General features: G+C 40.4%; 17 protein-coding genes across 27 annotated transcripts; 12 read left to right on the top strand and 5 right to left on the bottom strand.

Annotated features, from left to right (window-relative positions):
* Nucleotides 1-9,292: 9,292 nt before the first annotated feature.
* On the bottom strand, nt 9,293-10,110 carry RB195_003088 (uncharacterized protein; the record flags this gene model as incomplete). The annotated part of the gene is made up of 2 exons (XM_064200610.1): nt 9,293-9,498; nt 9,957-10,110. 2 exons carry the CDS (start codon nt 10,108-10,110, stop codon nt 9,293-9,295), a joined length of 360 nt encoding a protein of 119 aa, XP_064056491.1.
* A 3,071-nt stretch (nt 10,111-13,181) lies between these two features.
* Nucleotides 13,182-26,178, bottom strand: RB195_003087 (uncharacterized protein; the record flags this gene model as incomplete). 2 transcript variants are annotated; one of them, XM_064200608.1, is made up of 7 exons in its annotated part: nt 13,182-13,307; nt 16,067-16,195; nt 16,317-16,442; nt 16,521-16,598; nt 16,737-16,904; nt 19,994-20,107; nt 26,095-26,178. In XM_064200608.1, the coding sequence occupies 7 exons, from the start codon at nt 26,176-26,178 to the stop codon at nt 13,182-13,184; spliced, it is 825 nt and encodes a 274-aa protein (XP_064056489.1). The 2 variants fall into 2 exon arrangements, with proteins under 2 accessions (XP_064056489.1, XP_064056490.1); XM_064200609.1 differs by having other exon boundaries at nt 16,317-16,418; nt 26,095-26,166.
* A 1,722-nt stretch (nt 26,179-27,900) lies between these two features.
* On the top strand, nt 27,901-46,312 carry RB195_003086 (uncharacterized protein; the record flags this gene model as incomplete). 2 transcript variants are annotated; one of them, XM_064200606.1, is made up of 14 exons in its annotated part: nt 27,901-28,020; nt 32,030-32,139; nt 32,259-32,356; nt 32,413-32,539; nt 32,885-32,942; nt 33,010-33,083; nt 33,290-33,356; nt 41,470-41,586; nt 41,645-41,737; nt 42,777-42,863; nt 45,414-45,482; nt 45,799-45,902; nt 45,973-46,129; nt 46,184-46,312. In XM_064200606.1, 14 exons carry the CDS (start codon nt 27,901-27,903, stop codon nt 46,310-46,312), a joined length of 1,410 nt encoding a protein of 469 aa, XP_064056487.1. The 2 variants fall into 2 exon arrangements, with proteins under 2 accessions (XP_064056487.1, XP_064056488.1); XM_064200607.1 differs by lacking the exon at nt 27,901-28,020 and adding an exon at nt 31,878-31,925 and having other exon boundaries at nt 32,030-32,184.
* Nucleotides 46,313-49,379: 3,067 nt separating this feature from the next.
* Nucleotides 49,380-49,643, bottom strand: RB195_003085 (uncharacterized protein; the record flags this gene model as incomplete). Its single annotated transcript, XM_064200605.1, has 1 exon — nt 49,380-49,643. One exon carries the CDS (start codon nt 49,641-49,643, stop codon nt 49,380-49,382), a length of 264 nt encoding a protein of 87 aa, XP_064056486.1.
* Nucleotides 49,644-49,867: 224 nt separating this feature from the next.
* On the top strand, nt 49,868-60,491 carry RB195_003084 (uncharacterized protein; the record flags this gene model as incomplete). 2 transcript variants are annotated; one of them, XM_064200604.1, is made up of 17 exons in its annotated part: nt 49,868-49,937; nt 50,040-50,046; nt 53,721-53,821; nt 54,112-54,195; nt 54,642-54,796; nt 55,157-55,225; nt 56,208-56,313; nt 56,383-56,450; nt 56,866-56,973; nt 58,391-58,559; nt 58,665-58,808; nt 58,864-58,949; nt 59,061-59,166; nt 59,748-59,879; nt 59,950-60,046; nt 60,118-60,254; nt 60,310-60,491. In XM_064200604.1, 17 exons carry the CDS (start codon nt 49,868-49,870, stop codon nt 60,489-60,491), a joined length of 1,821 nt encoding a protein of 606 aa, XP_064056484.1. The 2 variants fall into 2 exon arrangements, with proteins under 2 accessions (XP_064056484.1, XP_064056485.1); XM_064200603.1 differs by lacking the exons at nt 49,868-49,937; nt 50,040-50,046 and having other exon boundaries at nt 53,746-53,821.
* Nucleotides 60,492-61,864: 1,373 nt separating this feature from the next.
* RB195_003083 (uncharacterized protein) lies at nt 61,865-67,637 on the top strand (the record flags this gene model as incomplete). 3 transcript variants are annotated; one of them, XM_064200602.1, is made up of 10 exons in its annotated part: nt 61,865-61,937; nt 62,096-62,166; nt 62,408-62,534; nt 63,979-64,062; nt 64,459-64,613; nt 64,695-64,763; nt 66,599-66,771; nt 66,837-66,956; nt 66,999-67,095; nt 67,162-67,248. In XM_064200602.1, 10 exons carry the CDS (start codon nt 61,865-61,867, stop codon nt 67,246-67,248), a joined length of 1,056 nt encoding a protein of 351 aa, XP_064056483.1. The 3 variants fall into 3 exon arrangements, with proteins under 3 accessions (XP_064056483.1, XP_064056482.1, XP_064056481.1); XM_064200601.1 differs by lacking the exons at nt 62,096-62,166; nt 62,408-62,534; XM_064200600.1 differs by lacking the exons at nt 62,096-62,166; nt 62,408-62,534; nt 66,999-67,095; nt 67,162-67,248 and adding an exon at nt 67,589-67,637 and having other exon boundaries at nt 61,865-61,973.
* A 254-nt stretch (nt 67,638-67,891) lies between these two features.
* On the top strand, nt 67,892-68,113 carry RB195_003082 (uncharacterized protein; the record flags this gene model as incomplete). Its single annotated transcript, XM_064200599.1, has 1 exon — nt 67,892-68,113. One exon carries the CDS (start codon nt 67,892-67,894, stop codon nt 68,111-68,113), a length of 222 nt encoding a protein of 73 aa, XP_064056480.1.
* Nucleotides 68,114-68,132: 19 nt separating this feature from the next.
* RB195_003081 (uncharacterized protein) lies at nt 68,133-68,769 on the top strand (the record flags this gene model as incomplete). 2 transcript variants are annotated; one of them, XM_064200598.1, is made up of 2 exons in its annotated part: nt 68,133-68,315; nt 68,635-68,769. In XM_064200598.1, 2 exons carry the CDS (start codon nt 68,133-68,135, stop codon nt 68,767-68,769), a joined length of 318 nt encoding a protein of 105 aa, XP_064056478.1. The 2 variants fall into 2 exon arrangements, with proteins under 2 accessions (XP_064056478.1, XP_064056479.1); XM_064200597.1 differs by lacking the exon at nt 68,635-68,769 and having other exon boundaries at nt 68,133-68,399.
* Nucleotides 68,770-70,195: 1,426 nt separating this feature from the next.
* On the top strand, nt 70,196-76,920 carry RB195_003080 (uncharacterized protein; the record flags this gene model as incomplete). Of its 2 annotated transcripts, none has more annotated exons than XM_013440951.2 (13): nt 70,196-70,327; nt 70,388-70,433; nt 70,615-70,682; nt 72,449-72,553; nt 72,767-72,935; nt 73,104-73,247; nt 73,305-73,390; nt 74,049-74,154; nt 76,176-76,310; nt 76,371-76,467; nt 76,532-76,668; nt 76,730-76,800; nt 76,863-76,904. In XM_013440951.2, 13 exons carry the CDS (start codon nt 70,196-70,198, stop codon nt 76,902-76,904), a joined length of 1,338 nt encoding a protein of 445 aa, XP_013296405.2. The 2 variants fall into 2 exon arrangements, with proteins under 2 accessions (XP_013296405.2, XP_064056477.1); XM_064200596.1 differs by lacking the exons at nt 70,196-70,327; nt 70,388-70,433 and adding exons at nt 71,037-71,076; nt 72,053-72,117; nt 72,194-72,288 and having other exon boundaries at nt 70,617-70,704; nt 76,730-76,920.
* Nucleotides 76,921-77,670: 750 nt separating this feature from the next.
* Nucleotides 77,671-78,465, bottom strand: RB195_003079 (uncharacterized protein; the record flags this gene model as incomplete). The annotated part of the gene is made up of 1 exon (XM_064200595.1): nt 77,671-78,465. The coding sequence occupies one exon, from the start codon at nt 78,463-78,465 to the stop codon at nt 77,671-77,673; it is 795 nt and encodes a 264-aa protein (XP_064056476.1).
* Nucleotides 78,466-80,158: 1,693 nt separating this feature from the next.
* Nucleotides 80,159-81,172, top strand: RB195_003078 (uncharacterized protein; the record flags this gene model as incomplete). Of its 2 annotated transcripts, none has more annotated exons than XM_064200594.1 (1): nt 80,159-81,172. In XM_064200594.1, one exon carries the CDS (start codon nt 80,159-80,161, stop codon nt 81,170-81,172), a length of 1,014 nt encoding a protein of 337 aa, XP_064056474.1. The 2 variants fall into 2 exon arrangements, with proteins under 2 accessions (XP_064056474.1, XP_064056475.1); XM_064200593.1 differs by having other exon boundaries at nt 80,216-81,172.
* A 432-nt stretch (nt 81,173-81,604) lies between these two features.
* On the top strand, nt 81,605-81,838 carry RB195_003077 (uncharacterized protein; the record flags this gene model as incomplete). The annotated part of the gene is made up of 1 exon (XM_064200592.1): nt 81,605-81,838. The coding sequence occupies one exon, from the start codon at nt 81,605-81,607 to the stop codon at nt 81,836-81,838; it is 234 nt and encodes a 77-aa protein (XP_064056473.1).
* A 125-nt stretch (nt 81,839-81,963) lies between these two features.
* RB195_003076 (uncharacterized protein) lies at nt 81,964-82,215 on the top strand (the record flags this gene model as incomplete). Its single annotated transcript, XM_064200591.1, has 1 exon — nt 81,964-82,215. One exon carries the CDS (start codon nt 81,964-81,966, stop codon nt 82,213-82,215), a length of 252 nt encoding a protein of 83 aa, XP_064056472.1.
* A 1,173-nt stretch (nt 82,216-83,388) lies between these two features.
* RB195_003075 (uncharacterized protein) lies at nt 83,389-90,645 on the top strand (the record flags this gene model as incomplete). The annotated part of the gene is made up of 6 exons (XM_064200590.1): nt 83,389-83,461; nt 87,442-87,525; nt 89,064-89,218; nt 89,299-89,367; nt 90,177-90,282; nt 90,518-90,645. 6 exons carry the CDS (start codon nt 83,389-83,391, stop codon nt 90,643-90,645), a joined length of 615 nt encoding a protein of 204 aa, XP_064056471.1.
* An 822-nt stretch (nt 90,646-91,467) lies between these two features.
* On the top strand, nt 91,468-97,487 carry RB195_003074 (uncharacterized protein; the record flags this gene model as incomplete). Its single annotated transcript, XM_064200589.1, has 11 exons — nt 91,468-91,584; nt 91,672-91,776; nt 94,689-94,857; nt 95,040-95,183; nt 95,257-95,342; nt 96,195-96,300; nt 96,614-96,748; nt 96,808-96,904; nt 96,966-97,108; nt 97,187-97,237; nt 97,306-97,487. The coding sequence occupies 11 exons, from the start codon at nt 91,468-91,470 to the stop codon at nt 97,485-97,487; spliced, it is 1,335 nt and encodes a 444-aa protein (XP_064056470.1).
* Nucleotides 97,488-99,170: 1,683 nt separating this feature from the next.
* RB195_003073 (uncharacterized protein) lies at nt 99,171-106,556 on the bottom strand (the record flags this gene model as incomplete). 2 transcript variants are annotated; one of them, XM_064200588.1, is made up of 13 exons in its annotated part: nt 99,171-99,224; nt 99,320-99,435; nt 101,978-102,030; nt 102,122-102,183; nt 102,244-102,324; nt 102,388-102,453; nt 103,079-103,183; nt 103,246-103,350; nt 103,784-103,879; nt 104,027-104,062; nt 106,177-106,309; nt 106,369-106,480; nt 106,535-106,556. In XM_064200588.1, the coding sequence occupies 13 exons, from the start codon at nt 106,554-106,556 to the stop codon at nt 99,171-99,173; spliced, it is 1,041 nt and encodes a 346-aa protein (XP_064056468.1). The 2 variants fall into 2 exon arrangements, with proteins under 2 accessions (XP_064056468.1, XP_064056469.1); XM_064200587.1 differs by lacking the exon at nt 104,027-104,062 and having other exon boundaries at nt 99,320-99,438.
* Nucleotides 106,557-107,917: 1,361 nt separating this feature from the next.
* On the top strand, nt 107,918-116,022 carry RB195_003072 (uncharacterized protein; the record flags this gene model as incomplete). Of its 2 annotated transcripts, XM_064200586.1 has the most annotated exons (12): nt 107,918-107,996; nt 110,000-110,109; nt 110,612-110,687; nt 111,494-111,624; nt 111,788-111,895; nt 112,368-112,437; nt 114,196-114,301; nt 114,362-114,458; nt 114,629-114,734; nt 114,810-114,957; nt 114,992-114,999; nt 116,012-116,022. In XM_064200586.1, 12 exons carry the CDS (start codon nt 107,918-107,920, stop codon nt 116,020-116,022), a joined length of 1,050 nt encoding a protein of 349 aa, XP_064056466.1. The 2 variants fall into 2 exon arrangements, with proteins under 2 accessions (XP_064056466.1, XP_064056467.1); XM_064200585.1 differs by lacking the exon at nt 116,012-116,022 and having other exon boundaries at nt 114,810-114,994.
* Nucleotides 116,023-123,065: the final 7,043 nt, after the last annotated feature.

Genomic DNA, 123,065 nt, shown 5'->3' with positions numbered 1-123,065 from the left:
TTTCTCCGCCCGTATTGCACTGCCTCTCTTCGGCTTTCACGTTGTATTTTCACTGCTCAGTAGGTGTTGTTCAGGCGGCAACACCTCGTCGCCTCCTCTTTTTCCATCATCAGTAGGCCAGCAGCTATTTTTAGGTATGGACCCCTAGGGTCATCTTCCCTAGTTTAGTCCCTTTTCCTGGGACTAGCCGTCTTTCCGCACAGCCTCTCCGTACAACTCTGCCACACGTTTTGTTTTATAATACATCATCTGAGGACTCCTGCTAGGCATTACCAACACTTCTTTATTGAGCTTCTACTGAATGTTCCTGTTTGGCTGACCCATTGTATTGTTGCATAAAATGGCATAATGAAGATTATTTCGTCTAGAAGTGTGAAACACAGCAAATACGTACGTTTGATAGGTCCCATCCTGCTTCATATGCATCAGCTGGGAATTTTCTTACCAGCATGATTTTCTTCCGTGCAGATCACGACAGCGAGTCGTATATCTTGAAGGGATACCACAACGCCTTTGCAATGATGGATTACGAACGTGAATCTTACAAATTGTTCTAGTAACCGAAGGCAGCTGCCACGGAATCACCAATCGCCACGACGCTTGAGGAATAGAGTGCCGGCAGGCAAGAAAAAGCTGCATGTGAGCAGAAAAAAACTGAGGAGGAAATAAAAGCGATATAGAATGCCTCGAAGAGTAATAAGTGAAGGATAGAATGCTCTAGTCTTTCTCGCTGATCAATCGTTGGGACCCTACAAAGCATTAGACTTTAATTCACTTTTAATTCACATGTCCTAGGGGCTTGTGAATGTTTATGCGGCTCTGCTTTGCTTAACAGAGATCAGTCGATAGATTTAGTCAGTGTATTTGTTCTCGCACATAAATCTAGTGCCAGTTCCTGGAGGGTTGAATGACCTGGTTGCCGCAGGGGGGTTTCGAACCCTCAGCCGCGCAAAATATTCAGCTGACCCCCTAGTCACTGTGCTACACCCGCCTTAGTGACGTAAAGAACGAATGCTTGAGCTCGAGAATCTTTGACTATGCCCAGAATGATTGCAATTTAAGAGTTCTCTAATTAAACAGATTTCAAATAATTACATGATTTTTGCCAACGTCCAGAAATATTTGGAAACATCCATTTTTTAGAATCTCGACGAGAGTAGTGAACGAATGAACAGAATGCAGGGTTCCAACAGGGTTTTGGCCCATGGCACATCTCGTGTTTATTACATGCAATAAGTAGGATAATGGATGAATTTGGATACATAATTATCAGATTACTGTAAATCTGATCAGTTCCTTCTCTCACCAAGCAGGCTCAAGGTCAGGTCTAAAGAATTTCAAGATATCACTACACCAAGAAACAGATATGTACGTGAAATTCCAAATCCAGATATTTTTATCGTGCGATTTCCTAATCTTTTCTAGCTCAAGATACTAACAACGACATTATTTAAAAAGTTTGTTGATGCTGGTTGAAAGGAATAATCAGAAGAATTTTATTATTTCATTTTATTTATTAGAATTAGAAAACGGTTTTCTGTGTGTGTAAGTATGTTGAATTCCTTAAAAATCAATAACGTTATATCCTTACTTATATGTTGTGCGAGAATTCTTGGCTGACATAAGGGACATTGAGTGATTAGTGGATTCCTTTATCCTAGATGTATATATTTGGACATATCCAAGACATATCTAAGGACCCCCAAATATGTACATCCATTTATTCGTGGATCTTTGTTGTCAGAAAAAGTGCAGAATCGAAAAAAATATATTAATGTCTACGTTAGAAACATACATAATTGGCTGTTATCCGTTTCTTGAAACCCTATCCATGCCCTTAGTCAAACTTGTGCCACCGCCACATTCCTGAGCCTTTGTATTGGTGAGAGAAAAAAAATTTTTGAAGTCTCCTCACCATTCTTTTCGTTTTGTTGGGGGAGGATTCGGGGAAATCTACGTCAGTCCTCATATATTCCTTTGTCAAATGAACAACTGTCAAATAAGAGGGCATTCAATAAATTGGACGAGTTTTTCACTGAACGATATCGCAATATCTTTTCTTTCGATGGATTTTATTTCTGCCAATGTAATAAAACATTTAAGAATTTCTAGCTCTACGAGAACCTATGAGTTTCAAAGAAAAATTAGGAATTTAAATTTTTTACTTCAATTAATCTCTCGTAATTACTTTCTTTTCATCAGAACATTGCAATGTTCGCAGAGAATGGCAGAGCTTCTTTCATTTTGCTGGATATTTTGCTGTTAGAACGCTAATGGAGCCAGAACAGAAGAGCTTTAGAGAAAGCTCTGTTTCTGGACAATTTTATTATGTGAATAATGTGGAAAATTCTTCCATTCCGAACACTTCTATTATATGAATATGAAGAAAATGCGTCTTCTGCACCCGGTCTAACATAATTCTCATTATTCACATGTTATGTTCTCGTTTTTCAGCGAAAATTTCCATGTTTCTGAGCAGCTGAGGTCCAGATAAATAGCAAAATATAATGTTATCTATACATTTCTGCAACGATTTGTCATCTTTGTTTCTGGTTTTCATGGAAGAAGTGAAATTTGCTTCGGATCCACGAGAACGACAACATCTGACCCATGTAAACATGAGTCATACGTGAAGCATGTCCCTTCAGTTGAAAAATTTGTTTTATACGCTGATGTCTTCGTTGAAAAAAACCTAAATAATTTAAAAAAGAAAATTTATTTGGAGCTGTGCTTAGAGAGTCAAGCTTGGATGGATTTATGTAAGGGAAGCGAGTTTCCGGATGCTACGAATATGATTTTATTATTTTTGTGCTAGGATGCTTTTAAAGTGAGTAAAGCTCTCAAAACAACCGAAATTAGGTTCATAGCCCCGATTCACTCAAACCTGTTATTGAAATCTCTCAAGTGTCAACACATCCTCATTTTCTTTCTGATATTGTGGAAATCTGTAAAAGCGTACAAAAATTCCAACCGATGGGAAATAAGTGGCTTCAGTTTAGCGTTTATATTCAAATTTTTCTACATCGAATTCTTAAAAAAAACATATAAGTTTACATTATTTCGAGATCTACAAAATTTTTTGGAAGCCATAAAAGAACCTATGATCCTACTGAACGTTGATAATCTCGGAAACCCTGCGGAAGTCACTTCACAATTAAAGAGAATTACGGTAAACTTACGACTTGATAAGAGGATGAGGACATTTTAAACAACCTGTCTACCTGTCACATACACTTCAAAATTAAATTTTCGGCTACAAAATTATCCCAGAATGGATCGAAATCTAAAAATCTACAATAAAGTACTTCGTGTACTACAATCTTACTGTTTTGTGAAGATAGCGATCTGCTGGAGTCTCCATTCGTATCTTCCCCTAAAAACTGCATTGAGCGTTTTTTCCTACATAGGTAAAAAAACGAAAAACATTATGAGAATTATTTAAATCGGGAAGATTACACAGGAAAACAGGGTAGAGTATAAAAACTGCCTAGGGCGTTTCTCTTCTTATATACTTATATTTTTCTATTTTTTCAAAAATTTTATTTCTTTGTTTTTTCACGTGAAAATGGTGTTATCATGGTGTTTTTCCTTCGCGGTCATCCTGAAAAATAAAAAAATGACGTAGGTTGCTTTCCCGTTATACTTTTAACATTTTTGTACCATTCCGACCCTATCAGTTGTTGTTCAACGCTCTGCCTCCTATACGCTTCACCTACTCGGACCACCTAATTTTACACAACATTGCGTACGCGTCAACATTCCAATGATATTCGATCAGTGAGGTGATATTGCGGATCTTGGTTCTCGTTTTGTGGATACGGGACATTTCCAGCCAGCACTGGGAACGCAACATAACTGTATTCTATTGTTATGTATGTTTTTTTCCAATTAAATAACTTGGTGTTTCCAATTGGAAGCGCACGGAAGAGAAACCGATAGGAATCCCGAAACGTCGTGGAAGAAGAATCCATTAGTTAAAACATTAAGAAGTTCCTGAAACGTACGTTGGACAAAAACTTTCGGATCCCACAGATCCTGATCCTTCTTCAAAGAGATCCCACTGATTTCTTTGGTGTTAAACCAGTGAGTTCCGCTATGGATCCTTCTTATTCTTGCAGAGTTTCCCTACCAGCTCGTCACATCTCGAACTACTAGGTTTCCATTCTATAATTGTTAAACCGTCTCAATCATCCCGATTCATTTATTTTTATTTATTAAATCATTTATTTAATAAATATTTATATAATATATAGTATAATTTTATTGATTAAACTCGCATTATTTTTTTATTGAACACTTTTAATTAATTATCTCAATTATTAATTATGCAGCTATAGATTGCCGGAAACTTTCAGTTGAAGACGAGGGGTTAGATCCAGAATTCAACTCTGTAACCCCAACATCGTATCTGTATAGTTCAAGAAGATTTTTGTAGAGATTCAACAATTGATGATGCTCGAAATTTGAAAAAAAAAGCTTTTATTTGCTATTTTTTTATTAATGTCTGTTTATTGCGTTTCAGTTCACCTGAATGTGACCCAAAAGCGAAAAAAAAGACCGAATTGTTATGAAAACAATTTAATCAGTAGATCAAATAGAAACTAGTAAGGTCCGCCACCTGTGTCTCCTGCTATGAAGGCGAAGAAAACATTTACTTTCATGCTGGGATCTGAACGAAAATGTAAACTATTTCCAGTCATGGAATGATTTTACTAATACAAATTCAGGAAAATCACCTTTTTTTCTCTAAATACACAAATACTCGTGGTGAAAAATATAGTAGAAATTTTATGGAAGAAATATCTGCAAAACATTTCACTACATATATGGGATCTTTAAAAATAAATTACCGTACCTACCTCAAGAAGGAAATTACTGTTATTACTGCTCTTAGAATGGTGAATTCATATCTCAATATGATTGTAATTTCTCCAGAATTGGGAAGTCAAAAGCTCTATTGCTGAAATTATTTGTCGCAACTATTTATGGAATTATTTACTTTGTGCGACAGTGATTTATTATGTCATCGATATTGCATGCTCAACAAAAATAGTATTCATTAGGATCACCGTTGTTTTCTACCTTCCATCCCAGAGCTCCTATTGACAACTGCACAAACAAATACGGTTCAATTAAACAGGATTTCGATATTGACACGATGAGGTGAACATAAATGGAAAATGATTGAGAGGGACTAAAGTTGTGGTAGGGAACACCACGAGCCAAAGATCTGCAACTATACGAAAAGATTAGGGTCAGAAAAGTTAAAAGCTTGATTTTAAAAAAGCTTGAGTTTTTCTGAGCACCTCCATATCAAAATTTCAATGCTACGAAGTCAAGAAACGGGAATTTAAAAATCTTCTACAAATTCCTAAATAAATTTGATCAGATGAGATAAAAAAATTGTATATTGGGTAGTTTCCTGTACAAATTCTTGAAGTTTTCAAAAAACAGTTGCTTGGTAACCCAGTGTTATAGATAATATTGTTCTCTGATTGATGATTTTTTAAACCTAAACCTGTTTCGAACTCTTCTTTTCAGCATAGGCGGAACTTATGGATTCTGCAACATGAACCTTAAAGGCGTCACCCCACGAATCTGGAGTGGTACGGATTTCCGGTGGAGTATTCATATACGGGATCGTAGATTATTGAGAGAAGGGTGATTCCGTCCATTTCTTCCTAATTGCCGTAAAAAACGGCCCGGAAGATACGGCTTCGAGCGTTCCGGCGCACTATTTTCCACAAGAAGTTCGATTGGAGCGCGCCAACCTTGTGCACGCGCCGCATCTTCCGGACCGTTTTTTACGGCAATTAGGAAGAAATGGACGGAATCAACCACCTCTCCATAATCTACTATGCCGCATACGAATACTTCACCATAAATCCGCACCACCTCAGATTCGTGGTATGCAGCTGCCTGAGCCCAAATTTTGCTATGCATTTCGCAAGTCTTTTGCAGATGTTTTTTTCATTACAAATTCTACCTGAATTTTTATTTGTCACAAGCCTTTGTATAATTGAAGAAAATCGGAATTTTTGTTTCGATCAGTGTAGGGGCCGCTGGAAACAAGTAGGAATGAACTTTGAAATTTAAAGTGAAAATGAGAGCCGAAAACGTTACCGTAGTAGTTTTTTTTTATCAGCATCGTAGTAGTCTGGGATTCTTAACCTGTTTAAGTGTTTTCCCGACACACCACTCTACATTTAAATAAAGTCAATGTTTTGATTATTAATATCTTAATTGATTTTACATGCTAAAAAATCTCACATTTCGCTTAATTTTCATGTAAAAGGAACATTATTCTGTAATTCGGCTTGCATTTAAGTACAAACTCAGGAAGCATTCCGTACGTTCCCACGGCTATTTGAGAAGTACTGGATAAAGCAGGTACAGTAATAGATTCGTTTACACATTTCTCTTCGAGCATGCTGTGAATGATTTTTTTCAGGATCTGGAAAATTTTCACTGAAAGAAAACAAAAGGATCTCCGCTGGACGCTTGAGGAAGTATGAATACGCAAGTGTTTTCTTTTTTAAATCAAGATAGTTAGTGGATAGGTTTTGCTTCCGTTCGTGCCCTCTCTTGAGGCTCTTGGTCTTCTAAAAAAATTTATATGGGGTCGTAAATATACATATTATCCTTATTTCGTGTATTTGTATTTTATTTTATTTTGTTTTATTTATTTTTATCTATTCTATTTATTTTATCCCATGCGCTATTAAGTGTTTCCAATGCCTTTCAAAACTAGAATAAACAAACTTTTCCTAAATATGCCTTCTCATTTTTAACAATTCTCCTTCCCTTTTCCCGTAGCTCTTCAATTTCTCTTTCCTGAAAATGACTAATGGATTAATTTATACAATTATTAGAAACCGCCTTATTTATAAGATAATCTAATGTAAGGGCACGATCAGCTTCATAACGCGTTCTGGATTTAGATGAGGATAATGTTCCCTAGCCCAGGCTAAATTGGCAAATTCTACGAATTCATCGGCTAATTGTAAGCAGTATAAGGTCTCATTTTCTTCATGAAGTTAAGCTGTAAGCTGTACTCAGATTCACTTGTACATTCTTTAAAAGTACACATTTTCTTATTAGGCGGGTGTAGTGTAGAGGTCAGAGGTTCCGCTTCCTGCACCATCGATCGGAGGTTCGAATCCGCCCTAGTGCTCACCAAGCCTTTCTTCCCCCTGGGGTCGATAAACTGGTACCAGACTTGTCTGGGAAGATAAAAACACTGACTTGACACATCGGCTGGTCCCCGCAAGTCACTGTATAGGCCAGTTACGTTCGTAAACCTCAAATGATTCTGAATTGAAGTGAACGTGGGGTCGGATCCCAAGCGGATTGATTGACGCCAGATACTTTACGTTTTGCGCTTATTTTCTTATTTATTAGTGTTTATTTATTACTTATTAGTATTTGTTAATACAGAGCAAGTTTATAACGTGATTGTTCTTTCATGTACGAACCAACAATGTGCAGTTTGGTGGAATAATTTGGCAAAAATACTAACCATAAAAAGAAAAATAAAGAAAGAATTAACTAGAAAGGGAAAAAACCATCAAAAAAAGAAAGCCAAAAAGAAAGTACGTGTGGGTGAGGCAAGAGGTTCCGCTGTGACTGCATGATCGATCGACGGTTCGAAACCGCCCTAGAGTCAATCAAAGGGGGTGGATCAACGGGTGCCAGACTTGTGTGGGAAGATAAAAACATAGATTTGATACAGCGGATAATCCCGATTTTAATAGAGCGGACACGATTCTGAATTGAAGCGAACACTGTGGAGCATCCTAAGCAGACTGATTTATCCTCTATCCTTCAGAAGGACAGCACTGGTTTGTTTTCTAATTAAGGATAAAGTATCTGACGTTAATCCATGCATAAACACTTCCGACTCTACTTCAGAACCGTTTGGGTTTTATGAACTCGTATGTTGATCTAAAATGACGAAAGACCCAGCTGATGTATTAATACAGTGTGTTTGTACTCCTCCAAACAAGTCTGGATACCAATTTATCGACGCCTGAGCAGTGGCATTCTTGGCCTACCCAGGGCGCTTTCAAACCACCAGTCGCTCAGTCACAGTCGGCTATATCCAGTACTGCTAGATACGAAATGTTTCGAATTGCATTCAGCATTCAGGATTCGTATTTGCGAAAAAGAAATCTACCGCTGCGCGTTGCGGATGAAGAGGCTCCTGCAGATTTTCGAGCGTGGCTGCGACGATGCTTCGGCTTCGGACGTTCTGGCGCACTTTTCTACAAGGAGTTCGACTGGAGCGCGCCAGCCTTGTGCAGCGCCGCATCTTCCGAGCCGTTTTTTACGGCAATTAAGAAGAAATATACGGAATTACCCTCCTCTCCATAATCTACTATCCCGTAAACGAATATTCCACCTGAAATCCGTACCACCTCAGATTCGTGGAGTGATGCCTTTAAGGAGATCCAGCGTAGTCGCTACCCAAATATCCTTCCTTACCTGCCATCGATCATACGCTGCAACGCATGCGCATTGGAAACGATTCTGATGTCCATAAAGAACTAAGAAGATTTTTTTTTGAATACGCTTAGGTATAACTCGCGAACTACTAAGCTATTCAGGAAAGACAGACATAACTGTTGCAATTTTGCACTGGAGATCTTATTGGAATGTTTCCAGTTTTCTAAGAGAACATTTTTATATATAATTGTATAAACGAAATTCATACGTAATTTGAGTCCATCTGATGCAACCTTCTCCTCGTATTTCATGTAAGGATTTTCCTTACTCCAGGTGCGGTTAGAAATCTGGATGCACTTTTCATCATAATAATTCTCCTCAAGAGTATGATGGAAATCGATACACTGTAGATTTCGAGTACTTTATAGCTTAAGTTCTCTTCATGTGAAAGTTAAGAATAATATTGATAGTTTTGGATTAGATGACTAAATTTGGAACGGAATAAAAAACGGGTGCTGGTCGCATGGCAGAAAAAAAGGTACTTGAGATCTTCCGCATCTCCAACTTCTTGAAAGAAAAAAATTTGTTCGACTGGATTTCTCCTACGGATGATAACTATGTAGAGAAGATTAGTCCCTTCACTTTTAATGGACCACTACGTTTCCCTATGTATTAGTAGTAGTAGTATTAAGTGCCTTATTTTTAAATGTCGTGTACAAGCTCATTTTCCATTCACATTACGAGTTAAATGTGTCTAATGTCGTAATCTGTAGTTATTTTTCTTATTGTTGTATTTGATTCTGTAACTTCGGTAGGTCTTAGAAATTATTGCAAGGCTGTACACACGTCAATAATCCTCTGAATTGATGTCGAACGCGTAGGCGCATCCCCATGCTTCACCAACGCTGAGCACTTTATCCATTGGAAGGAGCGTATCAGGAAACCCACGATGTTGGGGTCTCTGTGGACAAATATAGAGTTCAGAGTGTAAATTACGAGTATGAGCGAGGCCACGCTCAATTCCCTCCTGAAAAACGTCCCTATCGATTCGTCCTGAAAAACGTCGTGGATACCATCTTATCTCTCACGAAGCCCGTTAGAAGGCGCCGGCCTTTAAAAGCATCACCCCACGAATCTGAAGTGGTACAGATTTCAGGTGGAGTATTCGTATACGAGATCGTAGATTATAGAGAGAAGGGTGATTTTGTCCATTTCTTCCTAATTGCCGTAAAAAACGACCAGGAAGATATAACTTTGAGCGTTCCGGCGCACCGAGAGTTCGATTGGAGCGAGTTTCTACAACGAGTTCGATTGGAGCGCGCCAGCCTTGTGCACGCACCGCATCTTTCGGGCCGTTTTTTACGCCAATTAGGAAGAAATTGACGGAATCACCCCCCTCCCCATAATTTACGATCTCGTATACGAACACTCCACCTGAAATCCGTACCACCTCAGATTCGTGGAGTGATGCCTTTAATCGATGGGCTGGTATTATCACCTGACGCAAATACCAATTCTGACTTCTCGATCTTCACGCAGAGCTTGCGCAGAACCAATCCGTTCGTCCGTATTCCATAGCCAGCGAAACCTCACGTCTTGCCCGAAGTGCCTATCCACGCTGAAGTCCTCAGGTCCCCTTTCACTGCCTCCGTCCAGAACATCCATTTCCGGCCTGATGGACCTTTCCAACTTGAATCCGCGAGAATCCTCAGAACACGTTGAACGAAACCCAAAACGATTCTCTTTAGTAAGTCTCGACACCACATCGACTTCCGCGTATAATCTTCTTGTGGCATACTCTGGGCCAAAGGTAGCCAAAAAGCCGTACGCTTATATTCCGCGCAGTCGATTTTCCCCATCACTGTAGATGGTCTAGCCCAATTTTAATATCCGTACATCATTATAGACCGAATAGTGGATAGGTGCACTCCCAGCTTGGCTTCGCGAGTGATGGGAGTCGACCATAAACACTTTGTCAAGGAGTTGAATGCAGAAGAGATGCAGAACAGGCCTTAGCGCATCTATGCTGCATATCACTCTCGCAGTTGCCGTTGTTCTTCAGCACACAGCCGAGGTAACAGAACTTTTAAACGAGTTCTACCGGCTGCCGGTCTACACAGAATCTGGTTGAAGACCTCGAGGAGGCCCACATCTCTCTACATTTATAAGGGTGCAGACATAATCTATAGGCTGAGACTAGCTTCGATACGAGGAATGCAACATGTTGAAGTTTTATGCTGTTTTTCGAGATCCACAATATTGTCACCGTACTCGAAATGGCTGACTGTATTGGCTTCGAATATCGCTCCCATCACGCTCCTGATGATGAGCATCTGGTCAACCGTAGCTCGGCTAGTAGAAAAGCCGACTTGCTCGTCGCGCGTAATATCTTTGCGATGTTTGACACGCCGATCCAGAATGGTTTGCCCCAAGACCTTACACATAACACACAGCAGTGATATTATTCTGTAATTATGGGTTCTGTGACGGATAGCTTCTTGTGGAGAGGAACTATGGATACCGTGTCTCCCTGAGTCAGGTGTACTTTCTCTAGTCCATATTGAAGCTCACGAATACCGAATGGAGGAAGTGATTCCAGCATTTCTGCGCTAATTACGTCTCTACCAGACCTTCCATGCTTATTTCCAAATGTATGCAGCATTATTCTTGTTGCTCTACTTAGCTCCATAAAGCAAATCAAGAGTAGGAATAACTTGTAGTTCAGTCTGACCCTCATAATTTTAAAAAAGAAAAATATGATTGTCACCTTATTCTTTCCTATCTAATCCTTTTCTGGGTTTCTTTCATTCAAAAAGTGATTTTTTTTAATTAATTTTCTTCCTCTTAATCCAAACGAGCGAAAAAAAACCCATTCTAATGAACATTTTAACTCCAGCCTTTCTAAATGGTCAACTATCATACATGTGAAATTTCCATTAGCTCAAAGCTTTCTAGTGAAACTGTCAGCAATTGTCTCTATAGGTTCTACTGCTACAGTATGCGCTTATGAAATATTTTCTATTTAAAGGCAGCATGCCACAAATCCGGCGTTGTGAGGGAGAAGAAGCTAGCGATGGACCTGTAAATGACCGGATTCGGAGTGTTCCCGTCCAGCTCTCCCTAACCATCGTAAAAATCGCCGTGGGAACCGTCTCAGTCCCAACGAGATACATAAGAACACTCCTCTATGCACACGTTCCGGTCCCTTCAGCAGCCTACTCATTGGTTTTACTTGAATAGGGGTGATGAGGAGACACCATTAATCATCGGCCGCTCGCACGTGGATCCGGCACATGCAAACGAGTGGAGCATTGCAACTGAAATCGTCGTAAAAAAACGGCGACTTCCACTCGCTTTTACGACGATTAGGGAGAGGCGAGAGGAACCACCCCGAATCCCGTAATCTGTAACCCCTTCTCTATCTCCTTCCGCGGATTCCCTCATCATGTCAGATTCGTGATATGCTCCATTTAAAGGCATCACCCCACGAATCTGAGGTGGTGCAGATTTCAGGTGGAGTATTCTTATAAGGGATAGTAGATTATGAAGAGGAGGCTGATTCCGTCCATTTCTTCCTAATTGCCGTGAAAAACGGCCCGGAAGCTTCAGGCGTTCTGGCGCACTATTTTCTACAGGGAGTTCGACTAGAGCGCGCCAACCTTGTGCGGCGCCGCATCTTCCGGGCCGTTTTTTTACGGCAATTAGGAAGAAATGGACGGAATCACCCTCTTCTCCATAATCTACTATCCCTTATGAGAATACTCCACCTGAAATCTGCACCACCTCAGATTCGTGGGATGATGCCTTTAAAGTAGACAAGCTTACAGAAATATGAATTGGTTTTGCAACTGAGCTTCTGAGCTTCATATTCATAAAATGAAGGAAGCTATGTTTTTACAGACATTTTAGAGTTTTTTTTGGCCCAAAATTAAATTAAATTAAGACAGGTCACTTGTTTTTTGTTTGTTTTTCATTTGGGTTTAAATGATATTTTGCTGCCCATATTTACAGCGACATTCCAACTCTGCCAATCCAGCATATTCTAGTCGGGAGTATCTGTGGTCGGCGATGAAGGACTCGTCAACAACTAGCGTTGCATACAATACTGCAAGTGTGATGAATCAGCTCAATACTGAACAAACACGACGTATCTCCTCGTAATTGAATAGCTACGAGTATATCGACACACCTGAATAGATCCACTCGAGTAGTGGATCCGTTGAACCACAAACCTCCAAACTGAACCGTGTTTACATTTAAAATTTATCATTATATTTAATATTGAAAAATGTCTATGCATGCAAATATACAATTACGCAACAACAAAATAACAAAATGTCAATTGTGCGAAGCTCTTCTGCGCAAAGAAAAAAAAAACAAAAAAAATTTAAAAAAGCAGGAAGACAGCTTCAGGTTAAAGTGTAATAAGGCGATAAACAAGAAATCACGTGCGATATTATGTCATAGGCCCTTGAACAACAAAATTTTCAATACAAATATATTACAATATGCTAAAAAAACTACGACATGTGTCTTTTTGTCGTCATGCGTTAATCATTGCCTAACTGAGAAGAGCGTAACTCGCCGATATTTGTACTTACAAGTGAGGAAGGCGAGTTCTCGATAAAGCCGATAATAAGCGGTTTGGTAGACCGGTCCGAAAAGAATCGAACGACGTACCAATCGATGTCGATGATGAGTGAAAATCAAACATACTAGAAGCTAGAATAACAAAGTCATGCAGAAGTCCCGTTGAATTTCTCCAACGTTTGTTGGATCTCTTCCGGAGTGGCTGGAGGTAGTCGACCGTCGCGCGGTTTTCGATTCGGATTCCCAACACGCTTCGCGATAAATCTCAGGACCTGAAAATTTAATGACTAAACTTACTCACTACTTAAATACTAATAATACTTACTTTACTTAATAATATAAATAGTTGTACTATATAATACTTAAATTTACTTAATAATAGAAAAATACTTTGGGAAGTGTGAAGTTTATCAATAAGACGGCACACAGAAGCAGTGCAGTAACGGAATTTTCACTCTTGAGTACTTCCCAACAGTTTACATAGTTGGAGACGCTGTATCCATGTAACACAGCGGCAACGCAAAACACTCTTTACGAATCCAGAAAACAAGTGGATCACGAGCACTGCGTTGATCAGTTTATCCAACTAGGCAACTCTTTACAGCCGTACGAATAATGAAATAGAAACGTGTACAATGAATTTCGCTACAGAGCAAGAAGTGTAGGAAGCTATTTTGTTGCATAATCACTTACTTATTCCCTTCATGCGCTTTCATTCTATCGCATGCACATCTGTAAAGAGCTGTTTCGTCAGGCAAACTGATCAGTGGAAACAACATTAGAAGATTTCCTTGATCGTTGTACTTAATAATAAAATTTACAGCATTGAGTAGTAGAAACTGCTGTACTACATTACATATTATTACACATATATTATAATTACGACAATTTTTTGGTTTCGTACCATGAGTGACAACACCTACATGCCCTTCTCTCATCAACAGCTAAGAAGTCCCAAAATCTAGCTCTTCAGAGTTATTTACGATTTAACTGAGTGAAGCAACCGGTAATCGACTGAGTTCAATGGATGCCTTAGAGGCACCACCCCCACGAATCTAAGGTGGTACGGGTTTCAGGTGGGATATGCCTATACGGGGTCGTAGATTGTGGGGAACAGAGTGATTTCGTCCATTTCTTTCTAATTGCCGTAAAAAAAGATGGAAGATGCGGCGCGTGCACAACGTTGGTGCGCTCCAATCGAACTCGTTGGGGAAAAGAGCGCCCCGGAACGTTCAAATCCACATCTTCCGGGCTATTTTTTTTTCGGCGATTAAGAAGAACTAAGTGGGATCCTACCCATTTCTGCAATCTACGATCCCGTATAGTCTTTGACCATCGGAAATTCATATCACGTCAGATTCGTGGGGTGATGCCTTTAATCAAATGTGTATCTTAAGCGAAAATTTCATGCGATATCCTTAAAAAAGAAGTGCTGAAGTGAATTCGTTTTAAATCGAACATTAGAGAAAAGTATCAATTTTGACGGACAATAATGAGAACAAACGCTTTCCATTTCCAATTTTCGGTACCCGAACTCATGACACAAAATTAGACTACGTCAGAATTCACTCATGGAACTCTTCTCTGTGCACTGCTGCAGTGTTGGGAAGTTTTATCTAACTATAATACAGTAGTACCTCGCTCATCTAAGGAAGCAATTATGAGACAATTTTGGGCATAAAAATATAGAGAGCATAAATATGTATTAAGTATTGGATTTTATCACGAGATTATATCGAACAATTCTCAGCTCTCCAAGGAAAAAATTCCCTGAACAAGAGAATCTAGCGAGTCCCTCAACAAATAAACCTAAAGAGAGCAAAAAAAGCTTGGAAGAGTGCATCTGCGAATAATTTGAGTTGTGCTCATTTTTCAGGCGACTATGACAGAAGCACACCTCCGCAACCTACTGTAATTACGTCAAAGAACGTAAAAAAGGCTCAACATGAGTTGAGCCTTTTTTGCGTTCTTTGACGCTGAGCTCCTAAGCAACAAGCAGAAGCAGCAAAGCGTTTGATTTATCCATAGAAAAGATTTATCACCAGCTTTTCCCTTAACAGGTCAATGTTGAAAACTCGCAAGAATTCGAATGGCTATTTGTAAACAAATACAAAGACGAAAAGAACAAAACAAAAAAGAACTCTTGCCAGCATATAATTTGACTTAAGCACGGAGCCACAGAGATCTGCATTAGAAAGGGTAAAGAACAAAGAACTCATGTATCTAATCCTGCGCTTCTGTCACTTTTTAAGATAAATTCATCTCCCCCCTCCCCCTCCTTCATTTCTAATATCATTTCTTTGATCTGGGAAAGGGGTTTGAAGGAGTAGTACTGTTCGGGTGTGCAGTTACCCTCGAATCTATTATGTCTTACGTCGCCCTGACTCGTTACTTCCTAGTGGGGGGGGGGGGGGGATTGGGGCACTGGTATCCATCAGAAACATCAGAAAACCGATGGGATGAACGACAGATTGGATTATGGCGACGATAAGATCCAAAAAAGGATTTTTCTACGATAGAAACAGCGAAGTAATCCTCTTCGTGTAGAACTACATGAAAGCCATCAAAAAGGAAGAGAAGAGAGCTTCGAGGAGCTTGCCGGGTTCGTCGGTCTATCGATCAGTCGTTCTATCGATCGAAAGGTCTAGAGAGACAGAGCACTCGTCGGCGTCGAGGACACGACGCGATGAGGGGATACAATACTTCTGACGGCACTATATCCAATATACTGGTGTCTGATACTCCCATTGGGACCTTATGATCCTTTCCTAATTACTTTAACACTCTCTATTACTCTTAATAAATAATTAATAAATAATTTTAATGATTAGTGGGTGAGAAAAACTCCGCATTCACATTGTAAAAACTCTTTGTTTCCTAGAAGTGAGCAGGTACAAAAAATTGAGGGACTTGATGGTTATTAACTTAATAATGTAGGTATTTAAGTACTACGATGGCATGATGGAAATTATTTTCAACCATGATGAAATAATTTTAAAGAAAAAGGTGAAAAGCAGTTGAAATAACGAACTTGTTTCCGACTAAGATCACACTTCACTTCGATATCCCTAAGCTCCTCTTCTGTTGGATAATGACCCTCCTTGATAATATCTTTGATGTATTCGCGCTGCCATCCTTTCATACGCGTTTGAAATCCTTCCTAAATCAGAGTGACAATTTTGAAAAGACAATTACTAAAGATTTTTCGTACTATGGAATGTTCTTTTTTGTACTATGGATAGTTCGCCAGAGATCAATGCGCAAAATTTGAGCAAACCCACCAGCTGTTTATACGGAGGGATCCGGGAGTGATTTGAAATGAACTGTCGGGCTTTCAGATCAGACGATGGATTCCAATCAGACCCAAGGTTAGGGATCTTATGCTGTAAAAGATGCGTGAATGGATCCTGAACATTGTTCTATACATAAAAATTCAGAAAATAATGAAAATTTAGGAATTAGCCTAAATTCAAGGGATATCTTACCGTCGCAAATAATCCCGTAACAAGATCGATGGGAGCAGAACCTTGGGGAAACGAATCCAAATTCAGGTCTCCGCCATCCTGAAAAAATACAGATGAAAAAAATTATACTTAAACAAATCTCGTCTGAACAGCGCTAAGATTCAGAGGTTATGGAATATTTTATAGGATATTTTTTTAAATAAGCTTTTGACGAATAATGTGAAAGATAGATTCAACCTCGATCTCTTCTTCAGGTGTCGGATCGTCTTTTTCTATTTTAGGTATAGCTATGTTGAGATTGAATGCAGATGCCAATCGTTTCGCAGATGCGCTTCCATTCGTAAATTCTTCACCGGGTGAGACAGGCGTGGCGGATACTGAACAATGATCCTCGGAATCAGCAACCTGAAAGGGAAAATTCCGCGGAAATCCTAATAACACATCCTTGATCTTCATTTTAACCCTTTCACTTTCTCCCTTGCTCCATATCGAAACCAATTATGGATAGCATATGGATATGGTGCAGAACTGGTTGAATGCAACGTTAGCCGATTGCTAAGCTTAGTCTCTGTGGTAGTCTAATACTATTAGAGTATCCGGTGAATGCGAACACATGATCCGCATACGATCCTATGAATATCGATTAGCTCACGATCAACAATGTGGAGCGTGTTTAGTAACGTCAGGAAACCATTGTAAACTGGAAACTAATCACATATTCATGTCGAATGTAACTATTAACAACAGCTACAATAACGATAACGCAGAATAATGCTAACAAAAATTTTCTTCGGCAAACAGTAGAAGTAAAGAAGAGGGGAAATGATAGATGGTGCGTTCAGTTCAATAAAAATGAGTCCACACAAAAAAACCTCATATGAAGGACTTGAAAAAGTGTATTGAATTTTTTTTACTAAAAATGACAAATTTCCCATTGAATTCTCAATTCCCTTTTTCATGCAGTTTTCCTTTCATTTGGTTAGAAATCAAATGAAAATCTATCAAAACTCGAAGAAATCAGAGATAGCGGGAAATCATGCCAACTTCAGCTGAAGAGGATATTAATTCCAGAAAATTCAGCATTTCCAGAGGTGTTCAATTGATCTGTTCCCGAGAACGGATGAGAATTAGGAAAAGATCAATTAGAGCAATGATAATTTCGCAGAAAAACTTTTTTTTTATGCTGAAGATTTTGAATCAAACGTCTCTGATCGATTATCTCTTCATTATTGACACCACAGATTCTGATATTTTCAACAAAAACTGTTTAGCTAATACGACAAAAAAACCTTTAAAAATTATACATACTTCTATAGTTTCTACAGCATTTCTGCAGTAAATTATAATTCTGGACACGAATCGGATACGACTATTCATCTGTCCGTGCATACGTGTAACTAATTTAATGCATATCACTTTTATGCATGAGGCAGACATGTATATTTTCTATGATTATTAGGTTTATAACAAAAGCAGTACGTGCTCTTTGATTTACATATTCAGATTGTTACTATGAAAAGAAGCGAATGACCAACATGAAAGTGTGGAAAAACCAATAAAATTTTAAAGAAATTAACTGAACTTTAATTATGTTTCGATTCAATATGCAAATCAGGCTGCTTTTATGTGAATTTCCTTAACCCAATTCTTTTTTTTTTAGATTTCGCTTCAATCACTATATATGATAATAAGCAGGAGGTATGTTTGGAGCATCTATTGCTGAGAAAATTTGAAGAGCAATTAATAACCAAAATTAATCAATTGGCTAATTAACATGATTTTGTTCGAATATGCAAAAGACCAATCTGTTCAACTTTTCTAATTCTTCGAATATTGGGGAAAAATAACTTTAAACTACTAAAATACTTTTAAAGATAACTTTTTTCAGCAATTTCAACATCACGACGATCGTAAAAATCGACATCTCAGATGAATGGCATATGAATGGTTCATTTTGCCTGGATTATTCAAATATTCGTTCGAATAATAGTGGATCAATGGCCTAAATATGTCGATGTGCACAGATGTGAATCAGATACGAAAGCAAACACAAAAAAAATCTTGGTACATGTTTTATTCGTAGTATATTTTAAAAAAATACATTCATCAAAAAAGATGCAAAAAGAAAAATTTCCGGTTTTAGAGAGGGTAGAGAAGTCTCGAGAAAAATCCCCACGTGTTTCCTCAGGCTTCCAAATTTCCGAGTACTGAGGGGATTGTCGTGAACTTGATATTTCGACAGTTCGTAATGACAATTTTTTGAGTTAATATCATTGTAAAACGAGATTAAATAAATCAATAAGTTCATATCTGAGTACCGTTCCGGTAACCATCCTCACCCAATCCACATTACTGAAGTTTTTGTTAATATGATTGTTCGTTGATCAAAATAAGATACGGCTTCGATTATTTGAGTTTCATGCGGGCTAAACAGTTAATTACACATTTTTAAAATAAATAAAAAAATATTATAGAGGAAATAAAGAAAAAGAAAAGGAAAAAAAAGGAAAGAAAAGAAAAAATATTACACTTTTGTGAGTATTCAGTAGTTCGAGGTAAGCAAATGGTGGAACATACAGTAAACCATGGACTAATATTTAAACTAGAGTTTGCAAAACAAATCTAAGTGTAAATTACAGCACCTCTAATCGGAAATAATGTTCATCTCAGAGTTTAGCGGAAAAAAATAGAGAAAACTCAGGCAGTGGCTGAGAGAAAAATACATAAGGTAACCAGGAAAACGTAGTCAGAATTTAGGGAAATTCGTCTCTATAAGCGTAGTCTGCAAATCTTCAAGGCTATAAATAAAAAAGTGTAAATAAATTCGAAAAGCAAGTTTGTAGAGGTAAGATTCCGACGTTTTCCTCGTATTTATTATGTCCATATGTTACGACATTACTCTCCATAGAGATAATTTCATAATTTTTGCTTTTTTTCTTCTTTATATATCTTCCAGAAAAGTTCTGAATCACCGTATCCTACTCGATCTAAACGAAAATAGACTATTCTTCCTCCTATTCTCTGCAAACCGTTGGAAAAAAGAAATTGCAAACTCATGTCTAAGTTCTCCGAAAAATCGATCTTCCCGAAAAACAATCAAAGACACATTTGTAACAGAAGAGAATTAGATAAGGAATGGACATCAAGGAGGGGTCCAATTTCAAGCAAATTCACCTGGAGTCCTGTAAAGAGACAGAAAAACTCGCCTATTCTTCCTAAACAATCCAGGAATTTGACCTAATAAATGATTGATCACGTTTTCTTCGATCCCCAAACACTGTTATATTAGAGGACTTGATTGGAGTTGGATGGACGCGGATCATTGACTTTGACCTTACGTATAGATCCGAAACGTAGCGCAACGTAGGATCGCAACTAATACTATGTAGGTTCGATTGAGACGTATGGATGTGGTGAGATGACCTTTCGGCCGCCGATCACATGTGTCTTCAAGAACGCGCATCAGCATTAAGGATAACGGCTGCAAAACTTACACGATCATCGCTTTTCATTGATGTCGACGCGCCAGCATCATCGTTCGGATCGGGACGAGCTATTGCTTGATTCAGGTTGCTTACAAATGAAACATCCGAATATCCATTTGATGCCTGAAACGTGAAGTTAGGCTATTTGAAGCGGAAATTATGAAGAAAAACCTTTATTTTTGAAAATAAATCCAAAATGGATCCTCCAAAACTCTTCCCGATTTTTTTTTGCCGTGGGATAGAAGTAGAGTGTTCAACTATTAAAGGGAAACGCAACTGTTATGGATATCAGATTGTAAATTTTAACAGAAATTGTAATTTTACTTGACACAAACAACGTGACAGCTGAAAAAAAAATAGACTTTAACCACAACTAAAATTGATAACATCGCCACGATTTTTCCCGAAAGTACTTAGATAAGATTTGGACAGTCATAAGGCACACAAAGAATAAAATGATGGACAAATTGATGGGAACATTGGAAAACTCTCACTCTCTCTTCCTCTCTCTCTCTCACCCTCTCTCTCTCTCTATAGCTACGAGAATATTTATGGCTTTCAGTTCGACACAATAAAACTTTGATAAATTATTTGAGTTCGACTTCATCCATAGCATATTTCACTTTCGTTTGTTTCTCTTTCTATTTCTCGATAGAAAAATTGTATTTCCATTGTTGAAGCGTTCTATACCGGCAACTATAATTATTTCACTAAAAATTCCTTCACGTTCCATGGTTCCTGGTTCATTTAGCCGACCCGTTCATGAATATTTCAATCCTACATACTAACAAATTCTGTCAAATGTCTGCCAAGTGGGCGTGGTGAAAAATCCTGATTATAAGTAACCTATCCAGAAAAAATGTGCTAGGTCAAGAGAGTGACCCAGTCAAGTCATCCCTAAGCTGCCAGAAAACCGCATTTCCCAAAAATATTCCTATTATTTCTGTTTGTGAACACTCCCTATAGCACTGGATGGGTTCAATAACAACACCTCTATTATTCTCAACCCCAAATAAACAGGAAAGCTTTAGCGATCTCTAGCAAAGTCACACGATTCTCTGCCAGGCTCTCGGCCATAATCCGGAACGTAAGCAGCTTAAGGCTGGCTACAAACGGACGAAGCCGGCTCGGCTACCTCGGTAGCCATAAATTGTATTGTGGATTGTTTACTGGTCGCGCATTTAGTAAGAATACGGAAATTTTAAGAAAGGGAAATGCCCGTTCGTTCCTAATACAAATCCCATGAGTTTAATCTTTTATGGATCTATGTTTAAAGCATCGTATTCGGCAATAACAAATGTTATGACGTTGAATAATACGACGGCTGTGAACAAATAAACCACTACAAAACCGCCAGCTAGCGATATTAGGATCCCCAGGCGGTAAATACGCATCCAGTTTGCAACGGGCGAACGTCAACGCTGCATAAACGAGCCATGCATTTGGAACTCAGCCCGCAGACGGTGCACAGAGCCCATGAGTCAAAAATCGTTGCAAGAACACATTACATTTTTCATGAAACCTAAGCAAAGGATCTTCTAAAAAGCTGAACAGTACACACCTAAAGAGCATATACCTTTTATTGAAGTGTTGTGAACTTTAATGAGCAGAAAAAAGGTGCAAGGTTTCCAAAACTAAATTATCTAAAATCAAAATCTCAAAAGTCCTAGAAAATTCCGGACATTTATCACATTCCCTGTTATCTAGAATTCAGAATTCAGAGTCTGGTGTCTTACTTCTCCACCGGAAGTCAATAGTTTAGGGTCTTAGGGCAGTTTAAATAAAGAGGCTCAATTTTATCAACTATCTTCTTATTTCCTCTAGAAATTCGATAATAAAAGTGTGCAAAACAGGCTTTGAAAAAAGGCTTTGAAAAACCCAACTCCTACGATGAGAGAAAGTGATCCAATCGCTCCTTCACTTCGTTTTCGAAAAAGTGTTTGATTCGGAACAAAATGAAGGAACAAATTTCAATAGTAAAGGAATTTTTTCTACTTCTTAGAATCAATTTTTTTAGAAAAACTGATCTCAATCTCATCGTTCGCAGATCATGTGGATACAAAAAAAATGTGGGAAAAAAAGAAGAAAAACTTGTTTTCTCAATAATCTGACAGAAAATTTGGCGTAGCGCTACGAAAGACTACTTTTCGGATAAAAGTAGATTGTTTTCTCAAAATAATCACAATGAGAGATATTCCGAAATTCAACGTCAATATTGCATACAGAATTCCAGAAATTGGGACACAGAAAAAATAGGCGGTAATCGCCGTTTCGGGTGCAATAGTTTAGACGATTTCTCCAGAAAAGAAAGCCCAACGAACTACGAACTATGAGGTTGTAATTAGGTTTTTGATGAATAGGAAAGAAAATAAAACTTAGAAAAGCCTAAGAGATGAAAAATACAAACTGATCATCTACCGTTAGAAACATAAATTTTTGAAAACGAAAGCGCTGAATGAGTGAAAAAACTGCAAATTCAAAATTTCAGGCATATTCTTGCAACCATTTACGTTAATATCGTGAAAAACATTGGAGTTATTCCTGAGCAGCATAATGCTATTTGAATATGCATGTTGCACAGATAAAACATGCGCATTTTCGAACACATTAGAACATAATTTCCTTTTCTTTTTTTAAAGGATAGGAGATAGGGAAGAGAGTTTACAAGAATGTTTACGTAAATAACCAGTACGAAAAATTTTGCACGAAAATTCGTGGAGATTTCTGCGGAAATTTTGTGTGTTGCGTGAAAACCAGTTACGAATCAAAGTTGCCGCTGAAAAGTCAGACCCGATCGTTCATCGTTGTGTCACATCGTTCTCAAGGTAAACACACGTTTAATTCTTTGATCATATTAGAGGTTATGTTCCATAACGACCAATTATAATAAATGACATAAAATTTGTATGAAAGGAGAGAGATGAGAAGTACGATGTAAGTACCGCAAATCAAACGCGCATCAAACGAAGACGGAGAAGGTTCTGGAAAAAGAAAAATGTATCCGAATTTCCACTTTCTTTAATTCCACATGTTTCCCATCCCTTCAACGATTTTTGTGCTCTAGGCAAATCTGCGATCCGTGGTCAGCTCACTTTGTGTCATCGAATCGTGGTCGTATTACGGTATATAGGCATTGTCCAAGGACCTCCATCCACATCGACGATTCGATTCGCGCTGTTCACAAACCGTGATGAGAATTCTGCGTTCTGCTCATTATGCTTATATTATTAGAGAGAAAAATATTATTATGCATTATCAGAGAAAAATTGCGACGTTTTCAGGATCGGGAAAACAGAATAAATGAGGATAAATATCCTAGATTTCAGCTCATTTGAATTTTATTTCGCTTTAGCACTGTTAACAGCAAAAAGAAACGAATACAGTATGTTTAATTTGCGCGAGTATATCTCCCTCATAAATTGCTTAATTGAGTTACATATTCGTACATCCCCCGTTAGTCCTATTTGGTTGGGTGCGAAAGTTGGTGACCTCCTAATTGCTGTGGAAGCGGAAAGATTGGGAACGAATCCAATGGAAGCAAGGAATTCAATGGAAACTACATCAGATCCCAGAAATATGTACGATAAGAAAATAAAAACAACACTTTTTCAACAAGAACCCAAGAAGGATTACACATTAACTTATTTAGAAAAAAACCAAATATGTGGAAATTTGCACCTTACAGGGTTCCTCATTCATCAGCGGAAATTTCTGCTCTAACAGTAAGCGTTCAATTCCGACTTAGAAGTGGATTCAACGAGGTTGCGAGAGAAAAGCCCGACGTTCGATGATAACGTGAAAAAATTCCCGTTATAGAACATTCGTTAATTTTTGAAAATGCAAGTCAGATGCTGCAACGATGGCGGCGAAAGAATTTTTTGCAATAAGCAATAATAGCACCGCATCTGCTGGAAATCCTAGATTTCTGTAGAAAATACTGAATTTCTAGTGATTTACCATCGTTTGCAAACAAGAAAGAGTACTTCACGAAGAAAAGCACAGAAACGTTTCTGTTTCGAAAACGTAAGCGAGGGAGAGAGGGAAAAAGAGGCAGATAACAGGAGAAAAAAGTAAACGAGGGAGCGAAGATGGTTTTAGCGATAAGATGAGCTTTCGATGCAAGGCGTTTTTCAAGAAACGATGGATCTCGTTGCGAAGCAAAAGAAGTGCGCTGAAAGAAAGTTCCAGGATTGTTTTAAAAATAAACAATTACTAGAGAGAATTACACTTGGAAATATGCTGTTTTCTACTTTTTATTTTAAATGAAGTTAAGAGGTGATTCCGTATATATCACTGATTGACTTGGTATTTTACTTATAACAATAGAAAATTTCCGCGCTACTGTAGAACAAAAAAAATAGCAGTACATTGATTGTAAAAAAAACATACGTGCAATATGTAATTGATGCGAGAACTGATATAGAAGAAGAGAAAAATGAAAAGCTGTGGAAATCTCAGCGGAATTTTTAATCCATCGCAGAAGGAGCACAAAAAGTGTTTTTAGGGTCTTCAAAGAAAGCCGTTCAATCTTCAAAGAAAACGGACTGTTCTGAGGTGAAATTTCGGGATCACTTTTGGAAGCACCCATTCTTGCGTACTGGTTCAGGATCAGGCGAGTAAGACGAGTAGGCAAACTCCGTACTTCAACATCGATGAATTTTCAGATACGATAAAATTGCTCGCTAAAACGTCATCTTCGAAAATTTAAAAGACCGATCACATAATCTTTTTTTTTCAAAAACTAAAACGAAAAAAAAAAAACAAAATACTAAACAATAAGTGCAAATGAATATTGAGCAGGTAGCAATTAAAGAAATCTCTCGAAAAAATGACGTTAGAATCTTCCCGCATTTCCCTCCTGAAAATCAGTACCGATAGGTAAGAGAAAAAAAAAACCTAGGAAGGACTGTGTTCGACTAAGAACATCGCAAAACCACAAGATGGAAATAAGGGAAAGGATTCCCGTTATGGCCCCTTGGAGAATTTCAAGGATTTCCTGGAATTTAGAGAGAGGGTCTACTCTAGTTAGTCACGCACACACGATTATGATCGAGCATTTTAATACCACAAAACAAAAAATATTGGCGAAAATAAAAAAAGAAACGTCGTCCTCAGCAAGTACTAGACATACTTTCTTTTTTTTAATATTGCAAGATCTTCCTAAATCAGATCATTTAGATTTTTCTAGTGAATCAAAAGTGCAGAATCGTTCAAATCTATCTATCTATCTATCTATCTATCTATCTATCTATGTATATATATATATATATATATACATATATATATATATATATATATATATATATATATATTAGAACAATAGCATTATAGAGGAAAATACGAGCGATGATCCACGCACTTATAATAAAATAATTTCAGATGCGGTTTTCTTGAAAATTTTCTAACTGTCTCGTCTTTTTTTTTTGCTTATTTTTTCTGTATATTCTTTCAAAAAGAGTCCAGAAAGAATAGAAAAACGTAGTCAACTGACTAGTAAGAATTTTTCGCTGAAACCGCTGAATTACTACAAGGTAATCATGGTTCGTTAGAATTTTCATGAACTGAGTGAGATCCACACGCTCTCCATTTCTAAGACGATTTTAAAAGCAAACAAAAATTATTTCAATTTTTATCCATACTTTACTACTGTCATTATTTTATTGTATCATGCATGCTATATTATATTTTATTATATCACACTACTACATACTATTATTATTATCATATACTACACTATTATTATATAGAACATATTATTATTATTATTATTAATATTATTATTCATACTTTATTTCTACTATAATATCACCATTCTTTATCGAAAACAAGGACAGACAGGTGACGGATCATCTTATGAATTATTTTCCTGAGATCTGGGAAGCTCCTACTTATCCAAGTAAACAGGTTGTCGAAAGTACAAGTACTGTTCCGTGTTTTACCCTTCTCCTACTGTTAACGTTAGAAATTAACTACTGCTCGAATACTGGGATCAAATCAATAAAGAAAACAAACATTCCTCATCACTTTCCAATATCTTACAACAGCAACTACATCGAGCACGAAGGACGGTACTTTACAGTAAAATACTGTATAGAAATAAGAAAACTTACAATCAAACCAAAGAAGTCGATCACTGACGATTCTTTGACCCGTACGATCGCATACTTGTACTTCACATCCATGCTTCTGAGCATAGGTGCGCGCGCTATGGCGCTAGAACTCTTGCGTGTGCGTGTGTGTGGATCTGCAAAGAACGAGCGAGAAGCTAGCTGCTAGCTTGGTGGTTGGTGGATGAGTGACAAGAGGCCACGATCGGTGTGTGTGTTAGGATTACGGCGATATAGCAAGAGAGATGTGCATTTAAACAACGTCCATGGTAACGCTGTGTCGAAGCTCAGCTCTCTCTCTCACTCACACACAGCACTCACTGAGACAGTTGAGCTAGCTAGCTGGCTAAGACCGCTAATTACGCCTTTATTACGACGACGGCGACGACGACGACGGAGAGGAGGAGGACGAGGAAGAGGACGAAGAGGACGAATACTCGGAGCGGAGGAGATCTTAGGTTACAACCACGCACCATGTGATAGAGACCCGTTCAGGAAGAAAAATTAAATGACTTAGGATAATTTTGCGGAAAGAACATTAGCGATATAAAAACAGGGAAAAACGCAAGTTTATCCATTAGCCGGAGGTTTATGGAATAACGCCAATTAACATGAATCCTGAAGGGAGATCACGAATTAAGAAAAAGATTAAAGGCACCGCAGGAAACGTTAAAACGCTAACACCTGTTACTCTCAAAAGAACGTGATTTCCGGAAATTAACCCCACAACAACGGGAAAGAAAACGGCGAAAAATTAACGACCGAGACGAACATCCAGACACAAAACACTGCACACTTTCGAAAGCAGTTTTCATTTTCACTTTGCCCTTAACGAATGGAATTATGAATTGCGGATTTTTTACACGAGAAATGTCATACTTTTTCGCGATCAAATTCGATGTTCGAAGAAAAAAAAACAATAACGAGATGTAGCGATAAATCTTGCAAACTCAAACAAATAACGCATTTTGCGAACCCGGCTCTTGCGCGCAAAAAAAAAATTCCGAACCGATCAATTCACTGATCTTTGTACAGGGTAATCATTCGAAGGAAAAATTAGCAAAAATTCCTGCAAAGTTCTCCGTAAGAGCGTGGTCAAGACAATGTTATTTTACATTAAAATACTAATTACTTTTTATGGATTTCGGAGAAAAAACACGGAAATGGCTATTTAGTCAAAATGCAACGCCGACAGCAACGACGCAACAAATCCGGCAATCATAAATAAACGGTGATTTTCATCCGATATTCTTGTACTATAAATAGCAGCAAGGATGTGATCTTTGATCTGAACAGTCGCAAATCAATGCCGGAAATTATCGCAGAGAATTTATTGCAGACGTTGCAAACAAGATAATAGTGCAAAAGGGCAAAAACAAAAACGAAAACTAGAAAACGAAAGAAATTTTCAAGAACAAGACAGGAGAAGACAAAAAGAACGTAATGCGAAGGGAACTTATTCACTGTAGGAGCAGTGGATGGAAAGAAATGAAAATTAAAGATTAAATAAATGTCCGTTATCACGAATGTTATAACACCTGTCCAATTACTAAACAACAAACTCTAATAAGGTGTAGAACAGTGAGACAGCAAATTATGGAGGTGAAACGAGTTTCCGGGGACGACCCAGATGTTTGATATGACATGTATGGGAAACTAGACGTCACCAAATAAAAATAGAGGAAAAAATTGGAGAGATTTGGGTAGAATAAAGCTGGTGGCAGGTCTCATTCTGGACCGTAAAATCCTAGCCTATAGTTTTGGGGTTCTGAGGCTCAGACTACTGCTTAGAAGCTAGCTAAGTAAACTATGAGAAGGAACGGTAGAGCGGAAACGTCAGAGGGTGCTAGCGACGGAACAATAGGCATTGATCAGGCATCCGCAGAAGTGGCGATCGAAGTATTGTTTACTGAAGAGATCAAAATCGAAGTGAGCCGTGAAAATCCTTAAGAGATCCATGGATAGATCAAAGAGTGTGAAGCGATGTGAGTGATTTAAGCAAATAAACGCTCCAGAGCCCGGATAAATTGACTGATGCGAGTGACCGGCGCTAAGTGCAGGTCATTGGAGGGGGAATAAACAAACCAAACAAACAATAAACAAGTAGAGTAGAGCGAGAGCCGGTGCAATAGATCGATGAATCTAGTGTTTTGCCGGCCGACTCTCTCATTCTCTCTCGGCGAATGCTCTGGTCTCTGTGTCTCGCCTCGCCAACGTCGCTCTCTCGCACCCCTACTCGCCAGGCCGTAATGTAAACCCCCTAACTGCGCTAAGCAAGACTAGGCCCAATCGATTGCCGGCCGTCAGTGGGTCTCCGCCTGGCACTAAGCCATCCGAGAGACACTCACGGGCCCTGCACGATAGAGGACGGACGCGACCTCAGCCCCTAAACCCATCCAGGCGCGCGACGCCTTACCCTAAGCCGCGCCCTAATCCCCCTAGCGCGACCTGCATTCTGCCGTCCAGCCAACCGACTCGCACCATCGATCCCCTCACGGCCCTCACCTTAGCGCTCTACGCAGAGTCCATAGGGATACGGGTGGTATGGCTGGCTGTCGGCTGCGCTCGGGGTTCTAATCCACGCCGTAACGTTGCTGACAAATGCGCTTCGCTTTTAGTGGAGGCGATGGAGTGTGCGGGAAGCGGCGGGATGTGGAGGCCGCCCGACTGAACTGAGGTTGATAGGCAAATAGATAAACGAGCAGCACCGAAGTGAATAAACGGTAGACAGAGACTCAGCTGTTCTCGAACGTTAGCAAGGGATCACCGCCAGTGTCCTTAGCCTCGCCTGCCACGCTGTTCGTTTAAGGACTCCATTATTCCGGATTAAATCTAAGATACCACCCTAAGGGAAGATCCACGTACAGAACACCTATTTGTGGCCTGTTGAGGATTTTAGGAAGTACTACACAAATCCAAAGTGCCGCTACAGTAATCGCTCTCTAACAGAAGTAAAAAATGTTAAGACATACAGAAAAAAACTTCTCGAAAGCACGTGTCCACATTGCCGCCCACTCTACAGTAACCGCTAGTGACATTTGTGCGCGCACATAGCGGCAGCTCACTGGCGGTGTTAACTCGTCCTCCTTCAAATGATCCCTTAATCCTAGTTTCACTTCTAATCATAAACAGCTGATATTTCAAGAGATACAGTTTTAGTGGAAGTAATTTTTAAATTCAAACGTCGATAAAAGTCCATATCCTAAATGTAAAACCCCCTCCGAACACTACTTTTGAAGACTAACACCTACAAAAAAAGACTATCCATATTGATTACTTATGAAGTGGACGAGATCTATCGTGCACTATGCAAATATAGAATGACGTGGCATAAAATTCTTTGAATTTGATTGACTCTCGTTGAAAAACGCGCATAAGATAGACATGGTGAAATTAGTGCTCAAATCTACAGTACTACCGTTAAAAAATCTTTTCATGTGCATGTATTTAATGTAAAATCGCCTCTGCAACTCAATGTGATACTTTTGACCCCAACTTAAGAGCCGTTCTCTCATCTCAGAATGACTAACTGGTCAATTTCCTTTTGCCTCAAAATATATGACTCCTTAAAAATCCCAGACATTGTCCCCGTTTTTTTTTTTCAAAGCGTTTTGTTAGCTGTCTGGAAGAGAATTTGAATAAGATTTCAAAAAGTTTCAGAAGCGAAGCAGTAGATCAGTTCAAAAATGTCGAGAAAGAAATTCTTCTCAGCTTAGAAGTATCAAATACCACTACATATTCCTAAAGATTCTGATATCAATCTGCGAAAAATCTCTCTGGATTCTCATTTACCGTCTTGAAGTTCCGTGGAAACAGTGAATTTCATCCATTTTGATTTGTTATGATAGCAAATGATGTTTTTGCAACAAAGACAGAAAGAAATTGTGTAGATCACCAGTCAATCGATATCCATTACCAGCAAGTTTCTTTGGATTGCGACGAGTGCCTGCGCGTTCGAACGTCGAATATTCGGATCAAATATTTGAACGAGTGGATAACATTTTATCTTCGAATCAATATTCGAACTCGAGCTCAACAACGTTGGAATTCCCCAATATTTGAAAAATAGAGTATACGAATATTCGACTGATTGAACTTCTCTTCGAATATTGTTCGAGTACGGAGACTTGTGTCTTTGCTTTAATGTTGCATTCGATTACTCTAACATATTCGAATATCGCCGCTTGTGGAATCTTCGACAACCTAAACGCTCGAATAGTCGAATTATTTCGAAAATTTATTCGAACAAATAATATAAATTATCCTCTTAAACACAGAAGAAACTAAAAATCGCTCAGAAATGAACGCTCCTCGATAAGTCATACTTTGCGCTTCCCTCTTAATAAATAAGGTCTGTTCTATACTCATCACAACCACTTGAGTTGAAACCCTCATTACTGAGCGTTATCAGGTTGAATAATCTGGAAGTAGGAGGAGAGGAGGAATCGGTGATTGAGTTACGCATAAGAAGCACGTTCCCGTCAATAGAATCAGACGCTCAATCTGTACACAATTAGAAATGCTGTCCCAATGATTGTGGAACGATTCAGCGGTCTTGCGACTCCAGCTGCGAAAATAAGGATAAATTCCAAGCTCAATTGTGTTGTGTCCTATGGCGCTAAGATGCGTCTAAACTTCAAAAATCGTTAAATTCGCTCATAGATCTCAGTTATCTTACAGAGATCATCTTTTTGACGTCTGAGATAAGTTATTTATGCTAGACCAGTTTGTCGTTGTAAAAATTAACGCCGCTGCGGAATCGCTACGGCGCAGCTAATACTCAAAACCCTAAACTCCTAGCACTATCACAAGGAAAGCGAACGTCAACGCTAAGGCAACAGTAGGCTGCAATTTTGCAAAACAAGGTCAGCTTGCAACATTTTTATGGAAATTTTCTTTCTGGAGGGCACCTTATTTAATAAGTTGGCTAGGAGAAGCAAATTATCGACGTTGTGCGGTAACCGAGAGCAAAACTAGTCGCTGCTGGATCGGCTGAAGCGGAAAAAAAAACAAAGTATAGATAGATAGCATCCAGAGAACATTTAGGATGAATTCTCCCAAGAGATCTACAAATACAGAATAAAGGAGCACTTATAGGCATGAACAAGAGACATCGGGATAAGATTCAGGATGAGGCATATCGGAAATGTCTGATTAAAATGTATAACTGCTAATGGTTAAGATTATACAAGGTTACTGCCGATTCTGGAGGACAGTTGAGGGCGTACAACAGTGCCCTCATCGAACTGTAGATTAGAGCGCAAAAATCGCGCCTAGAGCGCAAAAACCGCTCTTAAGCGGTAAATGGCTTTGAGAAACGATGAGTTCACGAATCGACAATCCATCACTGGAAGTTAATAACTAAGTTAGTCGGGGCCATAAAGCCTGAGGATTACCCTTAGGGCATCCATAACATGTAGGCTGATGCTGCTAAGGGAAAAAAGAAGATAGAGCCGAAACTACTGATGTTTTAACTTCACCAAACTCCAAACAGGTTTACTGGAAGTTGTAATGTAAGTATGTTTAAGTTATACCGTGTAGTACTTTCAGCGACAGGAAAAAGAGATCCGAAAATAGGCTGAGAGATGGACTCTCGGCAACCCGGGTCTGATAACTAAGAACGATTTTCGCGCTCTAAATGCAGCTCAAGTACAGTTTGATTATGGTAGTGTTGTGAGCCCCCTTTCCCACCTTAACTACCTCTTACCTAACTTAGACAGTAGTGAGAAAGGCAAATTAAAAAAAAAAAAAAATCTTAATATGATTCTGTGCGAGATTGTTCACAAATGGAAAATTTCCAGAGAACATGTGGTTGTGGTAACTTCGATCCCACGGTCAGACCTTCAAGGATGCCGATTCGGATGAGTTCGGCGCAAATTAGCACCAGAAAAAGCTGTAACAAAAGAACTGCGTAAAGAGACGCAACAGAAATTTGCAGAGTGAAGCGGGAACGAAACTTCAGCACTCTATTCTGGGCAGGACAGTTGGCACGGCAAAATGCTCATCATCGAGTTATGCTCAAGGACCTCTTGTAGATCCTAAGCTTAGGTCTCGCGACGAAGTTCGAATATACGAAGCCGTGATGGCATTCGTGTCAGGACCCTGCATTAATGTTTTCGTTCATTCGGTGGAAGATTGCTTCTGTACACTGTAAGTTTTCTTTTAAGTAAATACAATCATCTTTCGGCTACTCAGGGAAGTGATGTTCATTTAGTAGCAGACAATTTCATTGGCCGGCAGAATCAGCTGGACAGTATGTTTCGAGGTACAGAAACATTACTACTGCTTGGTCCTGCAATTGAATCATCACAAATTTTTTAGGTTCAAGAAAGAAGTTTGGCCGTTCACCAAGTTTGAGGACCCAAAGATCTCAAAAATCTTCAAAATCAGTAACTCAATCGTTGATCGAAGATGAAACAGTAATCGACAAGAGGGAAGATTCCAAAATGTATGGCATTTCTTCACTTTGTACCCTTCTTTCTACTATTCTTCCTTGATTTTTGTTTTCTTTTCCTTCTTTCAAGCTCACATATCTATTTCTGCCGATTTTTTCTTCATAAATTCTTTCGCAACGTCTACCTAGTTCCTTCGCACTTTAACAGCCTCTGTTGCATGAAAATTCCTCTGTACGTCTTTTCCTGCTTCTTTCAGATTTTTCATACCTTTATCTCTTTCTTTTATTCTTTCTTTTCCTTCACGTTTCCCTTTCTCTTTCCTTTCCTGCTTTTGCTTCTTTGGTCTTGTTATTGAATTATCGTTAGTTTTTTCTTTGGCTTCACCAAATCGTTTACAGTGAGATGACGATGAAGTCCACACGTGAGCCCAAAACTGCTTCAAAGGAAAAGCTTCTGGTAATTTCTGTTTTTCCTCCCTTTCTTTGGATCAGTAAAGTTTTTTGTTCAACACCTGGCCGTCTAGGTCTACCGTTTTGTTCGACGAACGATGGAAAAAGGTGTCCAAGGTCTACGAACGGAATTCTTATCCATGAAAAGGTAGGTGCTACCGCCAAAAGCGCCAGCGATTTGCTTTGTTTGCGACTTCTTCTCAGCTCCGATGTGCGACTCAAGGGTTCCGTAGGCTGATTTCCAATTGAGGCGTAGAGGGTGTACTTGAGGTAGCGGCACTAGAACAAAAAGCTTTCGGTTTCGAGGCCCGTAAATATATCTAGTCGCAAAACCGAAACGCTTGGCTATTTCAGGTCGAATAACTTAGCACTCATGAGAAAATTCGTACAAATGAATCCACAGGGGAAAAATCGGTACAAGGTGTGGTTTGGCTTAGATTTTCGAGAATTTCATGTAATTTATGAAGAGCAGTGGAGAACCATTGTGGACGAATAGTTCAAGGACCATTACACTCTTCCAATGATATCAAATGATTTGAAAGTCTCCATTTCAGATAAGATCTTCGTAAAGAAACTTGGCGAAAAGAAACTGGTCCACTTAAGGCTGCTCTAATCGATATTGCAAAAGTTGTTCTTAGAGCACAAAATTCGTTATTAACCGTTTTCCGATAATTAGACCCTTCCTCCGTCCAACACATCAGTTCTCATCTTCTCTAATATTACGAAGGAGATAGATCTTAATGAGTCTTTACTCCACACAAATACTCGTAACGTTTTTCTCGCTCAAATGTTTATATTCCCCTTTTTGCATATTTAGAAAAAAAATGATAGAACTGGAACTAACAATGCTTTGACTTTTCCAAACACTCCTAGCAGGGTTCCTGGAGGTGAATAGCTAAGTCATCTCTTGTAGTACTTTCAACGACAAGAAAACTAAAAATGACCTGAGAGATGAGTTTTCCGTAATCCTCATCTGACAATTAAGACCGATTTTTGTGCTCTAGGAACGGATTTTGCGCTCTAAGTTAAACTCCGATTCAAGCATTATTGAGTACATCCTCCCAATTATAGTCGGGTCAAAATGACATGAAACACGGACGTTTGCGCAAGCGGCTGCGCTCGAAGCGGAGCGGTGGAGCGTAGCGGTTGGGATCGTGTAATGATCCCGCTACCGCCACCCACCTCAGCAGTTTGCCATGCTCCCACCTCGATTCGAACCGCTATCTCCACCGCACCGCTTACGAGCGCGGCCGCTTACGCAACTGTCCGTGTTTCATGTCGTTCTTACCCAACTATACCTTTCACTCTTTTTCTTTTTCAGAATAGATATTTGAAAAAGTAGTGAAAGGCAAGAAAAAAATGAAACTGTCACTTGCCAAGGAAATACAGCGGTCGCTTATAGTCGCTCTCAGACTTGTTCAACCGCGTGAACGCGACTGGCGCAGAGTCGTGGGACGAGCGAGTGTTTGTCGACGAGTGTGCGTTGCGGTGGCGCCGCGCGCCCAAACCGTTCGACATATAAGACGTCGGGATTATGGTATTAAATAAAAGTATGTAGTGTTTTTAAAATGGTTAAACTAACGATTAAAATTATCCTGCCGATATGCTCCGCTGTAATTAGCCATCAAGGATAAAATATGGCAGCGACGTTATCATTTCTGGGAAGGTGTAGCCAGTGCAGTGTAGCCCCGCCCACAATCAATATCTATTGAATGTGAAGTCTCCATCACCAGTTCAGATCGTTGATAAGTTGGATGTACACGTACAAAAGGATAAGTTAGATATTCCGTTAGTCAGTTTAATATGCATGAATATACTAAGTGAGATACTGTAATGGATCAGAAGAAAACAAGAAAATTCTTAATAATGAGTTCCACGTCTTCTGCTGGAATTGTACGAAATCGCAAAGTCAATGCGTATGTGAGAAAAATAAGAGGAGAAAATTCATGCATTCTATGTTTGATAATGGGAAGTAGGCGGAAACAACAAAGAAACAGATAGAAAGCAGGAAATATGTAGGAAGGCTCGGGATATTTTTTTTTCAAACAGGGAGAAACAACTTCACGAGATCGATCGATCGTAGTAACGATCTGTTCATCGCAAAAAATCATATTAAAATCATAATTTGAAGGCGAGAAGAACGCAAAAGTTGTAAAATATTGTGTTATTGGGGAGAGGGTGTATTGCAAAAACTGGGAAGGTCGCCAGGGAAGCAGTGGAGAGATTCTAAAAATCTTCAGTTGGTCCACGTTCATTATCGTTATCTGATATTCGTTCTATTAGTTGCATTAAACACAAAAAGTGCCTAAAAAATTTCCGTGTTGTTATTGTTTTTGCAAAAGCGGCTCTCTGGGATTTTCTGGTTAAACTCAAACTTCCAACACGTGCATATTTAGCCGTTTTCCAGAACAATAACGGGGAAATTTGGCGTAATCGCGCTCTTACTCGTCACCTACACCGCTAGCTCTATCTTTTCGTCGAAAAATCCTAACATCACCAATTTTATGGTATACTTAGGTTCGGAGGAGTCCATGGAAAATTCCTCCTATAACGAATAAAGTCTCAGAAGTGGTTTGCAAGTATCACATCAAAACTTGGAACAACTACACGTATTAGAATTAGAGCGGCCAATCCAAAGATCACTTCACCCAACGATGCAGCATTTTACGCCCATAGGATTGTCGGTAAGAAACGAACACGTTAAGTGGGCAGAATCAATAAGTGAATTCTTACATCTCAGTAAAGCAAAGTTTTACATTTTGCAGCTAACGAAATTTACTATTCGAGTTTTTGTCTAGCCAACCATATGGTCGTGCTTCGTTGGGTAAGGTCATGGTGCTCCCAAGGGTTCGATTCCGGGATCTGTGAAAGGTGATATTTGTAAATGTTCGCAAATGTTGTGATACTTGCAATTTATGACTGCTACCGTATTATTGGAAAGAACCTCCAATAAGCAGAACCTCCCTGTGAATTTAACAAACCAAAAAGCAATTACCGGCAAACAGCTGTAAGTACTAAGGAACGGAACAGATTTGCGGAGTGGGCTGCACAACATGAAAGAAGAACGATAATTAATGAGTTCCCAATCGAAACATTTAACAAGTTTTTTTTTCTCATAACGCGTTTACTGAACATGTTCAAAGCGCGTAACGTGTTTAGGCGTTTCGAACATGTTAAGGGAGCATGTTAAACATGTTAGGGAACGGCCAGGTCAGAGATAATTATGGTAGTGATGGACGAAAAGAAGAAAACAAGGAAAAGAAGATAACAAGTTAAATAAGTGGTCTTTCCGAGTAATGTAATTGCAAAATATGTATATTCATTCGGCACCCCAACGTGCTCCTTCCGTCTTGGCCTAATTGGTCGTCTAAACCCTGATAAAAGTTAAAGGATAAAGTTTCTGGCGTTAATTAATCCGCTTGGGATGTGCCCCCACGTTCACTTCAATTCAAAATCGTTTGATGTTCACGAACGGGTATCTGGCCTATACAATGACTTGCGGTGTGTCAAGTCAGTGTTTTATCCTCCCAGACAAGTCCGGTACCAATTTATTGACCCCGGAGGGATGAAAGGCTTGGTGAGCTCTAGGGCGGATTCGAACATCCTATCGATCGGGCAGGAAGCGGAACCTCTAACCGCTACACTACACCCGCCCTCCTAAACCCTGGTATGCAGATAAATAGACCGATGTTAAAGGCATCACCCCACGAATCTGCGGTGGTACGGATTTCAGGTGGGTTATGCCTACGGTGTCGTAGATTGTGAGGAAGAGGGTGATTCTGTCCATTTCTTCCTAATTTCCGTTAAAAAAAACGGCCCGGAAGATAGCCTTCGTCTTCGTCTTCGAGCGATCCGGAGCGCTATTCTCTGCAACTTCACCCTCCCCCCATAATCTACGATCCCGTATAGGCATAACTCACTCGAAACCTGCGCCACCGCAGATTCATGGGATGATGCCTTTAAGCGTTCTGGATTAGGGGAGTATAAATATATCATAAATATAAAATATCATAAAAGGATTCTTTACTTTCTGAAGTGGAAGAACGATATGATTGACGTGTTATTCGCCGCGTAAAAGACTGATTCTACTGACAACAACTTTGGCGATTTTCTTTTTTTTTAACGTTCCGACTTAGACAAATGTGTTTTGTTTTGTTTTTTTTTCTTTGGTGAACTGATATATGTGAACAAATAAATAAATATGTTTGCATGGTTGACCCAAAAATGTTATTCATATTGTGATAAAGTCATTAGAATGTAAATGTCTGAGATACGGTCGTTCTCAATTGCCTTCAAAGCGTTTTAGTATGACCGATTGCATATATTAGCACCATTGTGGGAATTTACCATGGATGAATTAATCGTTTACTTTTTACTTGTGGTTTCTTATAATTCATTTACTTATTCCTTATATTTGTGCTTTTTTTGAAATATTTTATACTTATATTTATAAGCGCTTACGTGGAAGGTAAGGCGGCGCATTTTTTAACAGGTGCTTGCGAGACAGACACCTCGTGTTAAGAAAATCTTTAGAACAATGTCCAACTGACCACAACTTGTTGTTATTTGATATTTCTGACGTGGTACACAAGAAAGAAAACTCCTTAAAACGTCTCCTGTATAAGAGTGCATAGTTCTTCTTTTCTCCAAGAAAGATGTCAACTTCCTTTACGTTATCACTTTCTACGAACGGCGCCTCAACTCAGCGGTTGTCAACAACCTCGATATCGAATTCGGCAAAGGCACCAGCTACTCCTCCTTCCAGCGCTTGTCCACTAATTTTGCAGGGGAAGAGAGGGATTTGAAAGATAAACCTCGGCCCGTAAACCTACGAACACAGGCGACTCTGACGTTCTTGCTAAAAGAATTCGAAGGAAACCTCCACACCATCGGTTACACAAGAATTCTCTACCAAGGTTCCAGATGCTCTCGGCTTATCACACTTGATAGATTCCTCTATCCGTTGCCCAGGCTCTAGTACTCAGGGGCATGGGGAGTTTTCGAGAGGTCCCATTGTCTCGGTGAAAGTTTTTTCCTGTACGATCTACGATGCCATCACGCGCAGTGTGGTCTGGCTCTTCGAGCAATAGAGCAGAAACAAGTCGGAACTGTTTTCTATGCAGATACTGTGCAGCTCCTGCGATTCGAAAGGAGCGCACTATTAGCTCCAGCAGGAGGTAAATTCCTCCGTCTACACGCCTCCTGTATAGAAACTGGAAAGAGATGAGCCATGTACAAGTTACTGTAGTACAGTATGTGCAATACGAGTTACTTAGCGACACGTTCGTTTTTGTTGCTGAGGATATGTAGGGATAATTAATCAACCTGAGCTGGAATCCGTAGCTCACTTACCGTGATCATCCGATTTTGCCAGCTCAAATATTTCAAAAACATTTTCTCCAAGCTACGTAATACATGCAATACGGTGAACCTTCGATAGTTGCAGTGCAGGAACAACTGTGATTATGTGTCAAGCAGAAAAGGATGCAATAGACTAGCTTGAGTACAACTGGAAAAAGCACAACCCAAGCGCGGAACACCGTCTTTGTAGCACGACTCTGTTCTGCAGAAGTTACTACTAAAACTAGCGTAGGGCAGTTGGTAAGAGGTTCGGCTTTGACTGCACGATCGATCGTTGGTTCGAAACCACCGAGATGCCAATCGAGCCTTTCATTCCCTCGTGGTCGATGAATTGGTTTTAAATATGTCCACACTGATTTGACACACCGGTTTGCCCCCCTAGTCATTATATTGCAGCATACGCGTCCATAAACTTCAAATGATTCTGAATTGAAATCGTACGAGTAGACGTATCTCTCAGTAGGGATTGATCATGCGCGCGGTGATCTTTATTTTTTATCCTTTTAAGTTAGTAACACGTATCGTTGCGATACGAAACAACATAAACACCTGGCACGAAATTCTCTACTTAACGCGAAAATTCATGGTGAACTGGGGAATACGGCAACTCTCGCGAGCTCATAACAAAAGCACGTAAACGTCTATTAGTCGTCGACATTTACGACTTTTAATTAAGGTAAAGTACGTATGTAGTACAGCTGGGCACCTGCGCCATCCATCTTCAACACGTTGTCTGCATCGATGTCAGCTCAGAGTGCACTTGAATGAATATGGCTTAGGATGGGTGCAGGGGAACGGCATGCATAGGATATTGTGGACTGTCGTTTCGCCACCAAAACAAAGGCTGGTTGGCCTGATACAAGGGACCCCAGTCGCCGAACAACGACACTGCCTCATCGGAAATATGCTGAAAGTTCGTGGTGTGGTATTCATACCTATCGGTAGTGTGGCTTATTTTCTTAGCCATAAAGTGACTTAAACTCATTGGAAAGCATAGACATTACTTCTCCAAAGCAGCGACGCAAGATTTCAGTATCACGAAATAAAGAGTTGAAGGGGAGAGCACGAAGCGGTCCTCCATTGTGACTACTGCCGAGAAATACTGTTTCTGAACGAAGTCAGCCTTCTCAACTAACATTTACGTCCTTATTCGTGTGCTTAGTTTTTAAAACAACGAGAAAATGTTGGTTGGGGTCAAAAACTAGCATTTTGCTGCAGTTCGGTCGTCTACAAAATCTTCATGACGAAACGAAACGAAGCTGAGATTTGTGGAAAACCTAAATCCGTTGCTTTCAGCTGCGCGGTTTATCACCCAACCTTTGACTTAAAGGCATCACCCCACGAATCTGAGGTGGTGCAGATTTCAGGTGGAGTATTCGTATACTGGATGGGAGACTACGGAGAGGAGGGTGATTCCATCCATTTCTTCCTAGTTGCCGTAAAAAACGGTCCGGAAGATACGGCTTCACGCGTTCCGGCGCACTATTTTCTACGGGGAGTTCGACTGGAGCGCGCCAGCCTTGTGCGGCGCCGCATCTTCCAGGCCGTTTTTTACGGCATTTAGGAAGAAATGGACGGAACCACCTCCCTCTCCGTAGTCTCCCATCCCATATACAAATACTCCACCTGAAATCTGCATCACCTCAGATTCGTGGGGTGATGCCTTTAAGTCAAAAGTCAGGTGGCACACAGCGCAGACTGACTTTTGACTTTTACTAATTTTTCATCTCCAGTAAAATAATAAGGTATCACCTATATCACCTGTGCTCCCGTTGTTCATCGATTTGCTCGAGCGGGCAGTAATACTTCCATTTATCCTGTGCAAGGGTTCCTCAGTGTCATCTCTTCTCGCTAGGTACTCGGAGAGCGTCGTACTTTCTTTTTAAAGGACTTCGTGAAGAGATCTGACCACCGAGTGGGCGGTCTTCCTGCGGTGCGTTTGACTTTGTGTAATATCCAGGTAATATGCAGTCGGCTCTGGCCCAACGATTGTCGTAAGAAGGCATCACGTGTCCGGGCCACCTAATTTTGCTTTCCTTGGCATATGCGGGAGCGTCTCTGATCCTCGCATAGGAGTGGCCTTGGAATCCCTTCTTTGACTTGGATATTCCTGGCATCACCTTTTCTATTCTGCGTTCTATGACTCTAAAATAATTTGAAGGTATTGCAAAAACAGTCGTCAAGTAAAGATTGTTGGTTTAACAACTTCGAGGCTCAACTGGAAATTCTCGACTATCGAAAATCCAACGCAGTAAACCTCCGCCACCTGAGCGTTGTCAGTCCCTCTGATATCAGTTGTTTATGATGTGGCTCAGAAAATTACGGCTCATGAGCAGTGTTACAAAAGTACCTATGATGGAGTAAGGAGGAACCATTTAAGTAAAACGACGTAAGAAAAAAAAAAAACTAAAGATTTGATTTCTGAGAAGTCTGGGATATTGCTCCAAAAATTGGATAGGACTTTAGGTGATTGAATGGATAAAAGAATGAAGGCTTTTAAATGATAACTGTTTTTTGCAAGCCTCTGTCCTACATACTACAAAACTATTCATCTTTCTTTTTTTTTACCATGAAAATAAAGGCAACCAGCATACCACGAAATCGACAGTGTTGGGATTTCTCCAATACAAGATAGAGTTAAGGGTGTAGATTACGACTATGAGCGTGACTTCCCTTTTTTTCCTCAAAAACGGGAAACGGAGGGTCTTTGCTACGAGCCAACCCACAACGAGCCACCACCGCGCATGCGTCGCGTCCGCGAGCGAGCGGCCGAGAATCAGTCTGGTTTTCTCAGCAAGTTGTTCGAATAAAATCAATGAACAGGCTGCTGAGAGTAACAGCGTGCGTTGAGGATGGCGTTTCACAAGACCTCTAAGGAGAATGGACAACCGTTTTCCAAGACAATTAGAAGAATTCGGCGTGGTCACCTGTAATCTGCGACCCTAACATTATCTTTCTCTTTTTTTTCAGTGGAGAGATTCCAACACCGTCAATTTCCTCACCTACCTTTGAACTACAACTGTAACTTTTCTACTTAGTGTTCTTGCAAAGAGCTTGACTGTGTAACTTCTGGCTTGTAATGAAAATCTCCTAATAGAAACGGGTCACCGTTATGAATTCTTTTAATAACCAAAATTACCGCATGATCTCCGAGATTCGCTTCTTCTTTGCAGGATGTCGGATGTCTGGATGCGACAAGAGTGAAGCTGATGAACTGCTGTGATGATGATTACATCCACGCCAATTATGTTGCTACCCCAACGTGCTCGAGGAGGTTCATTTGCACTCAAGTAGGTCAATTTTTACTGCTGTGCTTACTCCTTTATGTGTAACGACACCCTACTTTAGGCTCCGCTAGAAAAAACGTCCAAGGATTTTTGGCTAATGTGTATACAGGATCGAGTGGAATTCATCGTTATGCTGTGTAATTTTTTCGAGAAGGTAGAGGGTCAAATTATTCATGCGACCATTTAGATATCTCAGTCAACTCTCAAAAATCATGAAGATTTTTCTATAATGTTCAGCAATGAGAGTTACCTTTTCATTCAAACCTCTGACGAATGTTCTTTAAAAAAGGAAGATATTCTAATCCAGATCAACTGTTATAGCAAGATTTCAGAGAACTCGTACTCACTAGAACTTTGAAAAGTTCAAAATAATTCAGATAATGAGTCTAAACAGGGTAAACAAGTTGGAAATGTAAAAACAAAACAGATTTAAGAAAGCGGAAAATGGCGGTGGATTCTATTAAATAAGACAAAAGGATAAAGGATAAAGTTTCTGGCGTTAATCAATCCACTTGGGATGCGCCCCCAAGTTCACTTCAATTCAGAATCGTTTGAGGTTTACGAACGTGTATCTGGCCTATACAATGACTTGCGACGGCTAGCCGATGTTAAGTCAGTGTTTTTATCCTCCCAGACAAGTCTGGTGCCCACTTGTCGACCCCAAGGGGATGAAAGGCTTGGCGAGCACTAGGGCGGGTCCGAACCTCCGATCGATCGTGCAGGAAGCGGAACTTCTAACCGCTACACTACACCCGCCCCATCAAATAAGAACTGGAGCAAAATTCAAGACTGACTAAAGTTATTTGTTCCACAAATACTTCAGTCCTATTTGGCGTTCTTTCCCCTCGTGCCTTAACCGCAAATGGAGGATTTTAGGTGATTTAATCGCATTCGATATTCCGGACGTATTGTAAGCTGAAGCCGCTAGTGCATATGCACGGTCGTTGGTTCGAAGTCCCCTTAGGGCAACTAAGGTATTTGTCTTTTCGATGAACTGATACTAGTCTTGTTCGGAGGATAAAGACAATGGCGTTATACCTCGAATGGCCACCTCAAATCGTTGGCTGGGCTGCATACGTTCACAGGCGTTCATAAACCTCGACTCAGAATTGGGGTCGAACCCGATGCCAAAGATACAGATAAAATCAATCTCCACCAGCTTATCCTTGGTATCCTGTATCTTGTGATTTTAGGGAGCAAGAAAATGTTTCCAATACTTCCCAACCAGTGGATCGTTACAATTTGATGACATTACGATCACATTTGTAAAGTCTACTATGGTAAGTTAGCAGTTGGATAAATAGATAAATAAACAAATTCTCGACTATATTCGATGATTCGGAGAATCTGAAAAAAAGTAAGATTCAGCTTTTTTCATTGAGAGAAGAGAGAAGCAAATGTCGGCCTATAAATGAAGACGCACTAGTGTTCACTACAACTTCGCCTAAGTTTGCAGATAATTCATTTTTTAACTGCGGTGTTTGCTTTTAAGTAAAAGAAAGAATTCATTGGAAGAGCCATACTACTGTATTTTCAATGAACGCTTTCGTAGGAGTTGATGCATCACACGGTTGCCATTCCTGGCGCTCCTTGGAAGTCAGAAGTTAAATCGTAACCCATGGTCAGATTACTAGCCTACACTCTTTCAAGTTTTAGGTAGCGTTTTAGGTAGGACTCACGTCCTCCCGAAATGGGCTGCTGGAGCATATTTTCAGAAGGGGACTCCAAACCGCTTTCCTTGCAATTTCAGTCACTTGATTTCGCACCCTCAGCCATTTTCGCCATAAGCAGGCATAAAGGTTGGGTTCAGACCTCTATCTGAGACTTGGAGATGCGTCACGTAAAATTGCGATCGGCTGAGATCTCACTATTGAGTAAAAAATGTGGGACTCAAGCCTAATTCGCAATACTAGTACAGATAAATGGAAATTTAAGATTTCTAAATTCGATTTGTTGAATGCACAAAGCACATTCTGAATGATTATTTGTTATCGTGGAATCAAATGAACTGAACGGAAAGAACGTTCTGTTCTCTCACGCCAGGAGTATATAATGGGGCACATTCCACTGGTATTCAGCCATGTGCTGCGTTCAAGATGGATGTAGTGTGCCGCTGGACAGTCGTTGGTTTGTTCCAACGGATCGAGTCAGAAGATATTCAGCATGAAGTTCGACCTTGCTTTGGTAGTAATGGAATGATGAAGCTTTGCGTGACGCTCTCAGAGACAAGCCCAATGCCACTACACGCGAGCAGTCGATGACTCTTGGATGCGGCCGTACAGCAATCGTCTACGTCTTCACCCTTGGGTCACAAGAAGGTGATGTCGATTTGGGTAAGCGATAAGAGTGAGTGTGTGTCAGCCTTTGGTTTTGCGCGCACACACGCAGGACATTTTTTGCAAAGTCATTTCAGAAGATTTGTGTCGTATGAATATCATAAAGTTTGCTGCCGCTTTGAGAACCACCTATAAAAGCGTCAAAAGGAAAAGTGTGCAAATTTGGTGCAATACTTTTGGACCAACCTAATATACACTAGCGCGAGACTTCGGCGAAGCTGGCGGCATCAATGTCAATAACGTCGGTGATGAAAGGCGCTTTCTACCACACAAAAATGGTTGCATTCTGCAAACCTCAAGTGATTGTTTCGCAGCGAAAGAGCAGAAGAATTTATCGAATCGACTCTGGGATGTGTCTTCTACAGACCACGTATATCTGTCGATAAGTATAGTCGATTACCTTTATGGGAAAAGTTTCGTCCATTCGTCTATACGACTCGAAGGAGACACCATCACCGCCTCAGGGAACATTCGCCCCGACCTGTCTCGATCCTTACCACCACACACAACCTTAATATTGAACATGTCTCCTCGTTCAAATGTTGTCCCTCAAATTTTATCAAATGCTCAAGCTCGAGGTTTTCCCTGTGTGATGTACGATGCAAGTCTGTGGCCATGAGCGGGACCCTAGCAGGCTATACTGATGCTGCTAATTAGTTGGTTCAATTCCCCTGGACTAATGTTAACAGCTCAAGTTCACATCAGTAGATTCGTTCGATATGATGCAAACAAAAGCTGAGGACACCTGGGATTCCCCGGTGATGTTCAAGTGGTCGGGTCGGTCTTGATGGCATGTCTTCAACGTGGTTTGTCCATTTGTTTCCGTCCAATTCCCAAATCCAAGATCCTCTTGGTTTCTGCGTGTCCCTGAGAATCCGCAACAAATGGACAGACGGACAATCTTGCGTTTTGTTACAGTAGTGGTCGGATAGCAGGATTGTGTGCAATATGGCTGGTGCTCCAACATTTACCTGCTAAGATGAACATGTAAGATAAATCTTAAATCCTGGATCAGTTTGGTTTCGCTCCGACAGTCAGTCGCGTTGCTGAGGTAGTCAGTGCCGGTACGGTGAAATCTGACATGGGTGATCTTCTCTATGGGACTGCTCTGTTCGTTTTCTTTCCTGAACAGCAAATCGGAGAACCCTCCTGGTCTCCTCTTTACAAACACTGCTGAATGGATATTGCATAGATTTTATAATTCTATAAGTGTGCATACCATCTTATCAATTTCTTCGCATGGGTTTTTGTCTTTGGGCAGTTTTGGCTTCTTGATTTGAATGTCTAAGGTCGAATATTGGGCTTGATTTGAAGGCGGCATATCCCCTATAGTGTTGTTCCCGAATATAATTTAAAGAGAAACTTTCCAAATAATCTTATCTTTTGGTAAATTTGATTTCGAAGGAGTGTTCCAATGCTTTTTCAAATACAGCGTTATGTTTTGATTGTAGCAGCCGTACTTTTACATATAAGTTTCTAAAACATCCATTCCAGGTGAGATTCGTTTGCAGCACAAATGCACATGTTCGAATATCCGCCTTTCTTGTAGAACGGCACGGAAAGGTCGGTTTTGTCTCTTGTTTTTGACAGTGTTTTGGCTATTTCCCCTCATGTTCATAGGTCATATATAATCATACTACATATGCATATAATCCTGATTTAGAAAAATGGAAATTCAATTCGTAGGAATTTGATACTGCCTCTGTTCACTTAACAAACACGTCGTGATTAACGACACTTCACTATCACTATCCTTTTCAATCAAATTCTTTTTTCGATTGAAAAGAATAGGTGAAAAAAGTAAAAATCAAGGAAAGAGGATATTACAGAAGTGCTAAGAAAATCCAGACTGTCACTGTTTTCACCTCAAAACATTCAGAGAATGAAGGTAAAACACGTTCATTGGGTGGATTGGCCTGATCGAGGTGTGCCACCGGCGGACACAGCTATTGTGCAAATTCTCGACATCATTAAGAGTACTCAGTGAGTCGGCCTTAATAGACTTAGGAGTAAGTTTTTTCTCCCAGCTATTTCGTTGGATTTCTCCGCTCAGAACACCGATCGTCGTTCATTGTTCTGCGGGTGTCGGAAGGACTGGATCCATAGTTATGATTCAATACATTCTCGAATCTCTTTCGCTTAATCAGCCAATTGAAGAAAGCGATAAAATTCTACTAAAGCTGAGGTCTCAAAGGGCGAACACAATTCAGGTCGGTTGCGGATGCTTTCAGAAAAGAATCCTTCAACAAATACACAATTTTCAGACTGATCAACAGTATCTATTTGTTCATCAAGTACTGTTGAACTATTTTCAAGAGAATCAACTGCTCGATGCAGCATGGAAACCATATCTTGATAATTTCACCAGACTATACAACAAATTTGTGTTTTAGCTGACCAGTAACCTCATTCACGCTGCAATACTACCAATATCAATTCGATCCTCAAAATTTGAAAAGGCGTTGTCAATTTTATCGGATTCAATTTCTTATACGTAAAATGTTTAAAAGAATAAACATTAGATGATAGTTTTGATTCTGGTTGTTTTTGTATTATTCGTGATGTGTGAAGCGTTTTTTTATACAAATAAGAATAATTATATTCATGGATGTAAATCCTGTAGGGGCTTCATGAAATGTGAAGAATTGATCACAGCGAACCGTAATCTCAACACATATTTTTCGCTACTACCCACAACTCATGTTGAAGTCTTTTTTTTTTCATTTCATCAAACGAATTTTACTCAAAAAAGCTATTACTATATCATATTTTTTTTTCTCCAATGAATATATCATACACCTCTTTGTGCAATTTAATCTGGTAGAGGATATCGGATCCTGAAAAAAAAAAGCTCTGCTAACATATCTGCCTTCTGGACTTGGTGTGAATGAGCCGGTAACTGTGCAACCGCAAGAACGTTTAAATCCACCGTTCTATTTATTCGATATAGGATTGAATAATGTGATGGATCACCATCTTTTCATCTATATTAATTAGTTAATAATTCATCTTAAAGGCATCACTCCACGAATCTGAGGTTGTACGGATTTCAGATGGAGTATTCGTAAACGGCATATTAGATTATGGAGAAGGAGTGATTCCGTCCATTTCTTCCTAATTGCCGTAAAAAAAAACGGCAAAACTGACAAAAAAAACTGCGCACTATTTCCTACAATGAGTTCGATAGGAGCGCGCCAGCCTTGTGCACGCGCCGCATCTTCAGGGCCGTTTCTTTAATTATGAAGAAATGGACGGAAACACCCCCCTCTCTATATTCTACGATCTCCTATACGAATACTCCACCCGAAATCCGTACCACCTCAGATTTGTGAGGTGATTCCTTTAAGCAAGCTCAACGGTGTCTACTCTCTTTTTTCATGTGTTCGTGAAAAAAGATTAATTTTATAGTCTTAATCCACTATTAGTTCAAAAATAAGCATAAGAATCTTATTTGAAATGCCGGACACTTTTAACAGTACCAATGATGAATCACAACATTGCTCTTTCAAAAGGTTTCGTTTTATAGAATAAGAAATTCTTTGGCATTTGGCAACCGTTTGTTCAACTTTTTTCTCTTTTGTTCTCTTCTATGTTTCGATCAAAGCTAAGAAAGGCGAATAGCGCTTCGAGAATGACGTAATACCTGTGGACGATCGCATAAATTGGATGCAAGGTACAAAACATAGTCTGTGTCCTCAGCTACGTTCTTTTTCTATGTGATCTAGGATAACGCATCCATGAATTCCTTATTTCTCTTGAAGCATACCTGTGTGTCCATTGTGAAGCTGTTCACCACTTTTTTCTTCTTATTTGTTAACTTCATTCATCTTAACTAAACACATTGACGATGGGTTTTTTTTTAATTTCGCGCACTTCCGATCAGAGCGTCATTTTTGATTTCTTGTATATGCACGAATAATCCGTGTGTCGTATTGGGATTATTCATGGGTTATGCATGTGTCTGTGTATGTTTTTCTTTCTTTGTTTCTACTTTTTCTGTTTCCAATAACAGGTGATTCATAAGTGCCAACGATGGACTTTGAGCCGTCATCTATGTGTGACGCCAACCTTCCAGATTTGTTTTTCTATTTTTTCTTTCTAAATTCGCTTCTTAGACCGAATTTTTGGACTTTCAGATATTCATCGTTCAGATGTCTTTCTTTTATTTCTTCCTATCCCATTTAATTAATAATAGTTTTCGTTTTCGACTCTTCGGTTATTCGGTGGAGCGTCGATCGTATTTTTAATTCTTTTAAAGATTTTCTTCACATCAGAGATATTTTAACTTTAAATGATTGCAATTGTAAACATATGCAGTTTCAAATCAAATATTGAAGATCTCCGACTCCGTTCTTCAGTGTTCCACAATACATTCTGGAACAAAATTGTGAGATTTTCCGCACTGACTGCTTCGAAGTTTTCTGGGCGGCCTGAATATCTTAAAGTTATTTTACGATCTATAAATCCCTTCTGCGTCTTCCTCCTAAAAGAAACCATGCCTCGAATCCGCTGAAAAAAACAAATTTGAAAAAAAAAACATTACGCTGTCACTATTTTGGATCATAGCAATATTTTATAACTATTACAAGCCGAACCTTATTACTTACCTACTAGTTCCAATCCGAAATCCATGCAAATAATCAAGAACATGTGTAATTTCCTTGCATTGTTATTTTCTTGTGAATTAAATAGTATTAGAGCACATACTTACGTGCGGATCACTGAAAACGAAACGTTCCGATACGGATCCTCTCACGAGCTAAACACGAGCAAGGCTGCTTCATTATTCACCTCTGGATACATCAGTTGTTGATTAACGTATTTTTTGCCAAAATAAATAAATCAATAAGAATTTGTGCATTGTTGTGTTTAACAGTTTTGCTTCCGTGAGAATTTTCCTGGAGAATCACGGCGAAATTTTGTTCCATCGAGTGGTTAGTTTTTATTCCGGTGCCACATTACAATTTATGAGGGGGGGTGTAGAGTTGTTGGTAAGAGGTCCACTATGATCGCACGGTCGATAGTTCGAAACCTGCGCAGTGCCAACGAAGCCCTTCATCCCTTTGGAGTCGAAAAAATTGATGCCAGAAAAGTCTGGGAGAATAAAAACACTGGTTTTACTCATCGGCTAGCCCCCCCCTCAATTCATTGTATAGACCAGATACGCGTTCGTGAACCTCGAACGATTCTGAATTGAATTGGTCCCTTAGCGGACTGAAGAGCGCCGGACACTTTATCCTTTATCCTTTATCCCTTATCCTTTTATCCTTTTATGGTGACCGCTGAGGCCAGAATGGTTCACAATGAGTCCTTCAGAATATTATTTTTTTTATCGTATGCTGTTTTTTTCTCCGAAACCAAGACAGTGATCAAGAACACAAATACACAACAATATTTCACTTCCAATAAAGAATAGTGCATCGAGCCCCAAGAGCCATGAAAGAGTCAAGCAATAACCGTTTACATTTTGAGCGGATCAATCTTTTTCACTTTTTTCACATCTGCCACTTTTGTTGCTTCCTCAGCGGCTTTTTTCGCAGCTGCTTCCTCCTGTTTCAACCTCATCCGTGCATCACTCGAGAGTCCAGCGTTAGCTTCTCGGGCTCCAGCTTCAGCTTTCTTCTTCTGCTCCAGCAGTTTTTTTATGTTTTTCTCACGAGCGAGGTTACATTGATTTCCACACGTCACGATGATATTAGTCTGGCAGCTTCTTAAAGGTAGCATACCACAAATCTGTGGTGGTGCGGATTTGAGGTGGAGTATACGTATAAGGGGTCGTAGATTATGGAGACGGGGGTTGTTCCGCCAATCTCTCCCCGAATCACTGCAAACAGCCGGCCCCTGAATGCTACTTTGTACGATGCCTTCTATTGCAGCGCGGCACCCTTGCACGCGCAGCGTCCCTTACTGCATATCGGAGCACTTCGAATTGATTTTCGACGAATCGCATGGCAGAGGCGGGGCAAGGGGTGGAGCATAGCAATAGGTGGCGTCGTAAAAAACAGCATTCTGGAGGCGGTTGTTTGCTGTGATACAGGGAGAGGTGAGCGGAACTACCCCCGTCTCAATAATCTGCGACACCGTATACGGATACTCCACCTGAAATTCGCCCCACCTCAGATTCGTGGTATGCTGCTTTTTAGCTTTACCTGCACTGTTAACCGGCCCAATACAAGTGTTTTGTTCATTTCTTTACTAATTTGCTTTAGATTTGAGCAAACTTTATATTTTCCCATTCTTACTGATGAAGAGGGTGAAAATTCTAACCAAGAATTTTCCTTGATTTCTTTTTGTGAACTATCGGCTACAACATGTACTATGTCCCAAATTCGTCGAACTTCAACATCATTGGTCATTTGACCGAGACACCACACAAACTGTGCTCATCTACATTTTTGAATTTGAATTTCAATGCCAACAGTTTTAGCAAAACGTACTTTATATTTCTTTCATGAGTGTTTGATTATCATACTATATCAATAAGAAACCGTTTTCCAAAAGTTTGACGAGACAATACAACAAGAAAGGAATTTTTCCCGAAAATCCTAATCTTTGTGGTTTTCTCGCTCATCACTGCCTCATTATATAGCTATTGCATGTATGAAATCATGTTTAGAGGCATTGTCTACAAAAATACTGTTGTGGTCGAAAAAATCAAATATCAGAAATATGTTTCATTTGAAAAATTGGATTCGAATGTTTCAATTCAATTCAAATGCCAAACTCAAATTTCAAATATCGAATATTCGACGCTAAGAACAATATTCAAGCGAATGAATAACTTTTAAGTTCTGAACACTCATCAATCCAAAGAATTTAATGTTGAGCGAATATTTATTCGAATCCGAGAACTTGATCCTAATGTATTCAAATAGTCGAACATATTAATATGTCGAGTATTAAGTTTTGATTATGAATGGTTTGGCTATAAATTTGATAAGTGAGCCTTTTCAAAAATTCGATTGAGAATATTTATTTTATTGGGATGTTCATGGAAAATTGATCAAATACCAATATTTTATCGACTAACAATATTTTCAAATATTACGAAGTAAACGTAAGTGATAATTCATTGATAGGAGAAAAAAGTGCAGTGAATTTGTCGAATCCATGAATCATCCTCTCTTCTCTTCATTCTTCTTCACCTGATTACCGTTTGAATTCAGGCGTTCTTGGTTGATCGTAACAAATCAATGGTTTAATTTTTCATTTCAATACAAATATGAACTGAAATTCGTGATGTTTCTCCAGAACTCAAGAAAGCAAATTAACTCCTTCCGGTAAAGGTTTATGGTGGATTAGTAGCTTATAGTAGTTTTAGGACTACATCTTCTTTATTAGGGGATGGGAAGTGCATAACGTCCCATCATTACTGTTGTGTCCACACAGCAGCGGTCTTTTCCTTGTAGAAAAAAATTACATTTTTTTTACTACGTCTCAGAAAAAAGAGTGAGAACCGTGCAGATAAGTAAATGGATAAAAGCGAGAATAGGTAAAAATATGAAATATATGGGATGAAAATGAGTATAAATATTCGTAATTTTCCATGTAATGCAAATGAACAAATAATAAACATAAATAAATGACGAAAATAAATAATTTAAATACTGATATTCAAATGTACATAAATAAATACCGCTTCACGAGTTTGCTTTCACTTCTCATTTTTAGGACCTAAAGAATTAAGAATTGCTAAGTGTAGATTAAGTTAACTTTAAACTAACTTTAAATTTAAGTGTGGATCGTACAATTTCGTACATTATCATTCTATTACGTTTCTACTACAAGTTCCAGGCTCCCTATCAAACAAAATACTGTTTTCGATTCTTCGGATCGCAATAATATCGATATCGTGTACATAGCGAGTTGATTGAGATCGGGCGCGGCATCATCGTGGCTGGGTCATCCACTCGCGGGTGCAATTTGGGTGCTTTGAGGGATCCCCACCAATAGGTCCGTTCCCTTTCCAATGCCGACCTACTGCATCGTCCTTTGTCCTTTGCGGCAAAATTCGCTGTTATGTTGTGTTAATTACGGATTTATAGCTGCAGGATTAAGCGAGGGTCGTGCTAGAACGATTATAGGAGGAAAGGAGCAACTGTAACTATGTGTTATTATGTAGTTTGTGCTTGTTACTATGCCGTGTTCACTCGCACTCTGCTATTTTCCCTAAGACTCTCAAGTACTCATAGTTTTTTTTTTCCTACAAAGCGAATTATATTTGTGATTAATACGATTCCAGTGAGTTTTTATTTGACCCCAGTAGATTGGGGGAATTTTTGAGGAAACAAAAACCGAACATATTCGTGCCGCCCAGCCAACAAATCATCGTGACGCCATATTTGGGCTGGGGCGGGTAGGCATAACTGTAGACTGTAGACTGTATACTGAATTTCTCATCTGGAATATTTGAGGAAGAAATCACCAGACTTAATTCAAACGAATAAAACATAATAAAAAAATTAACTAATCGCGAACATTAACATTAATACCTATCGTGTTAACTACCGTACCATGCACAACTGACTTATTTTTCCGAGTTAAATGCGTTTGCTTATCGAAGTGCTTATCATCAAATTGATGGTTTGGAAACCTTCCCACGATTCGTTAGGTGTGGTTTAGGAGTATGAACGTGATTTCCCTATTATTCCAAAAAAGCCGGATAAAATCGCTTTGCGTGACTCCGTCTCTCCAACGATGCAACCTATGACGCGATGAAACACGGGCAACTTCGCCATCGTCCAACGTTTGAGATCCGAAACAAAAAAGAGTAGAACTTGAGCAATAGAAGGTGCCCTACAAGAGAATTCGCAGAAGCGTTGCGAATTGCCAGATTTTATCACTTGTAATAAGTTGGAAAGATCACTTAGCGGTGTTTCACGCGTCTTTTTCTGGATTACTAAGGGAAACTGAGCGTGGTCACAAGTTGTATGCTCCTGAACTACACCCCTTTCTCTGTGTACTCGAGGAGAGAACCCAACATCGTGCCAAATTCATGATATGTTGCATTTAAAGCCTGTCTCCAAAGTGCATTCGCACTACCGCAGCAGGAGGGCGCCGACGTGTAGGTCCGAGAGATTTGGCGCGGTGCTACAGCAATAGAATTTTCGTTGCCGTGCTTTGCGATTGTCGTGGACAGATGAACGTGTCACCGATGATAGGAGAATTATTTACAGGTTCTTATGAGATATTCGCCGACATACCGGCAACGCTTTCAACATCATGTATTAATATACGGCTGTAACAGTCGTTGGTTCAGTTTTCGTCGATAGAAATCTATTATTAGATGGCCTGCAGCGTAGGATCGTAGGGGGTTCGCCTTCTCTTACTTGATCAGATTCTTGCAGATGCTCGTTTTCAGAAAAAGAACCTTGTTTATCTCTAAGATAAGATTGGTTATAATATGTTACAGTATGAGTATTACGTTGGCGATAGATCCCTATGACGATACCGCTAGATGGCGGTGTCCTTTCGTCCCGTTACTTACGTCAATTGCGGCCCTTCGTTGCGATGTCATGGACAACTCCTCTCCATACCTCACCACATAAAAACAGTTCATCATGATCATCGCTTCAGGCTCCTTAGCACCTGAAGATTTTCATAATCGTTTACCTTGTCATAATTACGGCCAGGGGAGACGTCCATCTTCATCCAACGCTTCACATTCACTTCCTCGCGTTTACTCTTAAATTTTCTTCTGTGCTCTTCTCTTCTTTTTTTCTCTTCCATCATTATACTATTGCAATTTGCCAATTTTTTCCTATTATTACTATTATTATTTTATTTCTGCTCTATTCAAAGGTCTCTTTGGCACCGAACGAGTGGGATGCTTACTCGGATATTAAACCTGTTATGTATTCTTCAACTAATCCTTGCTACACAACAACTACAGCAAGAACTGAGTAAGTGTTTGACGGTAACATGTTGAAGAACATCTGCTACCGTAATCTAACCAATCAGACGTTCACTTCACGAAAGAAAGCAGGCGCTTTGCATTCAATTCTGTTGCTAAAACATATTTCTAGTTTTTCGGTAACATAAATGTATCTTTTGCCATTCATGTTCAAATAAGATAATATACCAGAAGATTAATAGTTTGATCTCAAAACTAGTTTGATCTCAAAACCAGAGAAAAAAAAACAACTTCAAAGGAATAGTACAGCAAAACTTTGTTTAAAGTAAAACATTTCAGGTCCTTATGACATCGAATTCTGGGATAACATCGCAAAAGAAAATATTGGGCGAAGGTTGCAAATGAATCCACATCTATTGAAAGGTAAATAGAAATATTTGTGAGAAATTGCTTAGAAAATGCATAACAGTACTAGCAGCGTCGGTAACTCACTAATTTTCTCCCAAATCTTCGTAATGTCCGAATCATAGAAAACACAAGAATTTTTGCAAGAATTCATTGGTACTGCCAGAACAGTTGACGAACGTCAGTCGGTTTTCTAGCACTGTTGCAGGTTGATGGCGAGGGAATTTATACTCACATGTAGGTGACAGCATTGTAAACATTGTTAGCAAATCAGTTTAATTCTAAGTGTTTACATATTGGTTACACCCCACTTACAGTAGTAGTTAATGGTGTTTTTTTCTTTTCTGTGATCTTTACTGTGTGACTGTAAGTTAGATAACAACAACACGTTGCTTAAAAATTCCGCACTTCTCCATCTCTTAATTTTGCAGCCTTAACTCCTGTATTATGATCGGCATTTGCAGCAAAGAAACCAAAAAATGTGATCCTATTCATTGGTGACGGTATGGGCATCTCAACAGTAGCCAGTGCTAGAATCAATAAAAACCAGATGGCAGGAAATTCTTACCTGAACGAACCGTTATTTTTTGAAAAATTCCGCTCAGGAGGATTGGTTAAGGTAAGCTTGTACTTATTGGAGAAATATACATTCCATTAGAAGGTTTCTGAAATGCATGAAAAAGCCGTAGCTTTGCTAACTGACTACAGGATGAATATGGCATTTCAATGTATATCCTGCCATATGCTTTCATGACTTCCTTAAGAGAAGAAAAAACTCCTTTCTTGTTCGCTCTAGTAGTCAACGCTCGGTTACTGTAACCAGTCCTTACTTTCTTTTTTTTTCTTACGTTCATGACTAAGCTTTCGGTAGAAATGAAAAATAGACAGATTGAATCACAAGATTTTGGATAGAGAAATCCTGGGCTCTTTATCGTTAGGAAAGATCAATTACAGAAAAATCGAAACACAAAATATTTAGACGAGCTCGTTCAGTCACCATGTCACAGATTCGGCAGCTGGAGCAACGGCGCTGGTCACAGGTAGAAAGGTAAGTGATAATTTTTTGCAGAGATTTAAGAAAGTAGGTCTCTGTCACAAGTTCTGGAATCATTTATGAGTCACATAACATTAATTTTTTAAAAAATGACACAAGCTGAATAATCTTTTGGCTTCACGATGTTCTACTGTAGGAAAATATTTTTGATTTCATTCCAGAAGTTGTGTCAGGTCTGTTTTCTTTTCCTCTCAAAGATGCTTGTTACTAATCTACTGATTTTACTGGAAAAAAATATTCTTGTTAGTGGATTTTTACGATTTTTTTTGCAACAAAACTCGGTCAAGGATCCCAAGTCCTACTGCCCCTTAGTTATCGGCAGGGCATTGAAATGCTGTTACTTGCTTCCTTGCCGCATATCCGGCGTCCCTTGTCATACGGTATTCGGCCTGCTGTGCCACGAAAGGCTGTGATAGGTCGGCGCCAGAGCTGCGTCCATGGTGGCGTGGGCGCAATAAACTGATGCTGATCAGGATCCATATTCTGAGTGACATCTTATGAGATATTCATCCTTTAAACTGTTCACAAGTGTATTACTATTTAGTAGTGTTATATGATAATTCCTCAATGAAGGAAAAAAATCATTGGTATGTTTTCGACATATCGCCAAACGTTCTTTTTTAGTTCAGTAACGTAGAGCTTTACCAACATATATACGGTCTATACAGTAACCTACGAGGTTGATTGCTCTACTAAGTCAGTTCCTTCCTCTTCTCGGACAACATTAGCAGCAATCAATCTACCAGGAGGATCTCTAGGACAGATGAAAATCTTGGTTGTCCTGGGAGGGGGATTTGAACTAGTAATCGCACAGACCTAGTACTGACCTCTTACCACTACGCCACATATTTCATAATCCCTATGTAGTCTACGATAATACCAATCCGCATTAAATAAATGATAAACAGTAAATAAATATAGTAAGTAATAATGAGTACGTATCATCGTTTTCGAATTGTTGAATGATGTTACTTAGGTGGACTCGAGCACTTTGGGTTTAATGCCCAAATCTGGAACCAACTGCACCGTTGAAAGAAATCTCCACATTACAGACGGGATTGTGGAAGGCGCTTTACAAAAAGGTATCTGCTCATCTCTCTCATTAATCTAGTAAAAATAGATTTAAAAGTCAAGCAAAAACTTTTTTTAAGGGATAGCTGTTGGATTTGTAACTACAACCCGAATCACACACGCTACACCAGGAGCGCTTTATGCGAAGGTAAGTGTTCTCAAGATCCGACGGTGTTCTCAAAACATGATAACTGGCTCTTTTTGTTAGGTTTTCGGTTTTTTAGTAAGTAATTCATACTTGCAGCAGATTTGTTTTGACACTCTGAAAACATTGATTTTCCCCAGTAACGTTTAGTTTTTTGAATGTATAGGTATAGACATCTTAGAGAGCTGCATGCGGGGTACGGTAGCCTTAAAGCGGGAAAAGTTTTTGTTTTGGAGTATGCCTATCTTAAAATCGCAAATGTAATAATAGAACATATAGAATAGATGTAACAATTGAAGATTAGATTTAAAAAAAGCTCGACTATCGTATTCCCTTATGAAAACTATAAAATAAAGGAAAAAAATTGTGAAGAAGTAATGAGAATAGAACCCGATTCCATGTCACATCCATTTTTCAGGGGATACGAAGAGAGATCGAATATGATGGCGCAGCGAACAAATCTGGAATTTTAGGTTGCACTGACATCGCAAAACAACTCCTTTCTTACCCGGCGTCTGAGTTCAAGGTAAGAATTTTCCTGTAACACTGCTGGAGATGTTTGTTAATGTAGTTTCGCCTATTTGAATGTGCGATGTTACGTTAGACCCTACGGACGAACGTATCGTCGGGTCAAAACGACATGAAGGACGGTGCAGTTGCGTAAGCAGTTGCCCTCAAAGCGGTGCGGTGGAACGTAGCGGTTAGGACCGAGTGAGGACCTTTGCCGCCACTGTTCAGTTCGCGATAGTCCCAGCTCGATTCCAACCGCTTTCGAGCTCAACCGCTTACGCAACTGCACCATGCTTCACGTTATTTTGACTCCAACGTAAAATACCGCGTGAAGGTTCTCTATCTTCCTACTGTGTTCAGTTGTGTTTCTGTGGACCTACAGCACACATCTTCACAGTTGCATCCTCGCCTATTTGTGCTCTCGGGCAGTAGAGCTGACCACTAATGCTAGGATGCTAGGACTGATTGGTTGAGATGGAACCGTTTCAGTCATATTGCACCACGATTCATGTCGTTCTGAATGGATTGTGTTAGGGCAATCGAACTTTTCTTTTGTTTTGATCTCTTTCAAAACCAGCAGACCTATTCCATTCAATATTCTAGGGGACTCAAGTGCATAAAAAAAAATTAATTAATATTTTATGCTGATGAAAAGTGAAACGAATGTTGGGACTGGAGTCAAGTTTCGGTTGGAAATACTTCGATAATAATACTAACAATAATACTAATACTACATAACACTAGTGCTAGATAGCAGAAAAAGAAGCTGTGAGTTCTGGCTATCCGTTGTACTCTAGTTGCACAACCCGACTGAAATACCATGAGTTCTTTTCTTTTTTTTTTTGGAAAAGGTGTTTCTTATTTCAAAATCAGCTTGCTAAATACTGCAAATAATTCTTTTGCATTCTGTTCGCTTGTTTCCGAGAAATATTCAAAAATTTCTTCAAAGGTGCGTTTTTCGCAACTTTACTTTTCGAGCCGCTCCTTTGCATCACCACTTGCTTTGGCAGCGATTTTCCTTCAAAAAAAAAAAACTTCCTTGCGAAAAAGGTTATTCCAACTCATAAGCCACAATATTAGCGATTATAAAAATATGACGAAAATATGATTAATATGAAATATCTTCACTGAACGAATTAACAATGAGCTGAGACAAAGCTTCGAAACAGCAAAAAAAAAACGTTTGGGAGTGACTATATGACTATTTTATGTTTAGCCTATATATTTTTCATATTTATTTATTTATTTTATTTTCTTATATTTTTTGTTTATTTACACATATTTATATATAATAGCTAGAATTTAGTCACAACAAAAGTTTAATGCGCAGGGTCTCCTGTCGTACAGTTCCAGACAAATAAAGTTTTTGATGGCTTTTAACTCGAGTGCCTGAGCTGCGGAATTTAGAAGATGAAAATCCTACGCGATTTTAGGTGATGATGGGTGGAGGAGCGAACTTCCTATTGGACAAATCTCGAGGAGGAATGCGTGAAGATGGAATGAATGTTGACCTTGAATGGAGTAAACTAGGTGGAAGTAGACGAGTGATAAGTACTAAGGATGATCTACACGCACTAAGAGCAAGTGACGAGAAGTTGCTAGGTTCGTGATTTTCGCGAAATACAACATTAAATACTTGGTAGACCTCGATAGTAGAAATTTCGCAGATTTTGCTTGATTTTTTACATTCAACAATAAATTTGCCAGGTATTTTCACCGGTTCGCACTTTCCTATGTATCTGAAGGAACAATTAGAAGGAAAGAAGACAGTTCCACGACTTGTGGAAATGACGAAAAAAGCAATCGAACAGCTTCAACACGATGAGGAAGGATTTTTCCTAATGGTTGAAGGTGAGGAACGAAGAATTTTATTAACATGGCGAAAGCCTCTCAATGAACCTATCAGGTGGTAACATCGACATTGCGGAGCACGCAAATCAGATGCACCTTGCGTTTGCTGAATTGTACGAGTTCGAAGAAGCTATTCGAAAGGTCTGTCTTGTTATCGCTCCACCTATGCGATACGCAGCCATTAATCCATCCTTGTGAATTCGATATTCGGCACCTTTACTCTGAATTGATAAAATGAGGCTCAAATTTTAGGCAAGAGAGATGACTGATCCCTTAGAGACGCTAATTATCGTCACCGCAGATCATGGTCATGCTGTCACCTTACCCGGCTATTTGCCCGTTGAGAAGAGCATCTTCAGTAAGTGTCTCATAAAACAACGTGCAACGAAAACATACTATTATCCACCAAAAAAGAACTTATGGATTAAAAACATATTCTTCTGGGAAGGCCCCGGTTCATACCAAAATTTTCTGCATAGTCATGAAAATATCCGGAAAATCAACCATCTTGCACATATTCAAACGTGTTGTTTAAAGAGTGGCAATAACGAAATGAAAAAACAACAACCGACTCATCAAAAAAGGCGAAGATGGCTGCACTTCGGTGTTTTGTATCCTTTTCTGGAACAGTTCAGGAAAGCTTTAGACACTGAAAGCAATTCCTGCAGATGCATGATGTATGTATCAATATGACTAGTTTCATTTCGAACAGCTGTGTTAAGAAAACACGTCTTTTTCCCGTTTCTTACTACGAAAAAAGATTGGCACGATATTTTCCTCGTTTGCTGAATCGTACGAGTGTCATTGTCATTGTAATTGTCACTCATACCATTGATTCCCACATTGAGCAGCAGGATACTGGTGATTTTTGAGACTTGTTGTGACACCTAAACTTACTATGGAATCCATAAAAAAATTAATTACAGTCATAATTTCCAGGCAGCGATGTATCTACGGGTCTTAATGGAAATCATGGACAGAAATTTGAAGTACCTGGCATATTCTTTGCGACAGGACCAGGATTTCGTGGTGGTTTCTCATCTGATGGCCATGTTGATGAAGAAAAGAGCGGTACGCTTATATTTGCACCATATTTGGGACGCTAATAATCTCGCTGTAAGTTTGATTGGGTTGGATTCAGCTCATCCACTATACACCCACCCAACTGCTGTTCCAAATATTTATGGAGCCCATGGAGGCGAGGATGTTGGTATATGGGCCGATGGTCCACTGGCTGAGTATGTGACTTCTATTACTACCATCGTTCACTTCACCCAATACGAAAAGCAGATGAAGTTGTTCGATTAAGTCTGTTTTCGTCATCATTGGAGAATACTGAGGTGGCCTACCTCATCAAGTTCCTGCTGTGCACGGGCAACACGAACCATACTTTTTGCGAAATCTCGTCGCAGGGCGAAAACTTAGAGAGGAAAGGCTTCATGACAGGTGACTGAGTTTGGAACTCTTGATTTGTACCTGTGCAGTAACGAATTTTCTTCAGGTTTTGTGGAAAGCATAGGCACAGAAGGTTTGGTCATCTCGGCGATTTTTCTACTAGCTGTTACCGTTCTGTCGCTGCTGACAACAGTTTTTGTCACCTTATTACATTTCCAACAGAACCGACGCTGCCTACGACACTTAAATTGCAATAGTGAGACCACCCTTGTGAAATCTCCTTTGTAGTTCCCTTACTCGATGATTTTATCCTAGCTCGAAGCTCATCTTTCTCAGTGAAGAAGATTCTTTTGTACACTTAGTGTATTGATTTCTCTGACTGGTTTCCTTCAAAGAAGACTTTATCTAATGCTAAATAAAGATGCTCGGTGAAATTTTGTTTCATTCTTCCTGTTTATCCTTTTGAAAAGATGTCTTCACACCTAAAAGGTATCAGGAAACAGGAAAAGCTTCACTCCCTACTGGTTTTCTTTATTTTGCGTAATTTTCTCGTACACTTCCCCTCACTTGGTTTATAAATGACATTGGCAGTTGAAAAACTCATTCACTGTAACTATGTCATTATGGAAGAATGTGGAAGAATGGCGAATGAACGTCCTGCGATTCGTCGAAAATCAATTCGGATTGCCCCGATGGGCAGTAAGGGACGCTACGCGTACAATAGATGGCGTCGTACAAAACAGCATTCTTCAGCATTCTGTTTGCAGTAACGCGGGGAAAGATGAGTGGATCCACCCCCGTCTCCATAATCTACGACCCCGTATACGGATACTCCACTTGGAATTCGCACCACCTCAGATTCATAGTATGCTGCCTTTAAGGACGCGAACAAAGTTTTTGGGTGTCTTCTGTTGTCTCCACGAATTGGTCCATTTATTTAGAAACCTCGTTTTCAGCTATTAAAACTCAATGCGACATCTTACTATGCCGAGGTTCATTGAAAGTCGAATTTCTCGATACGTTTTAACGCTTTAACCTTAATCATTGACTGTGGGAAAAACAATTAAGCGCCACTTAATTAACTCTACGCGAATGTAGCTCTCCAAAACAACGATTTGAGGTTCATTCTGCGGTCGTGATCCACAGTTTCCCACCTATCTTTCATTAACATCATCACAACACATGTTGCAGTATTCGATGATGAAGATACCATGAACCTGAACAGTCTATGGCAATGCGGTAAATGATCCACGGAGGAGTTGTCGTGGTCTGAAAGCTCAACCTATGGGTTTCGTACACTTCATAGGAAAACTGCGGTATATAATAGGATACGTTGTAAATGATCGACTCAAATTGTCTTCAAGCAGCTGCGCGTCTACGGCAACCCACTTTCTAGCTATTTGTAATGTATACACTCATGTGACTCTTCTCCTTGTCTACGGTGCATCAGCCACAGCCGGATCAACACACTTAGGACTGCTGCTTCATGGTAAATGATGAGGAAAGCCAGGGTCGAAGTCTTCGTTGTTACTCATGACGGACTCTAGCTAAAGTCTAAGATGAGGTGTTAATCACAAGCGTTGTTTTGCTTATTTATCTCATTTTCCCGCTATGATCCGGTAAGATTCATTTGTTAGAATTTCATCCCGAGAAAGAGTCGGATGCTTGTCCAGGCGTTATTCATACTCTACCTGCAACTACTTCGTGTATCGGAACAAATTCAACGAGGTCTAGGTAAATTAGAGATCAAATTGTTCTACTATGGCACAAGTATGTATCCTTTATTCATCTACGAAAATCAAGCAAAATCATCCATGCAAACCTACAAGTGTGGGAGCGAAAAGTGTCCCACAGTCAGAAACGAGATAGGGACTGATATTTCCTTTTTCTAGAACGAATCCTCACCACTACAGCTGATGTGATCGCACCTAACATTGTTTTTTCTTGCAAATATGTGGCTAGGGTACAGCACACTTCACCTGCCTTTACGACGATGAAGAACATTGCCGATGGCAATTACTCTTTCGTTAGCTATTGAACTTACCATTGCAAGCACAAAAGCGACCACGATTGGACCGCCCCCAATCAATACTTATTGGAATGATGTTGTTGTTATCATTGAAGGAGAAAAGATTAAGCGTCTGGCGTTATTCATTCCGCTTGGACTGCGCCACCACGTTCACTTAAATCCCGAATCATTTGAGGTTCATGAACGTGTAGCTGGCCTATACAATGACTTGCGGGGGCTAGCCGATGTGGCAAATCAGTGCTTTTATCCACCCAGACAACTCTGGTATAAATTTATCGACTCCAGAGGGACTGAAAGACTTGGTGAGCATTCGGGCGGATTCGAACCTCCGATCTATGGTGCAGGCAGTGGGACCTCTAACCGGAACACTACAGCCGTTGTTATCACTAGCAAATATAAAGATTGGAGTATACCTAAAAACAGTCCGAAGCTGTTGTTTTGGTGATTTACTTACACAACTGTAGATTGGCAGAAGATACTAACGTTGTGCAATGTAACAAGCAACACCTATTAAAGTGGAGTGCTGATGGACATAGAGACCGCCGCAATGCCGGAAGATTTCGAACCGAATGAATTTTGTATATCTGCTTAGATTGTGTGTGTTTTGATGATAAATGTTTAAATCTGCAAATGTTGGAATATTTTCAACCAGCTGATGCGATGGGAAAGTTGGGTACTGGTGCTTCGAGGAGCACACCAGCGAAAATTACGCCATTGAACTACGGCTGTGCCAGAGTGGAGCGACTTTAATGTTCGCTGCCCCAGCGTAGCGTCTGATAGCTTCAGCACGCTCGAAGGTAACTATGTATGTGCTCATTGCAGCAACAGAATAGCCAACACACGTAAGAGTTGTAATCCACACAAAACTCCGCAAGATAATTTGGCAAATAGAGAAGATTTGGTTCGAAACCGGTGATTCCATTCTTAGCTTCCTAAGCCATGAATACGGTTGATTTACTTGCGTCGTATCACGTCTGAGCTAAATTCATAATATAAATCTGTAACAACTTAGTGGAATACGTGTGCGCAAATTCTGAAATGCTGATACAAATGCAGGATATGCTGCTGGGGTGTTGGTTACTACAGACGTCTTCGTGTTGAGATTTTTTCAAAATGGGACATCTCTTCATAACTGATTTCAGCCGCCACACTTCACAGGGCTCAATTCCGTGCTACCTCGACGGGTTTGATCCGCTGCACAACAAGGAACGGTGAATGAAATCCAATGCCGCGCATGCTCGTAAAACGACAAAAGCAGCTCGCATGAGAAGCGTCATGTCGTTCGTCGTCGTCGGCGAGCTGTCATGTCCTTCGCATCTTTTCTGGCGAAAGATTTTCACTTATCGCGTAATGTGCTGCATTGCAAAAAAGCAAAGAATTCGGCTGTGCAATGAACTGACGAGACGCTGAGTGTAACACAACGTTGTCGACATTGCGTTAACGCTAGGAAAAATTTTAGCACTGATCCTGCTTACTGTATTGTTTGCTGTAACCTTCTTCACTGTAACGATACTGGCTATGAGTTGACATAAGCGCTCGAGCACTATGTACAAAATAGAAATATCTTTCCGAGTTCGTTCCTAGGTCCATCGACGCGTTTAGCGTGTTCTGCACACAGGTTGGTCATTATAAATTTGCAGAAATGTTTGTAATGACACAACATAATAAATAAACATAACAATTATGCACTCACAGCAGGAACATACCCCTCTGTGAAGTTTCACTATTATTTTCTGATGATTTCAGCCCTTGACGATGTTCGATTTTGGAATCTGCTCGGAAAGGAGAATATCAGTCGCAAATTGAAGTGGAATCCGCATTTGCTCAAAGGTATGCGTTGTTTTTTTTTGAGAGTTAAGATCTACAATATTAGTGTGCAAGTGCTGATGCGCAGTCCTTTCTCGTATGCTTGTTGCAAGGATTATGTACGCGCGTGCAGCCTGTACAATTTCTTGCGGAGGCATCCAATGTAACAAATCAGTGTTTTTACCCTCCCAGACAACTTTAGTACCGTATCGTCGATCCTGGAGATATGAAAGATTTACCTTGCTCCAGTGCGGTTTTGAATGATCTTCCGTGTAGTCAACACCGAACCTGTAACCGATCGCACTACATCCGGTCCAAGTGTACTATAGTATTATATTACCACCTTAGCGGTGGAATAACTTCTAATCACCACTACCATTGAATCAAAAATTCTCTGTGTCATGAATTTTGTGCTTACAGCAAAGAGGCCAAAAAATGTGATTCTATTCATTGGTGACGGAATGGGACTCTCAATTGTGACTCCTGCAAGAATCAATAAGAACCAGAAAGCGCGAAATCCATACCTAAACAAGCCACTATTCTTCGAAACATTCCGTGCAGCAGGGCTGGTTAAGGTAGGTACTTGTTATGGTTAGTTGGTTGAGATGAAAAGATTTTTATCTGAGGATGTCGTGTATCACTCGCAAAATATTTAGACGAGCTCTTTCACCCATCATGTTACTGACTCGGCAGCAGGAGCAGTGGCACTAGTCGGTGGAGTGAAGGTGGGTGTTAATTCATTTGAGAGAGCGAGGCTAGCTGTTCTTATTAGTTGTTTTGAAGGAGGCAGATGTGAGAGGTTTGACTGTGACTGCAAGAACGACAGTTCAAAATTACACTAGCGTCCACCAAGTGTTTCATCCCAGAGTGTCAACATGCTGGTCCCAGAGTCGTCTTGAGGGATAAAAACACTGACTTGGCAAATCGGCCATGCCTCGCAAGTTATTGTGTAGGCCAATGAACGTTCTAAGACCTCAACGGCTCCGAACCGTAGTCGTTTGGAGTATCGCATCATCATATGGATTCTGTTAGGATTCTGCAGTATATATAGCACTATGTTACTGCACCACTATTCAAAAGAAGAATCCAAAGACTTACGGTTTCTACTACAGCATAACCTGATAGACACTTTTAAAAAGTGAAAGAGGAAAGTTTTGGTTTCCTTACATTTTCTGCACTATTCGTTCTCCGCTTGAAAAATGGGTATTCGTTAAACAAAGGAGGGCCTCTACAACATTTCAATCGTGAAAACGAAAGAGTTCCGCCCGTATGAGCCCGGGAATCGCAGTCCCCGCTGGTCAAATTTTTGCAATTTCTCTATACTTTCAAGATGTTTCACCTCCTCCAATCTCTTCAATGTCTGCAAATTGTTACTCATGGTTTTTTGAAATCTCACTTTCTTTTACATTTTGCAGTTTATTTGAGAGTATACTTATTGCTGCTGTTTGCTAGCACTCCTATAACACCATTTTAGCGTTCCGCAACATTAGCAGTTGGTGCGGGCTAATCATGGAAATTGATATGCTTGGTTCAGTTCCAGATTGAGTGTAGATTGTTTAAAGGTCCATTTGCATGATTCCCGGCGTATAACACAGACAGTTCTCATTCCCTTGAACGAAGGAATAATTTGAAGGGGATGCAGAGTGATGAAAAATTTAAATGAATGCAGGGTTTCAAGTAAATTGATAGAAATTTGAGATAAACACATATAAATTCTACATCTAAATTTGACAAAAATATATTAAACAAAAATATATTGAAACGGATGCAGAGTGTACTATTCCAAGTGAAATAATAAGAATTTGGGATAAAAACAACACCTAAATGAAGAAATGAATTTTGAACTGAAGTGAACGTGGTGGCGCATCCGAATTGAATTGATCAACGCCAAACACTCACACGCACACTTTTTATAGCAAACAACATGTTCCTGTGAAGGGCCGTTTACGAGTTTGATTACTACCTGCACGTGATGGACCAGCTTTAACTAAACGCAATCAGGCGTTTGAGTGCACGCATTGGGAACGTTCGAGCTACGTATCCTGCACTATGGCGAAAGATTCGTATACATTGCAAAAAAGTCCTGTCGTCTAGCACATCGCCAGAGCCCTTAACCTGAAAGGTCAACTGCCTGGGGGAGCATGGGATCTTTTGTAACACCATTCGTTTCGTCACACTGAACTGCCGAACACTATCGAGTGAACTCGAACAAGCTGACCTGTCCAAACTTCTACGACATCTCATTGTACCGTTTATTACGCTGCAGGAAACACACATCAGAGATCGGCCCATCATCAAAAATTATGCCCTACGCTGAGGCGGTGCTGATGAAAGGAAGGTGGGTGGCTGCGCGATAGCTGTGAGGAACGAATATAACAACCTAGTGGAGGAATTTGGGTCAACTTCGCTAGATTCGCCTTTGTACGACTGAGAGATCGCAGACGACGTAAACCCCGGATCGTAAGTGCCCATGCACTTATGGAAACCGCTGAGGACAGTGATAACAACGCTTATGATATGACGCTATGATGAACTGAATGCGCTGATGTCTAAAATACAGACTCGGCAAGTGGTCGTTGTTGGAATCGACACAATTGCGAAGATGGGGTTTCAACAACTATCCAGTGTGCTTGGAGATCGGCAGGAGCCAACCTTTTCAGCATCTGAAGACAAGCGTAAGCGGAAAATGAGAACTCTCAGACTACTTCCTGACGAGGAGGATTCCTCAGTCAGGTACCCGAAAATAGAGCTGTTTGGGACGCCGCGTTCAACTCTGACGACTGTGCAGTTCTTTTCAGTTTCAATTTGCAGTTCCACAAAAGAAACAGAGGAGTTCCTATTACAACCGACATGGCAGGCCTGAAAGACGAAGAACGCAGAACAAAATTCCGCCAATGTGTGCCTCCCTCCGCAAGAAGGTATCCGTCACGGATCCTATGAGCTATTGATCCATGTTGGAGTACGGGCCAGAAAGAAGCTCAGCGATGCGGATTCGTCCACAAAGTGAATCCAGGACGCTGCAAAGGAAGCGCTCCCAACTCAGATGCCGCAGAAGAAGTTTGTTTTTGCATCTGCGGCGACAGTACAATTCTGGATGTGCTGCCGCAGCAGTCACGATTCTAGCCGGGAAAAGCATCTGAGAAGGATATTGTGTTACCAGCTGCAAAAAGACCGCGAAAACGAATGGATTTCAAGAGCGAAGGAGTTTGAGAAGGCGTAGAAGAACAAGAACCAGCGAAAAGCCTGTTTTACTAAACTAGTATAGCGGCATGCATAGTAAGATGAAAAGATGTTCTCCAGTCCTCAACACTGCCACTGCCAATGAAGTGACTATCGGTGGGGCAACCCTGCCACTTTGCAGCGATCAATTCAAAACCTTGCTGAACCGGGAAACGCCAACAGCTCCTGAACTCGAGCATGTTCATAGCGGTTAACGAAGAACCACCGATTGAGCCGGATGTTCTGGTCTGTATACAGAAGATGAAAAATGGAAAATCTGGTGGAGACGACGGATTAGCGCAAAAATGCTGAAATATCTTCCTCTATCTAGGATTTGTGAGATGACAAAGATTATGTTCAATCTGTTCAATATGGACTGACGAAAGATACCTGACTTGTGGAGGCGCTCTATTATAATTCCCTTCCACAAGGTGTCCATCACGGACTCTGGGAACTATCAAGGAAACTTTTTGCTGCGTGTTATATAAACGGTTTTCGGTGCGGATTATCCTGTACCGACTTGTTGAACACCGCGAAAAAACAGCGCGACAAGCAGGTTGGCTCTCGTCGTGCGTGATCTGCGATTGATCAGGTGTACATAGGAGAGTGATCGAAATCTGGCAGTGGTATTCGAATGCAGTTTCTGGACTTTGAAGCCGCTTTCGACTCCTTTCACCAAGGCTGTTTTCTTGACGTCCTCCGAGCCGATAGAGTACCAGGAATGTCCGTTCGCTTGCTTGATGACATGAATCAACGAACAACTGCTGCTGTTCGAACACCAGCCGGATGTACAACATCGTTTGAAGTGACAATTGAAGCAAATCAAGGAGCAGTGGCAGGATTCCTATCTGTTTAATTTTGTCGTGGACGACATTATGCGAAAAACAGTAGATCAGTGTCCTGTCGACATCGTTCCAGCACCATCAGGGCGCCTCTTGACCGATCTCGAGTACGGTGACGATGCTGTTATATTTGCAGCACGAAACCTCAACATGTCAACTTTGTATCGAAGCTCACTGCAGCCTATGGACTACGTCTACGCCCTGATTAATGCAGATGTGGGTCTATTCGAGACATCGGACGGAAATAAAAGGTTGATGGATAAACGAACGAACTCGGCGATGAGTTCGATCGGTTTATGAAGACGAGGAGTTCTGTTATCTGGGGTGTACACTGAAGAGCAACGGCAGCCACGAGAAATATACTCAGCAAAGATGCGCTATAGGCATTTACGCGTTTAATTCCTTAACGAAATGGTCGACCCCCATCACCAACGAAGTCAAGCTGCGAGTCTACCTATCCGCAATTCGCCCTATCATGATGTGCTGATTAGAGACGTGGGAAACACTGTCTGCGCTTGTTTGATCATATATTAAGAAGACCAGCAGACCACCTTGTACAGCGAGTTCTGGAAAATTTGTCGAGTTGAAGCTGGGAGAGGCCACCTGGCCAAAAACGGAAGATATGGACAGAGGTGGTGAAAGAGGGCCCGTAGATGCTCGGCGTGGATAGGCGAGACGAAAGATTTCGGAGGATGTGGAATAGTGACGAGTGGATTGATTCTGTGCAAACTCTCGCAGAAGATCGAGAAGGTTGGGCAGAGCTATATTCATGGACGGCACACCTCGGCGAAGATTCGAACATTGCCGTCAGGCGAGAATATCAGCCCGCCGATTAAGACAACTGAGTCAAGTCTCTTTTTTCCTTGGAAATCGTGTCTAGGCCCTCCAACTTTTCTCCTTTGGCTCAAAAAAAGTTTATGACGGACAGGTGGTTCCATAGGGATAGGTGAGTATATGAAACATCAATTATTCTGGTAGCATCCCTTTTATAAACCTCATAATTGTATTCGATGAAATTCTTATCAAAATGGAAATGTGCAACATTTTAGGCTTGTAGTATTTCAGTATTCTTCTCTCGTTAACATAACAAATGCTCGGCTGTTTGGAAAGGTTAGAGGGATAAGCAAACACGCCGACATACTCATACCTTACTGTGGGAATCCAATAGGAGGCTCATAACTCATAACATATAGTACCAAATTACGGCTCTACAAGAAGTAGGCGTGTAAATGCGAGGGATTCCGGAAGTACTGCTCCTCTTCCGCATTAGTGGTGGTCATGGTCTTGACTCCCGCCAATCATCCCCACAGATCATTCACCAGTCATTTGACGACGATCAACAAGTCTAAATTCAAATGACGGAGGAGCGGACATTTAAACTCGGTAATAGTAGAAATGAGACAAGTGTGGCGCAGTCAGTTATATGTCCGTTGCAGCCACACGGTTGTCGGTTTGAAACCACCCTAGCGCAAAGCAAGCCTTGCAACCCTCGATAAATTGGTATCAGACTTGTCTGGGAGGATAAAAACACTGAACACAAAGCAACAAAAAGCAGAAAAACAAGACACTCGAAAATCAGGGCAGCTTCGATCGAGCTGCTTAATTCTAAACTAAAAACAACATCTGATATTTAAAATCCCTCTGAGCTGAGTGTAAAAGGGTGATACAGGTGCAAAGGAATTCATGCCATCAAGCATTTGTTGCGTTCTCAAGCTCTTATCCAAAATCACGATTCATAATTCGCAAAAAGACCGCTTATCATTGGAATTTGTTTCAAAAGGTGAACCCATTGCAGAATCGGAATATGAGCTATGGGAGTAAACCTCACGTCCCAAAGAGAATGCTAGCACTGAAAAAAAAGTGGAAAAATCTAAAGCTACGAAAAATTACCGATATGGTACACGATAATGCGGAAAATCCTTGAGAGAAATCTATAAATCCCGATCTATGCACAGATCACTCTTGAACAGCAGAAAATGAGTGTAGTTGCAAGATGGGAAAAGTAAGCGAACACAATTCTTCAAAGGAAAGAACATCCGTAATCAAATAAACAATTAAAAAGTGTTGCTATACCAATGAAAAAGTCTTCCGTGTACATGCTGATCGGTGCAACATTGTTCCTGCAGCAGTTATATCAGGGTGACTCAGAGGGGGAACAAAGCACAAAAAACCTTGAGCTGCAGATCAATGTACTATCACTCCTCATTTACGATTGTTTTGTTGCTCAGGTAAGACAGCGACAACTAGGCATGACCCCACGAACCGGAAAAATGTGAACGAACGTGAAGAAGCTTCATATCACTGATGGAATTGCGGAAGAAGCCTTGGAGCAAGGTATCAACTTTAGTATCTTCCGCTATGTCTCGTATAATATAACTACATGTTTGAATGATTCCTTTTGCGGTCATCATCATAAATTCTTACTATTTTACTTACTTACTACTACTTACTTATTTACTATGATTATGGTGCAGAAACTCGCTTTCGCGCAGTCGAGGAATCTCACATGTTTCAGGAATGGCAGTCGGTTTTGTGACCAACACCAGAATTACACATGGAACGCCTGCAGCTCTATACGCTAAAGTATGTTCCTTTCTTTGTTTAGGTTTGAGACGAATTCACACATACCACAACAGACATTTGCTGAAATCGCTTGAGTAGACAGTTCAATACATAAAGAGAGGCGGTGATGTGCACAACTACATAAAACAACAAAATCTACAAAATGACAGCCAGATTTGACATCGAAAAGCTAATCATCACCTTCTTACATAGCAACCACTACGGGCAACTCTCGTATGAATTGCGAATGCGTTCAAAATCATTTACTTAGATATGGATATGATGGTAGAAATGAGTGATTGAAGGTAACTCGAATTTTCCTTGATTTTTTAGTACTTATCTATCCAGAATCTAGCTTCCTTTATTCAAATTTAGCTGATGCCGCAGTCTACTGTGATGAAATGGGTGTTTCAAAGTATATTGTCATGCTGGATTGCTCAAAATCATCATCATTCTTCTTTTAATGCTTTTCTGCTAGAATTTTCAACTGTCCTCTTTCTGTCTGCCCACTTCTATGGCCCACAAACGACTTTATCATAGTTGTTTCAAGACGTCGTAGTCTAGTCCATCCTGATCCACTCTGGTCTGTTGTACTCTGTTACTTTCCACTGGATTTTACTGTGTTGGAACATTTAATGCTGTGCTCTAATAGCTGCTACTCGTCATCGGCATGCTCCGGCTTAACCTTCTGAATCGCTTCACTTTGTTTATTCAAAGCGAAGGAAAAAAAGGTACAGACGGAATACTTAATATTACTAGAAACATTCTATTTTGTTCATATAGGGATATGTGAAAAAAAATGAGAATGCAGAGATAGAATACATTAGAATGAGCAACTGATTGTAGCTTGTACAACAGATTTGCTGATAACATTACATGTCCCACCACAATCATTTGCCACTTCCTAAGGAACAGCTGACACATCAATATTCATACCAACCATGACACACCTCTGCTCATTTGCTTGACATATTTCCAGCTAAAGTATGGTAGATAGCATAAATCTTGTTATTAACTATTAGGTTGGCTACTTATTTTATTACCTTTTGAAGAAAAATTGACGCTTGAAAGCCAGAACATGCCTTTTTCTGGGAGCTCAGAAAAATAAGAGCGCTCAGAAAGCTCAGAAAAGTCTTGGTTAACCTAAACGAAAAGAATAAGAGTAAGAGTGCCACCGGTGCAATGCAAGGAAAACAAGGAAAACTTTTCCTTTGGCGACTTCGACAAGGAAAACTTTTCTTTTGGCGACTTACCACACGCAGAATTTCCGCATACTAACATCGGAGACAATTTGCGCACTCTCCTGGAGCGGTTCCCGAGCACGACACGGACGACATCTGCTCAACTCGACGTTGATAAGCGCACCGTCTTGACTCACCTATACGCTTCAGGCTACCGAAAAGTTCTGCCGATATTGGTGCCCCATGCGCTGAACGATGCCAACCGTTCATACCGGGTGAGCATCTGCCACTCATTGGTGCTCCGTTTGCAGTATAAGACGAGGTCTGTATAACAATAGTAAGAATACCTAGGACTCCCACGAGGTCTTCAGCAGCCACGGGAGCTACAAAAGAACTCACACCAACAGAAGGTTCTCTTCTGCTGTTTCTGGGACGAGAATGCTGTGGTGGGAGCGCTGCCCAACAACCAGACAGTCAAATCTAGGCGGGACAGCTTCGCCTGTTGGGCGTAGTCAGAAAATCTATCCTTTCTATCCTATCACATCACCTATTGTATCCGTGATGAAAAGAGAGTGACTCCGAGCTGGAAAACGGGACTACTTTCAGGGTATCTCCAGACACATTGGGTATGACGTCATTGCAAAGAATTATGGAGATGACTGCACCGATATTGCAAAACAACTTCTTTCCTATCCAGCTTCGAATTTCAAGGTATTTTTTTTTATCTTGACTCATTTCTTCCAGAAAAAAACTTTGTTTAGCAGCAGCTTTATTTCTTTTATTTCTTTTCCTTGTAAAGTTTTGGGAGCTATTTTTCATCTCTTCGATAATTATTATCCAACTAGTTAAACAGGGATGTTTCACTCTTGAAAAAAGAATCGGATGTAATTTTTGAATACTTTTCAAAGAAATGGTATGTTTTAGGTGATGATGGGTGGAGGAGCTAACTTCCTGAAGGACAAATCCCGAGGAGGAAGTCGTGAAGATGGAATCAACATAGATTTGGAGTGGAAGAAGCTCGGCGGAAGAAGAAAGGTATTGAATAATGTGCGCGATCTCCAAGCGGTTACGGAAAGCGATGGAAAACTGCTGGGTTCGTTTCGTTGCTGTTGACGTAAATCACCATCATAGTGAAAAACGAAAAGAAAGATAGTAGAGAGAAGAATTTGAATCCATTTTTTTGGCGAGTAATTTGTGTAGCGAGCAGTTTTTCAACGTTAACTGTTGTTGGTCTTATAAACTAGATCCCCTATTTATACAGGTATCTTTGCCCCTTCACACTTCCCCATTTATGTTGAAGAGCAAATCGTTGGCAAGAAAACAGTACCTCGATTAGTGGAAATGACAGAAAAAGCGATCAGGCAACTTCAGTATGACGAGAAGGGTTTCTTCCTGATGGTGGAAGGTGAGCATTCAAATTGTAGTGTCGGTAAAAAAAAAAAACTCCTGTTAGACCATTCAGGTGGTATGATCGATGTAATGGAACACACAAATCAAATGCACTTTGCGTTTGGTGAATTGTACGAGTTCGAAGAAGCTATTCGAAAGGTTCCTCTATTCTTAAAATAATAATAAGGATTTAATGTAAACACTGGATGATTTCTTGGTTTCGCCATACTAAGAAACTTCATAGTTCTATCGTTTTCTTCACCCTCAGAACCCTTGAGCTTAGCAGAAACGCGCGGCCATTTATTGTTATGGAAAGTAGAGAGAAACTCTTTGTTCTGATCTCTTAAAAAATCACTCAGTGCAAAAAATGAAAATAAGAAAATAGAGCGGCTCATCTCTTTACGTTTACCTTGCCGTTGTCGTCGGCGACCTCTTTCTTATTCAATAGATGATGAAATAGACACTCTGTTCATTTTTTCCTCTGTTCCATATAACATTTAATCAATTCGCCGAACATTTGTAACTTATTTTAAGCAAACTGAAACAACATGTCTGGGAGTTAGCTTTGGGGTGCTCTTCATATTCTTCCAGAAAATAGTTGGAGGCGGTTTTAAAGTTGATCTTTAAAAAGAAATTGTAAAAGAAAGCGGAAAAAACTAAGCAGCAGTTGTGGCCAAACTATCAGAAAAGAAAGAGAGGAAGAAGTTAACGTGATCGCACAGTTAATAAAGAGTGTTTTTGTAACTTTCAATGTTTACTACAACTTCTAAATCATTCAGCCAATCCTATAGATTACATAGAAGGCAACAATTTACAGGCGAGGGAAATGACGGACCCCTCAGAGACGTTGATTATCGTCACAGCGGATCACGGACACGCTCTAACAATGCCGGGCTATTTACCCGTTGAGGAAAGCCTATTCGGTTGGTGGTACGACTTCGGTGTTTTGAATTTTAATATGTCTAGAAACTTAGATGAATTTGATCAATCCCCTTTGAAAAGGTGGCAAATGCATATTTTACCGTTATAGTACTTTAAGTAGCACTCATAAATTGTCTTTGTTGAATTCTTTCCACTTGTACCTACGGGTCAAAATGCAGTTTTAGGACTTTCAATTGGAATGGGGAACTTTTCTTACAAAAAAGCACCCTAAATAAGGTTTTATGCTTGCCGTAATCTACAACGCCATCTCTAACTTTTCCCCCAGATTTCCTCACCTCGTCAAGGTTTGTGTTATGTTTGAGGAAGTGTAGAAAATGACAAAAAAAAAAAGCGTCAGGAGAAAACAATAGTAACACAAACGATACAAGAACTAAGAAATTGCTAAACTTCCATCAGCACTATTTTCAATAAATCGCAAGTTACATATTTTGGCAGTCCTCTTTACAAGGAAACGGAAATGGACTTCTTTCACGTTCTCTTCAATTTTATGCAGTAGATTTAACTAAGAAAGAAAATTGCTGTCTATATAACGAGGTTATTGTAATCCTTTATTCGTGTCTAACGTTTCGGCAATATCAACATCCTTAGAGTCTGAAAGGGTGAGATCGAATGTGATTTATCCGATCAAACGTTCTATCCGCCCAACAAAAGAATCCCTAAGTTTACTGCTGGGTCTCACAACTACAAGTAGAAGGGAGCATCGTACCTTAGGATCAGATGACTATCCTGCAACTTCTAGATACCTGTTGAGAAGTGACTAGCGCAATCAAATAACGGCCTCAAACAAGGCACGATTTTTCCCGCAATGCAGAGGCACTTCCCATTGCGATTCATCTTTGATGCCCTGGAGTGGATCCGAAAACCTCCCAGAGCCTTGCGCGCCGAAATATTAATTTCGCCGCCAATATCGTGATCTTAACTTCAAAATCTTCTCCGTTATGACGTCGCACCCTATGACCATTTTATGCAATGGAGTCACATGATTTTCTGTTGCTGTCCGGTATTCTTTGACTCGGATACTGTGTGATCTAACTGTTTCTCCAATGTATTCGTCACCACACTGTCCACAGGAAATAAACAGATAAACAACACATGAATTTGTGCAATCACCCTCGTTGTTGTCCAGACATAGTTTACACTCTGGTATAGTGCAAATACGATATATAGGCGATTGCAAATGAGCCTTTGCTTAAGATTACTAGGGGAGCTCCACGATAGCAACAGATTCTTTGCTCATCGCTTCCACATCCAACAGAAATCATTGGCGCCATCAGCAAGTCAACCCTTTTGAAGTCCAAAAAGTAGCGCAAGCAGAACGTGACAACTATTAAAATTTTGCTTCCCTATGTTTTGACGAGTAACTTGAAACGGGAGTTCAGAAATCAAGGGACGTCGCATTCGACTCCGACCACAGTCTAATTCTCAGCTTTCGGATACGGCTCCACAAGAGTAATCAAAGAACTCCTTTCCAATCGAAAATCGGCATGGAAAATATGAAAAAAAACGAAGGAAACATTATAAAATTTCGTGTGTATTCATGTCATGTTCAAGTCTGAAGCTTTGCGGTGCAGATTCTTTCGCAAAGTGCATCCAGGAAGCTAGAAGGAAAACTTTCACAGTTCTAATGCCTGCAAAGATAACCTGAAAATGAATCGATGACATGGGAGAAGTTGAAATTTCGTAAGAAAGGGAAAAAATAAGAGAAATTAAAAAATCGGTGCTTGATGAAAAAAGAAAAGAGAGAAAAAATTGCTGAAATTTTGTCCTCTACTATACATACAATAAATGGATATATACACATAGTAGTTTATTTCCATTTCTTTTCTCTTTCTTTGTTCTCTTTTTTCTTTTCTTTTTTTTCATTTCCTGTTGTCTCACGTAGGTGCCACATCTACGCTTTAGTGGCCAGAAGTTTCGCTTCTTTGATAAATGTGGTCCTCAGGAACATCATCGGGAATGCGACACTTCCTCGCCTCCTCAGGAATTAAAGAATCCAATTCAGGCAGCGACATAATAAAGCATTTTTTTGGTGACGAAGAGATCACTCTTGAAGTGCCCAGCATATTTTTCGCGACTGGGCCAGGATATCGGGGTGGTTACCGATTGATAGGTGATTACATTGATAAGGAGGAGCGAGGTGAGATCTTCGTGGAAGTAAATAGTCGTAACATTTGTAAGCTCCAAGGTGGAAATCTAGAGCAACCTCATTCTGCACCTCCGTCGGCTATTCCAATGAACAGTGGTCACCATGGTGGTGAAGATGTTGGCCTATGGGCAGATGGTCCGCTTTCCGAGTAGGTTATCTCACCAGTATTTGCTTTTTTTCTCCCTCACGCTTCACTTGAACTTGCTACTCAGATTATTTGCTTCAACGCTTGAAAACACTGAAGTGGCATACATTATCAAATTTTTGCTTTGTGCGAAGCATTTGGACTACACCTTTTGTAACGCATCAGCTCTAATTGAGACGTCAACACAGGATAAATCTGTTGAAGGTGTGATTGAAGTAAACCTTTTCTTTTTACTTTTCACCAACGCCCAAAACAAACCATTCAGGGAGCTTGGAAGGTCTGAGTGCAAAAATGGATCCAAAAATTCTTGTTCTATTAAGCATCTCAATGCTGACAGTCACTATTCTTTCTCTTCTTATTGCCATAGTTGTAATACTATTTCTATTTACCCATTTAAGATACGGAAACAAGCGGCAAGATTCAGCGGATCTTGGCAGTGAAAAATCGCCTGTTTAAATTGTATACATTTTTGTATTACTTTCTTTAAATTCTATCGCTTATAGAGCTTTGTGGTTATTTGCCTGTTTCTTTTTTTACTGCTATTGCTCTACTTGTAAGTTTCTGAAAAAAACTTTCTTTAACGTTTGTATCTGGAAAAGAAGTCGCTTGCGGAGACCGTTGAGAATGGTATAAAAAGTTTTCTATTATATCATAACATACATACTTATTGATTAAAAAGGTTGAATACACCGTTGCTTCAAAAACATACTTCAAAAAACTTAATCTAAATGCATATTTCCAGTTACATATTTCTCCACATAAAGGTATTACCAAAATTTTGTAAGTGCGAACCAGAACGTGAAGTCTGCGAAAGAATAGAATTTTCTGCTGCTGTGATTATGACTGACACAAAATAGTAGAAGTTCAAGTCCTTCATTTCGTTCCAACTCGTTTTCTCACACAGTTCTATTACAGATATGTACCAGATACTAAAGACCAACTAAGTAATTGAAAAGTTCGACTTTCAATGAACCTCGGCATAGTTGAATTTATATTATCGAGTTTGATAGGCTGTACACGAGGTTGTTAAACAAATTTATTGGCTAACGTTTCGGCTATATCGCCTTCTTCAGAGCCTGAAAAGGGCGATATTCAATCTACAATTCAAACGACCAACCTCTCCACAACTAAACTGATAGACTCCACGCCTACTTTCAATCACAAATTTAGCGACTACACTGAATGCTCACCTTATATCGGAGACGCCTAGCATGGACCGCTGACTGATCGATCACGAGGGCGAATGGTTCGAGTGTCACATTCGGATCGGACAAACCATTCGAGATATGGCGCGAGTTCCCGCGTTATCGACAGACATTCACCCTTGCGGTTCATTTTAGGGTTTTTGGCTTGGATCCAAAATGCCTCCAGCGATTTTCGAGCCAACGTTTCAGTTTCGTGCGCTAAGATTTGGGCCCTAATTTCAAAATCGGCTCCGTCGTGTTTTTGCGTCCTATGGGCACCTAAAGGTGTCCATTCTCGTAACCTATTCTTGCCGCTCACGTGCTCTTTGATGCGGACATACAGCGGTCGTGCCGTTTCACCGATATACTCGTCGCCAAAGTTCGTGCAAGAAATCAGGTAGATTACCCCGGATCTCAAGCAGTCTCCTGATCTACCTGTGGGACAAATAATACAGTTCGGTGTTGTACAGATGGTATCGTATAAACGATTCCGAACTAATTGACGTTTCAAATTGTTCGGTGGTATTTCAACGACCGAAACGGAGCTATCCAAGTCTGCTTTCCTCAGACACCGCCTAATGGCAGCGCTCACTTCATCGGAGATGTAAGGAAAGCAGAGAGGTATCTTATCTGCGGTGGGGTTTTCCACTTGCCGTGCTCGTTCACTTTGGTATCGTCTCGTTTCAGACGTTCGGACTTCATAACCATTCGAAACGGCAATTTCGTTAGCCAAAGTTAATGATTCCTTTCTCTCCTCAGGTCCACTACAAACGGTTCTTGCCGTGCGGAACATGTTGCTAAGCACAGCTTTCTTCATATGAAATGGATGAGCAGAAAGAAAATGAACCAAGATGTTTTTGTTACTGGGCTTACGATACCATTTCGTTTGGTACGTACCGTTTGAGATGCAAACCTGGATGTTCAGAAAAGGAAGCCAGTTGCCCTGTGGTTTCTCCCTAGCAAATTTTATGTGTTCGGTCTGTCGGTCCAACAAGCCAAAAAATTTATAATAAATTTGTTTAACAACCTCGTGTACAGCTTATCAAACTCGATAATATCCTAAGTAAATTTCTCAGATTCTATGATTCACATTACTGTTGTTAGCCCCAGTAACATCTTACCGACTGTAAATCGTTCCTTGGACTCACACTTTCTTGAAACATTCCAGTAAAACAATTCTGTACTTCTTCGAAGAGTCCGACAAAAGTTCTCAACGAGACAAGGACGCTTTGAAATCTCCCTCCTGCCTTGTCATGATATGATAGGTGGTTAATTCGTTAGAAAATTCTGTACCAATAGAATAAAGATTTTTTGTCTGTGTCAAATTTGTTGCTTGCAAATTCGATCCGATATGCTTTCATTAACCTCAGGCGATTCTGATTGAAGAAAAACGCGTTGCCACATCCTAGTCGCATTTATTAGCAGCAGGTGACCATCCTTCCCAGTCTGAACGTCCTCCTAAAGCCCGACTTCAGACTTTCTGTGGCGTTCGCTTCGTTCATCTTCACTTATCTATGAAAATTAATTTCAAAATTAGTGGCATTTTCTGCAAGATTAGAATTATGCTTTTTTTTACAATGGCTGCTCCTTTCTAAATAGATTTGGGCTGAAGATTTTATAGTTTTCTTTCTAAAAACATCAGTACTAAATTTGGAGATCTTTCAAACTTCAGCTTCAAACACTCTTTCGGTACCAATATAATATAGGGACAATTTGAAACCATTATTCAAAGCATGGTTCTAATCGCTAAAATAACCTTTGTATAACACTTGCATGTGGCAAACAGTGCTCTGAATAAAAGGATAAAGTTCCTGGTGTTATTCAATCCGCTTGGTATGCGCCCTCACGTTCACTTCAATTCAGATTCGTTCGAGGTTTACGAACGTGTAACTGCCCTATAAAATGACTTGCGGTGGCTAGCCGAGTCAGTGTTTTTATCCTCCCAGACAAGTCTGGTACCAATTTATCGACCCCCGACCAATTTATCGACCAATTTATCGGAGGGATGAAAGGCTTCGTGAGAACTAGGACGGATTCGAACCTCCGATCGATCGTGCAGGAAGCTCCAGCATATCCACTGCCTCAGTACCCTGGACACAGGCCCTGCCGTATCAGACGTCGGACGGCATGGCGACCGGTGAGACGCGATCAAATCTCCGGTTGCTCAGAACGTCTTTGATTCTGGACAAAGGCGACACAAGCACGATTCGCCGTGGAAACTGTCTCAGACTGTGTACTTACAACGCGAGAACAGTGTCCACAGACGCCGACCTGCATTCTTCGCCTCCACCCTCTGCGTCAAAAACCCATCAGTGTCATAAACTACTACTCAACGACATCAGCAGCTGATGAGTCCGAATTAGACGCGTTTTTCGAGGAGCTGGAGGAAGTAGTCCGCAACGAGAAGTCCTTCTACAAATTCTTTGTCGGAGACTTTAACGCAAAACTAGGAACGGCTACAGAAGGGGAATACAGGATTGGAAGATTTAGACTAGGGGACCGGAGTGAAAATGCAATCGTCTCGCCGGGGTGTTGTCCGCCGTCTCTTTCATGGTAACTCTCTTTTCATGAAGAAAGATCATCGTCGGTGGACATGGGAATCGTCCAATGGCGCGACTCGTGCGGAGATCGACCACATACTCACCAACTGGAGGTGGTGTCTACTTGACGTCTCAGTAGTACCATCCTTTTGTAGTGGTTCTGATCACCGTCTCCTTCATGCGAAAATACGATTTAGCCACACGATGGAAAAGAACATCTGCTATCGGCAACAAAGGAGAAAAGAAGTCGTCTATGACGATTGCATACTCGAGGACTCCTTGTCCCAAACTGACTGGCACATCGAGGAGGACCCAAACGTGGACTACGAGATGCTGCTCAGAGGATTACGAGCCTGTGCTGAGCGTGCCTCGAAGCCGCGCACGACAAACTTGGATCGAATTTCGAAGACCACCAAGGAATTGTTGGAAAGAAGAAGGGTCTTGAGGCTTGATCCGAATGCATCGCACATTGAGCGGTTAGTAGCAAACTCTAGCTGCAGAAAAGCGTTGCTGGAGGATATTTCGAAAGACAGGCAGAAGAAGATTCTTGAAGCAGCACAAAGAAGAACGAGTCTAAAGAAGTGCTGCAGGGATCTCCGCGAATATAATATTCCGCTAGCAGCCTTGCTGAGCGAAGACGAGACTCGCACGCCTTCTCGTCGTGAGATGGAAATCGTTACGAAGAAGTTCTACTCAAACCTTTTCCGTTCATTAACTCCTGTGTCAAGCCCGATGATCCCCACTGGTGAAGCCCCACCACGGATTCTCCCTTCGGAAGTACGAGTCGCTATCAAGAGCATGAAACCTGGCACAGCCCCCAGACCTGATTTTATATCAGCAGGCTTTCTTCGTGCTGGTGCCCATTCATTTCATGCAATCTTAGCAGCGCACATGACATCCTACCTTCAGAAAGAAATGTTCCCAGATCTTGCGTTCTTATCTATAAAAAAGGTGACCGAGAGGACCTTCCGATATGCTTGCTGAGCGTGTTAGACAAAGTCTTCACTAAGATAATCCTCACGCGCATATCCAGGACGCTGGATGAAGCCCAGCCGTCGAGGGTCATAGAAGTTTGCCGTGAATATCGCCTGCCCCTTGTTCTTCGACAGCGTAGAAACGAATGATAATGAAATCACTACCCTGAGATGAAAGGAGTATTCGTGTTGATAGAAGATTTTTCTCGAACCTTCGTTTCGCGAACGTTGGTTTTCGTTTCATTGGTACTGCTCTTTTCGAGCAATACCAATGAAGCAAAAACGATCCTCAACGAATTGAACGAAGCAGGGAAGAGAATAGGACTGCGAATACAGAAAGAAGGCACAGTTTATGAATAACGCCTACTGCGAGGACGGAGGAGTATAACTTGAAGGCTCCCAAATCGTCGAAACTTCATCATACGTATACCTCGGACGTTCTATGAACAACTTGAAGGAGGAACTGAATAGAAGAATGAGAGCAGCATGGGCAGCATTCGCACCCGTTAGGGAAGCTGCGAACCAACTGACGGACCAAGATCTTCGTGCCCATCTTTTCGACTCGACAGTTCTTCTAGCGCTCTGTTACGCAGCGGGGACGTGGGCGGACACTGCTGCCACGTCTAGGAAGCTACTTGCTACCCACAGAACTCTTGAGAGATGCCTTCTGAAGTAACCGGCGCACACACCACCTTGTCGGTCTTCGTAGCTCCGACTTAAGTATTCTTAAGTATTGAATGTCAGGTATTCGTGATATAGCGGAGTATATCAAAAGCAAAGCATAGATGTCCCTGTCACATTATGAGAAAAACCGACGATAGATGGACTAAAAGAACGCTAGAGTGGATCCCAAGAGATGCTAAACACCCTCGAGGGAGACCGCCAAAGAGATGGGGTGACGTGTTCGCTACACGAATGGACCAGCTGAGAGCTCAGCTGGATACGGCTCAAGGACCTCGTCAACGTCACTCACGAAACTTGAGAACATCTCGGATAACAATGGCGAGAGAACGAAACGAGCGGAAGAGATGCTGGGGCCTGCACGTTCAGTGAAGACATCTAAGAATCTAAGTAAGTATCTTGTGTGGGAGACTGAAGTCACCGACTTGATAAGACCGCGAAATTTATTGCATAGGCATGCATATGTCGCAAGTTGCTCAACTCGTCTTCGATCTTAGAGCAGAGCAACACGAGCGCGGCTCACCATAATGGCTGTTTCAAACTCTGTTCTTGCAACGCGGGAATCCTCAGATGCTGGCCTACATGTCCTTTTCGTAGAGCGCATTAATTGTTACGTGATTTACTCACTCTGCAGGAGATCAAGGGCAGAGACAGAGATGAATCACGATACACCCGTCATTTGCACGAGGATAGATTAAATTTGGTTTTGTTGTGCATCCATCGTCCATCTGGTCGACTCCAGCAGATCCTATCACCTAGACCATATTAATTTTTGCAGTCAGCACCAGAAATCCATAAGCATCATTAACTGCTCAACCCATCAACATTAACAGCTGATGAATACGAAATGGACGCAACTTACGAAGTGCTAAAGGAAGTGGTTTGCAACAACAAGTTCCTATTCGAGATCGTTTTCGGAAACTTTGATGATAAACTGGGGATGGGTACAGGAGAGGAATACAAGATTGAAGTCTTGTATCAGGAGATCTGAGTAAAAGCGGGAATGGTCTCGCAGAACAAATGTCTGTCACGCGTGGTTCTCAAGAACATGTTCCTTTGAAAAGGAAAAATCATCGTCTGTGTATATGCAAATTGTCCAGCGACAATATCCGTGCCGAGTACGACCACATACTCGTTCACCAGAAAGAGTGTCTACTTCACGTCTTAGCAGTAACAACTATGTACACTACCATCTCCTTTGAGCGGAAACACGATTCAGGAAATAGTACTCACGGAAACACAATAAAAAAGCATTTTTTTAAAATCACAAACGAAGAAGGAAAGAAATGGAATACGAAGATGGACACTATATTACACTCTCTTCGTCTCCTTCCAGCCTGAGGCGCTCTAAATAGGCAGTACTGGCATATGCATGTAACAACTTAAGCAATCACAATCACTAGGTGTCAGAGTCCCCATTAATGTACACAACAGCTTTTGGCTGCAGTCTAAGTTGAGGATGTTAATCACAAGCACTGTTACGCTTATTTCACCATTTGTGCGGTTGGATTCATTTGCTAGAACCTCATCCTCAAGAAGTGTCGGATGGTAGTCCAGACATTACTTTTACTGTACCTGCAATTACTTCGCATGTCGAAACCATCTCAAGAAGATCTTGGTAAATTGGAAATCAAATTGTTCTATTATAGCAAGAGCTTACATCTTTTACGTATCTACGGAAAGACGACAGATGAGCCAAATCTTTCCTGCTAGCCTTTATCGTGTGAGCGAAAAGTGCACTACAGTCAGAAACGAGATGTGGACTGTTACGACCATTTTGAGGCGAAATCGCATGTATCTAATTGTGTTTTCTTAGTAGCTGGGTGGTTAGGGTTGTCGCTACACCCCGCTTTGATTTACGGTTATATCGAACATTGCCGAACACAATTTGTCGTTTGCTAGATGCTGAATTGAGTATGGCAAATGCAGCTGTCGCCACGATTGGACCACACTCAATACTTATCAGAAATAAAGTCACCAAGGTTGTGGTGATCTGAATTGATGCTGATGTAAAAAATGGCATATACATGAAAAGCGCGATTTACATAGTTGGAGATTGGCAGAAAACTCTAATGTTACGCACTGTAACAAGCAACACCCATTAAAGTCAGAGCAATTGACATACACTCAGCACGCCGCCGAACGAGAATGAGCTGGCAAAGCTGACTAATGATGTTTCGGAGGGCATCCTAACCAAACTCCGCCATTGATGAACAACTTTACCAGGGAGCAGTGACGCTAGTCAGTAATATAAAAGATAGCCCTTTTGGATCTCTATCTTTGATCCAAAAGTAGCGAACTCAGGATTTAGGAGGCTGAACTGCTAGAGATATAGCGTGTAATGAGCTGAACTCGAATGCGATTGAACTTGTACTTGTTGCAATCCCTCTGCTTAGCTATATTCTCCGTTAGAAATGAGACCGCGTATACAACTCTGATTCATACCTGCAGGTGGTTGCCCTGTCTTTACTGAACGCAATCAGACACTTGAATATAGTAAAGTAAGAGGAAAGTGGGAACGTACGAGCTATATAACCTGCACTGTTATATGGCAAAACCTTCTAATACATTGAAAAATGTCGTCTGTCGCCCAGCACCATGCCAAGACTCATACCCTGAAAGGTCAAATGCCTGAGGGAAACATGAAATATTTGGCAACAAACATCCGTCTCGTAACACTGAACTATCGGTCGCTGTCAATAAACTCCAGCAAGCTGCTCTATCCAGACTTCTGTGATATCTGTATGCACCTTTTGCGGCATTGCAGGAAACACGCATCAGGAATCGTCCTCTCATTATTACCGACAATTATACCATCTACTGCGGCGTTGCTGATGAAAAGAGAGTAGTAGGCTGCACAATAGCTGCTAGGAACGATTACAAGAAAATGATGGAGGAGCTTTTACGATCATTGAGGACTCAAACTTTGGATCGTAAGTGCTCATGCACGGAAACCGCTGAAGACCCACAACAAGGACGAAGAACTGTGCGTTTTATGATGAACTCAATACATTGACGTCCAAGATATCAAGCCGGCAGGCGACAATTGTTGGAATTGATGCGAAAGCAAAGATGGGACCTGAAGAACAATCCGATTTGTTTTAAAAACGGTTCTATCCTTAGAGCGAACATCAGACAACAGAAATAGCCTGACAGACCTTTGCGACCAGACGAACCTCATCACTGCATTCATGTTTAAGAGGAATCATCGACGCCATCAGCTTACATGGCAAAGAACAACCCCGCAGTAAGCGAAAAGCCACAGACGGATTCGGAGGTTCTGGTCTGTATTCGAAAGATCCAAAATCTGGCGAGTGGAGACTATTGAATTAGCGCAGAAATGCTGAAATATCTTCCTCTTTCTTAGTTTCGCCAGATGATGAAAATCATCCGTCCAATAGAAATTGACGAAGGGATACCTGACTCGTGGAGACACGCTATCATAATTCCCCCCATAAAAAGTTATCTGTCACAGAACCCAGGAATTACCGAGGAATATAATTGCTGCATATAACGTACAAGGTTTTGAAGCGAATCATACCACCATATTTCATATTTCACCTCGCGAAGGAATCGCCCGTGACGAGAAATCCGGCTTTCGTCCTGTTCAACAACTGATCAGCTGTTTATTGTGAGGAGAGTGATTGAAGGGTGGCAGCGGTATTAGAAGCTTCTGAAGTTAGCCTTTTTGGACTTCGAAGCCGCCTCTGACTTTTCTCATTGAGGTCGCCTTCTCAATGTGGTTCGCCCCGACCGAGTTCCAGGAAAATTTGCACCAGTTATAGACGACATGAATAAAAGAATACTAGCTGAATGTACTACACCGTTCGAAATGGAAACAGGAGTGAGACAAGGGGTCATGTCGGGACCTTTTCTGTTCAACTTTGCCGTCGGTGAAATAATGCGAAGAGCAGTTGAAAAATGTCCCGCCGATGTCATTTTAGCGCCGTCTACACGTCCCTTGGTGGATCTCGAGTACGCCGATGATGTAGTAATCTTTGCTTCTAGCAGCGCGAAGTTACAACATGTTGTTGATATTGTATTTGAGTTAGTTGCAGCCTACGGACTGCGATTCCGCCCTGATAAATGCAAGCAAATGTGGACCTCCTCGAGACCCTCAAAGGGAATTAGGGTGCACGGATAACCTATCGAACTCGTGGGTGAGTTCTGTTATTTGGGCTATATGCTGGAAAACGATGGCAGCTGCGGAAGAGATATTTAGCAAAGATGTGCTAAGGCTTATTCGGCATTCAACCCATTGATCAAGTGCCTGTGAGCGACGTCCATCGCCAAATAAGTCTACCTGCAATTCTATCTATACGCAATTCTCCTCATCTTGATGTACAGATCGAAGACCTGTGCAGCGCTGACGATGATAGAAAAGCTTTACTTTTCTAGACGATTGATATTCTACTTTTGGCCGATGGTGTGCAATAGCGAAGAAGTTTGCTCTGAAGTGGATATGGTGCACCGGCGGATGACAAGTGAAAAACATGAACAGCCCAGCCTTCTGAAGTAGCCACGGAAAGCAACCTTCGCTCTCATGGATAGGTTGTGAGGAAGTCTTGTTCAAGTTGTCCTGAGAATGCTTCTAGATCCTAGCTGGACTGGAAAAGGTCCCCTGGTCGTAAAATTAAGTTTTGGACGGAGGTGGTGAAGTAAGATCTGAGGACAATTGGGTTCATAGGCAGTTCAGTCGAGACGTAAAATTTCGCCCCTTATGTAATGACGATGGACGAGTAGATTGTATGCAAATTTTAGTTGAGGACCGAACAGGATGGGTTTTAATATGTTAAAGGACGACACACCCCGCCGATGATGCGGATAGCCGCGTTAGGCCGTAACACTCTCCCGCCGAATAAGTCAAGCAAGTCAAGAAACGAGAGTTGCGAGCCTTACAAAGTTGATGGGGATTGGTTTAAAACATCTGGATGATTCCACTTTTAACTTCCTTACATACTGTTAATTCACTATACGGAGATATGAAAATGGAACCTATTTCATTTAAAACATCGCGTATCAGCAACGTTTTGATGGAACACTTGACTACAAAGTGTAAGACACATATCCAACTGCAGAGAGCTCTCGCGCTACGGTCGTCTTCACATTGACTTTTTTAAGCTAAACCCTAGTCGTAATTAACTTCGGATGGGGATCGCGGGAATTAAAAGTGTGCCAGCTCGACGTGTTCCATCCCTCTAAGCGAGATGAAGTGTGATTGAAATTCGTAGATTAGCGTGCTCGTAAAACGAGGCGAGGAACTTGCGGTAGCGAGAGATGTGAAAGCACGTTCTTCGTGTCTTCCGCAGCAATGGCCCGCAATTGCTATTCTTCGTTGCATGTTTTGAATGTTTCGTCAGATGGCGCGTTACACTCCTTACACTACAAAAGTTTATATTAAAGAATATCCTCACGAGTTCATTCGTGCATGTATCGGTACGTTTGACGTGCTTCCCACTAATTATAATTTGGGTCACAGGATATTGACCTAGCCCTCTGTGAAGCTATATATTTTCTACATTAGATGTATTGTTCATGGAAGACTGTTGTCTAAGAAGCTAGAAAAAACATCTGTTAAATCGCACTAGGAGATTTCAGGGCCTGAGGATGTTGAGTTTTGGAATCTCATTGCAAAAGAGAATATTCAACGTAAATTACAAAGAAATCCACATTTGCTCACAGGTATGGATCAAACTTTTTAAGTGTTACTATCCTACAAAATTCGTCTGCAGGTAATCTTCTTCACCTGTGTGTAGGGCATTTGCTCTGTTTCTATTATACTTTTTAATGTGCTTGGCTCCAGCCGATCACTAAACCGCGGAAAATTCCTTAAAGCTGGAAAAATACGTACTCCAATTGTTGTCTGTCTTTATGCACCATTTAACAAAAATGTAGTATTCAAATTTAGGCTACATTTGTAAAGGCTTTGTCTTATCAAATTTTGCAGATGTGTTTTTCTTCTTCACCAAAGGATGATGGGTGTCTGATGTAAAAAGCGTAAAACGATACTATATAACGCAGCATTTTAGTAGAGACAGCAACAGTAGAACCTTCCGTAAAAGCACTACCTTGTGGTTTGAGAAATTTAAGAAAAAGCAGGAAATGGAAGTGATCGCTAAGTTGCTGGTGGTGTATGAAAACGGAGCGCGATGAAACAGCTGCAGCACACTATTGTGTATTTTGTATAAATATGGACGAAAGCAGTCAATTATTAGCAGTTATTTTTACTGTGAGAGAAAATTACCAGGGAGTGGAGGGTATCTGAGACTATGTCAGAATATGATCAACCAGCTTCTGCATGAGAGTTTCCTCAATGTTTTATTTTATCGGAAAAAAGGTGTACTATTTTGTCTGTATTGTTTGGTACTGTGATTTTAAAGCAATTATACAGCCAAATGGGAGGTGTAGCGCAGTAAGAATTTCTCCTGTGGCAGCGCGATAGGTCGGACGTTGTGATCCTCCCTTCGCTATCTAAGCTTTTTACCGTTTCGGGGTCGATAAACTGGTACCAAACTTCTCTGGGGGATAAAAACACTGACTAGACACATGGGCTATCCCCCGCAAGTCATTGTAAGGTTGCACGCGCGTTCGTAAACCTCAAACGTTCGACTTCAACTCAAACGAAGTCTGAGTCGAAGGCAAACGGGTAGACTCATCCCCGCAGGAATTGATCAACACCGTACACTTAATCTTAATCTTAATCTTAATCCTTTAATCCTCCCATCCACAACAGTTCATTTCACCTGGACATGCATAAAATAGGAGGTGACCGCCCTAACATTGGAGTGGTAACTCTAGCGATGAGATGCTTCTTGATACGACTTCTCATCGTTTGTCATTATTGTGTCATCGTTTGTGCACCACACATTCAATAGTTATGATTGTTTTCCGCATCCATTGTAGCGGCACTGTAAATGTTCCAATGCATGAAAAACACCTAAACATCATCATTCTGCATGTCGTATGCAACGTGAGCAATAAGACAAGATCTTTGCCTTTTCTTACTCTATTCGCTTCCCCTTCATATCGAGTTACGCAACCTAACTTCCAGTCTGGTTTTAGTTGGTGATCAAATCGTGACGGATCAACCTTAAGGTTTATTTGTTGTCTGCATCACTTCCTGTACTAGATTATTACCAGCTTAGCAGTGGAGTAGATTTTTAATCACTACTTTCATCAAAGCCAAATTCTTCTTTGTAATACAAATCTTGCGCTTTCAGCAAAGAGGCCAAAAAATGTGATTCTATTTATTGGTGACGGAATGGGCATCTCAACAGTGACCCTGGGGAGAATCAATAAGAACCAGAAGGCGGGCAATAAATACCTGAACAAACCACTGTATTTCGAAACGTTTAGCGTATCAGGACTAGTAAAAGTAAGTACTTGATTCATCTACTAAGTATGAGGAAAGATTTTTGTTTGAGGAAGTCTTAGAGTTTTGCGTTAAATATTTAGACGAGCTCTTTCTCCCAATATGTTACTGACTCGGCGGCAGGAGCAATGGCACTTCTTAGTGGAAGAAAGGTGGGTGCCAATTCCCTGAAGACAGCACAAAACACTATGTGATGTCTGGACGATTGTTTTGTAGTCTCGTAGTTTTTGTTAGTTGTAGCGAAGGGCATTCAGTGATGCAAACAATAAACATAAATAGTGCTATATTACAGTACTATAGTATTATACAGAAGAAACATTCCAAGTTTTGCGGTTCTAACTAAAACCTAAATCGTCAGCTAAAAACACAAATTATAAAGAGGGGAAATTATGCAGTCTTCACATTTTCTATGTTATTGTTTGGTATCCTTGCAGGTAGATGGTTCAGGTCAACTTGAAAATAGCAGAAATAGCAAGTAACTTACCATTTGTTGCCTAGGACCTCTGTGTCTTCCCAAACACCTACTTCTATGTCTCATTAGCTGTTTTCAAAGCCTCGGAAAATGTTTTTTTTATATTTTATTTCATCTTTATTGAATCAATGCCGGAAATGTTAAAGGAAATCAAAATGCTTTTACTAGTGTGGTACGCGATACAGCATTGGGCAATTTTTTTTCGAGGAAACCTATAAACGCATTCTCTAAATGGAACGCGATTTTACAGCGAAAATTAAGTGTAGTGTAATGGCGTGGGAAAGACGACGAAATACATTTTCTCGACAAACATCTTAAACAAATCAACAGTTCAAAATGGTAGTCAAATCAGGGTTCGTATCAATCCACCAAAAATTGTTCTGCCACGGTAATAGAAGATTTACTTGATGGGAACATAAGTTGGCCTTAGCACGCGAAAATTTCTTGATTTCGGAAGACCTACCAGAACTTGTGCTACTTGTTGTTCAGGTGGAGTCATTGAAATTGGGCTTACTGCCAACTTCAACCGACATTTGCACGAACTTTGAGGGCTCCCATATCACTGATGGAATTGCAGAAGAAGCTTTGAACTTAGGTATCGACTTTGCTGTATATCATAAAAACACTGACTTGACACAACGGCTAACCCTCGCAAATCACTGTGAAGGCTAGTTACTCCTTCTTAAATTTCAAACGATTCTGAAATTAAGTGACGTGGTGGCAAATTGACTAAACCCAGAGACTTTATTCTTTCTAAAAGTTTGTTCGTGATAAACATGCAAAATAACACGTACAATCGAGGGTCATCGATCTAATCTCATATAATTTAGGAATGGAAGTCGGTTTCGTGACCACCACAAGAATCACACATGCGACTCCTGCTGCTCTCTACGCTAAGTTATGTTCCTTTTTTCTAAGCATGAAACGAACATACACCTTCACTACAAATGCTTACTGAAATAAAGTGAATTGAAAAGTCGAAAGTATGACAGAAACGAATGATAGAAAGTTAAACAGGTTTTTGTGACTCAGAATTCTGAGCACTTATTCGTCCTAAATTGAGTAGGATTTCACTTATTCCGGTTGACGGCTCAGTCTATGACGGTGAAAAACAGTTATTACATTTGAATAATTACCTACACGTGCTGGAAGTTGTTGAACTGTTATCACGTGGATGTCTACATCTGTACTTTGTCTATTTTGTCTATTTTTTGTCTGCTAAACAGCTTTGTTTTTGCGAATGTTAATCAATATTGAGTACAGAAAACATCTAGTTTGGTTGCAATTTGGTAGCTTTAACTTAATAATGCTCTCATTTTCTATCTCTAAAATGCATTTCATGCTTTAGCCTTGAAATATTTATGAGAATCTCCGAGTTCTGTTGTTGTCACTGTTCCTGTGTAGGAGGATATTTCTCTTCTTCACTTAATCCTCATTGTTTCTGTTCGACGTATTTTTGTGATTTGGAGCATCACCCCACAAATCTGAGGTGGTACGGATTTCAGGTGGATGATTCGTATACGGGATGGGAGACTATGGAGAGGGGAGGAGGTGATTCCGTCCAATTCTTCCTAATTGACGTAAAAAACGGTTCGGAAGATGCGGCGCGTGTACAGGGTTGGCGCGCTGCAATCAAACTCGTTGTAGAAAATAGCGCGCCGGAACGTTCGAAGCCGTATCTTCTGGGCCGTTTTTTTTCACGGTCTACGATCCCGTATACGAATACTCCACCTGAAATCCGTACCACCTTAGATTCGCGGGGTGATGCTTTTAAGAATGAATGCTTAATTACTTGAGTGTAATTGGGTCATTCCAAGATGGCGATCAAAGTTCCGCATGGCTAGTACGAGGAATAGCTATTAGCATAACATTTGCCACTTGCTACTTTATACTTTGGGTTTGTCGAAGCAGAACCATTAAATCCTAAAATAATACCGTGCTGAAAAAAGAGTGACCACGAATCAGAAAATGTGATTATCTTCAGGGCGTCGACAGAAAAATTGAGTTTGACAGTACAGCAAAGAAATTTGGGATAAACTGCGTCGACATTGCAAAACAACTCCTTTCCTATCCAGCTTCTGAATTCAAGGTATGGGCTCATTTGTTCGCTAGACTCTTCTTTGCAGGCCTCTGAAAACTTGTCGGAGTAGTCTCCCATTCGGGCGTAGGCGCCCCTTTATCACTAATTTAGACATGGCTTATTTGAAAGACTAGTGGGCTCAGTGAAGTAGTTTCACTGCAGTACACCCAGCTCTACGTCTCACAAACAGAAGATAACTAGAACAAGATAGAAAAGAGAAATTATGGGGATAACCTGATTGAAACTCGAAAAATCCGAGAATGATGATGATGGTAACTCGCTGCCACCTACTACAGAAAGATTTTCTATTCGTTTGAGACGGAAACAGCTATGGAGGCGTCTGAAAATTGAGTCCCTATTCGGTTCTAAATAATGTTCCTTAAGACGTAGAACAATTTTGCGGCCAGAGCTCCTCAATTCTACAGCCGATCATTGTCCACATGAAAAAGGAGCTTCAACAACTCAGAATACCAAACACCATTCCTGGGGATCAGTGCGAATGTTGGAATTTGATGAAATAGGATGAACGTTGAAAGCAGACAGTTATGCTGTCATGGTTTTTCTGATTATTAACATTATTGACATTATTTGCATACTTGGGGTCAACCAGACAGGACTAATGCTGACCAATTTTAACGATGTTTGTGAAAACTTCCCTATGTCTGAAATCTTAGATGGTGATGTTCACGAGAAAGGGGAAAAATGAAGAAAAAAAGTATGTGACGCCATTTCAAGTTTTCTCGGAATAGGTACACTACCGGCACCCCAGCTTTTCGCATCTCTGTGATGAAGCTATGGAGTATACACCCGTGAGTGTGTGATGCGGGAAAGTAGGAGAACTTTCCGGTTAAAATTCCTGGTACCTTTATTCTTCTGAAATATTGATGACCCATGAGCAGAATGGAAGTGTGACTAACAATAGGGAAGGCTATATCGAAAGGATCGCGCTAGGAGCATTCCGTTTTATGCGGCTGAACGAGCAGATGCGGAGAACAATCCGCTAAAAATGTGCGAAATAAAGATCGATGATGTTGATGGATGATATTGTGGTTGTCAAAGAAAGTAAGGAGAATTAGAATTTGAAAAATAGGAAAAATGTGGAGTACGGCCGGGTAAGCGATGTTGATGTTGATGAGGCGATGGACAGACGATAACAGTGCACTAAAGGTGTCATTATGTGTAAAGGGGACTATAAAAAGACCGCACCAAACGTCCCAATAGACCCTCTTCCAAGAACCCTTCGATGGATGATGTGATATGGCTTCTTGCTATTGTGCGAGTGAACAACTTTTGCAACAAAGAGGAATGGAATCCTTACTTGTGCCAGCTTGATCAAATCTAGGATTATTGTGAGAACAGGCGAAACGTGTATCCAAGACGAGGACGACGATGAGGATTTGGACAGTAAGAAGGTGATGTGAAAAAAGTGAAGCAAGTGAAAAAAGAATAGGAACGATTAAGTACATTTAGCTAACTACATTTTTTTTATATTTCTTTTCAGTACGCTTAATGTGCTACGTGATGACGGTTCCCAAGAGAACTCTGGAGTGGTTCATATTTTCTTTATCTTGGAATTCCACTGAAGCCTAAAAAGGAGAGTAGAAAAACACCCCCCTTCCTTCTCTCAAATAGTTAGCGCTCGTTTTTTTAAAATAGGGCGTAATTACGATCCAAGATGATGCGATCAAAACCTGATTTGGAAGTTCACGATTAAAGGCATCACCCCACGAATCTGAGGTGGGACGGATTTCAGGTGGAGAGTTCCTATATATCGTAGGGATCGTAGATTACGGAGAGGAGGGTGATTCTTCATCTGAAACTCGCACCACCCCAGATTTGTGGGGTGATGACTTTAAGGAATGGTTACCTTTCGTTGTAGAAACTTGTACAAAGTAATAGTCTAATTCATTTCGTTTCACCAGATGTGATAAATATTGAGTATACCTATTTCCCGAAATCCAAACAGAACCTACTAAAAAGAATAAAGTCATTAAGTAGTGGCGTATCAATCCACTTGGGATGCGCCAACGCGTTTTACTGGAATTCGCAATCGTTGAGGTTTTGGAACGCGTACTGGCCTATACAATGACTTGAGGTGGCTAGCCATGATCAACTCAGTGTTTGTACCTTCCCAGGCAAGTCTAGTACCAATTTATCGACCACGGGAGGATGATAGGCTTGGTTTGCACTTGGGCGGTTTCGAGCCCTCGACCAGATTACTTTCCAAGGAACACTGTGGATGCTTATAATGCAGCTCTTCTGTGGAATAGAAACCTCTCGGAATAGTAGTAGCTCTGTTTCTTGTTTCTGTAAAATCTTAGGGCGATTTCTTAACCATTTGAAGAATAGGCACCCAGTAGCTTAAGCCATGGTTTTTAGCACAGTGAATAGTATGGGAAACGAAGATTTTTGGTATTTTGAATTGCAAAAAATTAGTAGTTTTAAAAGCAAACGTTGAGAATCGTTGAATACTGCAGCGAGCAATAACTGATTTCACTGAGAGAGAGAGAGCTTGATAGGAGAATGGGAAAAAAGGAAGGTTTAAGAGTGTCAAAAAAGTGTTTGTAGCTAGCCACAAACATGTAAAACTGCTTTTCCTACCAAATGGGACACTGATTAGGTGGGACCGCGGGTCCCGTTCTATGATGAAAATGTCCACTGCTCACTGTGATACAACAGTACACGGTTTGGTCACAAAATTCTTCTCATGATAAACACTGCAGTCCGTGTTGTCGTGAGGATTGAGGTAGTTAAAACGCTCTCCCGCTGAGCTGATCTCTTAGATTTGACAAGCACATATATGACATGGGGGTGAAAATAAAGATCGCTGAGTTTCACTTGACTAGAGTCAGGTTTCGCTCCTCCTTCCATCTTGGGCATATTTGCTTCTTCAAAGAGATGGCATCCAAAATTTATTCTAGGTGATGATGGGTGGAGGAGCTGAATTTCTAAAGGAAAAATCTCGAGGCGGAAGACGTAAGGACGGAATCAACATAGATTTGGAGTGGAAGAAGCTTGGCGGAAGAAGAGAAGTGTTGAATGATGTGTACGATCTCCAAGCCGTCACAGCTAGTAATCATAAATTGTTGGGTTCGTTTTTTTTTAACGAACGTAAAGTAGTATAGTAGAGAAGTTATGATATTATAATGACAGAAGCTCCTAGAAACTAATCTTGGATCTAATCTTTCGATATTTCGTGCGAGTAACTAGTTTTCTGGACATTCTTTAACACTTGAATACTGTCGATCTTGTAAACTAAACCCTCTATACAGGTATATTTGCTCCTTCGCACCTTCCAACCTATATCCAACAGCAAATTTCTGAAGAGAAAACAGTACCTCGACTAGTGGAAATGACAGAAAAAGCGATCGATCAGCTTCAGTATGACGAGAAGGGTTTCTTTCTGATGGTGGAAGGTGAGCACTCAGTTTATGGGGTGGACGGTGTTTGCCTGGTGGTGGGATTTAACGACAAAACTCTTCAATTCAGGTGGTGCCATCGATCTTATGCAACACCAAAATCAAATGTACCTAGCGTTTGGTGAATTGTACGAGTTCGATGAAGCTATTCGAAAGGTTCCACCTTTTTCTGGAATATCCTTATGCATTCTATGTATATGGACGCTACGCAGTTAAAGGCACTATATCACGATTCTGAAGTGGTGCGGATTTCAGGTGGAGTATTCGTATACGGGGTCGTAGATTATGGAGACGGGGGTAGTTCCGCTCATCTCTCTCTGCATCGCTGCAAACAGCCGCCTCCAGAATGATGTTTTGTACGACGCCATCTATTGCAACGCTCCACCTCTTGCGTCGCCTCCGCCCTGCAATTCGTCGAAAATCAATTCGGACTGCCCCGAAAGGCAGTAAGGGACGCTACGCGTGCAAGGGTGGCGCGTTGCAATAGAGGGCATCGTTCAAAACAGGATTCAAGGGCCGGCTGCTTGCAGTGATTCAGGAAGAGATTGGCGGAACCACCCCGGTCTCCATAATCTCCGACCCCGTATATGGATACTCCACCTGAAATCCGTACCACCCCGAAATCGTGGTATGCTGCCTTTAACCTCGGGTTTGGCTACACTGTGGAGATCAGCTTAGAAGAAATCATTGTAATAAGAGCTCCTAGGAACTTATTTCGACTTTATTTCCGTTATTTTGTAGGATAATTAGTTTTACAAACACTTTTTGTTCTTCTTCAAATATTGTCGATCTTGTAAGCTCAATCCTATAGCTTCTGTGTTGAGCAGTTCAGCTGCCGTGAAGTCGTCTTAGGTATACCCGAACCTTCGAAAAAAAAGAGAATAGGAAAAGTACGTAATCGCATAGTTTTTATACAGAGAATGTTTGCGTTTTTTTTTACTTGACTTTTTGCGACTTTTAAATTCATGAATTGATCTTATAAGTTTCATTGAAGACAACAATTTACAGGCAAGAGAAATGACGGACCCCTCAGAGACACTGATTATTGTCACAGCGGATCACGGTCATGCTGTCACAATGCCGGGCTATTTACCCGTTAAGAAAAGTGTATTTGGTTGGTGATGCTAATTGGGTGTTTGAAGTTATGATATGTCATATGTCTTGGAAATGGGCAACTATTTAAATAAATTTGACCAGTCCCCTTCGAAAAGGTGACAGATGCAAATTTTACCGTTATAGTACTTTAAGCAGCATTCATAATTTTTTTGTCGATTTTGTTAATTTTTTGTGTTGTTTTTCCACTAGTACCTACGGATCAACACATAGCGTTTTGTTTATTTTTGTTCTGTTTTTTTTTCTCAAGGTTTTTAATGGAAATGCAAACTTCTCCTACAAAAAAAAATCCTAGAGAATACTTTATGACTTAGGCAGCGACATAAGAAAGGGATTTCATGGTAACGAAGAGGTCATTTATGAAGTGCCCACCATATTTTTTGCAACCGGACCAGGATATCAGGGTGGTTACCGTTTGAAGAGTGGTCATATTGATGTGGAAAAGCGAGGTATATGGGTAGTTGGGTAACAGCAACATAAAACAAACAGCAACAAAAAGGAATTCTAGAGAAACCTCATTCTAAACTTCCATCAGCAATTCCAATGAGAGTTGCTGCGCATGGAGGCGAAGATGTTGGTCTATGGGCGGATGGGCCACTTGCCGAGTAAGCAATCAGCTTTTCTCTCTTACTTTTTATTAAACTTATTAACTTATTCATCACTTAGGTTGTTTTCATCAACGATTGAAAACACTGAAGTGGGTTACATTGTTAAATTTTTGCTCTGTGAGGCGCACACGGATAGCGCATTCTGCAACGGCAGCCATCCGACCCAAGGTCGAACGCCAAGGCAGTATACATCTGCTGAAGGCGTGTTCTCAATAGATCTTTTCTTTTTCCTTTTTCTATGCTTCACCAACATCTAAAAAGGATCATTCGGGGGTTTAGGACATCTGATCCACCAAGGGGATACGAAAAGCCGGCACAAGTCTATCAAAGGTGTATTTGAGCAGATCTTTTCTTTTTTCTTTCTCATGTTTCATCAGCATCTAAAAGGAATCATTCAGGGATTTCGGGACACTTTGATTCAGAAAGCTTTACTGTGTTAGGCATCTCACTGCTGGGATTCACAATCTTTTCTCTTCTTACAGTCATAGTTGTCACAGTATTGGTATTTATCAATGTAAAATACAGAATCAAACAGCGAAAATCAGCGGGCGTGGATGACCCTGAAAAATCGCCAGTTTAAATTGTATATGTGTTTTCAATTTTTTATTAAAATTTTGCTGTTTATAACGCTGGTTGTTTTAGTTACTTGACAATGTTAATTTCTGGAAAGTGTTTGTTCCAAGTAAATTTTCTAAATTGCAATAAATCTATAACTATCCGAAGAGGTTTTTAATGCCAGGGAAAAGAATCAACAAAGGAAACAGACGAGAACCAACTAAAGCTACTTTTTATATTACATATAAAGCGCAGTCAAGTTGATATCGAATTCTCTTCGGCTTTCTTTAAAGCTCCTCCTTTTTTTCGATAGTTTTCTATTTTTTTTCCATAAATCAGTCCATTACAAGGTTTACGCTGTCTTGCAAAAGTTCCCTCCCACTACTTTTCTTGAATATTTTGCTTCCCTCACCTCTAAGCTTGCAAACCTTCAGATCTCAGTCTGTAGGAATTGAATTTTTGCCTAATTTGCTTATGTAAATATGTACAATTAGCATCTCCCTTAAATACTAATTCTGAAAAATTCATTTTTTCCTAGTTTGGAAATCACTTCTACTGCCAAGGCTTCCCACGAAGACTTCGATTTGTATGGAATATAATGTCTGCCTAGCCTTTTAGGTGTAATTGTGCATGCCTGGCGTTGTTCTTGAATGAATTTTGGATTTCGCTTCAAAAAATCTACGAGGAACGCTAATAATGAGCAGATAAAGGAATAGAGAAGAAATCCAATAACTACGAATCAATTTTCAAATGCGAAATTATTCAGAAGCGTTGAAGTCGTAACAACACATAGGGGCGACTTCATTCATATGCTTAATGATGACAGTTAGACAACAAATCAGAAAATAAAGCAAATAAAAAGAAAATAATCTCGGCCACTGTGATTACTACACGTGGCAAAAGTTTGAAGGCAGTATACCACAAAATTGAGTGGGTTGGGATTTTTTTCACGAGTGGATAGGTTTAGAGGTGCAGTTCACGTGTATGATCGCGATCACGCACTGTTCCCCTAATTATCCAGAAAAATGGAGTAAAGAATGGCCTTGTAGCACCGAATCCCCCTACGAAGCAACTAACAACGCATCATGTATGCGGGAGCATCCATACGCGCCGCGTGCCAGCAAATGTGATCCAGGATGACCAGTGGATTTTCCATACTATCTCTCCTGTTCCCTGGCAGACGACGCGACGCGTTTCCCGCTGTCGCAGACGTAGCGCGTTATTAGGTGCCTCGTAGGCGGAGTCGGAGCTAGGGACTCTTCGTTGAATTTGCAGTTTTATTTCAATTCGTTCGCTCAGTTATGATACGGTAACGACCAGCAACTGTTTTTGATATTGTAAATTTCTTACTTTCCATGATCTACTACTGTTACTGTACATGTTAGATGACTCAAATAACCCTTATAATCAATACCTTATTTCAAACGTTCATAACTTCTCGAAACAGTCCATTACACAAAAAATTGCTCTTTAAAGTGTAAAGTGACAGAAATTTTCAAGAGGGACTACAAAAAGACGTTTTGAAGTTCCTTTCCTACCACGTCATGACAAGCCTCATTGGAAAAATCTCCACCTGTTGAATTCTTGAGGTTTTTTTCAGCATTTATTGCCGCATTGAATAGTCATGATCAAAAACAAATCTATCATTAATCCCATGTTAGTCTATTCGATGATTATTTACACGTTTTTATCAAAAGCATCACGACCTTCAGAAATCATCACCACTGCTAAGATCAAGTTTTTCTTCGTCTTCTGCATGGAGCTGAAACATTTAAAAATAAGACGTAAGGAAAAAACAAAAGTTTACAAATATACGGTCAGTAGCAGCAACAAATATAGACTTTGAAAATGTCACACCGATTTGGCTTTTTCTTCTTCACTGTCTAATGGGCCATCACCACCAGCTTCGTTTTCCTCGTCTTCATCGTCATCTGACATCCCTGCTCCAGTCATATTTCCGAATACTCTCCTCGCTGCTCAATGCAAACAATACGGACCACAAAATATAGTAGTCTGAACAGAAAGTCTTGCCACCATTTGTCATTTTTTCTGCTTTATTTTTTTACTCAGCTTAAATAATAAAGAGAAAGGCAGCTCAATAGAAGCTAATCAATAATATAGTCACAATTAATAATTACAAGTGTCCCACCTAACGGGCAGGTCAGCGAACTCTTTCTCTCAGAACTAGGGAGACTGGAAGTGGAAGAAGTCGTTGACCTTCTTTGAACTTGGTGATGATTTTCTTAGCTAGAAATGCCTTGGGGGGACTGGAGGTGCACAGAAGCTCGTCTCGGCCGTTTTTCTAAACGGCATTTCTTCTTTTCAAGACAGCAACACGGCACGGAGTCAGAGAGTTAGAGTCGTAGAGGACCCAACTCTCATCTCTAGTAATAAGATCTTCGAGAAACTCCTCTCGATGCGGGCGAAGAAGGACAAATTGACAGATGGAAACCCGGGTTAATCGGGTGTCATCCGTCAAGGCAAGAGGAATCCATCGAGTCAGCATTTTTCTGTAGCCGAGCGCCTGGAGGCGAATGACGACTGTTGAATGGCTATATCAGAGTCTCGTGCAATCGAAGTGACAGCGTCGAGAATGGCGGAGTCTTCGAAAGTGTGGGGCGTCCCGACCAGAGCCTGTCTTCGAAGTCGGTGTTTCCATTTGCCGATCGAGTGAACCAGCGCTTGACAGTCCTGATGGTAGTAGTGCCCTCGCCCAATCTGCTGTTAATGTTGCGGCTACTGCCGTTGCTCCAGTGCCGCCACGCCTTTCATAGATGATAGCTCAAAGTTGCTCTTGCGCAATTGACATCGTGATTAAAGTTAAGGAGGGCTCCCCACCGGCTATATATACCTATTGTGGAGAAGCTTCGAGAATGTTCTACAACTACAACATGGTGCCACCTGGGTTCTCCCCACCCCGGAAAAGAAAACGGCAAGTTGGTGAAATCTCGAAAAATTGGTGACAAGACTTTCTGTCCAGCCCAGTATTTGCCTTTTTCACTTCCAGTTTCAAGAAAAAAGTCAAGATCGGGAAACAAAGGACGATAGTGTATCAGCTCAGTGTTTTTATCCTTCTAGACACCGGGTGGGTATAGCAAGTCGGTAATGGGTCTGTTGTGACCGCACGGTCGATGGTTGGGAACCGCCCTAGTACCAACTACGTCTTTCATCCCCTAGGAGTCGACAAAGTGGTACCACACTTGTTTAGGAGGATAAAGTCACTGAATTGATCGGCTGACCCCCGCAATTCATTATGTAGGCCAGCGCTCCACAATCCTCAACGATTACAAATTCCATTAAAATGCATTGACGCATCCCAAACGGACTGATACGCTAGAGACCTTCTTTGTCATCCCAAGACAGGTCAAAAAGTTAGCTTGGCGCGGAGGCAGTTCCGAACCATCGCAGTTAAAACTGAACTTCCTACCACTGCACTACACCCGCCCAAGATACTAACATATGCTTCAAAAATTAAGATCTTTTCACATTCTGGACGTGTGGCAAATATTATACATAGTCGGCGACGGACGTGGCAGCATATCACGAAATTGACGATTTTGCGATCTTTTGCGATCGAAGGATAGGGTTGGAGAGTGTAGACTACGAGTAACGGGTGTGACGACGCCAAATTTCCCATCGTCCTAAACAATGGCCTATCTGCTCGGATGTTCTTACGAGCCACTTTAGAGCGCCACTTTTTTATGCTGCCGGTTCCCTCAGCAGGCTGTTCCTTGGTGTTAGCCGAGTAGGCTATTGGAGAAATCGCATATATTGTCGTCCGCTCGCAGACGTGGCGCATGTACAGGAGTGGCGCGTTCCAACATGCCTTGTAGGAAAATTCGTACCCCGTCTTCCACGCCGTTTCCTAAGACGATTAGAGGAAATTGAGCGTGGATATGCCCAGACTAGTAATTCACACTCTCAACTCTACCTCTTTTTGGAGAGACGCCAACGTCAATCCTTGGCCTGTTGCCTTCAAATAGCAAAAGCTAAATTTAAACAGCCAAGCAATACCCATGCGCTGCAACCATGCTCTTCTCTGCTTGATGCATGCTCCTTCTTTCCTGTCTCAAACGAAAGCGCATCACGCTCACTCAGTTTAAAACAGTGGAAGTCAACTATAAATGCACTCAACAGACTGAAGGAGTAGAAAAGATAACGGAGAGAACAAGATTATGACGGAGGTTTAGTGGGATACTTCTTACAGTTACTGCACTTGCTCACCAGAAGTTAACAGTATCATCTGCCAAGTGGTCAGTTCTAGTTCAACATTCCAGTCAATTCTAGTACAACAGGGAATCATTCATATAGTTTGTGGCAAAAAACTAAGAAAAGCGAACGAATTAATTGCCAAAGGTTTGAGAGTCTTTTTTTAAACCACCTTTCAGCGATCAATTCTATTTCAAACCGAGCTTCAGTAGCTCTTTTGGGGGAACGGTATGCGCTTTCTACAATCTCATCATATTTTTTCGCTCCCTCAATCGTACGGAAACGCAGAGTACAACTAAGACCTACAGTTCCGTCGCTCCTGGTTGATAGGGGGCACTTCGTCTTCGATAACATCGTCCCTAAAGCGGTCAGTTACACATGTATTCGAAGCAGACGCAAATGGATGATGATATGATATGAGTTGTACAACAACAACAAATGAATACATACTGTAAGGTGAGATCCATTCGCATCTTTTCAACCACCTGTCGCATGTTTCGCTCAGATTCAGCCTGAAAAAAAAACCAGCTCAGTGTGACTACACACTTCTCTACAACGCTCTCTCATTTTACCTGCTTTTGTCTGTCTGCCCTTTCAATTTCCAATTGCTGTTGTTGAAGGTAAGCCAAGTTTCGGAATTTGAAGACGTAAATCTAGGATGCATGTGATCATATTGGATAAAATTTCTCTGTTGTGCACCTAAGTAAATGAGATACCTCGTATAATGTTTTGAGCTTTGCTTCCAGTTTTTCGTACTCATCCATGTACTGGGGACGAAAGGACTGAAAAACAAAATTGTGGTACAATACTGTATCCGAGAAATAGGTAGAAAATTTAAAGCGTAAGCTTATTAGATTTCCTTAAAAAGCTAGAATAAATCTGCAAAATATTCCGTGGTGTTATTTCCTTCGTCCTACATATATTAAAAAGATCGTAGGTTTCTTCAACCCTATTCGAAAATTCGAAGTCCCCGCTTTGCGTTCCTCCGGGAACAGTCCTTGACTAGTCAACTACAGTCGGCCAGGCTTGGAAACAGCTGATTTTTTTGCTTCCTACATCAAACGTGCAGTTCTGCTATAAAACCTTGGCCTACGATGCAATATCGCGTGAATGATGCGTAAGAAATGGCTTGATTTCCTAAAGGTCGAAGGTGACTGGAAGCATGCCATTATGACGCTGCAAAAATTTGAAGAAGGGCGAACTCGACATAGGAGATCCCACCTCTTCATAGCTAGATTCATATGGTTGAAAATGGGTGGAAGATGAAAATGAGAAAATCTTAAAAAGCAAACAAAAAACAACGTCGCTTCTAAAAAAGGAACTTACATTATGCATACTGATATTGGCTACTGTTAATAATCAGTTTAAAAGTCCAAAAAAAGTGTACTAACTGAATAGTTGCCCAACCTGCAATTTAACATAACGTTTCTGCATTTGTTCATATTCCCTTTTCCTGCGTTCAATTTTCTCATCCAAAGCCGCCTCGTCGTTTGCTACGTTGCTGAGTTTGTTCTTAATTTCCAGTTGAAGAAATTTGTAAACAAAATATTGAAACAACTGTTGTCACGTCACACTTTGATCTCTCCTGCATCTGAAATTATAGCCTCTATGGATTTTTGCACAGTCTTCTCCGCTTCAGCTAAAGGAATGGCTCTCGATGTAGCTCTGTTACGTTGTTGCTGAAAAAAGAGTCTCTATAATATTGGAGCCACTGTTTTTTTTAGAGAAAGCAATGAAGTCAGATATTCGGGTATAGGGAGCACTGTGTCGGAGTTAGCAAAACCTGTTCCCTCTCGTGCATTTTTCTAAACAAGACTCTAGTTACTGCCAAATGTTTTGTTTCGGCTGGACGCGGCACATCTTCATAGGAGGCTATTTCCGTACCACCTGCAGCAGTCTTTGCGACTTTAATCAACGGTCCCGTGCTAATAAAAATTTATTGGCAGGATATTGTCGACGGTGGTTGTTCCTTCATGGTAAAACGTTCGCACTGCTCTTTTCAGTGAAACAAATCGTCATCAGTAGCACAAAATAATAAAGTGTACAAAAATCAATGCGATGTGGTAAAACTTCATGAAAATGCTAGATAATGAAGTAATTCTTGATACCAACCCTATAATAAAGCTCTTTCCCCAGCAGCTCATGGAGAGCAGCCCCAGTCTGCGGCAACTGTGAAGATAGCTGTCTTGCAAGGCGAATTTCTTGCACCTGAAGAGACAATTAATTGCATGGAGAACAGTCGTGCCGTAGTCGTGTATTGCATTCCTTTGCGTTCAATTTTGACTTAATAGTGTTCCAGTGGGCGTGGATATCCTCGGGTGAACTTCTTTTTCCAGCTTCATAAAGCAGTTTGACAGCAGGAAGTAGCTCTTGCACGGCATAACCATCCGCCTGAAACTGCGCATAACGAAATTATAGAGTTTAGCCTTCTCATTACAAATTCATATTCAGTATTCTTAAATGTTCCTCTATATCATTCACTACATGGCTGTATTCGGGTGAAAATGACTTGACGCCTGGTGCAGTTGCACAAGTAGGTGCATTCGGAGTGGCGCAGTAAAGGTACATGTTGCGTCTGAGGTGGGACCTTCAGTCAACTTCGCAATCCAACCGCAGCAAACGAGAATCCCGCCTCGATTGCAACCGTTAAAGGCAGCATACCACGAATCTGGGGTGGTACGGATTTCCGGTGGAGTATCCGGTTCCGCTCATCCCTCCCCGAACCACTGCAAGCAGCCGTCCATCGGGGCATTCCGAATTAATTTTCTACGAATCGCAGGCCGGAGGCGGAGCAAAAGGTGGAGCGTTGCATTAGATGGCGTCGTACAAAACAGCATTCTGGAGGGGGTCGTTTGCAGTGATGCAGGGAGAGATGAGCAGAACTATCTCCGTCTACTTAATCTGCGACCCCGTATACGGATACTTCACCTAAAATCTGCACCACTTTAGATTGGTGGAATGCTGCCTTAACTCCACCGAATCGAGCACAGCCGCGCACGAATCGCGCCGCCTTCATTTAGCACTGGCTCGACTATATTGTACTAAGTTAAAGACAGCATGCCATAAATCTGATGTAGTGAGGGAAACCACTGGACAAAGTAGAGAAGTGGTTGAAGATTGCAGGATCAAAGGTGGTTCCGCTCATCTCTACCTAATCGTACTAACAAAAAAAGCCTGAAACACAATTTGAGTCACAATGCGACACACTTGTACACGCGCCGCATCCAGCTGAACACCGGTCGAAAGCAAGTGAGTTATTCTCGACTGCCAGTTCAAGTGAAACCAATGAATAGATTGCTTAGAGAAAACGAAATTGACGATGTTGGGGTCTCCGTAAGCAAATATAGAGTAAATAAACACTTCCACTCTTAATCTACAATCCGTACTCTATATTTGCAAATGAAGAACCCAACATCTTCAGTTACGTGATACGTTGCCGTTAAAGGCAGCATAGCACGAATCTGGGGTGGTACGGATTTCAGGTGGAGTATCCGTATACGAGGTCGTAGATTATGGCGACCGGAGTAGTTCCACTCATCTCTCCCTGAATCACTGCAAGAAGCCGGTCCCTGAATGCTGCTTTGTACGATGCCTTCTATTGCAGCGCGCCACCCTTGCACGCGTAGCGTCCCTTATTGCCTATCGGGACAGTGCGAATTGATTTTTGACGAATCGCAGGGCGGAGGCGACGCAAGGGGTGGAGCGTTGCAACAGATGGCGTCGTACAAAACAACATTCTGGAGGCGGCTATTTGCAATTATACAGGGAGAGAAGAGCGGAACCACCCGTCTCCATAGTCTACGTCATCGTGTACGGATACTCCATTTGAAACCCGCACCACCTCGGATTCGTGGTATGCTGCCTTTAATAGAGGTTCTTGCCGCTCATGCGGCTGCCATAGGACCAAAACCAAAATGCGGTGCACGGAAGAAATCGCGTATTTTTGGACGGGTTGTAAATGTTTATAGGCGGCGCATAATGAAACTAACTATGTTGGGACCTACCCACGGATAGATGAAAGTACGGGTGCAATTCATGAAAATGTGAACGATGACGCTCAATTCCTCCACAAAAAAAGCATAGAAAACAACCTTGTGTGGTCGCGTATCACCAACGATCACAAGAGGTTTTTCCTCAATTCTTACGTCTTCTCCTGAATAACTTGAAGAAATTGAGAGTAATGACACTCATACGCTTGAACTACATCCTCAAATCTATCTATTTAATCGTTCTCACCTCATAGTACGAACCAAAGTCTACAGTCTACATACTTGTTATGAGCCTCACATACATATTGTACGCTTATTTAATTACATGAAGTTACGGATTGGTATCTAATGAATAGGTAGAAATGGGCGAGTTCCTAGTCACTAGATGGAGTATAGACGATAAATCAGACCCACTATTACTGTTCCCATCCGTAAAACCTAGTAAACACACTTCTACTGCGACATGTTCAATGGATGTGAAAGCAGCAAAGAAGCTTGAACAATGAAAACAAGCACCTGGTAGAGTTTCCTAGGATTCAACCTAAGTCTCGAATTCTGCAATAGGAGCAATACAGCCTGCTTGACGAAGAGCACTCGGTCTTGTTCAGTTGTTGTTTGCTCGGCGCTAATTGTCGCGCTTGGATCGAACCTGAAAATTGAAATTTTGGCCGCGGCTTCCCTGTGAATGTGCTATTCTTGTTTTCCTACCTTTTGACGATCCATTCCAATAGTTCAGCTACGAGTTTGAAATTCGGGGTGCGAAAATTCTCGAGCGACAGAATCCGTGGATAGCCGATGGCTCTTGTCATTTCACAGAGATCTCAAGTGAACTAATCATTTCATTTCGAGGAAAGAAATCGACAAATCTGCTTACTTCGTAATTCTCGATAAGACATCGTTGGGAATGTTGGAATTAAGAACAGTTTTGATAGTTTATAACGGCTCGAATGGCGTCGTCATAGCAACGCTTCGAACGAACACGGTCTCACATCAATATAGAGTTTCTAAGGCAATCCACACCTTTTTTTCTTTGAAATATATGCGCTCAGTACATTTTCTGAAATCAAAAGAAAATCCCTTGATTTTTTTTCTTTGGAAACGGCAAAGGAACGATCCCCATTTCACTGCAATTAATATTTAGGGCTACGGTGGTTGGCGCAGTACGTAGTATGCGCAGCTTGTAAAAAGCTGCAAACGTGACATTGCAGCTTGTCAATGTCACGACGATTTTTCTCGAGGAAGGGCAGTGTGTCCTTCTTATTTGTTCTCGTTCTCCTTCTTCTTCTCCTTCCGCAACTTGCTTAATTTTTACAGAGTTTGGTCCAATGACGACGTTTGTGTTGTGGCTTAGAAGGAGAGAATTCCAGGAGATATGAAGGGTCAGGGCATCAGTCCTTTCTGTGAATCAGTTTCTGGAAAATTCATTGAGATTTCCATTTTCCTGTAACATTGATCCCACATTCCGTTCCACTCTGAGAGTGGGGACAAGTTCCAGTGTTATCTTATGTCCATCGGGAGCTCGGCAAAAGTGCCTAGATCTCTTTTTCTTTCTCTTCGTAGATTTGATTGCAGTTTATTGTTATGTGTTTATTAGGAAGGTTTTTCGTTTGAAATCCTGTCGTTTTTTTTTCGAAAATAAGGAAATATGCAATTTACAAGGAGTGGAAGCTGAAAGAATGGCTTTTGCGATGGCGTGGAGGCAAAATAGATCTCAGATTTCTTAAACTCATTTCTTTCTGTTGGGTATCTCACATTCATCATCTTTACCAGTGGATGGTCCCATCTCATTACGACATAGATAAAAAGTGTAGGACTCAACAGATAGCCTCTGTATACTAGTTTTCACCCAATGCTGGTACTTGATTGGGTGCCTGCTCCTACTATAGACTTCTTCCGCTTTTTAAAATCTTCTTAATACTTTGTACTTCCCTCTGAAAATTCGGCGCTCCAATTGAGCCAATCTCCGTATGCGTCAAATTATAGGACGAAGAGGGATCCACTGCGAAATTCTATGGCCGTTTTTTTCTTTTGCTGCCGCTGAGCTGTGCCTCTGCTCTTGCACTATTGATATATACATGTCGTACGTCGCAGCGCCAGCGTTAATGCATTGTTCAGGTTTTATAACGGAATTGAAGTACTCTTCATGAACGCTATCTATTTCTTTTCTTCCTCGGCTCTCTCCTCTTCGTTCAACTTTGTTGTGTATCATCTTTGTTATGTTCCTATTTCTTTTTCCAGGTAACATCCGGAAGACGTCATGGCTCTCAAAAGTTGCGCACAGCTTGCCGCTTCTCAACTCTTTAAAGGAAGCAGCAGGACACTGGCATCTGCACAAGGTTATCCTCAATTTTCCAAAATTTCCTGCACTTTTACACCCCGATTCAAAACAGAATTTATACTTGATCAATTGTAATGTCATGCGAGAATTCGACTTCATTGATGTTACTAGATTTATATTTAGATGGATTTGATGAGCTGCCCGGGAGGCAGGAAAAGGGAAGAAACAGTGGAGAACCAAACTTGTTCTAACCATGACTCTTGCATGAAATAACAACTGTTCAAACCAGTTATTTATACAAGAGGATGAATACCGTTTTGAATCGGAGCGTAGCGAAGATATAAATTGTCGATCAATGCTGTTAGAAGTTAACTAAAACCAAGTGTTAAATTACGGGAACATAAACACTGCTTTATTCTATGTTATAGTAATATATGCAGTTGTTTGAGAGTTTAATCGAGAAGGAACACTTGAATGTGCGGCTTTCTTTGGTAGTAGGGACCTGATCCTACCAAACAGCTATGCAAAACATTTTATCTTATTGTGCGAGCGCCTGAATTTCTGAGAGAATTCCCGAATGCAACTATTCGTCGACAAGATAGTTCATTGCTGTTAGTTTATTTTTATACCACTGAATTCTTGCGTTAGAGTATAAGCTAGGACTAATTGATTTCTTTCAAATTTGCTTCTTGCGATTAAGAACTTAGGAGGTTCTGGAAATGTTCTGTGGAGATTTTCCGAAAGTTATGTTCCCACATGCGTTTAAAGAGCTGGATATCGTGAACTGTATATAACACGTTTCCAAAGTAAATAGCTTAAATGTAAGTCATTTATAAATACGAATTTTATACTGGATTCTACTCTGGTCAATCAATACATATAGCCGTTCTTTTGGGATTGTGCATAACGAGCTCTCACTCTTTTGACGGCGCTTAGGTGCTCCTTAAAGGCATCACCCCACGAATCTGGCGTGCTATGGGTTTCACGTGGGTTACGCCTGTGCAGGGTGATAGATTGTGGGGAAGAGGGCGATTTCGTCCCCATTCTCCCTGTATCAGTGGAAAAGAACCACACTGGAATGCTGTTTCTTATGTCGGCTTCTGTTGCAATCGCAACGTATACGCTCCGTCCCGCTTGTGACTCGTCGAAAACCTATTCGGACGAATCGCAGGCGGGGGAGGGAGGGGGAAAGATGGTGCCGTGCAATATAGGGCGTCGTAAGAAACAGCGTTTGCGGTCGTCCGTTTACACTGATACAGAGAGAGATGTACGAGATCACCGTCTTCCCCACAATCTACGACCCTGTATAGGCATAACCCACCTGAAACCCGTACCACCCCAGATACGTGGGATGATGCCTTTAAAAAATTGACAGCAATTCAAGCGAGTCATATAGACATATAGGTCAATGTATTTAATCCTTTTCGGATAATGTTGTAGAAAAAAGTGACGAAAACCTACAAATAAAAAGAATGATTTTTTGCAAGAGATCAGAAATAACACAGTGGTCCCATATCCCTTAAAGGCATCACCCCACGAATCTGAGGTGGTGCAGATTTTAGGTGGAGTATTCACATACGGGATGGGAGACTACGGAGAGGTGGGTGATTCCGTCCATTTCTTCCTAATTGCCGTAAAAAACGGCCCGGAAGATACGGCTTCACTCGTTTTGGCGCGCTATTTTCTACAGAAGTTCGACTGGAGCGCGCCCAGCCTTGTGTGGCGCCGTATCTTGCGGGCCGTTTTTTTACGCCAATTAGGAAGAAGTGGACGGAATCACCTCCTTCTCCGTAGTCTCCCATCCCGTATACGAATACTCCACCTGAAATCTGCACCACCTCAGATTCGTGGGGTGATGCCTTTAAAAATTGAACAATCCGCGATTGTCAGTGTGTCAGTCGCTTTCGCATTTCTTATAGCTGTTTTCTTCATTCCGAGCAAAAATATCGGGGAAACCTCTACATGGATTTTGGCTTTGAAGCAAATTTGGACGTATAAGTTTCTAATTATACAGTTCTGTTTCATTTCTAAGTATATATGATAAGTATAGTTAGTTTTTAGCATTGACTGTGCGTGACGCATTGAACCAGGCGATGGACGAGGAAATCAAGCGTGATGATCGCGTGTTTTTGATTGGAGAGGAGGTAGCACAGTATGATGGCGCGTATAAGGTGAATTTTAGATTTTTTATGATTACTTCGAATTCCCAAACTATTCTTTTTATTTCCAAGTTCTGCTGCTTTTTACATTATGTCTGCGAACATATCCAAATTAAGAAGCTCACCACCAATTACTAGATGGAGTCTGACCAGGGAATTTATCACATTTTCAGTGATTTAGGGGAAGAAACCTGCGTTTCCTACACTTTTCGTTTTGGGTTTTCTAGTCTCTTTCTAATATTTTGAATATCTTAATTGAGGCATGTTATTTTTTTTGCCTTATCATGTTTATGCTTGTGAAGCCAAAATTCGAAAACTTTTCTATGACTGTTCGTGTACGTCATTTTTGATATACACACAGTTATTTTTAATAATAACATGGAGAAAATCTGAAAAAGGAAGAATTATATTATTTTAGTCTTTGCGCTTGCTAAGATTTATAAATAAAATTTATATTTGAGAAATATCTCAAAATTAGTTCACGTTGTCCAACTTTTTCTGAGACTTTTTTTAGGTGTCCAAGGGACTGTGGAAGAAGTATGGAGATGAACGAATTATTGATACACCAATCACTGAAATGGGATTCACAGGTGCTCCTTGGATGTTTCTATGCAAATTCAATACTTATACTCTTCGTCCTCAAAAGTTTTGTTTCCAGAGGATTATGCTATTATTGTGAAATAGAACCAAACTTTTTTCTTGTTCGTTTCAATAATTTTCTTGTTTTCGTAAATAACATTATTCTCTGAACTACAGTAGGACCAAATGACTTGGGAAGAGCCTGAGAGGGAACTAGTTTAATTTATTACACAGTAGCAGTTTACAATGCGACCTTTCAGCGAGAAAGTAATAAATAAATAAATCAATAACTCATAAGCAAGAGAGAAACAAGTGTAATCTAAATAAATGTGATAAATAGCACTGAATTTTCTTTAAATAGACACGAACTGAAATTAAGAAACCAGAACGGATGGTTGAAAAAAACACCATGCAAATGGAACCAGGTTGAAGGAGGTTATCGTTCGCCCTTATCTTGGTGGTTCCCATAGACCTCCACCGGCTTTTCCTGCCAGTTGCCTTTATATTTTTATCCTCATAAATTCTACTTTCCGTACTTTCAAGCTGGAAAGGACAACCATGGAGGATCTGTTTTGAAGATTGAAGAAAAATGAAACTCTTTCAGATTTTCATTTTTGATCCTCTTTGGTCGTGTTCGCAGCCGTATGAGAGTAAATTTTTGCAGAAAATAATGACAATATGAGAGTAACAATCTCTTCTTCGAATCACATTTTGTAGGTTTGGTACTACCAACTAATACCAGTGCTGGGAAACTCAAATTCTTTGTCATTAATGCCTTTACCCCTTATTTAATCCTCTCGCTATTTCTGTTTTCCAGGTTTGGCAGTCGGCGCCGCATTCGCTGGTCTTCGCCCAATCTGCGAATTTATGACTTTCAACTTCTCCATGCAAGCTATCGACCAAATAATCAACTCCGCTGCAAAAACCTACTACATGTCTGCAGGACGAGTGGGTTCATCTATCATGATGTAGCGTAATAACTTGTGATCACATCTATTCTCAAAATGTTGTGCTTCGATTTCCGTTCAGAGTATAGTTGATGCATTCCAAGAATCTCTTCTTGTGATACCTTCCAACCCATATCTGAGTTCAGCAGATATTTTTTTTTTAGGTGAACTGCCCAGTTGTTTTTCGCGGTGCAAACGGTGCTGCTGCAGGTGTCGCTGCTCAGCACTCTCAGGATTTCTCCGCGTGGTTCGCTCATTGTCCTGGGCTTAAGGTATCTTATTCTTGCTTTTTCTTCTGTTTATCTTCCTGTTAGCCTGACTTGCCCGAATACTGTCCTGCTGCAGATATGTTTATTCTACGTAATGCAAAGTAATTCTAGCAAAGTTAACAAGTACCATCCAAATAGAATAAAAGAAGCTAAAAACATTACATTATTTTAATTTCCACTCCGGGTATATGTCACAAACATCAATTGGCAAATCTCGAAAAAGAATGGAGACAGAACTTTTTGTAACGTTCATAGTTTCCATCAAATGAATATTTTGTGGTGATTCACGCTCGCTTAGTCTTCGTAAAAGAAATGTTTCAATTTGGGCGTGCCATCCTCCACGTGATAGATAGTCAGTATTTTCGCATTTACATTTTTTCTTCTAATTTCAAAGATTGATAAGCGATAATCGCTGTGTGGTTGTTTGTTTGCTCTGCTATCATAGCATGAGTGATAATATTTTTTTTTCTTTCAGGTCGTCGCTCCATATAGTTCTGAGGACGCAAAAGGACTTTTAAAGTCTGCCATCCGAGATGATAATCCAGGTGTGTGCATTTCCTTACATAGTTGCGGGGTCAGTAGTTGTTATTCGCATATGATTAGTAAAAGTAAAGATAAAGTGAACTTGCATTTCATCATCGCAATAATGTCTGCTAATCTGTCAAAATATTGTTAATTCGTGCATATTCAAAGGAAAATAAATGATCGGCGCTTGTACCAGGTAGTCCCTGTAATGAGGTCTAAGGGAGCTAGTTCGTAGTTTGTTAGTACCAGTAGAATGAAATTCAAAAGAAAGCTACTGCTATGAAACTCTTCAGACTTTATCTAAATTGCACATTTGTCTTTATTTTAGTAGTTATTTGTGCTCATATTCATGTATTTTGACTTTATGAACTGAACAGCTATGGCCTTGCACGATTTGTTGTATTGCATAAGGCGAACAATATTATACAGCGGCTTTTGAAATATTCTGGATAAAATGAAATGATAAAATGAGCTGATGAGATTCTGATCCTCATACAAAAGTTTCCAAAATTACAGTTCGCCATCTTTACAGTATTTTTTTTTCATGAGCCCGAGAAAACCGAGAAAAAAAAGATTCGGTTTCACCATTTGGTTTCCCGAATTCCTTCGCTTCCATGACCAGCCGTACCTTTTTATCGCTCACTCATAGCACAAGTACTTAAGACGGATATCTCCATTAGCCGTCAATGTTCTGCAAGTTTTCGATTCGGTCAACGTTATTATATCGGCATTTTATTTTTATCCTTTTCTGAAAGGGATATGAATTTTATTTAGTCACTGTGCTTCGATTTACTCTTGTTTACTGAGAAAATATTGAGTTCAAGAAACTTATATGAATTCTGAAGGTAAAGCATCACTTACGGGAAGGTTTTGGTGTTTGGAAACATGACTTTTATACGTATATGTTTTTGAATCCAAAGCTTGCTGCGGAACCGGTTATTGGTTTATGCTTGTCAAACGTATGTAAAATGAATCTGTTACAGCGAATATCAGTATTTGTTAACGTTCGGGTGTTTGTTACGTTGAAACGCTCAATAAAAAGAGCGATGTTGAACGGATTGGAAAGCGCAGACAGATCATTTTGGGATGAGAATACTTCTCAATCATTTTATCGTGCAGGTATCACCTTGATGCTCTGAAGAAGGGATAATCTTACGGTGTCAATTGGCAGCGATAAGGCGGGTGGTGATCTTATACTCGAGGTTGTCGCAAATTTCTGAAAAAGTCGACTGTTCTCCATCCGTGTCATGGTACCATCGACTATCATTTTTGCTGAGTTCTCAAAAAAAAAAGGAAGGAAACCGGGAAACAGTAGTCGTCTCAAATGTCCTTCGCTTCTCGCTTTGCAGTCTTTCCTTCTTGTTCTTTTTTTCAAGCTTTGAAATCGAGATTTTGATCAGCAAAAACATTATTGTTGTTCGCGATGAAGATGATTATATTATTGTTAATTTTGTGTTACTATGGAAGAACTTTTCTTTATGGAATAGCAAAGAGCCTTTTGTCCACCTCTGCTTTAAGAATTATACTCCTTGATTGAGCATATGCTTATTTACAATTAGTTCTTAATTTTTGCTTTGAATTTTCTTTTCGTTTATTTTCTTTCTCATATGAGAATAAGTCAACGTGAAACTGACAGCAAATACTCAAAATTTCGAAAACAAAACCTCAAAAGAAAGTTTTCGCGAGATGGCTTCAATTAAACATACTTCATTGCTCTGTTGGAGATGAAGTATTAAACTGAGATATTTTATATGCTTGAATTTCTATCCTTGTTGCAGTTGTCTTCCTCGAGAACGAAATTCTTTATGGTCACTCTTTCCCCGTTTCTGATGAAGTGCTGAAGGACGACTTTATTATACCTATTGGCAAATGTAAAATTGAAAGGTGGGTTTGCAGCGTCTCACTCATGCACTCCACGTTTAGTCTTTTTTGACGAAGTTGCAGGCCAGGAGATCACATCACTATTGTTTCATTTTCAAAAGGTGTTGAATTGTCCCTCGAAGCAGCGAAGCAGCTCGAAGCTATTGGAGTTTCTGCTGAAGTAAGTGCAGAACGCTGTTATCTGCGAGTGTTAGTTTAGTGACTAATTAAGTGTGGCTAACAATAGTGATTCATCATTTGGCCAGATCGTTGCTTGCCACAAATAGCTTTGTTTTTGACTTGAATCCCTCTTTTTTTCGAAGTTAAAATGTTTTATTAATTTGATTTTAGGTGATCAATCTTCGCACGTTACGTCCACTCGATTTTGAAACCATCAAGAATTCTATAATGAAAACACATCACCTTGTGACCGTTGAACAAGGCTGGCCATTTGCAGGTTTGAGCATTGTTTTAACGTTCTGAGCTAAGGTAATTTAAGAACGGCTTCTTTAAACGAAACATTTGAATTCAGGTGTTGGAGCAGAAATCTGTGCACAAGTAAACGAATCACCGGCATGGGATTATTTGGATGCTCCAATCCTTCGTGTAACAGGAGTAGATGTGCCAATGCCATACGCTCATCACCTCGAAGACGCTGCCCTTCCGCAAGTAGAACACGTGTTTGCGACGTGCAAGAAGAGTCTCAACATCCAGTAAATCTAGTGAGTTTCGTCCTCTGTAAGCCATTCATTCTATTAAGACTTCGATGTTGGAGATCTTCCACTTAATTGCTGAATAACATAGTTTAAGTGAAACACCTTAAACCGTGAACTCTTGTCTCGCTCTCTTTAAAGGCACCACCCCACGAATCTGAGGTGGTGCAGATTTCAGGTGGAGTATTCGTATGCGGGATGGGAGACTACGGAGAGGGTGGTGATTCCGTCCATTTCTTCCTAATTGCCGTAAAAAACGGCCCGGAAGAAGATGCGCCGCACAAGGCTGGCGCGGTCCAGTCGAACTCCCTGTAGAAAATAGTGCGCTAGAACGCCTGAAACCGTATCTTCCGGGCCGTTTTTTTATGGCAATTAGGAAGAATGGACGGAATCACCCCCCTCTCCATAGTCTCCCATCCCGCATACGAATACTCCACCTGAAATCCGTACCACCGCAGATTCATGGAGTGATGCCTTCAAACATCTTTGGACAAAATCCTACTTTTTCGATGCAGGATTGATTTTCCTTCTGGGTAATCTTCTTTTATCTGTAGGAAACAGAAACCAAGTATGCCATTGATGAATCCGCCGTTTTCGTGGGTTCTAGAAGCAATGCACCTTTTTCTTTTCACATTCGTGTCTTCCACGGGTGATTTATTTGTCTGGCTGGCTTGATGGCTATAGTGATGAAAAACAGTCTTTGACAAGAGACTGTCGAAGACACCATTCTCCGTTGCGTAGAAATTAGCAAGTTTACATACTCAATCACTACCGAATTTGTTTGAACTAATCGTAGGTCAACGAACGTTAGCTCCAATTACTCCTCATGCGTTATTTAAATTGTAATACGGTGGTTTGGCTACTTTTTTTTTGTTTCTTACAGCATCCGTCGAGTGTTGAGTTTTGGCTTTCTCATTTCCTCAGTGCTATAGTTGATCTATTTGATTTCAGTCGAGAGCAATATTTTTTTAGCATTATTTAACTTCACTGTCGTTATACTTTAACGGAGTTTTTATTTCAGGGTTTTGTTGACTAAGGACGACATTTTCCTTCGCCTTTAAGCAGAATAAGTAGATAGAACAGCTTTTTTTTTTTGTTTTAATAATTGTCTGTTCTCTTACGTGTAGGCGTTTATGGTCTTCTGCTGACGACTTTGTTTTAGCTCGAATTTTGCACTGTCGTGTTTGTGGGAATGTTTCCTATGCAATAGGGTTACCGTTAGGGTAGATAGCTCATGATTGTTTTCGTTTCTTTGTTTCTTGAACGTAATTTTTACGAATAGTTTCTGAAATAGGAAAAGATTTGTGAGCCCAATATTTAGATTTTAGATAGATTTTAGTAAATATTTTCCGGTGAGTTTTGCATCCCAAACTATAATGGTCGTTCACCTACACAAGACACATGCGCGTGGGTTGGGAAGAGCAGACTAGCGGGTGGTCTATGCGCTACTTCCTGCTTGTTAGCATGCGCTGCTGTGAGAATCGAGGACAGACGAACACGCATTGATGACACATGATGCTTGTAATTTTGCTCATGTGAATAAGATCTCATTAGAGCATCCCGAACTTCGCCGTGCGCACGATAGTTGGATGGAAAAAGGAAATTTGTTCGAATTAGTGGTTATACTTGAGACATTTGTGCTGCAGATATGAAGTTTGAACCGGTACAGAATCGAAATTGTTGCTTCGGACATAAGAATCACGTAGAACGGACGAGTGATATCGAGGTGGATCCCGCGATTGGGCCAACTTATTTAGAGTAGGATGAGATGAAGGTCTTAATAAATCAGGTCTGCATTTTTCTTCTATTCATTGTTCTGTTCAAATCAGTCGTGAAGCAAAGTGAATGAGACAATTTTATTGGTCGCAAGTTGACTAGTTCTTGACCTCCAAAGCGTGTATGTTGCGGCTAAATGAACGGAGACCTCTCTGATTACCATTCCCCTGGAATCTAATGATGTTGAGGTCGGAATCAGAGCTAGGATGGGAATAAAATTGAGCCAGTGTGTTGCACGAAGTCTTCGTCTTCAGGCGATAAGGCGGAGTTACTTGTTTGTGTGCATTTGAAAGCTTGTGAAAGTTTTTCATTCTTTAACACCTCGTTTTTTAAGGTGTGACCTTTGAGGCAGCAACTGCTTCGTACACGGTACAACTGCTCTTTCGCTTGGAGTTGTGTTCCAGTTTCTTATGTATTTTGTCTGTGTTCACTTACCTTAAACTTTATCTTCTCTTAACCTAACCAAGAGAACAATATCAATCTATCCAGAAAATTTCGTTATTCTAGTAGAAACAAAAAAAAACCTAATTGCGTCATACCTGATTAAAAAATAGTTAGAAATTAGGTGGTTAACCAGTTAATTTGTTTTCGTAGTAATTTATTGGGCAAATTCTCTTTTTACAAAAAAAAATTCTACAGAGAAATTCTCGTCCTAACGTTTCGCTTGAGTTTCAGTACAGCTGCTTCTTTACGTGGATTAGCCTACCTTTTGAATTTCTCCGTTTTTTTTTTAAATGGAGGGGACTCGATGAGAGAAGAAATTGTGTGTTGTTTTGGGAGCTGTCGATAGGGTATTTCTTGTTCCTAAACTTGATGTCACATGATTATGAGGTTTAAGGGCATTGGGTCTTAAAGAGGAAACGTTCGAGCATCTAAGTAATTTGGAAGAAGTTTCTCGAATTTATTTGCTCTTCGTAATTACGGAGTTTTTTTCCCGTAAGTGTGCCAATGCGGCAAAAATTGCTTGGACCCAGTTTGTGTTTGCACTGCTCATTGTCGTGGCTTCCGCAGAATGATCGCATCAAAAATCGGGGGATGCACAGAATTTTTGCTTGGTTCGAATAGTGTCTAATCTAACCACATATTCTCTGATTTTTCTGACCACTATATCAGCGAAAAGGACGGGTAAGGAAAGATAAAGTGCTTTGGAAGTAAACACTAACAAATTAGGACTTGTATACGTGCAAATGCATAAATTAAATAAATAATAATCAAACATTGATAATTAAATAATTAAAATTATGACATAATCAAAATTAGATAAAGTAAATGAAAAGATGAATAATTAAGTAATTATTATGAATTTAAAATTGCATATAAAATGGTTGAATGTGTTTGCACTTCACAAGTTGCTTCCATAACTTTGAAAATTATCTCAGGAAGTAGTATATCTCAGGAATAGTATTAGTAGTAGTATTATCTCATCTATTATTGAGTATTATCTCAGGAATACAACATTCTTGGCAAATTTATGAATAATCCTTATTAACTGACATTCTGCCAAAAATCTTCGTTTAAGAAATGAAGGCAAAAAAAGACGGGAGACAAGTTGTGTAAGGTTTGAAAACGCCATATCATCATAGAGTTGTCTACTCACTAGTTCACTATGTTGATCTGTTTAGTGTGTAGTGACAACCTCGCAACACCTACATATTTCTTATTTTTTCTTGGCAACTCTAAAAAAATTTCTGTCAAAAAATCTGGGACTCAGAACCGATACATTTCTTATTTCGGAAATCAGTATTCTGCCATTTGACATGCGGGAGTAGCTGCGTTCGCTAATAGGTTCCGCTGTGCCTGTACGATCGATCGATGGTTCGAATCCGGTCTTGTGCCGACCAAGTCTTTTATCCCTCCGAGGTACCATAGTTACCATGGAGGATAAATGCGTTGATTTGACACATCGGCTCGCTCCTGCAAGTAATTGTAATCCTGCGTGCGTGTTTGTAAACTTCAAATGGTTCTGGATTAAAATCGAGAACGCATAGTCCAATTCCTATGAGGATCGACCAAAAGAACTTTTTCCTTTATCCTTCATTTCAAATTACATTTGGATAATTAACAATTGTAGTAGTCAATAATATAATTGGATAAGTAATAAAATAATTAGTAATAGAAATGGTTAATTTCTATTATTTCTGATTCAACACGTGAACACTTCTACTTCTGCTAATGATTTGAACACTGCTAAAATTGGGGCACTGCATAATTATTACGTAGCAATGATAGAAATGACAAAAAGTAAAGAAACAACGCATGCGTTTGACAGTATCCGCAGTTCGATTATTAAAAGAGACAAATTTAGTAAGAAATACAAAGTACGTTCATTTGACTTCGAGTTCTCTTATGTTGTTCTACGTGTTCGTGTCGCCAGAAATATTTATATGCATAGTTCACTGCTACCAAATTTCTTCGCTAGTTCTCTTATATTAGGTCAAGTAAAAAGTTTAAAGCATTTTTTGGATTTATTTCGAAGATGAAATTAATGTAGTTAGGACTAACCGAATTACATTAAATATGCACCGTTTTCTTCAATAAATTCTGTCCATTTTGATGAGAATTTCATGATTCCGCAACTGGAGAAGTCCTCGTCCTTGTTGGCAAAAAACTTGACCCGCTCATTTTTAGAAGCCTCTCTTGATGCCAGTTTTGTACCATCAAGAAGATTTTGCAAATGCTTGAAAAGTTTGTAGTAGCTTTTCAGTGCCAGGTCTGGACCAGGTGCGGTAGAACCAGCCATCCAAGCTCTCGGAGCTTCTGACGCCCCGTTAAAGGCATCACCTCACGAATCTGAGGTAGCACGGATTTTAGGTGGAGTATTCGTATACGGGATCGTCGATTATGGAGAGAAGGGTGATTCCGTCCATTTCTTCCTAATTGCCGTAAAAGACGGCCCGAACGACACGGCTCCGAGCGAGCGCCGGCGCGCTACTTCATACAACGAGTTCGATTTGAGCGCACCAACCTTGTGCACGTGCCGCATCTTCTGGACCGTTTTTTTACGGCAATTAGGAAGAAATGGACGGAATCACCCCCCTCTCCATAATCTACTATCCGGTATAAGAATACTCCACCTGAAATCCGTACCACCTCAGATTCGTATGGTGACACCTTTAAATTTGCGTGCTGCTTGGCGTCATCTTTATGGAACACAGCACCTTTCTAGAAGTGGGTAGACGGACTCTACCCACTTCTGGTCGATCCCCTGTTTCAACCTGGTCAGTTTTTGACAACAGAGGTGCGAACTGAGTGATTGGTCCGATGGGAGGAGCTTTATAGTGGATGATTCCCTACCTATGCCACCAAAGTCGCAGCAAAACCTTTCTGGTCGTTTTTCCGATCGTTTGGGACCGCTCGCCGCGATTGGACCACGATATTTTTCGGGTTTTAATGTCACCTTAAGATCTCCAGTACAGCACGACCCGATGTAATGTTTAAATCGTCAGATGTGACTCATCAAAGACACGTAGAGAAAATGCTTCGAACTTTATACTTCTCCTTATACAAAAAGTTTATTCAATTTACTTTTTACATTATTTTTTACATAGCTTTGTTGAAAGAATGAATATGTTTAAAAAGTGATGAACACCAGTTCAACACTATTTACAGCGTAGTTAATATTTAAAAAAGAAGAGAAAATGAAAGCTCAAAATTGAAATGTTTCTTCTTTTTTCCATTTTTATAAACGGAAGCGGTACGGTGAGTTCCTCTTTCTCCTTTTCTTTCATTCAACCATTCATTTACTCATCCATTCTTTGTTCTTTCTTCCTTTCCCTCTCTCTCTCTCTCTCTCTCTCTCTCTCTTTGCTCCTACTCTTTTTGCAGGGAAGAACTGAAACTGAAAGATGTTGCAAAATGTACGTTCTCTGGTCTTTTAGTTAATGTTTTCATTTAAAGTGCTGAGGCGATGAGGTTAATTTTGCTAATGCATGGTCTTTTTTGTTCGTGACGAGCTCTCAGTTGGAAATTTCTCGACCATCTTTTGAAGAATTACATGTGAGAGTGAAATTTCCTCTGAAATTCTCCTAAATTTAGCTGCACGTTTTCTGCTTTCGCGGTTTTTTTTTTGGGGGTTAGGATTCGAGTGGATGAAATTGCGATGATGCACGCGTCGGATGGCGTTTCTAAAAATCCCTGAGCTATTTTTGAGTTGCGTTTGCTAAAGAGGGCTAAAAATAATTGCCTGTATCTCAAATGTAGCTTCTAATTGGTCTTAGTATAATGAGAACTCTTTGTGACCGGAGATCACTTGACGAAACAGGAAGTTTCTCTCGGACATTTCGTTGTGCTCCTCAGATTGCAGTAATTATGATCTCGTTAATTGACGGTTTTCGTCGAACGTTCTTCATTCCTGCTTATCTCCGCAATTTCATTCAAAAACTATCAACGATGACGGAAAACGGCTGCCGTTTTCTCAGATAGGATCTTTCTGACTCAGAGAAACTTCCATCGGCATTTACGGACATCTAATGCCGCTGGATAAACATCACAAATGTTTGTTGCAGTTTTTTTTTTTGCATTAGTACACTTCCGAAATTCGAATATGCAACTCTTCTGTTTCTGGTCCTTATATTTCAAAAATATTTATTGTAAAAGGCTGAATTAGAATTAAATAAAAAAATTAAAATAAACGAAGCAGTAAAATGACATAAAAAATGAGTAAATAAAATACTAATAAAAATGTTATAAAACAGACATAATGGATGAAACAAAAGTAAAAGAGTCACTTTATTCTTTGCAAGGTGATTTGAAAAAATTGACTCAACTCACCCTAAAAATTATTTGGGAGGACTTTGACGAATGAAATCAGCTCAAATCAAAATTAATTTTAACCAAATGTTGATATCCGGAAAAATGAACGTTAGTTTTACATTTCCCGAGTTCCACGATCTTTACCTCGGGCAATCGATTTTTTTCAAAACAACGTTGTTGACCTTTTGGGATATGCTTATTTTTTGTCAGATCAAATTTGCACCGTTCCGGCAGAAATATTAACTCCTATTATGCTTCAAAGGCGGTGTAGTGTAGCGGCTAGAGGTTCCAGTTACTACATGATCGATCGGAGGTTCGAATCCGCCGCCCAGTGCTCACCAAGCTTTTCATCCCCCCGGGGTCAATAAATTGGTGCCAGACTTGTCTGCGAGGATAAAAACACTGACTTGACACTTCTGCCACCCGCCGCAAGTCATTGTATGGCTGTTCATGAACGTCAAACAAAGTTTGAGTTGAAGTCGAACGCGTAGGCGCATCCCCATAGGGATTGATCAACGCCGTGCACGTTATCCTCTATAATATTTCAGAGTGAAAACGATCTATGTGCTTTTCTGACATCCGTTTCCACTAATGAAGATGTGAAAAATGGTGAGCCACTAAATTTCAAATACTTGGAGGTTGGAAAATTGATTTTTCAGTGTAACTATGACGTAAAAAACTTATTTTCCCATGACGGTATCGAAGGAATTTTAAGGATTTTTCTCCTGGAAAAGCTAATTGCGCGGGTCAAATTTACAACACTTACTACGTATTAATCATTCTAAGCTTGTAGAGATACAGTAATCCTTATTTACAACGGTTTAATCCGAGCTGCTTATGGCTTTCGTCTTTTGAACGCCACGTCACGAAATGGAAAGGAAATGAGAAAAGAAGCAAGTGTTGAAAGGCGGCAGCTGAGGAAATCGGAGCTATCTATGGACGTCAAAGCCGTAGTTGCGCCCATGAAATATCACATTTCACTTCAGTGCATCAGATGTAAAGTATAACGTTACAGTACATTTAGAAGGTTAGGCCACTAGAGCTTATTTTTTGTGAATCAAGAGATTTTCAAACTGAATTGATACGAATCTTCTTTAAATTGCGTTCAGACATGTGAGAAATCGTGGGGGGTTCATCTCGTTTTCTTTGAGAACTTAGTGAAATTCTGAAGAATCCCACGAGTATAAAAAAATCCATTTTAAAACGGCAGAACGCCCTTCATATCCACGGTGGGGGGATCGAATTTCGAAGCACATGTGTTCTTTTTCGGTTCGGTTTCTCAAGCATCCTTTATGTGACCTTCTCGAAAAACCCCGAAATCGAATATCTGTTATTTTCTCACCATATTCGAAGCAAAAACTTGACAAATTTTCAATTTTAACATTTTTCATTCTCGTTTTTCATAAATGAATGTTACTAGTGTTGCAATATTTTTTTTTGCTCGTTTTCCCTTCTAGTCCCCTCCTGTCTCTCTTCCTTCTTTGCTGATGGAGCCTTACGTCACTTCATATTTGCCTTCTTCGACGATTTCAGAGGCGTATTACCCG

The sequence above is a fragment of the Necator americanus genome, chromosome IV, assembly GCF_031761385.1.
Source record: "Necator americanus strain Aroian chromosome IV, whole genome shotgun sequence".
Classification (NCBI taxonomy): domain Eukaryota; kingdom Metazoa; phylum Nematoda; class Chromadorea; order Rhabditida; family Ancylostomatidae; genus Necator; species Necator americanus.
The sequence above is the reverse complement of the archived record's forward strand: the minus strand, read 5'-3'. Positions and strand labels throughout refer to the sequence as shown.